Source organism: Ricinus communis, chromosome 7 (assembly GCF_019578655.1).
Source record: "Ricinus communis isolate WT05 ecotype wild-type chromosome 7, ASM1957865v1, whole genome shotgun sequence".
NCBI lineage: Eukaryota > Viridiplantae > Streptophyta > Magnoliopsida > Malpighiales > Euphorbiaceae > Ricinus > Ricinus communis.
In genome coordinates, this window is record NC_063262.1 from 28,555,026 (window position 1) to 28,657,574 (window position 102,549).

Below are 102,549 nucleotides of genomic sequence, written 5' to 3' on the forward strand. Positions count from 1 at the left end.
TTAAGATTTATTTTCAATAAAATCTTATGTATTTCCATTGCTTCTTCAATAATGGTTAGGTCTTAATTTTATAATGGAATGAAATACTTTTTATAATCATGAAATTTATAACTGAATTGGAAAAAATGACAACCATTTTCATATTTTTTTTAAATTAAAATAATTTTTCGTTTAATTTAAAAGCGTATAAATTTTTAAAACTATATTATTTTACTTTAGCAAACTCCAATTTAATTAGTAACATCTAATTATAAATTACTAATATTATATATTTTCTTTAACAAAATAATCATAAAATTATCCATCAGACTAATATGTTTTTTAATTTAAACAATAAAATATATAATGATATTAAAATATGAAATATTGTAAATATTTAGTGTACTTCCCATCACAAGTCTTTGTCCGTGTCTCTTGTTGTCCGTTGGATTCTTTCATCCACATGGGTAAAACTCAATTGGATGTCATAAATTAGCTAAAACTACAATACCTACTCCTTCAATAAATAAAAAAGTGTTTTATTATGACTTATACAAATAAAGCACCGCAGCTTCAATTGCTCTTGTTAATAAAATTATGTTTGGAGCTTCCACTTTAAATTTTACATTTCCTAATAAAAATATAAATACAATTTAATTATTATATATGAAAAATGGTGATTGAAGTTAATTTGAGGACCAAATCCAACCGGCGAGAATGGGGGGACAGACCCTATACTCACAAAAAGGACATCACAGGCTGATTCAATTACCTCTTAGGATAGGCTTGAAAAAGCTGTGCTCTATTTTTTCTTTCTTTCTTTTTACGTATACTTTCTCTCCTCTAAATTATTACTGTAAGGCTTATTTGGATTACAATATTATCTTCAAGATATCTCTAACATTATTGATCTGAAAATTGCAAACTGTTGGGAAACTGCAACACAGTAAGATGGTCCCGCTGATAATTTAGGGTTTCTAGTTTCTAAGAAGAAGAAGATAACTTTTCTACAGAGAAGATGGTACGTAGATTTCTTTACTGATAATAAAGTCTAAAGCTAAACCTTCTTCACCGCCCCAAAATCATTATTTGTTTTCTATATGTTCGTGTAAATTTCATAAGCATTCTCAAATAGACTCTTTACATATTTTATTTTGTTTTGTTAAGTCTTTTTTTTCATTTCAAAACCTCAAAAACAGATTTCTCAGAAGAAAATCTCAAAGCAAACAAACAACTATTACTTTTTGGGTATCCGAAAAACGACTATGATTCTCTATTTAATGTAAATCTCAATATTTATTTCTTCTATTTTTAATTATAAAATTATTGAAAAATAGGTTTAAATAAATAGTGTAATGTCAATATATTTAAGGTTCGATGTTGAAAAAGACTTCCTTAATAATAGTAATATTAACTTTTGGATTTTTTGTTTAGTTTAAGAAAAGAAAATGCTGCGAATATTCAAAATGTTGGCGGATAACACACATCCCTGTCGTAGAGAATTTAGATTTCATGACATCTGCTTCAATCTTTCAATTATATTTAGTAACCAAAGAAATGAATAAAAACGGAAGTCCATCATCCACTCTCTCTCTCTCTCTCTCTCTATATATATATATATATATAGAGAGAGAGAGAGAGATGGGTCCCTCAATGAGGCATGAATAGTTATTAAATTAAACTTCTTTTCTCTTTTCAATTGCAAAATACTTCACACTTGGCCATTCCATAAAAGTACGGCTTGCAGAGATTTTGGAGAGTGAGAAACCCAATTATAGAAACAACAATCACTTGCAATTTGTTTGGGATTGATTTTAGATATTCAAGAAGCAATTTTTTTTATTTCAATTTTATTTTTAAAAAAAAAATTATCAATTCATTTGTTTTAACAATTAAGCTAAAATTAATGAATATGTTTTTGAGATATCTATCCAGTCTGAGACGTACCTAAGATGATTAATTTGTCCTAAAGTTACTTTAAATGTGTATTGATTATTAATGTAGGCGCAGCACTTGTTTCATTTTACAACTGTCTGTGATGTAAAGGGAATATTCGAGCAATATTTTTACTACTTCCATTAACATGTAAAGTATCTGTCTTTAGGTTAGATTAAACAGCACTATGCAGCAAAAAGTATGGCCACATTCTGCAGACATGATAAGACACGAGGCCTAACTAAAAGCAAATCATTCATTTTCCTTGATTATGAGTGCCACAATCACAAGCTGCTTATATGAATAATCTTAGGAGTTTTTAATATATAAAAGACAGTTCAACAAAATTCTTAATAAAGGAAAGGACACCTTAATGATTTGTTTTTGAATCTTAGTTCTTGGAATTTTTTAACTAAAGCCAGAAGAGTGACAAGGATTTTTCCCTATGAGAACCCAAAAAGAGGGTTACAGTGATTTAGTTTATTTGTATTTCATATTTGATTATCCATCCAAAAGGTAGGACCAACATATTATATTCCACAAATAGAAATCACTTAATACCCACTTTTAAAGTTATATTAAAAAATTGTATATATGTATTAGAAAAAAATAATAATCAGAGTACAGTTGCAATTACAAATTTAATTCGATAATAAGTACATATTTTAGTTTTAAAAAATTAAGTTCCCTTCATTTATAATAATAAAGGAAAAAAGAAACAAAAGTGGACTGCAGCTAGAAGAGGTACATGTGCACATCAATTATAACAAGCTCCACTATGCTTCCCCGAACATGAGAAGTATTTTATATTACAGTATGAATATAAAGAGAGAGGGAGAGGCATTAGATATGGAAGAGACAGGAAGAAGATAATTTGAAAACATTGCATAGGAGCAATATTTTTACAGTTTTTGGACTCAATTTGCTCCATGTCTGCCAAACATAAACATGTATAACAGTATTGTCAATCATCTAAATCAATTCACAAATTATGTAATATGTCCGAGGTAATTAGCATTTGGGTATGTTTTTCTATGATAATATTTATAAATAAATAATTGATAAATATTTAATTTTTTTAAACTAATATATAAGTGTGAAAATATCTCTAGAGTAAGGAAGAATTTTCTCTTTTTTCTTCTTTTAAATTCATTTTTAATGGAGAAAGCATATAATATGAGTTATTAACTGCCTAAACCAGATTGACTTGTGTTTTTATATCCATTGTATGAATGGGCTAAGCTTAGACAGAATATATATGGACATAAATCAAGTGTATAAGTAATTCTATAATATGTGAAGAACAAAAATAATACAACCCAAAGAGCTCATATTCTAATTAACTTGCACCTTACCAGAATTTCCTTTGGCTCATCAAATGCAAAACCAAGGTTGTTGCTAAGAGGGACAAATTCCAGCCAAGCCGACTAACCAAATTTAGGAGACGAAAATAGATGGTCAACAACCACTGCTGGCTATGGTTATAACCCCAGTTGGTCGGCTACTGAGCATGGAGAGGTGACAAAACACGCTAATACTGACTCCAATATGACCTCACCATTGTCTATTCAGAGACAAACAACTCCCAAACTGTGCTGCAATGTGATCGCTTTCAGGCTTTCATCCACTTTCACTAATGGACAAGGGAACAAGTTTGCATCTGTTACCCACAGGCAACGCAAAAGGCTCAAGGGTTGGTCGCCTAGAAAAATTTGGACGCGTAATACTAATAATAGTTGGCATTTGTGGGTCCTGCAGATATATGACTGTAGCAGAACTATAGTAGACCTGATGGGAAAAATAATAATAATAAGAGAGAGATGTCTGATTTCTGCAGAAGAAGAGACAAAAGCTGTTAGGTAGGGCTTGTTTTCCAGAAAATGACAAACCTGAGAAGGGTTGCAGCAATAACAGTCCCCAATAGATTTTTCCTTACTCTGAGGAATGGTTCTACAATAAATAAAAACGTTAACTAATATTATACCTTTCTTTTATATAGTAAAACGACAAAGGCTTTTAAAGCTTTCCTACTTAAATATGGCCCAGGCATTCAGGACTTGATACGCAATCTTATATCACGAGGCTTTGGCCAAAAGATTCATTAACAAGTACAAGATGGAGCAGTCAACGTAATAACAGGTCAGGATGCGCATCACTAGAACGAAGTTTTGCAAATCTGATTCGGGAGATCCTGATGAAAGATTATGAAGCTAATGAAATTATTTTTGAATTTATTATTCTATTGCATTCTCATTCTGTAGTGCTCCATTATACAATCTTTCAGACATCCCCATTATTTTTGTTTGTCACACAGAATAAGTGGGGGTGAAACAGAACCACTGATATTGACCCTCTTCTGAGACTCTGGGAAAATACTGGATAGAAGAAGCTTTTAGCCCCTGCTTGTTTAGTGCCATTTCCCGGATAATGTTTATTTCGCTCTGTCCATTACGTCATCCACTGCACCACTGTTTACTCCCGTTCTACTAAGTGCTGCTCTCAAGTTTTCAGCTCTCCTGTCGTGCCAAAGGCATAATATGAACATGCATATTTGTATAGTAATCGAATAAACATATAAGAAGAGCTGACCTAAAATGTCCGTAAGGACGTCCATGATGGTCCTCAACGCCCAGGAGTTGAAGAGATTATCTCTTGAATAAGGCGAATAATCCTGCAATTCAGGGGGAAAAAAAAAAAGAAACAAACAAGTATTCTGATCAATCAAAATAAGCAGTCAAATGGGCATACCATCATGCAGAGGCAACACCATGCCAAGAGTCGAAAGACTAAAACCACCAAAATAAATCCGTTGCGAAAGAAAAAGAAAAATTAACTTTTCCAACTATGTAATTTTCTGGTCAAATAGATTCCTACCATCAGAACCAGGACCTGATCCTATACGCGGTCTATATTATGACAATGGAAATACATGCAACGTTCATAGTGGACACTAATGCTGATAGGTTCAACATTTTACTCTTCCTCTTTCCTTCTCTTCCATAACTATGGCGTATGCTGTAGGCACATTCTTTGTCAAACCTCTCTGCACCGACGTAAAGAAAGGTAAAGCAAAAGCAATTTAATGGTCGTCACTACAAGATGATATTGCCAAAGATATAGTTCTACAAATGCACATGCTAAATGTAGAGGAAGGGTAGTAAATAGCAGAAACTTAGAGACAAAAACATATTTCTTTCCTGCTTTGTTCATCAATAGAAACACAAACAAAATACAGTTAAATTTCTGGAATGCTGTTTCTGGAAACAATTACTATTACTAGAATAAAAAATATAAAGATATCGTTATTTACAAGAGAGAGAGAGAGAGAGAGAGTTTGAATACCGCCATGAATATGAGAAAACCTTACCTTTTGAGAGAACTCTGCTTTCCAGAATGATAGGATTTTAAAAAGCTGTAGAAAGATTATAGATTAAAAGAGCGCAAGAACTATAGAGAAGAATAGAATGATGGCAGTACCATGTTTTAATAGCTAATTAATCTTAAACTAGAAAACCGGAGTAATCTAATCTATTTCTTTTAGTTGGTACCAGAATTACCTACAAAATTAAAAATATGATCTAAAACAAATTTTTTACTTTTTCTTATTTGAGTTACTGTTTTTCAGTTCGCATGAGAATTACCTATTTATTTTCAGCTGATAATTAATATTCGGTTTAAATACTTGCAACAATTTCAGTTAAAGTAAATAACAAATTGTAAAAGAATTATTTTTAACTTATGGCTTCAATTTTCAATTTCTTAATCTAAAAATTCTAGGAAACTAGGATTTATTTTTATTTTTATCAGAGGAAACTAGGATTTTGAAATAGTGATATATAGGTAACTAATTATTTACATTCGTTAAATCTTTTAAATTAATAATCTTTGTTATTGCACCTCAATCTTGTGAGTGTCATCCTTTTATTTAATTCAGCTAACTTTTATTTTCCATTCCTTCAATAAAAAAATATGTTAATGATTTGCTATATTTAGAGGACTAATTAAGAAAATAGCTTTTTTTTAGTTTTATAGTTTAAAATAAAATAAAGTTTATTAATTGACTAAAGAAAGTTCTGTAGACTAATTGGAATAAATTCTCATAATAATTTTAGCAATAAAATTAAAAAAAGAAATTAAGAATATTATATTTGGAAGCAATTTTGGTAATTACAAAAAGAAAAGAAAGATGTCTATTCTAAAAGAAAAATTATAATTTAATCTGAGCCAGCTAGAATTTTCTCAGCCGATCGATTTTCGATCTATCCGTCTCCCAAGATGTGAATATGCCACTTCGAGTCCCACTTCAAATTTCACCGTTCCATCTTTTTTCTCATTTTTCTTCTTCGGCCTCTAAATCTTGGACTTGTCAAACTAAATCCAGTAATCAGGAGGTTCTGAAGTAACAATTAGATGCACTGCCCAAAGATGCAATTTCGATCAAAATGTCGTTTTATTCTCTTAAGATTACAAAGTATACAACAACAGATTATAACAATAATTTCTATGGCTACAAACGAATATAAAAGTTTCAGCCAATTCCCAAGCTAATTCTAGCACTGATAGATTGGCTTGCGTGCCAGCAGCTTCAACCTTCAAGCAACTCCAGAATTCAACCTCAACCAAGACTTTGTTTCAGATCGTCAAAAGCTTCAATTCAAAGCCTAAAATAAGAATATCACATCACTTTTGGTAAAGACAAAAAATGGTGGCTGGAATTTGAAGAAATAAAACCGTACAATATTTTTAGGAAACGGAAATGACGTCATTAGATAGATGTAGCTCCCATCAACAAATTCCCTCTACCAATAAAGCCAAAAGTCTCTGGGATTGACCGGAGTTGGAAATAGAAACCGACGGGTAGAATTTTGGGAAATTCGAAATTGGACGAGTTACTTGAATAATTGATACTGAAGCGTGGATTAGTAGAGAAGAAACGAATGCTTACTAATATCATGCCAATGGGTGGCCGGAGTTGTCATCTCCGGCAGCTTGAAGGATTCAGTTCCAAAGAATAACAAGAGGAGAATTCAATAGTCACATAACCTAGATAGAATGAGGAGTAGGCTATTTGTCATTGGGAAAAAAGAGAACTTGAAGAAGGATTAAGAGTTCAGTGAAAGGTATTTGGCTTTTTGTTTTTCCAAGATCTAGAAGAAGATGATGATGTTAATGAACATGGATTTCCTCAACCAAGTAATCTTTCATGCTGATTAAGAATTTAAATTATGAAAATTAATTAACATGAAGCATTTTTTAGTACCTACCTTAGGTTTCAGGATCTTTTGGCTGTCACTGAAGTACTGGTTAGGATGGTTAATCCCAGCATCACATGATAAACCGTGAATAGCTTCAAATGTTAAGGTGCACGCCAACTGCATATTATCAGGTTCATTATGTAAATTCATATTCTTATATATTTAAACGGCAATGAACAAATGGAAGCACAAACACAACTAATTCATAACCTGATAATGTCTATTTCGCACTTTGTCCATTACATCATCCACTGCGCCACTGTTTACTCCCATTCCACTAAGCGCTGCTCTCAAGTTTTCTTCACTGTCATGCCGCAAACATAATTTGAACACGCATATAACCGATCAAATAAACATACAAGGCCAGGTATATATAATATTAAACGACCTCAAAAATATCGAAGTAGTTAAGAGAACTGACCTAAAATGTCTGTAAGGACATCCATGATGGTCTCCAACGCCAGGAGTTGAAGAGATTATCTTTTGACAAGCATAAGGTGTATAATCCTGCAATTCAGAGAAAAAGAAAAGTACAAACAAGGACTCTGATCAATTAAAATATGCAGCCGAATGGGCACACCATCATGCAGAGGCACCACTTGCCAAGAGTCAAATAACTGAACTACCAGAATAAATCAGTTGTAAATAAAAAATTAACCATCAATGTTTCCAACTAAGTAACTTTGTAGTCGTAACTAATTCTAATATCATAGTGTCCTACTAATGCCGATCGGTTTAAGATCTTACTGTTCTCTTTCCTTCTCTTCCATAATTATGGCGTATGCTGTAGGCATATTCTTTGTCAAACCTCTCTGCACCAACCTACAGAAAGTTAAAGAAGAAGCATTTAGTGGTCTGTATGTGATTTCAGGCTCAAGACGCTATATTGCCAAAGATTTTTCTGGAAATAATTACTAATACCGGTTTATAAAATAGAAGAAAATGTAATTTACGAGAGAGAGGCATTCAGTACCACCATGACTATGACAAAGAAAGTATATGGTTTGCACCTTACCTTTTGAGAGAATTCTGCTTTCCAGAATGCAAGAGCGTCATCCAACTTCAAACCAACTCCCTGAAGTATAGATAAAAGAAATATTTAACGAAATTGCCAGAACTATTACACCAAAAAAGAAATGCTTACGACAAGATAATAATGACAGCCACACTGAAAGTTTTATTTACTCATGGATCATGTCACTACTGAATCGTAGAAAACTTGATTTTGAAGCAATGGAAGAGAGACAGCAGAATAAATAATGGTTCTGAAGCATCAATGCATAAATTTCTTAAGAGAGAAATTTCCGCTCAAGCGGAGAAATTACAACCTTGAGAAAAAGGCCTAATTGCATCCTCCCTCCATGCTTCAAATGATGATCATCTCTAAGCTGTGAAATATGGCATAAAATAACAAAAAAATAATTAAAACAATAATAACGAAAAGCAATAGCACAACAGAAAGTTAACAAAGAACTTGATTGAACAAAAATTTTATTGCACAATCAGAACTTACTTTTTCAAACAGGTGGCGCATGCACAGTGGAAATGAACTCTTAGCTACCATGTCAATGTCCTTAATTGATATCTCAGCAAATTCTTTGGGCTGTAAAGGCAGTCAACAAAAAATTTTCTAAATAATATGAAACTATGAACTATGACCTAACATAACAGAACCATCCACAAACAGTAGGTATTAAAGTACCTGAGAATAGTCAGGACCCAGGTAGCTTGTAGATAGGGCTTCCACAATCTAAAAGGCACCCAAAATCATTATGTTAAATATCAATTCAACTCAACTCAACTCAACTAAGACTTCATCCCATGTCAAACGCCCACCAAATATTATGTCCGACACCGCATTAAAAGAAGCAAGACCAACTTAATTTACAGCGTCCATAACTCAATACTCACAGGAGTCAAGCGGTGCTTTTCTAGTTCTCTGATCATTGATGTCCATTTCCTGCAAACAAAAACGACTTGCTGATTTATTTTTGTGTATAAAGAATCGAAACATCATGTCTACAGAGCATAACCTTAGAAGACTGAGTATTGAATGTTCTCCACCAATTATATCAAACAACTTGCATAATTAATATGGTTCTTACATATAATACAAGGGAGCTTTTGAAACATGAAAACTACAAAAATCACCTGTTTGTAAGAGTGAGTGCCTTTGATAGGATACTGCGAAATTGTGTAACTACAAGGGAAACAACCTACAAGATGAAATTAGACAAACATCAATAAGATATTTGAAAACCACTAGTTTGAAGGATTAAGTTACAAAAGAAAAAAAAATAGAACTACAGAAGTAACCTGATTTGGAGCAACATACGCATGGCCTTTACGAATAAAAACTCTACGACCAGCTACAAGTTCTGGGACTTCTTCAAAGGGTACCTACAATGGAGCAAGATAAATAAGCACGGATAAGATTTATCAAACAAACCTATATGAGATGACAGACTTTATCAAGGATTAAAAAATGGAAGTTCATCGTTCTCAGAAATGTTGAGTCCTTTTAACTATTAATACTAATGGAATCTTCAATAAGGTTTTCAATTTGTATATCCATCAAAACAAGCAATAGGATGAACTGAGTCAGATATTTTTCTCATCCATCTAGAAAGCAACTGAGTGTATACTCATAGTTGGGCCCAAGGAATTACATCAACCAAGATGATGGTGACACAAACACTCGGACTAAAACCAAAAGATATATGGCTACTAGAATGTTCTTCCACCTCCCATTAGATACTGATTTCCTTATTCACAAATAATTAAAATGGAAGTATTGTACAAAGAATGAAGTAATCAAGGAAAGGTAAACAGACCTTGTAGAATATGGCGTCAGCTGCAAAAAGGAAACACAATAGGAGAAGACAAATTCATGTTAGAAATGGAATAAGAAAAAGAAAATGAATCAGTGCTGAGCTATGGTGGTGTTATGACATGTGACAATAAAAGGGTGATGAACCTAATTTTTCTTCTCAAGACATACAACATAATATTTCAATGCACTTCTTTAGACTTTTAAAATACTTGGCAGATTTTAGCAACAGTAAAAAATTCACAACACTGTATTTGCAAGTCTACATATATCTTTCGAGATTTATTTAGAATAGCTTCATACATTAATACAGGACAACCCTAAAACAAAGATTGTAAGGCTATATTATATAATTGGTGGGCCAATATTTGGATAGGGTTTTTTTGGACATAAAGAGATTAGTTTTTGTTACTATAAAGAACTGAAAGCAAAAGGAAATTAACTAGGGACTATCCTGCTGCTGCATTAACAGAATCTGCAAACAGAATCAAAGGGGCTGATTTAACAATTATTTGCAAGAAGTAAAATATGCATCCTTTAACTTCCAATTAAGATACTAATTTCTTCATTATTCATGTGCCTAATCAAATTTGAGGGGAGGAATGCGCTTTGATGGTGTATGCTTATTGAAAACTAAGACCTAAAGGGATACTAGAAATGCTTTTGGTAGAGCATGGGCCGTCAATAGCATGCTCTTTTCTAATTTTGTGTCAATACCGCAGATTTGGATACTAAACAGAATTCTTAAAATCATGTCAGTTGTGGCATGACTTTATTTCTTCCAAAATACTTTGCCTTTTGAAGTTGAAAGAAATGAATTCTAGCAACTGAAACTTTCCAAACATAAGAATTGACACGCTCAATTCACTTGAGATGAATTCTTGCATCTTTATACTTTCTAAATACTATTTTAAACTTCTCACAACATTGAATCTAATCAGGACAATGAACTTCACAAAAATTACCACTATTCAACATTTTGGTAGTGCAATACAATTTTAATATTATATTGTCTTATGAAATCATTTTGATGTCCTAATTAAACACTGGTTGTTCCAGATGGATACAGCATACAAGGTATAAATGAAGTTACAATGAACAGAATCAGAATTAAGAACAGAACTTAATAAGCAGCAGGCATTAGAAGTGAAAACTAAAGGCCAATGAAGCCAACAAGTGATGTACTATTACAAGAGGGAAAAGGCAGAGCAATGGACCGTGCAACTTGAACCAATTTGTCCTTTATACTCTGCAGTAAAACCAGACACAAGAGAGATAAAATCTAACATTAGCCTTACATATCTAAAAAGTAGATGCGAAATATGTGTTTAACTTGAATCAGAAATGTGGATTGCATTTAAACAGATGAATTTTTATGAAAATGAAAAATGCTTCAAGGGAAAGTGTATGAGAACATGTAGTAACCTCCAATTCTGCGCTGGGAACTGCCTTGTATGGAAGTCCAAACTCTTGCAACAATGCCCTCTGGCAAACTCAAGATGATAAATTGCGATCAATCAGCAACTAACTAAAGTGCAACAAGCTAATGAATCAATTTATTAATCTCACCTGAGGTTCAGCAGTCAAAAGGCAAAATCTGTATCGAAAAAGCGCAGTCTCGTTTGAAAGAAACCATTTTCTGAGGTCCTCTCTAGACAACATGGAACAAGAAAAATAAAATAATTAGGAATATTTGAAGGAATTAGGCCATTTTTGGAACAAATCATGTACAAGAGTTCAATTAAATTGAATTATAGCAAAATCATATCTTTTCTAGCATGCTTTAATTTCTTTCAAAGCTCCTTGTCTTTTGAAAAAAAAAAAAAAACCGAAATAAGTGAATTCTAGCAATTAGAAGGTATCCAAACATGAGACGAGACTAAATAGAATCGAATTGGTTTGAACCTTGCTATAGCTTAGATAAAAGAGGATAATTAACAAAAGGCTTTACGTTCTACAATAAACAAGACGGAGAACAAAATGAGAAATAATGTCCTTGTTGAGAACTTCTGATGCTTGTGGATGCTTCATATTTGCTTTCCATAGCTCATTTACCTAAATTCAGGAAGAAAAAAAAGCCCGAACAATCAATAACAAAAATAAAATTAAAAAAACAAAGATTAATTCTAATTTGACTAAGGATGATTAAAACTGAGAACAATTACCAATTTTTCCATTTCCTCAGGCTTCTTACCGCGAGATAATCCATCGGAAACACCTTTAAGAACTGAACCAATAATAAATTGACATGAGATGATATGTTAGTAAGTGCGTGTGATGCAAGTATATGCATAAACCCCAGAAATTGATTTAAGGAAACATCAAACGAGAAATTATGACTACCTCGAAGGCGATCCATAGCGTAAAGCTCGAAGTCTTCGAGTCTAACTTCGAGAGCAGGTGCACAACGGTATAGAGGGAGAGTTGGAACGACATCGTTTGGCTGAGGCTTAACTAACTCCATTTCACGTTTTATCTTTCTTTGTTAGACGCAAAAAAAAATCAACCGATCGGAGAAGGAGAAGACTGAGCAGTCTTTGGTGGTGTGAAGAATTGAGTTTTGCTTTCCTTTTCTTTTCTCTTTTATTTTTTTTTGAGTCTCCTTTTTCGCGCCAATCGAGGTACTGAAATGGCGGGAAATGATCTGGTGAACACTGCTGGAATTGCTACGAGCATCGGCAGCTGGACATATTCATGGGCCGGAACTGATTGTGCCTTACTTAATTTTGAATAAGTTCGACCCCGTCTAGGTTCAATAATTTTTTGATATTTCTGAGGTCAAGCTTGAATTTGAAATTTTTTAAAAAGTCCGGCTCGCCGTATAAATTATTAAATCTGTATCAAATTATAGTTATATTTAGATTTAGAGTTTTATTTTGATTAATATATTATTAATAACAATAAAATTATAAACTGAAATAATAGGTAGCTAGGTGGTATTGACATTTAATTATAAATTGAAAATCACAGATTCAATTGCTAGATATGACATTTTTTTTTACTAACTAAACTAGACATCGGGCCGGGTTTATACTCAAAAATTGTTGTCCAAATCCGTACCGAAGAGTGCGGGTCTGGACAAGCCGGGCAGATACCCAGACCCAGGAACAGGTCTATCAGCAGCTGAGCCTTTTGGGCCATTAACTATAATGGGCCATAGCAGATAACAAGAAAAGAAAAGAAAACGTTTAATTTATAAAATTTGGGATTTAAAATAAATAAAAAATTTAACATACATGGAAATTGATTTGCTAATTTTTTAAGATTTGTATAATATTCTTAATCTTTTTAATTTAACTTCAATAATTAATTAAACTTACACAGATGTGTTGAGCTATAAATAAATAAATATCAGACATTTAATTTAGTGGTGAGGAGAATTTATAGCCAGAAACAAGTCTTACATAATAAAAATTATTAAAAAAAAAAATGTTAGGAAACAGTACTATCAAATTAGCAGAGAAGAATTATCCCTTCCCTGTTTAGTAGATTTCTTAACAATCATTACTTCTTCCGTTGAGAGTCATCAAATTAAGTGCCACTTCATGGATATGGGGTTTGGAGTTCTTGCTTGCCACAGGAGTATGGGGTGGTGGTAAGAGTGACGAGGTTGTGGCCATCGTTGTGTGCTGCTACTATGTTTTCTATTAGAGTTTGTAATATTCTTAGCTATAATCATCTTTATGTGGACTATGAGCTTCATTTGTGGGTCATATATTGAAAGATGAACTTAACAGCCATGGCTCATGTATATTTTCAATGAAAGAATAAACATTGACTTATTAGAATATAGTTAGTTAATTTGTTAAAAAAATAATAATAACAAGTACCCATATATCTTAATTTGATTAAGATTTTAAATCTATAAGCATTATAGTGTAATTCACATAAAATTTAATTATAAGTTGATGAATAGTAAGTAACAGAAGCTTTCTCTATATATAAAATTATATATAACAAAATGTTGCATATTTTATTTTGAGGTTCTAAGTTGTAAGTGCATAAAAAAATGTACAAGAAATCGAGTGTTAATAATATTGTATTATGCTAACTTAAAAGGAAGTGTAGATTTGCATTTGGCTCAAGATATGCTCAAAGTTATCAGTAGACTTTTCAATTGGATGGGAATGCATTCCTTCATAAGTTGTCACAACAATTCCTTCATCTCTTGTCAATCTCTGAACTTGCTTTTTCACATTGCATCCTTGGTGAGTACACCTATAGTAGCTCCTACACATTGTCAACAATAAGCAAGTTAATACATTTGCTTCAATGTAAAAGGAAGAAAAATAAAATTAACTATAAACCAGTTTAATTTGAAACTAGTCCACTAAGGTAGTAAACTACTTCATACATTTGCAATTGGAAAAAGAAAATTATTTATGGAGAAAAGATAGGTCTTAAATTTCTAAAAATCTTCTAACAACGAATCTTAAAAAAAAAAAAAAAAAAAAGAAATTAGAATCATATAATAGGGACCTTCCCAAATGATAAACATCATTGCATTCCAGAAAGATCCTATTTTGGGTATTGAATTATGTTATGTAAATATGCAAGTGCGAATAAGAGATGAAATAAAACTATAATCAATGATAGAAATTGATGTATTATTGATGCTATTGTCAGTAATAGTATCAATGTGTTATTGATACTATTTTCAAACAGCAATTTTGTCATGCAATTATTGAGCAGAGCATGAATAAAAGTAGGAAAGAAACTTTAGAGATTCAATTCTAAGTGTTAGTTTATATATAAGTGTATTTAAGTATGTTTCTGTCACTGGACTTCATTAATTATCCAGATCAAAATCTATCATTTAGAATTTAATTTCAGTATATAATATACTTTTAAGAATCTATTCAATTTGCAAAATCTGGAGAGCCCCAAACCACTTGAATATTCAGCTACTAAAAGTAGCTTCCTTTTCATATTATTTATCATAATAGGAGAATGAATTTGGTAGCTATGTAAGGGGCCTTTTGTAACACTAGAGCAACAGAAATATTCTCGACTTGTCTTATCAATTCACCAAGATAATTTCTATTTTTTGAATATATATATATATAATATTCTTTACTAATTAATAACTTATTTTAAGTTTCATATCCTTACTTCTTATATTATGTATTGTATTTAAGGATTATTGCTTCATAAAAACCACATAAAAAGAGAGTTATTTAAATTCAAACTAACAAGAAACCTAATGTCATCTATGCATGGTGCTTAAAGATTTGGGTGTCTGTTATCAGCATATATATATGACCCAATCGATGTGTATTCTTCATGAGTTTCTTTTTTATTTATATGCTTGTGTGCCCTTTAACATTTATCAAATGAAAATGTTGACTCATAAATAATTATATGTACATATTGGATCAAATTAATGAATCTATATGAATACTGCTACTCAGTGAAAGAAAATTGTTATAGTTGAAGAAAGAAAATATGATAAAAACATATCATTAAAAGAGCTAGCTGAATTGGTACTGACCTGGGAAATTTATTATTCTTGACAGCCTTTTGGCCATACTTTCTCCATCGATATCCATCATCGAGAATATCAACTTGGCTCCTTGTTTGAAAGGCATATCTAGGCTTCTTCATCTTCTTCTCTCCTTTTTTCTTCCCTGATGATAATAGTTTTTCTTCATTATTCTCAGACCCAAAACCACCAAAGCTTTTATTCTGTGACAGGTTATTGCTATGACCATTAATTAAACCCATGGGCACTTCCATTTCTTGCACCAATCCCAATAACCCATTTTCCTTATTAGCTTGGAAGTAGTCAGTAAAACCATTAATGCTAGAACTTCCCATTATGTTCAGTGACATGGAAGAACAACTAGCTGCTGATGCTGTTTCTGAAGAAGAAGAAGAAGAAGAAGAAGAAGAAAATGGAAAAAATGATGGGTAATTTTCCATTATAGAAAGAAATGAAGATATATAGAAGAAGAAGAAAAAAAGGAATGGCTGCTTAGGTATAATAGCAACGGCTGCTCCTAAGCAAGAAAGCTAAAAAGTTGGAGGCGGCTGTGAATGATGGCTAAGATAATTTAGCCTTTGAGCTTCTTTATTGTCCTATGTTTTTCGTTTGGTGTCGTAAACGGCACGTAAATATATATATACTGAAGGAAAATCACTTAATCAATAGAAATTTTTTGTTTTTCTTTTTATCAATTTACTCAAAACTAAAATTTGGATTTGAGGCGTCAGACTAAAATTAAACAAAGATTATATATAAACATATGGCAATTGGCTTCACAATTAAGATTAGAAATGAGTGTTTTTAAAAAATGGTAAAAGCAATTATATTATTATATATTAGTTTTTGGGTTGGTATTTGACCAAACTATGATTCGTACAAGAGTACTTTTCTTTGAAAATATGGATCATGGTAATTGGTTTTAAATACAAGTAGGAAGGAAGCAACGAAGATGGCTGGTTGGCAAGTTACTGTGTTACTCAAGTTATTAATGTTTTATCCTTTGAAGGATATGTACATTTTAGCCTAATCTTTAAACATATACATAATTATTTATCAGAATTTATATGAGGTTGCTATTATTAATACGTACATAGTATTAATGGAAAACCAGAGATTCATGACCAAGACATTTCACTATGTATATTCTCGGTCAAAGCAGCGTTTCAGATTATTATTATTATTATTATTTTGTAGTTTTTCTTCAATTACTTTTTTTTTTTTTCTATTTCTCATTCTTTTAGCAATTTAAGGATAAAAGGAAAAAGTATAGAAAAAGGCATATATAATTAATGTACAAAAAGACTACTAAACTACACGCATGGCTATAGGATCTACATCAATGCGAATTAAGATTATAAATGCTTATGGTCAAGGTGATTTGTCCACACTAATAGATATATATATATATATTAACCTAAAATACATCCATAGATTTCCAAATTAATATTTTTCACTCTTGGCATGGTATTGCCAATAATTGCGCTGATATGATTTTGTTTTTCTTAATTTTCAACATAAATTCTACTGAAAAACAACGCATGCATTCCATAAAAATTAGAAAAATTAATTAAATTGATTAATATCTAAATTGAAATAAACACCCTTTGAACGTAGAAATTCAATACAACTCAACCAATTTGTTTTGAATTTTAACTGTGAAATGTCAAATCTGAACTGCCAACCAAATAAAGTAATAATAATAATAGTTCAGTTACTCAATTCAATAATATAATTTAGCATACTAAAATAAATAAACTTAGATTACATAGTTCATACAACGATTGATGGGGTTTTAATTGCAATGTAGATTTTTAATCTATCAATATAAAAGAAAAACATTAACAAATTAATCCATATATATGGATATACCAAATATGTATATATCTCATCATTGTTTTTCTAGAAAGCGTACCAACAAGTTGAAACAAGCAACTCCTGACCACTATTTTAATTGGATTGTCTAAAAATTTGAACTAAACTGGATGATGTTATTCAATGGATTCCATGTATTAAAAATTTGTGGAACTATTGGTAGTCTTTGCCTCTCTGACTATGTAATCCAGAAGGAAAGAGTTAGTCCATATTCAACCAAAGAAACTAAACAGAGATTAGATATGCAAATTTTAATTATTCTAACCTTAGCCAATATGTATTGAGACACACTCATCAATTGGTCATAGTCATTTTACCAAGGAAATAACAAATAACATTTGGATTGTTTTTATGTTTCTTGCAATAATATAAAAAGAAGAAATATTATTGCAAAAGAAAACGTGGGTTTGAACGGTGATTGCATGTGGTTTGAATACATTTGTCGGGTCAAGACAGCCGAGCAGCCTCTATTAGTCATAAATTACAAAACATTCGTCATTTAGTGGCACGTGACACCCCACCCATAAATTATATTTCTTATACTATTTTTAATTTTCGGCACTGAAAAAAGAGTTAATTTGATTATCAAAAAAAAAAGAATACCATCAGAAAATAAATAAAAAGAATCTTAATTATAATGTGGGTTTTATTGATAATAACTAATCATGATGAAATATAGTGAACAAATTTATGTCCTTTTATTTATATGGTTGACTAAATATGTTATGTTTGTTATTTATCGAGGCATGGACTCACCTATTTGATTTTACTTTCTCCCACCTTGAAGTAGTAGGGTGGAATTTGTGGGATTATGTTTTGATACTAAATGTAAATAATATATTATCATGATTAATTTAAAATGGTCACCACTTAATTAACTCAAGCTAAAATTGTTAATTTATGTGTAGGTGTGGCCGTTCCACAATCATATAGGGAGGGCCACAACTAATTAAAAACATTAATATTAGAAATAAATTATAATCTCTCTATCTAGAATCTTTAGTTAGCTGGGAAATCCCTGTGAGAAATAAATTAGCTCAAATATTTGCAAATTGATTAGCTAAATACGTTTAACATGTTAATTTGTATATGAAGGGAAATGTTTAATAATTTATTTTCTTTTACGTATTCATTTAAATTTGAAACAAATTCATTTTAATATGCACACGATTTATATGATACATTAATGTTCTATTAATTATTTTTTTTAATAAAGTAACTTATATAAAACAAGAAGAACATAAATATCAAATATTGTACAATTAAAAAAAATTATATCGTTGTGTCAAAAAAATATTTATCATGTCGGATAAAAAGAAACATAAATATAAAGTTTTGTTTCGATTATTATTTTAGAGATAAAAAATGCAGTTCATCTTATAGAATATTTTATATTTTACCTACTTAAATCTTATTTTGTTTATAGTTAACTAAAATGTCATTTAATTTATTTCATTAACATGCCGTAAAATCAGCTTCATTCACATCTAAATTAATTTCTAAACACTAACATACTAATTTATAATATAAATACAATTAGCATAATAACTAATAAATCATACCTCTAGTTAAATAATAATATATACAAGTTTATCTTATTGCTGTAATCTTAGAATTCAAACTTGGATGATGAAGTAAACTTGTTCTCTGTCAACCGAACCCAGTTGAGATTAAGCCAAAGCTTCGACATCAACATCCTTTGACAGTGAACTGATTGCATTGCTTATCTTTATCATCCCCATTGAGCATCCTTGTAAACAGTGAGTTTCATGCTTTTTCCAAATAAAATTAATGTAAACTTAATCTAAATAGCATGCCTGATGGAGACCTGCTTATATAAATGCTTCACCACTGAGCTCAGCAAAAATGGCTATCAAATAATGAAGACAAGTCTGTCTGTCTGAATTAATCTTATCTTTATCTCCCCTTTGAATTTGAATTATAACAAGTTCAATATAATTCCATTTCTGGGTGTCGTTTTCTACAGAGATGTTTGATGGAATATCTCCTCGTAGAAATAATTTAAAGTGAATGTGGAATTACTTTTATTTATTTAAAATAGGAAATTTATTTTATTAAACTCTTGATTTGTAAATAATAACTTTTTTTTTCTTTTCATCCTTTAATCTAATAAACCGGTAATTATATAAATAATATCTTTCGTAAAATTGAAAAGAATTTTATACTCTTCTATCAATTATTTTTAGAAAAAGTTAAATAAAGCTAATTACTTTATTTGATATAAAGTTAACCATTAAATATTTTATTTTATTTTATATGAAAATAGTAATTAATGTTGGTCAAAGTTTAACCCTACGGTAGATGAAATGGAACTTTCATCTGATGATTACACAATCCTAACCTTTTTTTCTGGGTATCCTAAGAATTGAAGTGGCTGGTCATTACCATTTTGATTGAAGATGGCACTAACACTCGTCTCATTCTTGATCCACATAGTCAGACCACTGATTCATGGTCCAAATCGAATCTGATGGATGCAATTATTTTCAAATCTACCTTTCTGGAAAGGTAAAATCTTGTAGAAATACCCAGAAAGAAAAAAGAAAAATAAATAAATAAAGATGGCTTGGTACTTTTATATTCCTTCCTGGTTCGTCCTCAGTCCTCACTCAGTATTACCAAACAGCAAAGAAAATGAAAAATAGCTTTCCAGAGCATCCATATATTGAAAACTTTAGACCCATACGATCAATGTGGTGGATGAATTTCAGTTAACAAATTCAAATAATAATAAAAAACTGCATATACATATCCCATCTTAGGATAAAATAAGCTAAATTTACATATTAGAATAGCTATATTTTTATGTCAAAAAAAAATTTCAGGTATTTTTTTTCCTGTCTATTAATATTGGTGTATTTTTTTATTATTAATTAAAAATAGGCTAAACATATATTTATGTCTCTAAATTTATATCGATTAGTCAATTTAACATTTTAATTCTCAGTTCATCCTAATAAATACTTAATTTTTTTTTTATATCTAAACCCCATTAACTCTCAATTTAACTTGATATATACTTAAATTTTATTTTTTAAAAATATTTAAATACTTTTACATAATACATATTGATGTATTAATGAAGGCACATGATAAAAATATTAAAATATTAAAAAAATAAATTTTAATGTCTATTATATTAAATAAAAAATTAGAGTGTTAAACCGACTAAATAGTCAAAATTAGAAAAATATAAATATATATTTAGCTTTAAAAATATATAAAATATTTATTATCCTACCTATGTATTCGTGATCCATTAACCTTTAAATAAAAGTTAACAAAAACGCATGGCATTGTTGAACGTTGTAATTGTGGATACAATTTTAATAGTCAAATTCAGGAATATAATGTCTAACCGATTACATCAAACAATAGAAAAGGAGACATCATTTATAATTAATTTATAATAATGACCAGTCAACATTACCTACATCTTCATATTTATTTGTTTTTATTTAAGTTGTGCAAATATTAATCAATAACGGGATTTTTATATAGGCTTTATATATACATAATAATTAATATATATATATGTATGAGTGTTTTAAATTCTAATATTTAATGATGGACATGTATTTTATTATTTAAAAATTAATAAATATTTATTAATTATTTATCGATTTAGTGTACATCTCTAAAAGAAAATAATTGTAATAAAAACTGAGGGCCTGAACTCACGTGGAAGCATCTGATCTGCATGAGGGTTTCCAGCATATAATTTTCCAGTCCAGTCAAACTTTGCATGCGGCATCTTCATAATTGAGAGAAAAATATATTGACAAATATGTAACAAAATCGTTGAAACTTTTCAGTAGAAAATCTTTTATGATTGGCAGAAATTATAAATAAATTAATATGCACTTCTTTTTTAGAATGCAAATGTCTTTTTCTTTAAGACCAAGTGCCTAAGCTGCCAAAGTGAACTCAAAATATGGGGTAAGATTCACAAAATGCTACTTTATTATAAAGTACAGACATTACATTATTGGACTACTAGCCAGTTTAATGTTTTCCTTTTCCTTGTTTACATCTAATGAGTCGCAATATATACACATAGCCATTTTATTATCATAAGGATATTAGTATTGAAATTCAAAATATCTCTAATTTTTATAAATGATAATGCCAATTAAACAGTTCAGTTATTGATTGATAGATTGATGTTTTTATTTGAGTGCGTGTTTAAAGATGAGCAATTCATAATATGTTAAGTAGATATAAAATTGAGCAACAAATTATTAAGGATTGAGGGTATATTTGTAGCACTCCTAAAAGATGAGGTAAACGTGGAAGAAGATGAAAGTTTGCAGACAGCATAACTCTCATAATTGTTTTGCGTGCTTTGACTGACCATATCTCTTCCAGAACAATCTTATTTTTAAGTGATAAAATGCAATTTACTTCCATTTGCTATTGGCAGGTGGCAGCCAAGTTTTACCTTGTCCAAACGTGCATATATATATATATATATATATATATATATATATATATATATATATATATATATATATATATATATATAATCTTTTAAGAAAATGCACTAAGCAACCCTTGAGTTGGAATAATTTATTTACTATCTACTGGTTTAATAAATATTTATAACTTTTACAGTGTAAAAAAAAATGAATATTCCGTTATGCTGTATAGTTTATAATCTATTGCACTTGTGATAAATTATAAAATACATTTCTATGAAAATAAATGTAATAAACTATTGCTTTTCCGTCTTAATTCAAGAGATTAAAGCATGCATTAGAATTCAATTCTGATTAAAAAATAAAGAAAAAAAAAATCTGCCTCCTTCAACTGCTAGAAAAATAAAAGGAAAATTGCCAAGTCAGATCAATATTTACAGAAGCCAGCCTACTCTGCCCACTTCATGGGCCGAAATTGGGCTTTTATACCTTTATGACTAGTCATAGTTATGGGCCGAAAGTTTTCTCTCACTTCTTTTTCTGAGACGAGACTAATGGGCCGAGAGCTCAAAGCAATCCTTCATTGTATGCAATGCAAATCTTCACATTGGTTAAATTAAACTGCGGCCTTATCAGCTTTGGCGTTCTATGAAAAAAAATAAAAAATATATTAATGCAATGAACATCAATATCAGCTGCCAACTAGACATCAACTTGGCATTCTAAGAAGAGAAGACAATAATAGAAATTAATGACAACTAACATTGGGAAAAATATTTAATAAGGATGACCAATAAGAAAATTCCACGTCTTGTCTAGGAAAAACATCCATCTATGATTCTGACGTTGTACTTGTTATGATTTCTATTTACCATTTTTTGAAACACATTTATTCTAGAAAGAAGAAAGTCAAATCTCGTACATACTCCATAACTGAATTATAGCAATTGACATTTTTTGTAAATGAAAATTGGGAAAATTTCAAATTTAAATAAATTAAATTAAATGTATCTAGAATAGGATTCGACTTTTCTATTGGAGTTACAAATTATAATTATGTTTTTTTACACTAATAAAATAATTTTATTAGTGTAAATAAAAAATGTGTGGAATCAGAAAATGAATTTCCATTTGTGAGTATTTTGGAAAGGTTCAAGCTTGGATATCATCATATTTATGAAAAATATCCTCCTTTTTATATTCCCTGATATATTTATATTTTCTAAACTATTACTGTCGGCCAGTAAATTAAAAAAATATTGAATTTAATTTTACCAGAAAAAAGACAAAATAAGAGCTTAGCTGAAAAAAAAAGAAAGGAGTTGACGGCACCGCAAAGTGGCCTGGCCAGGAACAAAAACAGGCGGAGGTATCTTGCACGCGACTCGAAAATGACTTAACCGGATAATAATAATATAATTTAAAAAAAAAAAAGAGTATATAATTGAGTTTCTTTATATCCAATTCGAACAACTTTTAATGTAACTTTATATTATTCTGATTCTTATCGTAAAATTTTTATATCTAAAAGCGACTTTGAGGCAGCTTTTAATTCTTTGAATTCTTCAGTAGCAATGGAAATGGATTCGGTGAAGGAACTGTTGATTCAATTTAGAGTTACTGCTAATTCATTCTTATCTGAATATGAACCTCTAGCTCTTGTTCTCGCTCCTCTCCTAACTCTTCTCCTAGCTCGAATTCTCCACTCTCTGTTTCGCGTTTTCTACGAAAATGGACTCAAATCCACTCTTTTTGGGTTTCTCATGGCCTCTATCAAGTAAATCGAATAATTTTGCCTCCATTTACTAACATAACATAGAGTTTTGTATTTCTTTTAAATTGTTGACTATTGTTTTTTATTTTTTTAATTTTAATGTCAAAGGTTGGTGCCTGGAGTTAAGAGCTACATCGATGCTGAGAAGCAGAAGGTGAATCTTCTTTTTTTTTTTTCTTTAAATAAAATTAACTGATATATTCCTGTGCTTGTGTGACTATGGAATTGAATATTTGAGATTTAGGGGAGAGATACTTAAATAGGCGCTTGGTGATCAGTTGTTGTTTTTGCTTCAGAAGGGAAAAGTATAAAATATATAGTTTTTATTAAATGTTTAAATTTTTGGTTTTCATGGGTACAGTTGTTGTGGATGGGCTAGAAGGATGGCCAGTTTGTGTTGTGTTTGGGGTTTTGAGAGGGATTTAGTAACCTGTGATTGGATGAGTAATAACCAGTCTAGAGATGTATGAGTTTCTGTGTTGACATTTTAGTTTATGATTCATAGTCTTTTGGAAGTTACAAAGGCATTAGGATGGTTTAAAAGCTAAGAAGGATGGACACCTTTAACTTAGATATCCAAGTGGATGCAGGCATGTAAGCCTAATTGGAGCATGATTTAAGATGCTCTTTGGCAATTGGGGGTATGCACAGATAATTTGCATCACTTTATAGTGAACTTGTCTCTTTCACTGCACTTTTCATACAATGAACTAACGCATCCTGTTCCGGAAATTGGAGACAAAAATATTTGTATTTCGTAAGAAGCACTGCTTCCTTGTAGCACATGTGTCCATTTCGCTGTTGTAGGTATTGGATTATTGGCTGTGTGTGCATACTTGTACATAAGAGTTGAATACTTTTATTTCTGGAACTACTAACAGTTTCTTTCATTCTTGTGGGTATACTGGCCTTTGAACATCTAGGTTGTAGATAAGTTGCAGTCTGGTAGTAAATCTAAACGAGAGGGCTGGAGGGTCGAGTTGCCAATGGAAGGCTTAGGAACAGAAATAATTGAGAAAATGAAGGAAGAGAAGAGAAATGATGCAGTTTGGCAAGGAAAATGTTCTGGTACAGTGTATGTTTGCAATAATTACCAATTGTTCCCTTTATATGTATCTTATGCATAGAGGAAATTTGTCAATATTTTTTTTCTTTTATTTTTTGCAGCTACATTGGAGGGAGTGAATCTGAAGGACATTTTTCTATTATAAATGAGGCATGTTCAATGTTAGTAAGACATGGCATATCTAGTGCTTATTTATATTTTCATCCTGCATAGTTTCTCTTCAATAACTAAATTGCTCTTTAATGTGGTATATGAATTATTTACTTAAATTTTGCAACATAACTATATGTTGGGATAAAACAGTGCTGAATCATTTACTACTAAATGAAATAATAACTAGTGGTGAAAAAGTACCAAAACAACTGAAGTCTACATCCCTCTACAAAAAGGTTCCCTATAATGTTTACTTCTAGTGACCCCTGGAAGCAAGTTAGCTGGAAATTTCCTAGGCAGTGCAGTAGCATACTGGTCAGAAAAGTAATGCTCGTACTGCCACTTAATTATTGTACATTGTGACTAGGTGTATGAAGGCACCCTATTATGCATCTTTTTTTTGCATCTTCTTACAGAGGACGTTGCAATTTGTCTTGATTGAACTCCCTTTTCAGGTTTGCACACACCAACCCATTGCATCTCGATGTATTCCAGAGCATAGCGCGATTTGAGGCAGAAGTAGTTGCAATGACAGCGTCACTGCTTGGTAGCAAAGAAAAGGCTTCTGGAGGAGAAATATGCGGAAACATGACATCTGGAGGAACTGAAAGTATATTGTTGGCTGTGAAATCATCCCGAGATTATATGAAGGTTAAGAAGGGAATTACGAGACCTGAAATGTATATAAGTTTTCGACATATTATTTTCATTTTTTTTCCCTCTGATTTATCCTTTTTTTAAGAATTGTTAATAAGAGCGATTTACTCTCGGAGTACAGGATTATACCGGAATCAGCACACTCAGCATATGATAAGGCAGCGCAATACTTTAACATTAAGTTGTGGCGTGTTCCAGTAAATAAAGAATTTCAAGCAGATGCCAAAGCAATCAGACGGCACATTAACAGGAATACCGTTTTGGTATGCATTCTGGACTTAATTAACTCTTACTTCATTTGTCTTTGCAATGCTGCCCCAGAAAGAGAATTACTTCTGGAGTATATTTTTTTCACCCTATGGAGGTTTCTTTTTCTAAAAAGATACATAAATTTACAAGTTGGCTTGATGTTACTATCATGGTGCTGCAGATTGTTGGATCTGCACCAGGGTTTCCTCATGGCATCATTGACCCTATTGAGGTACGTGATGGCAGAACCCTGACTTTCTTGTATTTACAACAAAGGCCTAGTTCTTGATTTACTTGAATTTATTGTTCTTAGGTAGCTTTTAATTGAAAAAAAATCTTTTGTAGGAGCTGGGTGAATTGGCTTTTCGATATGGAATATGTTTCCATGTTGACCTGTGTCTTGGTGGTTTTGTATTACCTTTTGCTCGTAAGCTTGGGTAAGTCTGAGTTCTTTTAGAAACCAATTATTGGGCAATTGCCAATTGGCCTGCCATTCTTTTTTGAAATTGAACTATGGATTCTTGTATAGATGGAACTGGGTCCACCGTTTGCAGATTTTGTATGCATTTTCTCTGGAATTTCTTGATTCTATGTGTTTAGCTGTGCAAACTTTATTTCTGAAATGCAATGTGGGAAACGCAAATACATTTCTGTCGATATTTTCGCCACATATGGTAATTTTCAGGCGTGTAATGAATGTTTCAGCACTATAGAATGGTCACAGCATTTTAGATATATTTCTTGGATTTGACCGCTACCAGTACGAATGCTGTATGCAGGGTATTGGTGGCTTTGGCTTTCAGTAAATGCTATTGTATTAATAGATCAGTCTTCCTTTATGTTTCATGTTAGATGGTTTCACATCAACTGGAAGAATCTCGTAGTCTGTTCTCAAAGTTCTTTGCAGAATTTGATGATTTAGTCATCCACATAGTGCATTACCTATTGGAGTTCTGCTTTTCAAGATCTATTTGCTAATAACATATATCTGTGATATCTATGGCGGTTAATTTGTATCCTTCAGATACTTATTAAGAACCCTCCTATGCTATTTTCTGGCTCTTATATTTCCCTTTCAGGTATCCAATGCCGCCTTTTGATTTTTCTGTTAAAGGAGTAACCTCAATATCAGTAGATGTGCATAAATATGGACTGGCTCCTAAAGGAACGAGTGTAGTTCTGTACAGAAATCATGATATTAGAAAGGTAACTCTTGTTACTTATTCTGCTCCATTTCCAGATGATAATGTTTCCATCTGTTTAATGGAGTCACAAATGACTTATCTCTTTGGTTTTAAGTTAGAAAACTCGTGTAATACTGCTTTTCTGGCATGTTTTACTAGTTGCTTCCTGTCATGCAACTTGTCATCATCATTTTGTTTTGAGCAATGCTATTGCTCAGAGCCTTTCATTATTCCCTTTTTAGAGTTTCAATTCCATGTCTCATTCATTGATCACATAACAAAGCGCTTTTAATTTATAGTCTTTTGCCTATTTAACAATACCATTCAGTAATATAACTCGAGGACCAGAAATCTTATTAGTGAATGTTCTTGTAAAATATTTTTCTTGAGATTCAGATTTCTTCCTTTGTTAAATCTTCTCCTTAATTCTTCCTGATATGAATCTTTATCATGGCATTAATCATTTGCGCACTTGGATCTGGGGTCATTCTTTTGGAACAGCATCAATTTGTTGCTGGTAAGTTTGCTTTTTTTTTTTGCCAAATAAATATTGAAGGGAAATAAGTCTATCTGATTAAAATATCGAGCAAACATTTGGTTTTCCTTTAACAGGACTCTTTTTAGTCGTAGGCTAACTGGCAGGATTATTTTATATTTATGTCTTTTTTTGGGTCCTTAACCTAAGTAATGGGCTTTTTATAGCTCATAGAGTCTAGATCAAGAGAGGATGTGCTTCCCGAGGTGAACATGGTGGGGCGAACTTCTGGTGTTGCCTTAAATTGTGATAAGACCAGTCTGCATATGCATGGGCATTGCCACTGGGAAGATAAATTGCTTCCATTAATATATAGTTGTTATACAACTCTTAGCCGGCAGATTGAGAGGTCATAGTTTCAAAATAAAAATGACATCCACAGCATTAGATCTGTAGTTAGTTTCTTATACAGTACAAGCCTATAATTTTATGCTCAACTGTTTCCTTGTGGTCCTTCCTGCAGTCACGGAATGGTCAGGTGGGCTCTATGTGTCTCCTACCATTGCTGGAAGTAGGCCAGGTGGTCTAATAGCTGGGGCTTGGGCAGCAATGATGTCACTTGGACTAGAAGGTGCAGCATTTGGTTCATTTATCACTTAATGCCTCTCAAGTTTTTTTTTTTTAATTCAATATTTTGTCGAGCTGATTATTGTTTCATTATTTCTTAAAGGGTACTTGAAGAACACAAAAGTGATCATGGAAGTGACGAAAAAAATACAGAAAGGGTTTTGTACTTTCACTTCCATTTTATCCTCTCTTTTTGACCATTTTTACAACATTATTGAGTTATTGGAGTTAACAGTCTTTGTTTTTTACAGAATAGAGGAGATGCCTGAGTTATTTGTAATTGGAAGGCCAGATATGACAATTGTGGCGTTCGGATCAAACGTGCTAGACATATTTGAGGTCAATGATATTTTGTCATCAAAGGGCTGGCATTTAAACGCATTGCAGAGACCTAACAGGTAAACCAATGCACACCTAATAATGTAACCATCTCCTGTGGCAAACTGCCATCAATTCGGTACCATTGACAAGGCATGTAAAAGTATGATTTCCAAATTGAAGATTGATACTAAATGGCAGTTACTTCTGCAGATACTTAATATATTGGATTCAGTCTCATTAGTTTCTTTTAGATTTAAATTTATTGAACATATTATCATGGACTAATTATTGTCCCTTTGCTGAATTAGCCTTCATATATGCGTTACTCTGCAACATGCATCGGTTTACGAGGACTTCCTTCAGGATTTGAGAGAATCTGTGCAAACTGTAAGTTGTCATGAAAAGAAACTATGGATCAACCTACCTTACAAATTCAGTTATTAAAATGTTGGCTAGTTCTTTAAAGTTTTCTGTTTTTGGCTGTGGTTATGCATTTAAAACCTAAAAATTTGACTATTTCCTTTCTCTGTTCTTGAATATTTCAGGTAAAACAAAATCCAGGTCCCATAAATGGAGGCCTGGCTCCAATTTATGGTGCTGCAGGGAAGATACCAGATAGAAGCATGGTTCAGGAGTTGTTAGTAAATTACATGGACAGTACATGCTAGTGTCATCTTCTGTCCTTCGGAATCTTTCTTTTTTCTTTTTTTTTTGCTCCATTAATTGCTTTCAATTTGATCTGTATCAGAACGTTTGTTGAATAGTTGGATGACTAAACATCTTGTTTCTATTCATTTATCACATATTTAAGCACTCGATAAATAAAAACATTGAATAAAAGCTAAAGGCTCATTGTGCCGGAATTCCATTGAAACGGTGGAAGTAATTTATCTATATAGAGATAATTTCTACATAATAATAAAAAAATTATAGTTTGAATTTGGATATATTACAAATAGAAATAAATTTTTATAGTAATAAGTTATAAATTTTTTAAATTTTGCTTTAAAAAAGTATTTGTTTTATATAGTAATATTTTTATATATAATTTTAAAAAATATATTATATTATATTTTATTTTATTGTAGTATTATTTTTGGTCATTAATTTTATTTATATAATATGTTAATATATTTTATTTATGATTTAATAATATTTAATCTACAAGATTAAATATTAAATTTAAAAAAAGAAATAGTACTCAAATTTTTATTATGTTATAATATTTTTTATAGTAATAAATTTTATTTGGTCACAATTGTATGACTATAAAGAGATTCTATTGTATATAAGTATAAAAAGAGCATTTGCATCTTCTAGATCTATAAATTATTTTGTCTAATTGAATTTTTATATATTTTTTCCTAAATAAATGAGTTGTAGATTATATAATAAGATTATTTTTTTTATCTCTATTATAAAATTGATAAACTTTTATTTATATTGATGAATGGTGGTGGAAAAATTGAAAATAGAAAAATATAAGTTGTTTTCTATTGATTTCGATGAAATATTTTGAAATTATATGGCTTTTTCATATAATAATTAATATATAATAGATTATATTTAGATAATTTTAAATCATTAAATTTATAATAACTAAAAAATAATTATTCATTTAAATTTTTAATAAAAACTGAACTATTCAATTTAAAATAAAAATAAAAATTATAAATATTGTAGTTTATATTAAATTTGAACATAAAAGGATCTCAATCCTATTTTAAATATGATTTTCAATGCACAAGTTAAATATAAAATGCTTGGCTAGTTTAAATTGGAAGAGTAGTTCATAGCATAACTAAACTAAGTTTTCACTTGTTAACTAATTAATACAAATAATACCCTACTATATGCTCTAAACACCAAAAATGGATATATAATTTTACTATCAAACTATGTAGTTTTATTATTTTTTATTTACTTAATTTTATACTTTTATTTGATAAAATTAGAAATATAAAAAAAAATGTTTCAATTATTACTGATATTATAAAATTAAATAATACCAAAGAATAATTAACATTTAGCAACGGAATCTTTTAGTTATAGGGCTTCAATTATAATTATTTCATTTATTACATATAGTTGTGCTTATATGATTTGAAATTGTGTCATTAAACTAATATTCGTTTTAATTTTTGTATACTTAGTACTTAATCGTGTATAATTTTGGCCGTATAAAATTTAAATTTTTCCAAAAATTAATTATAATGATTCACATAAGTTTTTTCTTTTCATTAAATACTATTAATTTGTGTAATTTTTATTTTTTTGAAAAGAATTTAAATTTTTATTAATAATTTAAAAATATATTTTATTAATTATATTAAAAACTATATGAATACATAAAAAGAAATAATTATTCGGTATGATTCACATATCGGAATCCGCTCTAATTCAAGGATTAAAAGAATCCGTCAAGTTAATGAATGTACTTAAGAGAAAAAAATTCATGAAAACATTTAAAACTGAATTTGCCTGTCATGTCCTCTTTGGGCTGATACCGTTGCAGAAATGTTAAAACTTCTGGGCCGTCACGTGCTTTCGTACCTTCAAATAAAAAAAAGGACCGCGGTGGCGCCATTCTCAATTCCAAAAATAAACTCTGTCTTTAATTCTTGGATAGATTCTTCTGCACCTTCCTTTTAGATTTTGAAATTTTCTGCATAGAATTCTCAAAATTTAGATCGGTTTTGAGATAAACTTGCTGTATGTTTGGTCAATTTGTTGCAGAAGCTGAGTCGGTGGTGTGTTTGAGTAGGGACTGGGTCGGTTGTGCAGTCATTCGTGTATAGTAAAGTTTTAGCAGATTGAGCCGCATTAGTTTTGTACACTCTGTTTGGTTGCGACTCTCTTTTGAGTGACTTCCAGTTCATGTGTGTTCACTTTTCAAGGCAAGTAAACTGTCACTTCTCTTCTATTTTTATGAAATTGACCATAAATAAAATTTAGATGCTGAAAATGAAATTTTTGTGATGAATGGATGCTGTCTTTTTATATTAAATGAATTCAATCAAGGATGCTTCGGGAAATGGTTTTAGTTCCTTCTTATTTTATTTTATTTTCTTTATTGCTTGTGTTTCTGATACTTGATCTGGTTGTTGAATTTTGTGAAAAATAAAAAAGCAAGAAATATGAATTATTATTATTATTATTTAGTTTTGAATTTGAATGCCACACGGTAGCCATGAGCACATATGTTTTTAAGTAACTGTGTGCGATGATCTTCTTTATTCTTTCCAAATTCTTCTGGAATTTTAAGATAGGATACCAAATTCTGGTGGTCAAGACCGACTAATAATGATGTTCCTCATTTCATAAAATAATAAATTTACATTTGCACTGTCGAGAAGCTTGTTGAAACTCTGCATGTCAAATTATACTTCTGCTGATAAAAGAGCTTCAGCTCAGTACAGTTCTTTGAGAGACTTCAAGGTACAATATGAATGCAGCACAGTTTCCTTTCAAATATAAACGACATCCATTACATTACACATAAATTGTTTGAAGGCAGCTTTTTTGGGAGAAGACTGCCTCTTTTATTTGATTGTTCCACCATACCACAATCACTTATATAGTACTATTGACTATCACCCATAGAAACAGAAAAGTACTTATTAAAATGAAGATAACATTTCAGAACCATGCTTTGTTGCTCATCTGCCTTTTAGAGCTCCAGCACTAGGTCTACAATGCAAAACATGTAACTGAATTAGCATAAGTTCTTAAATATTAGTATCAAAACAAAAAAAAAGAGTCATGTGACTAGGTCCTAATACTGAAAGAACAGGGTCCCTGAATCCTTGTAATGCTTGATGCTACCATGCAGTCATTGAGGAAACCTAACTACGTTCAACTTAGAGCAAAGCTAGAGTAGTATCTCAAAGTGGTCAAAAGTCACATGTACTTGGTCAAGAACTGATATACTTGCTTTTTCCCTGATCCTAAAGGTGGAAATTGCTTCCAGCTATGTGGTCCGTAATTCTGCTTTTTCAGAACTTGGCAGACATATGATTGGGTTGCAACAATGAAATAAAGGTACTTACAGTCTGCATCAGTTTTTATCCAGCATTCCCTGCTCCCATTTGATTCACTGCTGCTAAGAGTGAATTGGGGTGGGTTAGATTGACTCTTGTAGCGTCTTATGCTCCGCTTTGAAAGAGCTCTCTGAGGAAGTACTGTGATTTCTTCATCTGGGAGCATCTGGCCTCCATTGTTGTGCCCCGCATTGTTGGCGTTCTTCTTATTGTCATTTTTTTGGGGTTTATCTGCCTTTTGTGTGGAGGTTGAGCTTTCAGGATGAACTTTCCTGTGGAACATATGTAGGATCTGCATGCCACACATCAATCAAAGTTATATACCTGGTACATTACACTTATCCTATGAAACCTAAAATTTGCAAAATACTTAATCTGGTCGGAACACTTGTCAGTTATTTAATATATTCATGCATGAACAGTAAAAAATTAAACGCTAGGCTGTTTACCCACAAATATGTCAGCTTGTTATTTTATTGGATCATTTCTATCAATATGCTGGTAAGTATCAAGTGTATTATGAAGATCAGTTGGCTCCAAAATAAAGATTATCAGATGATTAAAATTATTTGCACATGTTGAGATAATTGTTCTGGTAGTCAAACTTGACTAAAATTCAAGAAGGATTTTGGCATAGATGTTATATCTAGAAATACCTTGTGCAGTTTCGTTTCTGCTGATGCAGAATCAACAGTTCCACCACCACTTCCAGTAGAGTTCCTAGAAGAAGCATGGAGCATTTTCTTCTTCAGCATCTTTTTCATGAGATGTACAGCAGATTTATCAGCTTCTTTCTCCATGCGCTTCTCATCCCTCTCATATTTTCCCCCAAAATTCTCTTCTGCTATTTTACTCCTCTGAAAAAGCTCACCAAGCGATGTCCTATTTTCCTTCTTTGCCGCAGTTGTTGTTTCTGATAGTTCAATTGCAGATCCAAAAAGATATCCCTGTAGTGGGCAGACTGTTGTCCCATTGGTCTCTTGGCCTTCCATTGGTTTGCCACTAAGGGTTATGGTGCTACCGTGACTGCTTCTCCCTGCACTAACATAACTGTTTCTTCCTGATGAATCATTGCAATAGTCTTCTCTAGCTTCTGCACCCAGAACCTTCTCCAACTCATCATTGATGAGCTTCAATTCATTCTCAGTTACTTCAGTCTCTTTTTCAGTTATGTTCTCAACTGAGATGGCAAATGTTGGTGTTGAGGGATTGGTATGCACTGGCTCTGAACCTAAGGTGCCAATTGCTAGAAAACCATGGAATAGCTCAGATATGGCAGCTGATGATTCCTCTTCATAGTCTTCTTCTTCTTCTTCTTCAATTCTTGCTGCTTCCATACCAGCAAAAGATTTTCGAAGGTGTTCTTTCTGGGCTTGTTTGTATGACCTGGCACCATAATTTGGCTTTGGGTAGTAATGTTGGTCGTCTAATGATGGCTGTCCTATAAGACAATTGCAAGCATGACCTGATATAAAAACCGTTAGATTTTTTTTCTTTCTTGTCCTTCTATTTTGAACAGCAAAAAGAGTGTTAGATGAACTTGGCTGAAAGGCTCTACCATTTCATCTACACAGGAATGAAACATAAATCTCTCTTTGACAATATGTTCAACTTCACGTTTCAAGTCTCTCTTTAGCTTTTATAATTTCAGAGTAACTTACTTCTTTTATTAAGGAAATACTACTAGTATAACTTATATGGAGTCTTCAATTTTATTTTTAATGCCAAAAAATCTGAGAAATGCATGAATATCTTTTAATTATAACATGTACACCTATGGTTTATCTTTTTCCACGGATAGTGTAGTAGCATGCCATTAACTGAAGGGTTATCAATTCCATGGTATTGCATAGTAGAATAAGGAAAATGTTCAGCAGGAAGTCCTAAATGATAGAAGAACTTACCAATGGCAAAATCCTTCAGCGGCTCACTGCTATTCTGCCGGAACTTACGGTGCATCCAACCTAGTAACTGCAATAAGGGGTTTGTTGGTTAGCTCATGAAACATTGAGGAATAACACTTTCTTTTCCAAGCATAAAATATCACTATTTTCTTTTGGGTCCATTGAGAGCGTAGACTTCACCTTCATTTTCTTTTTCTCTTTGCAGAAAACCCGAAGCTTTGTTCACTTTGCTTATGATGAGAGGATAAGAGGTAAGCTACTTTTCAAGATCAGAAGTTGAACTGTTTATGAATGAGACATCTATTGCTCCCTGGAAGCCTCCAACGCCTAAGATGAAGCTGGCTGGAGAGAAACATAAAGATAGTTACAAGCTGTGGGTTGGCTTTGGCTATTCATTGTCAAGATCAAATCATGTGGGTAAATGGATAGTGGGTCCTGGATCCTTCTAGCAGATGATTGTGTGTATGCCACATGTTTAGTTTTATTGCAAGGTTATTAAATTATTTTGCTGCTTTGGGTTAATTTGCTCTAATGTAAAAAGTCCTGCATTAAGCACCAGATATAACATTCTTATTAATACTGTACAATGCATCTTGTTTGCTGCCAATCTTATAAATCTAAATGCTCCTTTGATCACGGCTTATGTAACTCGTTTGAAACTGCACTCTTCAATTTGACATGTTTACGCATGTGCAATTTCTGTTGTCTGTCTAACAATAAATATTGCTCATGTATTATTCTGCTGGATACTTGGAGGGAGAAGACTCCACATTCAGAATGGGGATATAAGAGAATATTTTGTCGGAGTTTAATGAGTTCAAGGACAATATGACAAACAAAAAGATCTTTTCCTATTAGGAACTAGAGTACATTATTAAGCTAAAATACCTGTTGCTCTTTGGTTGGTCCACCCACTGGTGGGCATTTGTTTAGATTGCCATTTCTATGATATGAAATTATGATTGTTAATATCTTATTTACTATATGATGTTGGCCTTAAACTTTGCATGTTTGCAGCGGGGAATCAATTTCACTTGTATACTCTGAAGCTATAAAATTTCTTTAGGAGACCCGAACAGCATCACAGGAACGAGTATACCTAAGCCTTAATGTTAATAGTTTGAATTGATGTGCTTCATAATAGTTAGCAAACCCCGCATATTCTCTACCATTTTATGCAATCCAACTTTAAGAGCCTGGTTTGTCTTATGCTGATTGTTGTGATACATAACCCCTACTTTCTTTTTATGACCTGTTAACTATAATTAGGGCCCTCTGACCCTACTACTGCTGGCTCCTTTTTGCTGTGGGATGTCGAAGCTGCCATGTCAGATCAGGTAGTTTTCCTTTAGAGTTAGCCAGTCATGATCAAATTCTGTACCATCATCAGATATGTGTTTTCTCTTAGTTTAGATCATTTGGACCAGGACTGTATGTCCTTGAGATACTGAGTATTCCCCACAAGCAACTTTATGAATAGAACTGTGCTGAAAAATTGGAAGAGGGTTTTTAGCTTAGAGACAAAGATAATGGAATCATCCTTGATTAGGACAAATATCTTTCTATGAAAGTTGATTTCTAAATTATGGAAGAAAGAAACAAGAAGCATTATTTCATTGAAAACCTATGATTTGAATATAATTTGCACGCTTTTTAAGTATTGTTTATTTCAAGTGATAAAGATGATAATGAATTACTTCTGATTAGAAATTCCGTTTGCTATGTTTAGATGTTTTTGGCATTCTAAAACCTATAATCAAACAAACTTCAGTTCTAAGCTAAGGTATAATGCTAAACCTTGCTTCCTTCCTCGAGAGAGTATGGTTTTAAGCTAATCTATCAGTTCTTAGTATTTATATGTGCCATCATTTATTAGTATCATTTAATATGTGGCACATTGTTTCACCGTAGATTTGCTCCTCTGAGGCATTAAAAAACTGTGGCAAAAATACTAAATTTTATTCAATAATTAAAGCAACTTGTTGTAATGATTGATTGATATGGTACATGCTTGAGATTTAACTTCTCTTCTTCATTAAAGCAATTGAGGGAGGCAGATCGAAGATAATTGGGCCATATATCTTGATGTACAATGTACATGATCCTCCGGAATCTCATTACCTAACTGATGAAAATATCATAATGTTTATGGCCATGATTTTCTTAGATAATACAGACACTCTATGGTTATCATTGGCTGTAGGTTACTGGGATTAGTATGTGGTGGAGAATTGGAAGTACGTGGCTGCAGTAAGTTGGGAGATTGGTTGACATTGGAGCAGCTCCTGAGGTATGCTGGCATATATTCTTGTTGTACCGTAATCAATAACTGGAAAACTGAAGTAGAAAGATATTATCTAATTGTTTAAGCTCAAATAGCCAACTTATGAACCTTACACACATGAGAATCAACTGATAAGATGTGAATTGAGTTTAAATTTCAAAGACATAGATATTAAAGTAGGTCTTATTAGATGATATTTCTGTCATTAGACATTTGAATAATGTGTTTATCTGGATGATTTTTTCTCTAAAGACTGTACTGTTTTTTTCTATTATTATTATTTTTAATGTGTGGTTCTATATTTCTTCTAGGTCTAAGATTATGAAGTTGGTTTTGGTGGTAAGGTTCGAGGAACATGCACTGGAGCTACCTTGGTTTCGAATGCTTTTCAATATTTTGGTCAGTGACTGGCTGAATATGGTGGTGTTTCCTGTACAAATATGTCTAGTTGTGCTTTCAATTGATCAAATTTATAATTTAGCAGGATTGCCCAAAAGAAGATTTCTGTGGCTGTGGCGATGTGTTGAGACATGAAGAAGTAACATATAGGCCGACAAAGAAAACACTATGGAAATGAAAAAGCTGAATCCAACCCATGTGTATGGCTTCCATGTCATATATTAATCATTTCATAAAGGAGTAGGGTCAGGTGGATTTTTGTGCAAACTTCTTTTGGATATCAAACATAAAACTAGAATACAAAAACTCACGCACAGTTTGCAGCCACAAACATGAGGGTAGCCGACTCTGCAGGAGACACTAGAAGGTATATTCATTCCCACTTGACGTTTTTCTATCATCCAGTCTGGACACAGATCCTCACAGTTAAAATTAGTACCAGTTGGACCCATAGTCATGGTATTTGTTTCTGACACAATCTTTCAAACTCTAATTTTCCTTTCAATTACCTTTTCAGACGGTGTAGGGAGATGTTTTTTACTTCTGCTGAATTAGAGGACTTTGCTATGAAGCAACTGAGAACATCAAGCGAACAGATAAGGTCAAGCTGGTGGTGGCTGCAGGGGAATGTTGATTCTGCTGGAGAATAGAACCTTAACTAATTGAATGTAACATCTTCATCAGCTTAATTGTGGTTGGAAATATATGTGGATGTGATGCCTAACACGCGTATGGTCATCGTTCAGCCAAATACAAGCATCCTGTAAGCAACAATTTGTCAAACAACCTGAGACAAGTCATGCTATATCAACAAACTGGTTGGCTTTCTATTTGGATTTCAGTGCCCGGGGCCTCCTTAGGTTGTCCTGGAGTATGGCCTGAGCGCACCTCAACCATCATATGCTTCTAAGCAGAAGAAAGCAAGTAAGAGAATAACATCTCTTGGAACCTTAAGCTGTTTAAATCCTTAACAGAGAATTAATCATGTCCTTGTGTTTGGTTTTGCTACAAACTTTGTTTTATGATGATGTCCATTATCTTTTCTTTTAATATCTAGTTCATTGATTTGGGTTTGAAATATCATGTAAGGCCAGGTTCTAAACCAAGTTTTACTGTTTGGAGATCCAGATTGACAAACGTTGCCTGCTAAAGCTGCGTGTATTATATGATGATGGAGCTTCGTTTTTGCACTTCAATTTTATGCCATGTTAATTATCTTCATTGCTGGTAAGAATACTGCAGTCCTCAAATCTGGAAACTGGACATAAACCCAGAAGCACCCATCGCATGTTTCGTATCGGAATGGTGTATTAAATTTTTATTTCATTAAGCCCCATCACGGTTTTTACCAAGATGAATTTGCTACTGTGATCAGGGGCGACTCTGGCAAAATTATATTTTAGTACTACAACAAAATGCAGATTTGTTCCCTTGTATATTTTGTCCTGTGAAAATTGATATTATAGTATCATAATAGAGAAGAAAAAACTACATTTATACTCATAACTATAAAATCTGGCTTTGCTGGTGACTGTAATTACTTTTCTTTTTTTTTTTTCCTTGCGCATTTCCCCATCTTTTTTAATGATTAAAATGGAAATGTAACCTGGAATCTGAGTCGGCCGAATAATGTCATGCACTAATTCACTTTTCAGATGGAAGAGATTGCAGTGAACAGGATTTATAATCTCCACATGAAGAGATTAATTGAATGTTTACAGAATCCCTTAAATCAAGCGAGTGAAAAGTGAAAAAAAGGATAGGTGATCATTTTTAGGGGTCATTATGTCTATCATGAAAGGAAGCAATATTCTGCATGGTCTAGTAATGTCACTCACTAAGCTTCAAGTTATTTTTAAATATGTGAAAAACCAAGTTCAAGTTGATGCATATTTTTTTGTTTCTTTGTGTTTTGGCCTGAGTTGAGTTTAGTATTATTGGGGCTTAATCACCACAAGGACATGGTTTGACATATGTCAAAACACAGTCATCTTCTTTCTTTCTTTTTTTTGACCCATCTCTCCTGCTGTATCAAATGAAACCTACTCTTTTGTCAATTTGAATCAGGTTCATGGGTTTTTCTTTTTTCTTTTGCACTATGATTTGTGACAGGTTTTTAAATAGTTCAAGAACTAAAACAGCACATTTCTGGTTACTTTATACATTCACACCCTGCTAAAAATTGCTTGATTGTATAGTTCCAACAACCTCTTTGACTGATTTAGTACATCTCAAGTGATTAATAATCTAATGACTAATCCTGAATATTCATGAGATGGGAAATTATGGTACCTCCCATGCACTTTATAATAATGAAGCTAACAAATGAGTATTACTTCACAAAGAATGAAAATAAAAGTGTCTTATGATATAGTAATCAGTTATTAGAGTGCATATAAAGTTTATAGTTCTTTTGAAATTAATGTCTGATTAGCTTTAAATGTCAGAAGCAAAGGTGCAGTATCTAGACTGTTGGTAACTGAAATATGTATATCCTAAAAAGGGATAAGAATTTCCCCCGAGTAGCCCTAAAGTTGACTAGGATAGGATGAAAAGAACAACGTAACTTGGATTTTGCTAATTAGAGTTACTCTTGTCTTGAACCAAACCAGCACGTGTCATATCTTTGCCATTAGTTGGACCGCTAGAGCATTTTAATAAATATTAAGATAATAAAAAAAGATTTTATTTAAATTTAACAAACTCATTATATTTTTTACTTTTATAAATATTAATTATTAATCTTTTTCTGTTTTTATTTTTCACTTACCTAAAAAAAATAAAATTAAAAATATTAACTAATAAAACATGCAGAGCTAAATTAATTCTTTATCTTAGAAATGCTTTTAAAGTTTCAAAAGAATTTAGTCTTGAGTTTAATTTAATTTATTTATAACCCAAATCTGTCTAAAAAAATTATAAATTAGATTATTTATTTTAAAATAAATTTACTTTGAAATTTATAACATATTTGATAAAAGCTACAACTTTATTATGCTAAATAATTTTACCAAAAGATTTCTAATCTATTATAAACAAAAATCAAATAATTAAATATTGGATTTCAATCTAGAAATACTTGAATCTACAAGTTGGTTTGTAAGTTTAAGAATAAGTGAGTTATGAAATTAATGAGCTAAGTTTTATCTATTTTGAGTTTATCTTATTTGTTAAACGAATTTTATTAACTGAACTAAAATGAGTTTTCATTGGGCAAAGCTTTCAATAACCTTCTATTAGAGACTAGATGATTGCTACCTTTGTTTTTTCCGACTTGCTATTCGTGCTATCATATCATTAAAAAGAAAAAGAAAAGGGTAGAAGCTCGTAAGGATTTTGGATAAAGAAACTAAATATCAAGCTTTAGAATTTTGGATATTTATCTGATTTGTCACTTGTTTATTGGTGCAGAACTTTTTGTTTAAGTTATGAAAATTGCAAATCACTTTGCTTTTCTTATCATAAAATGCTGATAATAAAATACTATTTACTTTGTCTAATACAAAACACGTTTTAGATTAGGCATTAAGAGAGTACAAAATAGTATTATGGATAAAAAATTACATCAAGTACCTTTTTTATTTTAACTTTTTTTGGTTTAAATCTAGTGATGATTCCATTGACTGTGTGCATATATGAATGATGATGCAATAATTTTCTCAAAGGGTAGCAAATCTATAGAGAGTTGAAGATATATTTGCAGTCAATTTTTAATGAATTCACAAGGCACAAAGCCAATATTGTAGAATTGGCAAAGAGGGTTTTTTAAGATATAGAAAACGACCCAAACATACTCCATCAAACACCTAACATGGATAAGATTTTAGAGACCACCTGTCCTTAAGGGACAAACCCTAAATTGTCATCACCTATATGCAACTTTGCACCCAAAATCTATTTACATATCATCCCCATGCCCTAGAATTGACAACCCTAATTGTCATTTCCTTCTTACCAACCCTATCTTCCTTCTCCAATCATGACATTGTCGCAGCTCATATCCATTTTCCTCCAATTACTATAGATTTCTCTGCTGCATTTTTAAACTCTCCCATAAATATATACATGGCATTTTCATATTGCATAATTGAAGAAAACAAATCCTTTCTTTTTCAAAGAATTACAACTCTTTTTTTTTTTTTTTTTTAAGATGATGCAATAAAAATGAAGAATGCAACACGAAGACTTCTCAATAGATCAACAATTTTAGTTCTAGAATTATAACTCTTTAAAAAATTGAAAGAATTTTAAATTTTTTGTTTCTGGTGTAAAAGTTATTATTGGACTAACAAACATTAATTGCTATGGTTGATAATGATAATAAACTTTAATAATACAAGATAAAATAAATATTCTTAGATTTTGATACAATTTAGGGATCTGTTTCTTCATGTTAAGCACTTAATTTGACGCCCCAAACTTAAGACAATAATTCAGATTAGTTTCTAGTTTTAATTTTTTTTATTAAATAGGATCAAATTCAGATTTAAACACGTAACTTCATAGCTGCGAAGACTACTCAAGTAGTGAAGTAAACCACTTTGCTCATAATTTTAATATTATGGTGATTCGATTTGTACGTATAAACTGTAAGGCCTGATTAATTTTTATATTTCTAACATTTCATGCATTTGAATGTTCATTATATATATATATATATTTATATATTTATTTATTTACCCTACTGTGTATTTCTAAATTTACCTTATTAATATTTATTTACTAGTAAGACCTATTCTTATGTAATATATATATATATTTTATATTTCGTCTCAATAGTTATTTCACCATCGATTCAGTGAGTAATTATTTGCTTCTGTTATTATAGGTAACCATCATTGCTGGCATTCTTGTGCAGTCATTGCTGAAGAATCATAAATTTGATGTCACATGTAAGAGTTGAGTTGAGGGAGGGTCCTATGGATGGTTAAAAACACATATACTCTTTTATTTTTGTGTATGGTCCCATTGCTAAATGCCAGAAAGCAAACAACAAAAACATTATTTCTCACAGGCCCCAATCCATTATTGCTGAGCAATAAATGAAACTCAAAAGCATTTCAGTAATGACAGTACCTAAAAGGATAAGCCCTATCATCACCACCATTTCTCTCTTTCCCCCTCCCTCTCTTTCCTTTTCCAGTAAAGGGAAACCTTGCTCATAAATTGGCACAAAAAAGAAAAACTAATTTTATGGATACTCAAATTAGAATGACAAGGAAAAAATACCCACCCACATAAAATATTCATAGCTTAATAGTAGATTAAGGTCATTTTTGGACTTTGATGGGCTCTAAATTACTCTTCACCTAGGGCACCCTAATGTGCCTCAAAGAAAGGGCATATAATAACATTAAAATAAAAAGAATAGGCAAAAAAATCTTAGGAGATTATTGCATTAGGGAGAACAGGCAAAAAAGGCATACACGAAAGGGCACATAAACCCAAATTAGCGGCTTTATTATTAAAATAAAAATAAAAAGAATGGGCAAAATAAATAAATAAGAGACATTATTGCATTTGGGGAGGGGATTGGACAGGCAAAAAGGAATCAAAAGAAAAGGCATGAAAAAACGCATCCATTTGACATTCAAAAAGGAAGCACCGAATAAAATAAAGTAATTAATTACATTATAGATAATATCTTAGTTTATATTAGTTTAATAGCTCATTTAATTAATTCATAATCTCCACTAAGAATGAAACACATTTCATTGGCCCACTTACTATAGAAACTATCTTCACCTAATGTCTTGAACTTGGTTTCTAAGCAATAAAATTATATTTTATATAAATTATATATAACCCATCAAAATCATAAAAAGGTTATGGATTATTTTCCCGGAAAACATCAAAACAACTTCCCTCCTCCTAGAAAATGACCTTCTGCTTGCAAATACCATAATAAAGAAATAAAAAATGCTATTATAACTAAGTAAAATAATTGGCAAAAAAGAAAAAAGAAAAAAAAAAAAGGCTTCCACTGGCATTGAGATTTGAGAGGTAATTAATTAACCTACTCAACAAAATATAATCATTTTTTGTTGTTGTCTAAATTTTTATGGGCGAAGGAAGCAAAAACTTTCAAAATTAAGAAAAAAAATAAATTCTTTATTATTATTATATTTTTCTTAGGACTACTACACATTCGGATTCCATAGGTTCCATAAACGAGAATTGAATAGCCCTAACACGTCCGGTAATACCTTCCTTGCCAAACCCTTATGGTTGTTTGGTGGTGGTGACCTTGCAACCACAGCCATCTCCTCCGTCTCCGCCTCCGCCGGGGACTCTTCACTTCCTTTCACTTCTTCCCCATCAGCCGCTCTCTCGAGCATAACAACCGGTGACACGTCATCATTTGGAGAAACAACAGCACCACCAACAAGAGATGATTCATTAACAGTCGCCTCGGGTTCTTGCATTTCAGGTCGACCTAGAACATCAATCACCGATTTATCACCAACCCGACGGCCCGTTTTGTCACGTCTCTTACCGCGACTAGTTTTCTTGAATAGCTCACCATTAGATAAATGTTCTTCAAAGGCTTCGATGACTTGATGAATAAGCTCGCGATTAGGAGAAGAGTCCCACCTAAACCAGTAGCTCGTGTAGCAGTCAAAACAGTCACAATCAAACGACGGAGACTTATGGGTGTTTGGTGACTTGTTTTTGGTGGATTTTTTCTTGGAACCCTGGAGAAGGGAAGCTTGTTTTGGAGTAGGGTTTGTGGTGGTTTTCAGAGAGCGAGTGATCATATAAGCAAGAACTTCACGGTCTTGAAGAGAAAGAACGGAAGCTAAAGTGAGAATGGTAGCAGGAAGAAGTTTAAGTACTGAAAGAAAATCATCACCATCTCTGTAGTCTCTACTACTTGAAGAAGAAGCAGAACCAAGAAAAGAAGAAGAAGATGGAGATGGGTATACTTTACCTTTGTTCTTTATCTTCATATTCTTTCTTTTCTTTTCTTTGTGCTGACTGCAGCTGCTGGTGTTATTGTTGGGTATAGCAGAGAAACAAGAAGAATAGAGAGAGAGAGAGAGAGAGAGAGATAAAGGGTTAAATTCTTTTGTGTGGTGGAGAGAGAGAAATAGGAGGCAGAAAAGGGTTACACGAACAATCGACTGTGTCGCCGTTCCTTATTTTTTAGGTTATTTACTTGTCCTTGCTGTTCTCACACGCTCTTGTGGATGCGCGTGTTTCCACTCTTGTATTTCATTGTTAGACATGAATACTTTGTGCAAGTATTTTCCTTTCTTTTAAGAAAATTTAACTTAAGAAGAATATGGTATATTATATATTATATACCATATTTATGTTTTAAAATATTATTAAATTTGAAAATTGAATATATAGATATATAATTGAAATATACTTTTCTAGGTTATTACATTTTATAAGTAAAAAGTAATTGTGAAATATTTTATTGTTAAAAATTTTATAATTCATACGTGATTTTAATTAATATTTAAATACAATTATATATCTAATTTCTAAAAATAATAAAATAAAATATTATAAATTATCAATATCAAAGGCGCTAGTTTTCAATTATTGTGTTCTAAAAACTACTTTAACTTATTTCATAAGAAAAACCACTTTAACCTGTAGTTAATTGTTTTATCAATATTTGTTTACACATTTTCAAAAATAAATACTCACTATTCATATTTTACTTTGTATAAAGTGTTTGCTATACATAATTTTGCTTTTACTGTGGGCTAAAGAAATAAAAAAAAATCATTCAGAATCTTCGTTTCAGATATTAAAAGATCTCCATAATAAATATATAAACACTAAATTAACACGTGCATGTAAAGATATTCTTATAATTAGTTATCAAACAATTCTATTTTTAACATCACCGTGTGAAAATAATAAATTTCTTAAATATTTTAAAATTTAACTTGTAATGAAATAATTAGTTGATTATATGATTAATATTATTTTTGTATTTGTTTTTATCTTTTTAAGTTCGTTATGAATTTTATTGAAAATAAATTTAAGAACTATTATTGACCATTTAGTCGATTCAAAAGAAAAAAAAGGTACATTTTCACTTATTAAATAAAAAATAATTTACTAACTTATTATGCCAATTTAATTATCATCAAAAAAATTCTATTGTTATTATTTATTATTAAAGGAACAAGAAAAAGAATAAAACCATTAGCGAAGTACTAATTATTCTTTATTATGCCATTCCAATATAAACAAGTACTAAATTACTTTTAAAAATATAATTAGCGAATTAAGAAAAATTAAAATTTATTGCGTAAAATAAAATTAAAAAATTCTCAATATTTAATAATAGAGTATAACCAAAATTTAATAATAACATAGAATGAGAAATGAACTTAGTTAGCTAGTATAGGAAAAAAGACAATTGTATATGAAACTAATACCCTAAGTTAGTAAACTTAAAGCATCAAATACATATTAATGATTTCTTAACCATTCAGGTTTAAAAGAAAATTAAAAAGCAAAATAATCATATACTAGGTGGCGGTGACGCTCTATAGTGGCGCGTAGAGGAGGTACTAATTACTGTTCTGGAAATAAAAGACCAATGTCTTGAAAGAGAGTGTGCTACTCCTACGCCACTTGCCCATCACCGCACAGTCAATTATGTCGTACAAATTTTTAGGACAGAACCATAGCAGAGTACTGTTTTCCTTTTCTTTTGAAGTGTCTCGTTAGGGTATAACAGTAAATAGTTAAGGACATATTGGTCTTTTTATTCAGCCGTTGATAAGGACAACCGACCAAAAGCACCGAAACAGTGCAAGAAATTTTATTTAATATTTTCGAAATGACTTGTTTATATATTTTTCTTGAACAATTAAATCACTTGTTTATATAAATTATATTTCATAAAATTTATGGATAAGTGGCAGTTATTATTAATGTGTTACTAAGTAATAAGATGTAATAAATAGCTTATTTACTATAATCAGTGACTTGATTTTATTAGTTGATTTGAACTATTTTTTTATTAATACTAAAAAGTAATATTTAATATGAAATATATAATATATAATATACTTGAATATATGCTTTCAGTGCTTTAAATAAAAAGTTTTGACGCTAACATAAATATAGTTTAAGACCAAAGAAACATATTTAAAATTAACAGTAAAAGATTGAAAATTTTATAATCCTAAGATGAGTTTTTCTTATCTGAAATACACAAAAATTTCCCTATTTATTTGTTAAGTTGCATAGGAAACTGGTTTTAGATTGGTCAAAGAAAGCAAAATCAGTTTCACTTTCTCTTTTGGTTTTTCTCATTTTTGACCTTATTTTTCATTAAAATGAGAGGGCTACCTAGTCTAGGTTACTTATAGTCCTGTTAGTTTCCTTTTAAAAAATAAAAACAAAAACACCCCATTCTTCCAATTTTATTATTATTTTTTTACTTTAAATTTCCATAGGCTCCAAACACCAAATTCCATTTTTCTTGCAATTTACGGGTAATGGGCTGAGCCTTTTATTTTCTGTCCAAAGAACTTACTCTGCCTTGGTCATAATTTTAAGTTGTGGTATTAAGATGATATTAACACCCTGGTCTTGTGCTTCAAAAACCAGAAGCCCCCTTTCTTTCTTTTTTTCAAGAATCATCTTGGCTTTGTTCATCAACCAGAAAGAAAAAAGGAAATAAAAAAAAAAAAACATTTCAAGTATTTGCCGGAGGAGTTGAAATTTGGAGGTTTTCAATTCAGGAAATTTGTTGAGAAATTCAGGAAGAACAGACTTGTTTGGCCAGGGGACCATTTACAATTTGTGTAAATTACAAGCAAATTTGAAAATGATACTAATCCTTTGACTTCTTACTCTAAGTTAAGTCCCTTTTTTTTGTTTTGTCCCCAAAAGTCATCTACAATATATATATACTTGGATTTTAAAAAAAATAAGCCGTACATGCTCATTCTGATGTAGATATATATTTTAATTTTAAAAATATTTCAAGAAAAATATAGTCATACCATAATACTTTCTACCAAAGAAAATTAAATAAGATAAAACTATATATATTTAGTCAAAAACCTGTTTAAAAATAAGACCATCTAAGTTTAAAAAATTATGCTGATTCAAGGACGAAAGTAGCCAAGAAACTAAAATTAAAGTCTCTTTTCTCTAATTTGATGATAAGATTAGTTCCTTTTTTATTGTTTTTGCTGAAATGGGAACTCCCTTAATGATTAATTATATGGTTAACTAATAATTAAAGCACGTACCAATAATATGGAGCACAATACCCTTTTCAATATAAAATGAATATCTGATTTTTAAAGAGTGGAGACTGCCAATTCCTTTTATTCAAAAAGACTGACCAAAGAGAAGAAGGAATTTTGTTGCCTTTCTGTTCCCAAACAAGAACCCAAAAAGTTGGCAGTGAACAATCACATAATAGTAATAAATCAAATCCAGATTAACAAGTTCTAGTTGATTTTTATTATATTTATTTATTTTGAAATTGAAGAGGTTCGATTCTAAACCTAATCGAAATCCTTTTATTTTCCTTTTGAAAAAAAAAAAAAAAAAGAAAAAAAATATTCAAGCCTTTACAAGGAGATGTCTTCTTGGAAATGTTTCTGCTTAACATTGAATAGAACGAATCCAGAACATGTAGAATAATTCCATGTAATATAATTGGTGCTCTATTTCCCACCACAATTTTTGAGGTATAGTCATACATCAAACACAGAAAAAATGGAATTATTTCAGGTTTATATATATGTGTATATATATAGAATTCCAATAATAATAGTTCAACATTTCATAAAGGAAAAAAGATGTACGACAGTAAATATCAACAAAACCAGCCCAAAAATAAAAGGAGATTATAGATTCGCACTTCCACTGAGGTCCCTTGACCCTTCAGCAATCAAAGCATTTCAGAATATTTGTTGAGAAATAAAATGGAAATCATAGTTTTCAAGCAAAGTTCTGCGAGGCAACAATGTATCTGAACAAGAGGCTAATTGCTCCTACACGTATTTAGATTCAAAGTTTGAGAATATACCTATCAAAGAAAAAACGACATTAGTTTCACGTGGCATTATACAACTAAGAGCTCCTAATTTTCTCGTTCGTGCTGTCATGAATGACTCATAATTTAGACATGTGGTAAACAGATTTTCTTAAGGTTATATGAATTTCTGCTCAAATTTATAGATAAGGTTTTTATTAAGATTGTCTATAATATCAATAATTTCCTGATAATGATAATAATATAAGAAAAATTGTTAACCAATCTACCAAACTAAACCAATAGTATCATTCACCTATAGTGCAGGCAATGATTAAGCAACAATATAAAAACAAAATCATTTAGCATGGATGCACTGATTAAACACACCGGATCAAGATCTTCAACACAAAATTGCAGATTTCCAAAAGGCTACGAGGGGGAAAAGTACTTGCACGCTATACCAAAAGAACATTGTTCTTGTTGAACACAGAGATCATTTAAGTGAAAGGAGCTAAACACCAAATGGAACTAATCAGCTTTCTTATCTGTTGGTTGAGATTTGTTAGCAGCAGCAGAAGAACGCTTGTCCTCCGCCATCTTTGAATGAGTTTCATCTTTCTGCTGGAAATACTTCTCGAATGCTCGAGGAAGGAATCGCGGAATCAAGAACCCGAAAAGATTGATTGAGAAATATAACAGGTTGGCAGCTGCTAAACTCCTTCCAAACCAAAACCAGGCAATGTCCTGCAGAACCCAACAGGAGAAAACTTAGTTTTGTTAACCCAACTTACACCCTTGCGAAATATAAATTCAGAATCACCTTGAATTGTGCATTAGCTGGCAAAGTCTTGTTAATCCACACATCTTGGATCCAGTCGAGAATAACAAAGATCCTCCGGACGGTATAAAGCATCGGTACTAATGCTCTCACTGGCGGAGAGAACAACGACAGCCCACTAATTATGTTCTCGGTAAGTATCTGAAACGAGAGCAGAAACAAGTGCGGCGTTGCTGACCGAACTGCATGATCATCACCCCTGGCGAACCCACCCAACACATATGCCAGCGGCAGAAACAGCCCCATAGTGGTTCCCACAACGACATACAACCTGAATAGTTTACTTCCTTGAAAAATCTCTTGGGGGCTAGTTCTGGTTCCCCCATGTGAAGGGAAGACAAATCGAGCGAGTACTAAAAGATAAGCAGAGGCAAAGGCTGGGAAGACTAAATCAAAGAGTGGGACAAGGCCACTAGCAGAGAAAACCATTATGAAAGCAACTAGTTGAAGTTCTATTACACGCAATGATCCCATTACACCTCCCATCATTGACTGCTGCTGCTTGTCGAGACGCGCTGGCAGGGGTTTCATTGGGTCATTTGTGGCATCACTAGGCTCATTTCTTGGAACTGTAGCAAGAGATACACCAGACATTTCTCCTTGAACTTGGTAGTGTTGTCTACAGCTTTGTATTGTGATATTGACCTACTGATATCAGAAAGAAACAAATATTAAAGGGAAGCATGTATGATTAGATTTCCCTTTTTTTTTTCTTATAAATTGACACGTAAAAGATGATGAATCGATCATAAGGGATTAGAAAATAATGATGTATGAGCAGGGTAAATTAGTTGATAACTCCCAAAGTAAGTAATACAATTCAAGCAACTAATTATCATACTAAACTGAGCCAAAGATAGAAAACAAGCTAATTATATAACGGCATTGAAGAGGAAAATATACTCTCATCTACCTATGCAAACACTGTCATCTATTTTTAACAAGAAAGAAAATGGATTGAAAAGAAAGTTAAAGAGAGTCTTTTAGAATGTATATAACCATTAGCCAACATCCTGGGATCTATATCTTCCTAGATTTATCAAGTAACAGCTTTCAAATTAATTAAGCTTTTCGAAAATGAAAATGAGCCAACCAAATTAAATCAAAACAAAAAAAAAAAGATTCAATTTAAAATGAATTTGACAACAAGCCACCACCACTATTAACAAATAGAGAAAATAAAAGCATAAATGAGGATGATCATGTTCATGTTCTCATAAATAGATTTCAATTTGTCCTGAGTTCGACAAGCAGACTCTTTATTGACATAAAACTAAATAAAGAAACGGAAAACATACAAGAGATCTTACAGAGAAAAGCTTTTAATGAAGATTCAACTCAATAACTATAGCCTCCGACTAGAGAGGATCATAGAAGCACGGTGTTGTAATATGTTGTTGAAGGTGGTGAGCAACGGTGTCATGTGTATCTGCAAGTCTCTGCCAAGTGGCTTTCATGCAACGTGGGATACTGTCAATTTGTACACTTGTCGCCTCCACTTTTAAGCTTATCAGGTTCGCATTAACCTTATTATGATCATTTCATGGACTGGGTTACGAGTTACTACCTTCAACCCATTCCAACCATTGTCATATCCCATGGGCTTAATTACCAAACCCATTTAAGCTCCGTTCGATCCATAAATATGTGCAATTTTTTTTATTTATTTATAAAGCATGTCAGGCAAAAACCCTTATGGGTGATGAAATATTTTCTTAAAATTTTTAATGTAATTAATTAAAGTTCGCATTCGAGACCGTAATTAATTAAAGTTAGAAGAGATTTTTACCATCTTATATACATACTTTTAAGTGCAATTTTTTTATACAAATATCAATGCCTCGGGATACCCTCTAATAAATCGTTGTATCGATTAGTTAAATCATAGTCGGAAATTCAATATAGAATAATTACTGTTTTTAAGAAAATATATAAGGTAATTACTTAAAGATCTATTTTGTACAACAGTTCGTTCTATTTTATAATTTCTTTTAATTATAGGCATTTTTAAACGTTTTTAAGAAAGTGATAAATAGTTAATTTTAAAAGAATTTATTGTCAGATATGATAATACTAAATTATGATTGCTTGATTATAATTTAGTATTCTTATATTTGAAAATTGAAATATTTTAAATTTATATTTTCACGCCACCCATTATCCATATTTCTGAAAATTATAACATATATATCACGATTTGAAGAGTAGATTAGAGAGTAGATTGAAGAAGAAGATTGCAGAGAAAATGAGAGTAGTTCATAGAGGAAACAAATTGAGAAAATTCTCATTAACCTTCATCTATTACAGGTGATTCTTTTAATATAAAGGAATTGGACACTTGTCACTTTCTTATTGAGCTAAGCTTATAACGGTAATAATCTAAAGGAAAAAACGTTACCTTTTCTGTTTAAAGACTAACAGTAGTCTAACAGAAATTTAAGAAACTAACAGTAGTCTAACAGAAATGTAACAAACCTTCTTCAACAATTATCTTTAATATCCCCCCTCAAAATGGAGCATAGATGTCATGTATGCCCAGCTTGTTAATAAAGCTGAGGAATAAAGGAGGAAGTGGTTTTGTGAAGAAATCAGCCAGCTGCTGAGTAGTGGAAACAGGAAACAAACAAATAAGTCTAGATTGAATCTTTTGCCTAACAATGTGACAGTCGATTTCTATGTGTTTCATCCTTTCATGGAACACTTGATTATGAGCCAAATAACATGCTGACTGATTATCACAATACACTATCGTTGGAACAAAATTCTAGACTTGTAAATCCTGTAATAAAAAAGACAATCACTGAATCTCACATGTCACATTTGCTAAAGCTCTATATTCTGCTTCTGAACTGGATTTTGATACAGTTGCTTGTTTCTTTGTTTTCCAAGATATCAAAGAATTCCCAAGAAAAACAGAGAAACCAAATATGGATCTTCTAGTTTCAGAACATGTAGCCCAGTCAGAATCTGAGAAAGCCTTGAGCTTTAAATTGTTAGAAGCACGAAAAAATAAACATTGCCCCGGAGACTTCTTTAAATATCTAAGGATCCTTGAAATTGCAGCATAGTGCTTATCTGTTGAGCAATCCAAAAACTGAGACAGTTGCTGAACAAGAAATGATATATCAGGCCTAGTACTACATAAGTAAATAAGCTTTCCTACTAGTCTTCTATATGCTGTAACATCTGAATATAAAGAACTATCATCTTTGGTTAGTCTTGTATCTGCTGTTATAGGAGTTGAGGCAGGTTTTGATCCTAAATAACCAGTCTCTGTCAAGAGATCTATGACATACTTCTTTTGGCACAAATTGATCCCAGATTTTGATCTTGCTACTTCAAGACCTAAGAAGAATTTTAAAGGACCGAGGTCTTTGATTTTGAACACTTCATCAAGATAAACCTTTACTGACTTAATATGTCCCAAATCATTACCTGTGAGGATAACATCATCTACGTAAACCAGCAATGCTGTGAAAGACTGATCGTGCTTCCTTGTAAATAGAGAAGAATCTGATGTTGTTTGATTAAAACCTTGAGACAGTAATGCATTAATAAGTTTCACATTCCACTGCCTACTTGCTTATTTTAATCCATATAAGGACTTAGTAAGCTTGCAGACTAGACCAGGTTGTGTACATGAAAGTCCAAGTGGAATTTGCATATACACTTCTTCATGTAAATCTCCATGCAAGAATGTATTGTTTATATCCAACTGATGTAAAAACCAATTCCTGGATGCTGCAACAGCTAAAAGAACATGAATAGTAGACATTTTTACAACAGGTGAAAAAGTATCAATATAGTCTATACCATTTTGTTGTGTGTATCCCTTTGCCACAAGACGAGCTTTATGTCTTTCTATAGATCCATCACTATTATATTTAGTTTTAAAAACTCATTTACATCCTATAGCAACTTTTTTAGTAGGTAACTTTGTTAAAATCCAAGTATTGTTCTTTTGCAAAGCATCTAGTTCTTTTTGCATAGCTTTTTTCCAACAAGAATGCTTAATAGCTTCATTATATGTTTTAGGTTCTAGATTAGAATCAATCTGAACATTAAAGGCTCTATGAAATAAACTCATTTTGTCATAAGTAAACACTTTTGAGAAAACATGAGGTGTAGTCCTATGTTTATTGATTATAGCATTAGTTCTTAGAAGTTGATAAACATAATCCTTTAAAAAAATTGGTTTATTAACAACTCTAGTAGACTTTCTTACTGGAACAAAATCAGTAATAGGAACTAATGACTCAGAATTATGAACAGAATTTATTTCATTATTAGACTCATTAACTTGAGTAATATAAGTGCTAACTGAATCGACATTAATTGAAGGAATAGGCAAAGAAATATCCATATTAAAAGTGTCAATAGATGTAGATAATACTGGTAAAGATGATTTGGCAGCATTATCAGAATTCTAAAATGGAAACAAATGTTCATAGAGCCTAACATTTCTTGAAATTAAAATTTGTTTAGACTGAATATCATAAAGTTTGTAACCTTTAGTATTTTCTGGAAAACCAATGAACATACACTGTGTTGCCCTAGGAGTGAATTTATGTATGTTGTGAGGCAATGTGCATGCATATGCTAAGCATCCAAATACCTTTAAATTATCAAGCACATGTAGTTTATCATACAAAAGTTCAAATGGAGTCTTATTATCAATTATAGGAGATGGAACTCTATTGATAATAAAAATAACATGACTCCCACAGTCTGTCCAGAAACTCAAAGGCATAGAAGATTGAAATTTAAGAGCTCTAGCAACATTAAGAATATGTTGATGTTTTCTTTCTACCACTGAATTCTGCTTAGGGGTATAAACACATGTAGTTTGATGAATAATTCATTTTGATTGAAAGAAACAAGGCATAGCAAACTCAACACCATTATTTGTCCTGATACATTTTATCTTGTTATCAAATTATGTTTCCACAAAATTACAGAAGTTTTGTATTATAGGTCTAGCATCAGTTTTAGATTTCATTAAAAATATCCAAGTATATCTACTTTTATCATCAACTATTGTCAAGAAATATCTATGACCATATAAAGAATGTGTCCTGGCTGGTCCCTAAATATCTATATGCACAAGTTCAAAACATTTGTTTACAGCAGATTTGCTTAAAGGAAAAGGATTTTTCTTTTATTTTTCTAAATGACAAGTCTTACAATGTTTTTCAATAGGAACTTTTATTGATGATTCAATAGATTGTAAACATTTCAATCTAGAATTAACTAAGTGACCTAAACGAAAGTGCCAAATACTGTCAGCATTGACAGAATCAATCATAGCAGAATCAACAGAACATAAAAGAGAAACATTTGAAACTAATACAGAAGTATCAAATTGAGCTTTATCAAGATGATAAATACCTTGAACTTGTTTAGCTAATCAAATCATCTTCCATTTGATAGGATCCTGTATAATACAAATAGTTTTATGAAGTATAAAGCAATAATTATATTGAGCAGTCAACTTGCTTGTAGAAACTAAATTAAATGAAAAATCAGGGACAAATAACACATTGTTAAGAATCAAATCATTACTAAATTTAACAATTCCTATATGTGTGACTGCAACTTTTTAAAAATTTGGCAAAGTAACAAAAATATTATGCACTGATTTATAAGAAGTAAAAGCATCCAAAGGACAAACTATATGATTTGTTGCACCTGAATCTATTATCCAAAAAATTTTAGTTGGCCTTTTAACATATGAACATGCAATAAATTTGTTAAAATAAGAATAAAAAAATAATTGCATACCTGTTTCTTCTGGCCCAACAGTAAAATTGGTAGACATAGTATTGATTCTAGGTGAAGCAGCAGAGTTTGAAGCAACATTATTTTATTGCAATAAAGTCATAAGCTGTGAATATTGCTCTTGTGTAATCACTGGTGAACATGTATTAGACGAAACATTGACTTTATCATAACCAGTAGATTCATTAACTCCATAGACATCATTATTTTCATAGTCTTGTTCTTGTTCAAAGGAATAAGCATTCTCATGATCCTCAATTGTTACTAATTTTCCAACTTGGTTAACACAAGTTTTTGGCCTATACTTAGACTTATAACCAGGTGGATATCCATATTTTTTGAAATATATATCTACAGTATGTCCTGACATTCCACAATAACTACAAATAGGTTTACCATTGTTTGGTGTAGTATAAAATATTTTCTGTCCCCCCTGAGAACGAAATCTAGCATTATTTGAACCACCAAAAGAATTCATAGGAGGTCTGTAAGATCTGTTAGCAGAAGAATTCATAGGAGGAGGTCTATAAGGTCTATAAGAAATATTTGCTTGAGCTGCAAATATAGATGACTCGTTGGTTTATGAAACAACCATTCCTAAACCTAATTGTCTTTCACGTTGTAAAGCAAGGGAAAAAGCCTTATTAATCTTAGGTAAAAGATCTAACATCAACACTTGAGTTTTGATAACAGTAAAGCCTTCATTTAGACCTTTTTAAAAATCTAATCACATAATCACCTTCTTGATGATCTTTAACAATCTTTAAAGCATCACAATGACATTGTGGATTACAAGAATAAATAGGCACCATTCTAAGGTTAAGATATTCATCCCAAAGAATTTTCAATTGAGTAAAATAATCTGTAACAGACAGATTATTCTGTTTAAACGCAAAAATTTCTTCTTGTAAGTCTGATATTCTTAATGTAACGCCTGCATTTTCTCATCATCCATGTTATGTGCATTTACATTTAATCATTGGGCATATGATGGTATATCAATGATATTTTTATTTTATGAGAACATATATATATTAATTATAAGTAGAGAATAAGAAGCATGATATTAGATTATTAATTTAGATAAGTTGATTAAGTACTTGGGTTATGTGTATTAAGCCTTAAGACTTAATTGAACCAATAGTTGAAGGTTGGGTAAATAGATTGGACTTAAAAGATACAATTAAAAGTTAGTACCTATATATGGTTAGTAAGAATTAATTTAAGGTGATAAAAATAGTTTAGTAGGTGGTGGCATTAAGAGAGGAATATTGGAAATTGGAACCATGAGCAAGCTCATTTTACCTCTTCATTTCTCTAAAATTCGTTCATGGCCAAAAACACAAAATTTGGAATAAGAGAGAGGAGTGGAATACCTAGAAAAACTTAAGATTAAGATAGGATTTTGCCAACTATTGAAGGAGCCAAGCTAAAGCTAAAGGATTTAAGTATATTAGCAACCCAAAAGCTGAAATTGGTAAGTTGTTACTTGAGTGTTATTAATTTGTCATTAGGGTTCTTGATTACAAATTGGAAAAACTTCATTTGATGCTCTCATTGATTAATTAAAGGTCTGATTATCATGAATTAGTAGAGTATTGAATGATTGCATAAAGATTAAGCTTGATTTAAGTTTAAGTATGTTAAGATAGAAAACTGTCAAAATTCCAGCAACCTTGATGTTCTGTATTTTAGGCATAACATGGGTTATATAAGTCCAAATTAAGCTTAATTGGTGTCTATGGAAATTTTAAGAGTCCTCTATAACTTTGTAGTTTTATGATTTTGCTATTTTTGCCGTTTTAGTTGCTTAAATTGAGCAAACAGATTTACTGCAACTAGTTGTATGACCACAGCTCGATGAATTTGAAGATAATTAAATCTATAGAAGTCGGAATTGAGTAATTCTTCTTGGAGATGAAACTAGACGCATAAAGGATATGTCTATTTAATACAAGATTTTTTTATTACGCCAATTTTGCCCAGCAATAAATATACCTTGGTACTAAATTCGCCTAGAAAAGCGAAATGTTGGAGATTAGTTTTATGCAATTTATTGATGTTAGTTTGAGTTAAATTGGTATTTAACTAGATGGAAAATGTTTATAGGATATTAAAACAGTAATTGAGAGTCTTAGAGGAAGAGTTAGACCTATGAATTAGAGAGGGGATGATCTTGTAATGTAATAGAACTCGCATTTACATGAATATTTGTAATATGCATGAAATGTGAATTGATGAATGTGTTGACAGGGTACTCAAAGGCACGGAAAGGAAGTTGTGGAGAAAGGAGGTTCTTATATGCTAAAGGAATAAGTATATTTTGAGTAAGTAAATAGTTAATATTTGCTATGTTCATATATTTAATCAAATGTTCATGAAATGGTTGCGTTTGCTTAATATTGTTTATGTTTGAATGACCGGGATGGAAATGATTGGTGTTGAGTGGAACAATTGTTATTGCTGAAATATGATATAAGTGAAATGATTGAATTGTGATGTTAAGTGCATATGTGCATGTGAATGGTGGATTCCCCCGTGAAAAAAAATATATATATAAAGCCTTGAGAGGCTAAAGCCTAGAGAGGCTATAAAAGTGTATAATGTGAGATGAGGCGGAGCTGACTTACGTGTGTGATATGTGAGGATGAGGCGGAGCGGCACATTAAAGGGGATCCACAAGCCGTGAGAACTAACCATAATTGTTGAATTGTATTTCTTCTATGATGGTTGTAATGAATTCGGTAGAATGGTATGACTTTATACCTAAACTATGAATATCATGGAAAGTTATGTGATTGGGTGGAAATTGTATTAAGTGTATGTGATATAGATTATGTTGATTATTTATTTACTGAAATTTTGGAGGCTCACCCTCTCCAAAATTTTTCTTTTCAGGTTTGTAAATAGTAGTGCATCCGTTGGTTGTATGTGAAGTCTAGCTTTTAGCGATTCTGTCAAGTTGGGCCGGTTTTGTGAAGTCTCCTTCCGATGCATTTTTGTATGCAGTTATGTGATATATATGGAAGTATGCCTTATAAGGCATAAGAAGATGTTGTAATACTTGTTAAATGATGTTTAAGTATAATCATAAGTTTATATGTTAATAACCTTGTGTCTGGATTCTTAACAACCTACATATTGACCTATCTACCCTGTAGTATATATTCTACGGCGCTTGTATGCTTCCTGGCTAATGTTTATTGGTTAGCATGTGATGGGGGTGTTACATTTTAGTGGTATCGGAGGCAGGGATTAGATTCATTGGGAGTAGATTCATGTTGCACATCATTAAGCATATGATATATGTTCTTTGAACTTGACTGAATATTTGCATTTCATATATATAGATGGAGAGACAAGGAGAACCATGGCCCGGATAAGTCATTAGAGTCTCATGCATGGTCATGAAAATGCATCCGAACATGATCAACATGATGAGCATGAGTTACATTCCCGAAAATGCCGCACAATCGAATGTACAAAATGTTATGGAACAGTTTATGGATTTTCTAATGCAACGGGCGAGCTCAACAACAAGCACTCGGACACAACAACAAAAGGCCGTGATAGATAAGAATTATGAAAGAGTTAGGAAACAAGGTGCTAATGTTTTCAAGGTACTACTGATCCTAGGCCGAGGAATGGTTCACGAAATACAAAAAGGGTGTTGGATAGATTTAATTGCACATCCGAACAAAGGCTTCTATATACGATCTTTAATAGAAAAGATGCACTTGATTGGTGGGAAACAGTTTTAAGAAGCAAAGATCGACCAATGACTTTGACTTGGAATGATTTCTTGAGAGAATTTCTTTGAGAAGTATACTCTAGAAATTTATAGAGACAGAAGAAGCTTGAATTTCTTGATTTGAAACAGAATGATATGTCGATTGCAGTCGAAGTTCAATTTGTGAGATTATGTAAGTATGCACCGGAAGAAATAGCCACCGAAGAACTGAAAGGAAGAAATTTGAGATGGGTTTGAGGCTTGACATTCGTGAGAAAATGGCGTTGAAACCTCATAATTACAATTCCTCAATTGAAGGCTGCTTTGAGAGCTGAAGAAACATCATTTGAAAGGAATACTATGGAAGCTAAAAGAAGAAGATCATTGGTGCTTATAGTAATCCTCCAAGACATATTAGTATTTCTTCGTTTAGAGGCTCTAATTCACGTTGGAGTAGTTATCGTGGACGAGGGTTTGGTGGTCAGTCTAGTAGATCCTCCACGGTACCTTATAGTAGAGGTGGATACAATTCATCCCCGACTTGAGGGAGGACAAGTTTGACCAGAGAGGGTTTGCTCCTGTTTGTCCTACGTGCAACAGGAGACATCTTGGAGAATGTTGGGGACCTAGACCGGTGGTATGTTTTACTTGTAGTAGGCCGGGACATTATTCTAGAGATTGTCCTATGAGAAGAAATAATCTTTGGAGAATCTTATACGGTGGGTCGGAGTAGTGTTGGTGAAAATATTCCGGTTAGTTCGAGGCAGGAGAGGGAAGGGGTAGCGGAGGAGGTTTAACTATTTCAGCAACACCATCGAACAGATTGGTCAACCACAAGCACAAGCTAGAGTATTTGCTACTACTAGAAATGAAGCATTTGTAGCACCTGAAATTATTCTTGGTATACTTTCTATTCATGATTCTGATGCACATGTTCTTATTGATCCTGGATCCACATGTTCATTCATATCACATGATTTTGCATCGCATGTTCATGCTAATATAGAGGCATTAGGTTATGATATATATGTATCTATGCCTGCTGGGGGTATTATCACAGTAAATACGATAGTGAGATCATGTCCTGTAGTAGTAGATAGTGTCAAACTACATGCAGATTTGGTTGTTATTAATCTTAGAGAGTTTGATATTATTTTGGGGATGGATTGGTTGTCAAGAAATCATGCTATTGTTGATTGTAAAACAAAGGAAGTGGCTATGGAAATACAAGGAGAAATGAAAATAGTAATGGTGGGTGAAAGGAAGACAATTCCTAATTGTTTGATTTCAGTATTGCGTGTCGATTAATTAAAAATGGATGTGAAGCATATCTAATTAGTTTTATAGATACTACTAAGGTCAGTCCAGGGGTATTAGACATTTCGGTGGTCGGAGAATTTCCTAACATATTCTTAGATGATTTGCACGGTTTGCCACCAAATCGAGAGGTTGATTTTGAGATTGACATCATCCACAGTACGACACCTATTTCCATTGCACCATACGGAATGGCTCCATTAGAATTGAAAGAATTAAAGAAGCAATTAGAAGAGTTACTTGATAAAGGTTTCATCGGGCCAAGTACTTCACCTTGGGGAGCACCCGATTCATTTGTGAAGAAAAGGATGGTAGTATGCGATTATGTATTGATTATAGGCAATTGAATAGGATTACGTTGAAGAATAAATATCCATTGCCGAGAATTGATGATTTGCTTGATCGGTTAAAAGGTGCAACTGTGTTCTCTAAAATTGATTTAAGATCGGGTTATTGGCAACTCCGGGTTGAAGAGAAATCTATTACCAAGGCATTCGAACAAGGTATGGGCATTATGAATTTATTGTGATGCCATTTGCTTTAACAAATGCTCCTGCTGCTTTTATGTCACTGATGAACAAGACTTTCCAGCCATATTTAGATCACTTTGTTATTGTGTTCATTGATGATATTCTGATTTACTCTAGAAGCCTAGAAGAGCATGAACAACACTTGAGAATTGTTTCTGATTTTGAGGGAAAAACAGTTATGCATAAAATTCAACAAATGCGAGTTTTGGATGGAGGAAATTGCATTCTTAGGGCATATTATTTCTAAACATGGAGTGCAACCAGATTCATCAAAGATTAAAGCAATTATTGAATGGGAACCGCTTCTAGAAATGTTTCCCCGAAGTTCGAAGTTTTCTTGGGTTAGGCTGGCTATTATAAAAGATTTGTAGAAGATTTTTCGGTTATTGCTAAGCCTCTATGACTTTATTAAAGAAGAATGTGCCATTCCGAAGTTATGTGATCAAAATTTTCAAGAGTTGAAGAAAAGGCTTACTACTACACCGATACTCGCATTGCCATCCCGAAATGGAGGTTATGTTGTATATCTTGATGAGGCAAGGACTTGGATGTGTCTTAATGCGAGCATGGGAAGGTTATAGCTTATGCTTCCAAGACAATTCGCGACCTCATGAGCTGAATTATCCTACACATGATCTTGAATTAGCGGCTATTGTACATGCATTGAAGATATGGCGACATTATTTATACGGGGAGACATTTCGGATATTCTGCGATCATAAGAGTTTGAAATATATCCCTACGCAGAAAGAGTTGAATCTGAGACAACGAAGATGGATTGAGCTTCTGAAGGATTATGATTGCACTATTGATTATCATCCTGGAAAAGCAAATGTTGTTGCTGATGCTTTAAGTAGGAAGTCAGTGGAAAATTTTTTAAGTATGATTTGTTACAATGTAGAATATTTAGTTGCACTTAGAGCTATGGATGTGAAGTTTTATGTTTATGACGATGATCTGTTAGCCACATTACAAGTAAAGCCTTTGATTGGAGATAAAATTAAAGATGCACAGTGTGAAGATTCTTATTTGCAAAGGATGAAGGGTAGAGTACAAGAAGGAAAGAATACACAATTTGTGTTGAAAGATGATGGTGTGTTATTGAATAGAAATCGTGTATGTGTACCTGATGTAGGAAATTTGAGAAAGGAAATCATGCATGAAGCGCACTATGCACCTTATGCAATGCATCCTGGAAGTACCAAAATGTACAAAAATTTGAAGCCTTATTATTGGTGGCCGACAATGAAGAAGGATGTGGCAGAATTTGTGAGTAAGTGTTTGACATGTCAGCAAGTGAAAGGAGAGCACCTAGGCACTGCAGGTAAACTTCATTCTTTATCTATACCTGTGTGGAAGTGGGATAAGATTACTATGGATTTTGTTATGGGATTGCCGCGTACATTTAACAAGCATGATGCTATTTGGGTAATTGTTGATCGACTTACTAAATGTGCTCATTTCTTACCGTGAAGCAAACAGATTCACTTGATAAACTTGCTTGAATTGTATATTTCCGAGATTGTTAGATTGCATGGTGTGCCTATATCTATTGTATCGGATAGGGATCCCGGATTTACTTCTCATTTCCGGGAGAGTTTGCAGAAAGCATATGGTACTAAGCTTCATTTCAAGATGACTTTTCATCCCTCAAACAGGATGGGCAATCGGAAAGAACTATTCGGACATTAGAAGATATGATGAGGGCTTGCACACTTGAGTTCAAGGGTAACTGGGATGATTACATACCACGGATGGAATTTCGCGTATAACAACAGTTTTCATTCTAGTATCGGTATGGCTCCTTATGAAGCTTTGTATGGGAGGAAATGTAGAAGTCCGGTATCTTTGGGATGTTGAAGGTTTAAGACGACTTGAAGGTCCGAATTGGTACAAGAAACAGTGGATAAGATAGAGATAGTTAAAAAGAATTTGAAAGTAGCACAGATGACAAAAGAGTTATGCTTTGATTTGCATCGAAGGGAAATAGAATATATTGTGGGTGATAAAGTTTTCTTACGGGTATCACCATGGAAAGGAATATTAAGGTTTGGTAAACAAGGGAAATTGAGTCCGAGGTATGTAGGACCTTATGAAATTATTGAAAGAGTTGGACCATTGGCTTATAGGTTAGCATTACCTACAGAGTTGTTTTCTATTCATGATGTTTTTCACGTTTCTATGTTGAGGCGATATAGATCAGATCCTAGTTATATCATTCCAGAGCCAGAGATAGAAATCACAGAAAAGTTGACATATGTGGAAGAGCCGAGTAGAAATTCTTGATCGAAGGGTTAAGAAATTGAGAAAGAAAGACATTCCTATGGTCAAAATTAAGTGGAGTCATCATTCACCAAGAGAAGCAACTTGGGAAGTAGAAGAGCATATGAGACAGAAGTATCCGCATATATTCCATTGCAATGTTGGTGAGTTGTTAAAATTTCGGGGACGAAATTTCTTAAGGAAGGAGAGTTATAGCATTTTCTCATCATCCATGTTATGTGCATTTACATTTAATCATTGGGCATATGATGGTATATCAATGATATTTTTATTTTATGAGAACATATATATATTAATTATAAGTAGAGAATAAGAAGCATGATATTAGATTATTAATTTAGATAAGTTGATTAAGTACTTGGGTTATGTGTATTAAGCCTTAAGACTTAATTGAACCAATAGTTGAAGGTTGGGTAAATAGATTGGACTTAAAAGATACAATTAAAAGTTAGTACCTATATATGGTTAGTAAGAATTAATTTAAGGTGATAAAAATAGTTTAGTAGGTGGTGGCATTAAGAGAGGAATATTGGAAATTGGAACCATGAGCAAGCTCATTTTACCTCTTCATTTCTCTAAAATTCGTTCATGGCCAAAAATACAAAATTTGGAATAAGAGAGAGGAGTGGAATACCTAGAAAAACTTAAGATTAAGATAGGATTTTGCCAACTATTGAAGGAGCCAAGCTAAAGCTAAAGGATTTAAGTATATTAGCAACCCAAAAGCTGAAATTGGTAAGTTGTTACTTGAGTGTTATTAATTTGTCATTAGGGTTCTTGATTACAAATTGGAAAAACTTCATTTGATGCTCTCATTGATTAATTAAAGGTCTGATTATCATGAATTAGTAGAGTATTGAATGATTGCATAAAGATTAAGCTTGATTTAAGTTTAAGTATGTTAAGATAGAAAACTGTCAAAATTCCAGCAACCTTGATGTTCTGTATTTTAGGCATAACATGGGTTATATAAGTCCAAATTAAGCTTAATTGGTGTCTATGGAAATTTTAAACAGTCCTCTATAACTTTGTAGTTTTGTGATTTTGCTATTTGTTCCGTTTTGGTTGCTTAAATTGAGCAAACAGATTGCTGCTCAGATACAACTAGCTGTATGACCCTTGCTCAGTAATTTGAAAATAATTAAATCTATAGAAGTCAGAATTGAGTAATTCTTCTTGGAGATGAAACTAGACGCATAAATGGATATGTCTATTTAATATGAGATTTTTGTATTAAGCAAATTTTGCCCAGCAATAAATATACCTTGGTACTAAATTCTGTCTAGAAAACAGAAATGTTGGAGATTAGTTTTATGTAATTTATTGATGTTAGTTTGAGTTAAATTGGTATTTAACTAGATGGAAAATGTTTATAGGATATTAAAACAGTAATTGAGAGTCTTAGAGGAAGAGTTAGACCTATGAATTAGAGAGGGGATGATCTTGTAATGTAATAGAACTCGCATTTACATGAATATTTGTAATATGCATGAAATGTGAATTGATGAATGTGTTGACAGGTACTCAAAGGCCTGGAAAGGAAGTTGTGGAGAAAGGAGGTTCTTATATGCTAAAGGAATAAGTATATTTTGAGTAAGTAAATAGTTAATATTTGCTATGTTCATATATTTAATCAAATGTTCCGCAAATGGTTGCGTTTGCTTAATATTGTTTATGTTTGAATGACTGAGATGGAAATGATTGGTGTTGAGTGGAACAATTGTTATTGCTGAAATATGATATAAGTGAAATGATTGAATTGTGATGTTAAGTGCATATGTGCATGTGAATGGTGGATTCCCCTGTGAAAAAAAAATATATATATAAAGCCTTGAGAGGCTAAAGCCTAGAGAGGCTATAAAAGTGTATAATGTGAGATGAGGCGGAGCGTACTTACGTGTGTGATATGTGAGGATGAGGCGGAGCAGCACATTAAAGGGGATCCACAAGCCGTGAGAACTAACCATAATTGTTGAATTGTATTTCTTCTATGATGGTTGTAATGAATTCAGTAGAATGGTATGACTTTATACCTAAACTATGAATATCATGGAAAGTTATGTGATTGGGTGGAAATTGTATTAAGTGTATGTGATATAGATTATGTTGATTATTTATTTCATTTGGAGGCTCACCCTCTCCAAAATTTTTCTTTTCAGGTTTGTAAATAGTAGTGCATCCGTTGGTTGTATGTGAAGTCTAGCTTTTAGCGATTCTGTCAAGTTGGGCCGGTTTGTGAAGTCTCCTCCCGATGCATTTTTGTATGCGAGTTATGTGATATATATGGAAGTATGCCTTATAAGGCATAAGAAGATGTTTGTAATACTTGTTAAATGATGTTTAAGTATAATCATAAGTTTATATGTTAATAACCTTGTGTCTGGATTCTTAACAACCTACATATTGACCTATCTACCTGTAGTATATATTCTACGACGCTTGTATACTTCCTGGCTAATGTTTATTGGTTAGCATGTGATAGGGGTGTTACACTTAAAGCGTTACCTTAAGAAAATCTATCATAAGGATCCTTCCAAACATCCATTGCATTGTCAATCCACAAGATACTTTGTGCAATTGATGGAGATAAAGATCTCAAGATCCAAGAAAGCACCATTGTATTGCAACATTCCCAAACTAGAAAAATTGGATCTTCTTTAGCTGGAACCAGTATGCTACCATTTACAAACTTCAATTTATTCTACGTTGAGAGACACATTCTCATGGAACGATACCAAGAATGATAATTCTGTCCATTCATTAATGGTGAGACTAAGATTAATGATGGATTTTCACTTGGATGCAAGTAATAAGGGTTGGACGGATTTTCTGATTCCAAGTTTGAACACGACATGTTTATAGAAAAAATTAGGGTTTTAAGAAGAATTTTTGAAAGAAATCAAGATCATAATATCAAATGTGTAAAAATTGATAAGAAATCAGTAATAATGAATCAAAAGAACAATAAATTTTGCTGAGATTTTTCAGAGTTCTGCTCTGATACCATATCACGATTTGAAGAGTAGATTAGAGAGTAGATTGAAGAAGAAGATTGCAGAGAAAATGATAGTAGTTCATAGAGGAAACAGATTGAGAAAATTCTCATTAACCTTCATCTATTACAGGTGATTCTTTTAATACAAAGGAATTGGACACTTGTCACTTTCTTATTGAGCTAAGCTTCTAACTGTAATAATCTAAAGGAAAAAACGTTACCTTTTCTGTTTAAAGACTAACCGTAGTCTAATAGAAATGTAACAAACTAACAGTAGGCTAACAGAAATGTAACAAACCTTCTTCAATAAATATCTTTAATATATATAGTGAGTGTAAATGAAATGGATATCACATTTGAGATAAAAGTATAAGAGAAAAAACTATAGTATATTAGAACTATAACTAACATGATAATTGGATTTGTTTATGAATGGAGTGATACAATCATCAATATGAAAATTGAAAGTAAGGAATGAAAATGTTATGTAACACGATAATCATGTTATTAGGGCAAACTAATCATAAGTTTTTCCTGATTTTCTAAGTGGAAATTAACTTAACTTAATTTCGTAGATAGACATTATAATCATTTGTACCAAATCTTGCAAAAAACATGTAAAAGTAGAAAAATTCTACGGAATTTATCAAAGAATTTTTCGAGAAGGCAGTTACTACAAAAAGGACGATTTTGGTAAGCTCAAAAAAATTGTTTCATGGAGAATTTGGAATTTGGAATTCGTATTTGGTATTTTGGTCATTGGTCCAGATTTGGTAAAGCAAAATATCAAATGTAGATGAACCAATGTTGGAATTGATATAATCTTTAACTCCCAAGAAATCCCAATTTTATTTATTGCACTAAAGGGTGTTTGTCATTCAATAATGTTATTCGTGATTAATAAATTTAAGGAAAATTGTAAGATAGCAAAACCTACCCTTGATTAAAAAAGGTTTTTGTTGCCTCTCCTCTCCCTTTATTTTCTTTTAATGTTATGATAATGGAATTCCTGAACTTTACCTTTTTTTAGCTGAGATTATTTTTTTCTATATTAATCAGCAATAAAACTCTCATACTTAGAAAGTTTTAAGCTTTCTAGTCCTATTTATAACCTGTCTCCTTGACAGTATCAATCTCAACTTTGACAGAAAAAAAACAAGCTTAGCCATGAGAACGGTACACCAAAAAACTTGTATCTTCTTGCCTGAATATTGTTGCCAATTACTTGTGATGTTCTTTTTCTTGGTAATTTGATGTTTTATATGTGTGTGTCTGTATGTTCCAGAAGAGAAAGAATCAGAAAAATGGTGGGCGGAATCAAGGTGATGGAGGGCAGAAGGTGGAAGAAAAGAATAACAGTGGGAATAGAGAGGTTGGGCTAAAAGCTTACATGGTAATGTAAATGTTTACTTGATTATGTTTTAGGTGTTGAAGAGATTGTAATTGAAAATGCAAATCAGAAAGTAATTGTGTAGGGGAAAAATGTGGATCCAGTGAAGGTCTTAGGGAGACTTCAGAAGAAGTATAGCAGGAATGTAGAATTGATTTCTCCTAAACCAAAAAAACAGAAGATAAACAGGAAAATCATAGAACTCAAGATGTACATGCATTGTGAAGGATGTGCACACGATATCAAGAGAAGCACAGGGAGGATGGAAGGTAAATAAATTTCCTTATTCATTTTTACACTTGTTCTTAATAAATTTATGCCACTAATTTCAGTCATTTATTTTTAATTATTTACAATTCAGGAATTATGTCTGTAGAACCAGACATGGAAAAATCAATAGCGGTTATAAAGGGGTTGTTTGATCCGCCAAATTAGCACAAAAAGATTAGTAGGAGACTGGGGAAGCATGTAGAGATTGTGAACCAAGGATCCCAAGAGAAAGGGAAAGAGAACAAAAATTATCAAAATAAGAGGAGGAAATTACAGTTTATCCCCCTCAATATCATCGTATCCTTCTGTAGTTTTAAATGATAAGAATGTATTTTCTTGTTCAATTATGTAATGCATATAATAATAATATTAATAAAATTAAATATATATTTTATGTTTCTATACTTATATCGATTAGTCAGTTTAACACTTTAATTTTCAATTTAATTTAACCGATATTTTAATTTTATTATTTTTATAATATTTAAACACGTTTGTACTGTACATATGGATATATTGGAGGAAGACACATGTCAAAAAGTATTAAATATTATAGAAAAATAAATAAATTTAGATGTTTATTAGATTAAATTAAAAATTAAAGGACTAAATTGATTAAATGACTAAAATTTATGAGCATAAAAATACATTTGGCCTATTAATAAGGAATAAAGTTTTTGAAGGAATCATGAGTACGCTTTTTTTCAAATTTTAATTATTTTTCATTTGTAATTATAATATATGGCAATATGATGTTATATTGTCCACAATAAATTAAAGTCTAAAGAAGGAAGACACATAAAAACAATGATGTGATTTTCTTTTTCATTGGTGGTCAATTAGGCCACATAACTTTGATGGGTCATGGCCTGTGGTTCATTGATCCATCAAAAGATGAGGCTCCCATATTTCTCAGGTTCATGATAATTGCTAATATTTATAATGTCTTTTTCAAGCTTTTGCTTCTTCTTTTTAGCCATAACTTTGGTTTCATTTGATCACCAAAAGATCCACATTCTTTAAACATGAAGAGAAACTTTGACATGATGTTTGAGAAGTGATTTTAATCTCTGGATTTCTCTTTATAAATTTGTTAATATTAGCATACTGTACTTATAAGCAAGTAAATTAAAAGAATTTAACATTTTTACAATGAAAGATTTATATTTTTTTGAAGAAATAAATAATTTTTTTTTAAACTTTTCGTTTATGTAAATAAAGTCTTACATTTTGTTTACGTTAGGTCATAATTAACACCTCTTATCTTATTGTATTGGAGATTAATGCTGATACAGGTAACAAATTAAATGTAAAATGACATATGTCTAAAGCAATAATTAGATATTTAAATAATTATTTATAAGTTATAGACGTTCTATTTCTTTTTCTTAATTCTATTTTTACTTATTAATTTCATCACATTTTATTTTATATTTTCTTTATTACATACTAGCTGTCTTTTTTAAATAATTTTTTTAATTATTTATTACTTTTATATATCAAATACAAACATTAATTTTTTACTTTTTTATAATTAAATTTATTAAATATTTTTTAATTTAAATGAAACTATTAAAAAATAATAATTAACACAGAAAAAAAAAGTAATTAGTTTAAAAAAAATATTTGACATCTCTTACATAATAATAATAATAATAATAATAATAATAATGGTTATTCAAGAAATAAAAGAAAGGATAGAGCCGTTAAGATGTTTAAATATCAGTTTACATATGCAAACAAACTCCTGCCACGTCATTTTATATGACCGTTACTCCGATCCGATAGAGAGTTACTAAATAGTAAGTAACGCCGACCAGTAGCCACACGAGCGAGGGAGCACGCGGGCACAACAAGACCCTCTTACATTTGACTAAACTCTTATTGGACCACGCTAACACAACAAAGCTCCACAACCTTGCTGACATGTCGATCTCCTATTGGTTGTTTCTATATAATAACTTGCCAAGTAAAAACATACTAGGCAAATATGTCATTGCTGCCAACTAACACCAACGTCTAGTTGCGAATTATAAATTATATACAGATATCTCTGGGTCAGGTTCAGCATTTCATGGTCCACCGGCTTACGTTAGCATCTCTCCTTGAGACTCTAAAATCATCCGGATTTCGCCACGTGCCATTCATTTCTCTCCCGCCTTCTAAATCTACCCGTTAACCCTAATCTCCCTCTCTCTCTCTCTCTCTGTCTCTCTGCAACTCTTCTTCCATTGAAGAAGAGAAAAAATCAAGAGAATTTGTCTAAATATAATTCTTAGTATATACAGAAATAGAGGGTAAAAATGGGGAAATTGCTTTGTGATTCAACGGCAGTAGTTGCAGAAACGGCATTTCAACCTCCTTCACCGTCGCCGTCGCCGGCGCTGGCGGAACTCCATTGGAGAGATTCCACTAATGATGCTTCTATCGAATACCAGACAGCGTGGGACGATGTGAATGGCTTAGAAGATCAACAAAAACGGCATTTACAAAAGCTCCACGCGAAAGGCGTGCTTTGGAAGCATCCGAACGATAAAGACTCTCCAAGATCGGTGGTTTTTCGTCTATCTCACGGGGGAGAGGTGTCAGCAGATGGAAACTGCCTGTTCACGGCATCACAGAAAGCGATGATGGCGCGTGAGATCGACGCGCGAGAGCTGAGGAGACGGACGGTACGGCGGTTCACTGAGGATTACGGATCTGCGAATGAGAAAGAGAAAGAAACGATAGACGAAGCTATAAAGCATATGTACTCACCAGATCTGAAAAATGGCTGGGGTATTCACGTTGTCCAAGAAGTCAAACTTTTAGCGAAGAAATCGGATCGCGTCGCCTTAGATGCCTCGATCGATGAGCTCGTGCAGATCGGCATGCAAAGGTAAAAGATTTATCAGATCTTTGAAAAAGAAAAGGAAATATGAAAATTGGGTATTGTCTGTTAGTTAATTGTGACTTTTGCTGTGTTTGAAGAGAACTAGCGGCGGAATCTATATATAAAGAGAGGTGTATAGGAGTGAATGATGGAATAAGTTGGGCGAAATATATGGCGACTTGTGGGTCACCAGAGGACGACGAGTATGATATAATTACTTTGCAATATACAGAGGAGGGTTTGTTATCTGTTGATGAGAATAGACAAGGTCATGCTGCTGCTTTTGGTGATGATATTGCTATTGAATGTCTTGCTACTGAGTTTAAGCGTGAGATTTTTGTGGTAAGTTGGATTATTTTGCAAGTCCTTTTTTTCTTTTTCTTGAATCTTTTTTGCATTTCACTGGTGCATGAGATTATATTAGAACCCCATTTGAGAAGTTGGTCCGGAGTTGTCATTGGTCAGTCAGTATGGTTTTCCTAATTGGAGTAGCGCTTCTTTGGTTCTAATAGTGTCATCTTGTATGTTGATTGATTTCTTTTTTGCGTTCTTGTTTGTCTTGTTATTGACCTCCAATGCTTCACTTTTATATTTAGTTGACTTTGATAGACCTGGAAAGTTTCAGCCTTTGCACTGTTATGGTGATATGATGTTTTAAAGATTTATCAGTTCTATGTGGTGACACTGACAGTTGCTCAATTGTTTTAAAGGTTCTAATTTAGTTTGCTTTTCGTTTGCCCCTAACATTTACAGGTGCAAGCACATGGATCTGATGCAATGGTTGATGAAGAAAATTGTGTTTTCTTCCTCCCGCATCGTCCAAGGAGTGAGATTTGTGAACTTCCTTTCTTTCTATTTATGAAAGGAACAGGTACATAGTCATTTTTAGTGTTTGCAGACTTAGCTTTAGTATTGTTTCAGTATGTCCAAATCTGTTTCTTTGAATTTTAGTTGCAACCGTGATATGACTGACATTCATGGATGTTACCACTCATTACGTGCAGGGTGGTGTGGTGCTGGAGCTGATCACTATGAGCCATTGATTGCCCATCCGTCTTCTTTTGTTTCGAATGAGAAGGTTGCATTAGTACTTTGAGGACAAGCATAGTCTAGTAGTTTTATTGCAGCTTAGAGGTTGGACAGAGATAATTTTAAATTTTTTTTTTCTCTCCAAATGAATTGATATTTTGATATTCAATATCATGAGCCTGATTCTTTTACAGATCAGAAAAGGGCGGATAATTTTTTTTTTTTTGGGTCGAGGTCATGTAGAATTGATCTTTTTGACTCTAGGTTGTAGGTTTGCTGCCTGCAATTGAGCAAGTCTTTGTAGTATTGAGATAGTGGTTTTGCCGGCTTTTGTTATTGTTGTCGTTGAGTTTTCAGAGGGTGCTTTCGAGTCGTTTAGGGGTACTATTCTGTCCAAGCTGGGATAGTACCATTCTGTTGTATCTTGATCTGGAATTACTCCATTCAATGTTATATTCTAGAAATGATTTTTACCCCTGTTGGTTTTGTTGTGTAATCTGTATCAGAAAATCTTTGTTTGGATCTCATCAATTCTAACTTTTCCTCTATTTAAAAGAAAAGAAAATATGTGTATGGTGTGGACTGAAGATGGTCTTAAAATCAAAGAAGCCAACACCAATTTAATACACTGCGCTAATTCAATGATTGGGACAATGAGCGCACCAAATTACATAGAGAACTCCTCGCGCAAAGCAAATTACTGAATGATACGTGGCAATTTATTTATATTGATAATTTGTTAGATTTAATTTTTTTTAACATGTTTTTATTTTTTTTTCATATAGAATTCTTATTTTAATTTATATATTTATTTTGATACATGATATTCAAATTTAATAATAAACTAGCCCTATATCCGTTATACGGCTGATATTATTATTTCGATTATAAAATTAAGTTGAGAGATATAATTTAATAAATTTTTTAATATTTGCTATTAATAATATTTTAAAAAATAATAGCTAATTAATTATTTTTAAATATTATTTTTAATTTTTTAAGATTTTAAAATTTTATTAGTGTAATAATATTAAAATTATCTTAAAAATATTTATTAATTAGTTTTAATATTATATGAATTAATACTATCAAATTGATTGATATTACTATTTTTTAAAAGTAAAGTTTTATTGTATAATTAAAAAATTAACTTATAATTGAATATAATATTAAAAATAGAAGTTAAGATATTATTTTTTAGAATTAGAAGTGTTATCTAATTAGAAAACTAATTTATTAGTCAATAAAATATTAAAATATGATTAATATACTATTTTTTAAGATAAAATTAATATCATTGTCTGATTAGGAAACTATTTATTAGTTAATACAATATTAATATAATTAATATATTATTTTTTAGAATTAGAGTCGATTATTTAGTGAGGAATATAACTTATTAATCAATACATTGATAGAAAAACTATAAAATTACATAAGTTTGAATCACATGTGTTAAAAATAAGTACACATATAAAAATAAATAAGTATGAATGTTAAAATAAAAATCCTATGTATCAAAAATTAAGACACATGTCAAAGAGATTTTAAGTCTCAGAAATTTATATATATATATATATATATATATATATATATATATATATATATTAGTTTTCTAAATTTTAACTAAATTAATGAAATTGATGGCAACAATGTTAATAATCGTTTTATAAAGTCGATAGTTAGAGACAATAATTGTTAATTTTGATTTTTTGATAAAATATAAAAATATAAAAATTTAAATTTAAATCTTATATTAAATATTGAAATTAATATTTTTAAATTTTATTTTATTTAACTAATTTAAATAATAAGTATTGAGAAACATGGATAATTTTTTGAGGAGGAAGTTAGTAACGATTTTAATTACTTAACTATGTGTTAAAAAAGAATGTACCTTCAGAATTTTGTAGCATAACGCGCATATTTCAGGCTAGTTGGCACAAAATTCATTTATCGGCTAATAAGGTTAATGTGGAAGGCAGATATTTCTCTGAAAGCTTCCAAAATTTCTAGTCCTAAATTTGCCCTAAAATATTCATTGGTCAACTTCTAATGGCTGTTGAACGCAACCGTCCAAGTTCTTAAAGTCTGAAAAAAGAGGCAATCCTTCTCTGTCTGGCCATTCCTGCCTTTGTCTTTGTAGAGGCTCCAACAGAAACAAAGGATACAAAAGAAGTTGATGGGGATTTGCTGGAGTCATTCAGCTCATAACCCAACCTCAGATCAGACAAACATCGATCGTGTTACTGCAGGTACATCACGATCATCTGTAACCTCTCCTTGCTTTATCTAATTTAAACTTTGCACATGATTAACTGATTGGCACTTGCATAGTTTCTGTTAACACATATTTCTGGCTTTACAAAAGCCTTGATCTTTTCTAGCTCAGCCTTCCTTTTTACAGTTTAAACTTCAGCTTTTTGTATCTGTATCAGGTGATACATCTTTTGTAGATGACAGTGTCTCTGGTTACTCTGCGACAAGCACCAACCTGATGACATGGGTATCTCAATCAAGCACTAGCTTTACGACCATATGGGGCGGAAACGTTAGTAATGCAATGGACGGTTTTACTAATGGACAATTTGTTACTAACCCAAATTTGAGAGCTTTTAGTTTTGCACAAATGAAGGCTGCAACTCATAATTTTAGACGTGATATGGTGGTGGGAAAAGGAGGTTTTGGAAATGTCTACAAGGGTTGGCTTAAGGAGAAGGTGCCGCCAGGGGGAATAAGGAAGACAGCTTTTGCTATCAAGGCGCTCAATCCCACGAGCACTCAAGGAGTTCAGGAATGGTTGGTATGTGTTCACAAATCTGAAATGCCATGTTTACTTTGCCTGCTTCTTACAATTTAAGATTGTGAATTTCGAACACTGGAGCAAAGAATGTCATAGTAATCGGCGTTAATATAATTAGTTCTTACCATTAAGCTTAATTAGTTGAGTAATTGGTAATTTAGACATAGTTCTTTGTTTTCAAGTGATATATTTATATATGCTTATTCAGAAAACCATATGTTTGTTTAGGCAGAGGTCAATTTTTTAGGAAGCTTATCTCATCCGAACCTTGTAAAGCTATTGGGATACTGCTCAGATGGGGGTACTTATTTCCTTGCCTATGAGTTCATGAAAAATGGAAGCCTAAACCGCCATCTATTCGGAAGTAAGTGCCATTTTAACATTTTTAATTATAGCTTCTACACCACTACGCAAGAATTGCATGCATACAGAATTCTTGCCCTTTTAATTCCTATATGTTATCTATTTGTGAAGAGCGCTCAGTTCGGCCACTTTCTTGGGATACAAGGCTGAAGATTGCCATAGGAACGGCTCAAGGGCTGTATTACTTGCATACATTGGAGAAGCCAGTAATTTACAGAGATTTCAAGTCCTCCAATATATTGCTTGATGAGGTAACTTCTACCATTTGTTTCTTTTACTGCATAGAAACATTAGATTAATAATGCTAATGTGCCACCAAAGGTTACATTCTGTATTCCTTGCCAATGTGCCACCAAAGGTTACATTCTGTATTCCTTGCCAATGTGCCACCAAAGGTTACATTCTGTATTCCTTGCCAATTTCATACATTTTGCGGTGTGATGGGTGGTGGACTTAAGTCGTTGAAGACTGTATTGAAAAGAATTTCTCTTAGCCTTTGGAAAATGCTATTGAAGGATTCAACAAAAGTTAATTCTTTCAGATTTTGGTTTAAATTCAGTTATATAACTCGAAGATATCAGACTTTGGCCTAGCATATGTTGCTCCTTTAATTGCTGATTCGCATGTCACTACGCGTGTAATGGGGACATTTGGTTATATGGATCCAGAGTATATAGCAACTGGTAAGAGCTTTGATCTGGATGTCTGAAACATCAAACTGGTTTTATTTAGTATATTGGAGGAACTTTTAACCGACTTGAGAACTGATTACATGGTTTTGTGGTAATATTGATCAGGTCATTTGTATGTAAAGAGTGATGTATACAGTTTTGGCGTGGTTTTGGTGGAGATGCTAACAGGCTTACGTGCAATTGATAAGAAACGTCCGACTGAGCAACGTGTTCTTGTGGATTGGATTAAACCACATTTGGTAAGTAGGATAAAGTTGAGAAACATAATGGACTCAAAGTTGGATGGAAGATATCCTCTGAAAGACGCCTTGAAAATAGCTCATCTTGCTTTTAGATGTCTTCAACATAATCCCCAACTTCGGCCATCAATGAAAGAAGTTGCTGAAACACTTGAACAGATTGAAGCTGCTAGTGTAAGAATGGCGGGATGGAATATTCAATCAGCAGAACAACATAAGTAGTTGTCTTTGATATCATCATCATAAGTAACAAGGTAGAATTGGTTTATTAGCATATTGCACTTAAACAAAATGTTATTAGCTTTCATGAAGATTTGATTTTAAGAGGAATTGATATGCAGAAGTTGCTCGTGGCTCAAACTGATGAAGGATTGGTCTATAGCTGTTCATGAAGGAGCCTACATTGCAGATGCAGAAGAAAAAGCATAGGGAGTGGAGATGGATGGCGTAGGCAGTCCTAAGTCCTAACCAGCAAAGCCACATCTTTCTGAATGTGTGCCCATGATTTGCTGCAGCAATAGATTAGTTTTCTCTAGTCCTGTTGGGTAGGGCATGCTATAATAATGTTCTGCTTTTTGTTGAGTGTGTAGTCTTGCTATTTATCAACAGATATCACATCCTAACCTATAAGCATGCCTTTCCGTTGTGTACACCTATCTAGAGTTAATTTAGAGCATGTTGGTCACGACCTTTACGGGTATCAAAACACTATCTCAAGAGTTTTAATGCAGCTGTAAGTTATGCATGCAGTCGGGCTCTGAGCTACTAATCTAAGGGTGAATTTGAATGAATATCTTAGTGAAAGCAATACTTTTCGTTTGTCACCATCTCCTTTTAGGGTCCTTCTTTGAAGCTTCATTAATTTCTAAATACAGCCTCCCTCAGTCTTTATGTGGTAATTTTGCAGGATTCTTTCACAAAGAATCTAAGAAATTTCCATCTTTCAAAAGGAAATACGTAACTATTCGTTGAACCCATCAATAAGAAATGGCCAACTAGCACTTGTATGGTTACACCGTCCAAATCCACTGGTTAACACACATGAATTATAGTTTCTGCTTCTCTACCACTATTAGTTTCTCCTCAAGAGTTATTTAATTAAACTAAATTGGTTATTTAATTAGGTATTAAAGTAGTGGAGGATACGAAAGCCCACATTTTATAGTAAACAACACAAGTTATAGTCAAATTTGAAATTATTATTGACGATGACCTTGATGTCATTATTTATGGGGTGCAAGCTACTTTTATTGGCTTTTCTTTTCTGTTTATTATGGCTGTATGGCTTTTTATAATTTTATTTTCATATCTTTTATATTTTTTTTTAGCTTAAAATTTAGTTGAATACTAAGGTATCATAATTTAGTGTTTTTCAATATTTTGTATTTAATTTAAAAAAATTATAAAATTTAAATTAAATTTATATATATATAATATGTAATATTTATATAATTACATACTAAAACATTTTAGTGTAAATTTCTTTAAAATAATTTGTTTAGGTAAATTAATTTAAATTTTATAAATTTTTATTCTTTAAACACATAAAATTATTAAAAGTCACTGTAAATTACGACATTTTAAAATTCACCTCTTGCTTCTCCAAAAGTAAAGGCTAAAAAGGTTAAAATAGTAAAAGATAAAAACATTTAAATTTAAAATTCTTAGAAGCAGTTGTTTCACATGCAATAATGCCAAACTGGCCATTAATCTCCATTGAAATGCATATGGAGCTTCAATTATAGAGGGAAAAAGCAGGAGGAAAAAAATAAAAATAAAAATAAAACCCTAAAGGAAAAGCATGGAAGTTCTTTAGTTAGGCATATTTTCTTGAGAAAACTCCAAATAATTCCAAAGCATGAAAAGCAAGAAGAATACATGCGGCCTTTTCTTTTTCTACTGTTACCTTTTCGTTCCCCTTCTCTCTGTTTTTTCTTTCCCCTGTTAAGTAACAAAACAAAGAGTGAAACTGATTACATAAGCATATACATATGAAATGCATAATCAAATTAGCATGTTGAAATTGTTTGCTAATATGTTTTATAGACACCTTTTTAAAAAGAAGATGCAGAATTATATGTGTTGGAAAGAAGCAAACAAAATGAAATTTAAAATATATATACATACATAACACTATACAATTAATATGGTAAAATCAGACTTTGATCATGTGACCAAAAAGTTTAAACTTGTGTTGCTAACTATATACATTAGACTTAGTTTGGTACAGCTTTTCCCAACCAGGGTTATTATTATTATTATTATTTTATATTCCTTTTAGAAGCTTTTTCAAAATTACGCTTTAGAAAAAACAATTAAAAGATCAAAATCAAAATCAAAAGTGATTTCCAAAAAGTTGTTTTAAATTGGCACTTAAATGTATACTCTCTTTCATTAGTATTTGTATAACATGATAATGTCTGCTTTTACATATGATGTATGCTTGAATCCTGAAACCATGGGTCTTCACAAGTTTCTCTGATGCTAATATGTATGTGCTTATAATAGCAAGTGAAACTCCAAAGGAAAAATTTAATCAAAACCATCAACTTGAATAGTGGAAAAGCAAAATGGAGGCTAAAAACAAAAGCACCCAAAATCAAAACACACATTCTCAACCTGCCAAAGCTTTTCTTTTCTTTTGTTTGAGAAAATAATTATAAATTCAAAAGAGGAGCCTACTATACAAAAACAATAATAAAAAGTAGCATCCCTTGAATCCCACAAAAATATCCTCCACCACCTCTCCTTTCTCCCCCACTATATAAGTCATTGTTTTCACTGCCCCTTTTCCACACAATTCTGAATCCTCAATGAGACTTTGTAACTAAGAAAAGCACCTGCAAAACTCCCTCCAAATTAGAAAAGCCCTAAAATATTTTCTTCAACTTCAGAAAATAATGGATATACTAAGCAAGGCTAAGAATATTCAAGCCATGAATAGTTACAAGACTCAGTTTCTTCACAATCTCATCATTCATTTACTTTCAGTTATTGCATTGACATGTAGTGTATTTTGTTTCTACCCTTATTGGTTTCCCTCCTTGTATTCCTCCATCAAGGAATTTCAATTTCTTTCCCTTCCAAATACTTGCACTTCCATTTTTAGTCCTAAGTGCTTGTTTGTAGTGGTTAATATCATTGTTGTCTTTCTGGTTGGAGAATCAAAACTTGTTGGCTCACACTCATCATCTCCAACAAACAAAATCTACGATGAGTATGTTCAAAGAAGTAGAAGCCTTAAAGGAATCTCAACTCTTCTTCAAGAAAAGGCAGTGCAAAGCAAATTGGACCTGAATCTTGATGAAGACAAAAGGGTTTGTACTATTGTTCAAGAAGAAGAAGAAGTGAAAGAGGAGGTCAAAGAAGTCATCGATGGATCATCATTAATAGAGGAAGAGGAAAAGGAAGAATTTCAGGAAGCTCAAGAAGAAGCTGAAGTACCTGAGGAAGATCAAGATCAAGAAGCTGGTGTTAAATTAGGAAATCAAGCTCAAGATCAAGAAGCTGAAGTTAAAGAAATTGAAGTTGCATTAACAGAAGAGGATAAAGATCAGAAGGAAAAAGGTAGTGAAGAAGAGACTGACTGGCCAGCTGAGGAACTAAACAGAAGAGTGGAAGAGTTCATTGCTAGGGTTAACAGACAAAGGTGGCTTGAAGAAGCAAGGTTGTTAGAATCAAGGTTATTAGTCTGCTGTTCTGCTTGATTAATTAATTGTATCATAATATCATTAATTAAATTAGGGGCAAATAAGTCATGGAATTAATATTATATCTGCTTAAGCCATTGCTGGTTATTGTTATTTTCATGATAAATCTAGCAATTCTTCCTATATATATATATATATATATATATATTCTCTGTGTGTCTTAATTCAAAAAGAAATGTTATTCATAAATATGGCTTTATATGCATGTACATGTTAATCTAACCATAGAGGTGACTTTACATGTACATCTTAGAATTAGAAAAAAAACAAAACAAAAAACAATTAATACAACGTGAATTACACAATTCTATCATTTGCAAAGATGGCACTAAATACTGTAAAATATATGACAAGTCTGTTTTGTCCCAGGAGTCCCCAATTGAGCTTGATATCAAATGGGGAAAATTTAATTAGCACTTCTTGACAAGAAAAGTAAAAACTGATAAAAGAAATATGATCAGAAACATGGGAAGTTCTCTGACAAAATCAAACTCTATTGCCAATGAATTATCAATTTCAGTCCTAAAAATCTAAATGTTTCAGTAACAAAATTTTATTTTCTCATATTTTAAAATTTGCAATTGATTTGACATGTCACGTGACACTTGACACTGATATCGTGTATAATTTAAATTATTATATTTATTAAATTTAATCACAACCATTGGATTTAAAACATACTAATAAAATTATAAATTAGATTACATGCAATATAAATCTAAAATTACAAGTTTTAAAGAAAAATAATAATCAAAGAATTGCAAAATTAACTTTTCCAAGGTGAAAACTCAGGCGGTAAGTTTGCAAAGCATCCTCCAATTAATATAAGTTTGATTAGGAGAGTGGAAGAACATGCACACGAGTATTAGTAATCAACATTCTTCTGTTAAAGAGAACTAAGTGTTATGAAGATATTGGAGTGGTTAATTTTTGCATACAAAATGGACCGACCGCGGAAGGCTAAGAATAAATAAAACTGCATTCAACACCTATTTTCCTCTTTGAGGCGGTGGATTTGAAATGCCAAGGGAATATGCATCCATTGTTGTGACTTTTGACCCCTTTCCATTCCATAAATACAAACGGCTCATATCATATTCTTTCCTTAGCATCTAAGGGTTCGGTAAGGATACTATAAATAAGGAAATTACAAGATTGGTTGGTAGTTCGATATTAGATTCCCATGGCCTTCTTTCTTCTCTTTATCTGTCCTCGTACCTAACATCTATGCATGCATGTAGGGCTGTCCACGGTTTATGGTTCAATAAAAGTTGGAATTGGACCAGAATCGCCTTTTGGACGATCCAGGACCGGTTTAAGTTTATAATTTTGATTCAGTCGGTTTAGACAGATTAAATTTATTTTGAAAAAATGACTTAATTTAATTTTTTTTATAATAAATTAAAATAGTTACTTATTTTTTTTGAGATTTAGAGGGATCAAAATCCACGTAGTTCTCTTATCTATTTTTAAAATATTTAAAATTAAATTAAATTAAATTAAATTAAATTTTATTTTATTTTAAAATTAGTGATTCCGAATCGAAACCGTCGATGCCGGTTCCCAACCGCCCCATGACCAAATCTACATGCATGCTCTATTTTTATGTATTTTATAATTATAAGATCTTTTTTTCGTATCTAACTTAGAAACTCTACCGAGTAAAAGATCATATTGATTATATTTATAAAATTTCATAACCAAATTTATAAAATCAAATTACTAGTTAGAAATTTTATCTTTCTAAGTTGATAAAAAAAATATAAGAGTCATTAATGGAAAAATAATATAATCCAAGGAGATTGATTTAGCAAAATACTACTCATAAATTATTTTAGGAGAAAATAATTTTTTTCTCATAATTACATGATCACTCTATCATCTTTTACCACATAAACTTAACCAAGGATGTACGAAAATCTTTAAAAGGATACTGTTTTTCTTTTTGTCGGACACAATACTTTTTAAAATTTTATAGAAATATCTTGAAAACTTTTTTAAAAAATTTCCTATTCCTTACATTTGGAGAGATTTATCAAAAACCTTTTGATACATTTTCTTCCCATTCATATATATATATATTAATTTTTGAGATTTAAATTATATACTAATAAATTAATTTTTTAATTATATAATAAATTATTAATCCTAAATAATAGTAATATCAATTATATTGATATTATTAATTTATATAAAACTAAAATTAGTTAATAGATATTAAAAATTATTTTTATATTATTAAATTAATAAAATTAAAAAAATTAAAAAATATATATTTAAAAATAGTTAGTTTGTAAATAATTCTTTTTATTAAATTATATCTATCAACTTAATTTTATAATTGAAATATAACAGCCGTGCAATATACGGATAAATAAAAAAATTATTTAATTTTTCTACTCAAAAAAGGATTCTCTCTTAGTTAATTAGTAATTTATTTTTACATTTTAAACCTTTTGCAATATATATTCAAGATTGAACAATAGATAGGAGTTAACTTTTATTAGTTATTTTGAATTAAACTTGCAACTTTATAGTTTTGTAATCAACTTATAGCTTTAAAATTGACTTTATAATTTTGTAATTAACTTATAGTTTTAAAATTGACTCCATTACCAATCAAACGATATCCAATTAGAAAAGCAAAAGAAGGATTTATGATTTAAATTACCTGAGTTTCCCGAAGCAAATTATATGAGTTAGCTTCAAATTATCCAATACTATGTTCTTATAATAAGATTTGTGGACTTATAAATTTAGATTTTGTTTGTTTCCCAATCAGATAAACTTTTATGTACGATAATTTATTCATATGGTAGGGGAATGGGGCTCGAGAAAACCAGGTTTCAGGCACAAACAAGTGGTGGCAAAATGGGCTTCATGGGTAACACCTAAGCTTTTTTAGCTTTAGCCCATGTCAAATTTTCTGAGTTGATATGCAAAACCAATAAATTTATGATATTAAAATTTATAAGAATCTAAACTATTAATATATGACTTCTCAATATTTTATTTCAAAAGAGACCAAACTATGTTCTAATGTGTATTATGTTTTAATATATTAGAGTATGCCTGGTGAATGCACCAGACCCAACTTTTTGGCCTGATTCACAAAATAAATGGCTGTATAAATGTGATGAGAAATGGAAGAATATACAAAGGGAGTGACTGTTGAAGGAAACAAATAAAGAATTTAAAAAAGAAAGTAAGATTAAAAAAATAATATTAGTAGTGGCTGTTAATGAAAAGCCAAAGCCTGAAACACAATTGACTTCTACAAGCAACTTCTTTTTATTGTGTCTTTTGATGACTATAATAAGCTGCTCCTCTCCTTCTCTTCTTTTTTAATTTTTTTTTTCTTTTCATATTATTATTATTATTATTATTATTATTATTATTATTATTGTGTCTTGTCCTGGCCCTCCTTTAATAGTCCAATTTGCATACTTTTAAAAATAGAGAACATTACATTTTACATTATACACTTCACTGGTCATATGTAGGTGCCTTAATTTGACTGTCAAAATAATATTCTCAATGAATGTAGCAGTCTAACTTTGATTTTTATTACTAATCATTTAGTTAATTACCACACAGAAGATGAATATATTTCATTTAGCCATTCAGACCAAACAGTATTGGGATAAAATCATTTTTATTAATGTTAAGAATGATGGTGAAGAAAATTCAAAATCTCAGGATTAAAACTTTTGGATTTCTATAAATAAAATTATGGAATAAATAATTTTCTTTTAAAGCATCCAGAGAGCATCACCAACCTAACTGAAAATAAAAGAATCAAAATTTGATTCCGTTTTGGCTTCTGATATAAATATTTCTCCATTCTCCTCGCTCCAATAGACAGACAACTGTTATTGTTGGCAATTGCCAAAGACCAAACAACACAAAAAAGAGCAGCCTTTCGGAGATCTCAAGGGCCTTTACTATTACCTCTCTCGATATCTCCTAAGCTTTCTCTCTCTCTTTTAGCATTTCGTATACCTATCAGTAGATTTCTTAGGTTCATTAACCCAAAGAAAATAAATTTCTTAGATAGGAGTTTCTGAAGTTGAAATCTTTAACAAAAAAAAAAAAAAAAAAGTCTTGAAAGAAATGGCTACCCTTTCTTCAATACATTCCCGTTCTTATGCAAATTCAAATTCATATTCTTTATTTTCTTCTTCTTCATCTTCCATTAATGGGAAGCAATTTCAACGCCTGAATTGGATTGCGAATAAGTTCTTAACAGCTAAGGTTTCTTTACAAGCTCAAAAGAATTCTTACCCAGATGTGGTTCTCATGCAGGATGGTTAGTTTCTCTTGTTTTGAGTCGCACCCTTTCTTTTGCTATTAGTTTTATGGATGGGTTTGGTTTATTTTCTGTTTATTCGAACCAATTGTCAATTGGGTATCTTTTATGTGCTAATTGTGATAGGAATCATTATATGGTCCATGTGTATTTTGTGGCTGAGATGTGACAAGTTATCTGGTTCTTAGAAAATGAAACACCATAGGTTTCAGAAAAGCTGATATTCCATCAAGAGATTTTTCTTTTTGTTGTTTTGAGATATTTGCTTGATTGTATTTTTTCGTTGAAGGCCCTATCTTGTCTTTTATTCTTATTTGAATTGCAATCTGATATAGGTGCAGTGGCCACCCCAGTGAACCCAGTAGAAAATGATAGTTCATTTATGAAATTGAAGGATGGGTTGTTGTCTTCAATAACATCTTCAGAGGAATTAAAAGAAGAAGTTGGTTTTGATATTAATAAAGATGAGTCAACTGTCAGCATCACTGTTGTTGGAGCATCTGGAGACCTTGCCAAGAAAAAGATATTTCCTGCACTTTTTGCTCTTTATTATGAGGGTTGTCTCCCCAAGGTTTGATTGTGATTCTGCTCTTTACTTTATGACTTCAATGTTTAATCTCCAATATTTAAATCAGTTCCAAGTTGGTAATATTTCATATTGTCATTAATTCTATATCCTAATTGGTTTCAGCACTTCACTGTGTTTGGTTATGCTCGGAGTAAGATGACTGATGCTGAACTTAGAAACATGATTAGCAAGACTCTGACTTGCAGAATTGATAAGAGGTGATTTTGGCTCTATTGCTTTTACTGTTTTTGGTACTGCTCCAAAGCTAATATGTTATATATTTACATCTATTAGGAGGGAATTTACAGCATTACCTCTTTAAGTTTAACACATAAAAAAATTTTAACATTTATTATTTTTTAGTACCCCCATGAACTTATTTTGTACTCCCTGCAATTAAATTTCTGGCTCTGCCACTGATTATTGGTCTTGAAATTCTAAGTTGTTATGAAACATGATATGCTGCTTTTGGATTTTCAGGGAGAACTGTGGTGAAAAGATGGACGAGTTTCTTAATAGATGTTTCTACCATTCTGGTCAGTACGATTCTCAGGAACATTTTGCAGAACTAGACAAGAAGCTGAAAGAACATGAGGTAATTGGGGGTGTGGACCAGGCATTTTGACATAGTGAAACATTTCTTTAAAGAAGTAGTGGATTAAGTTGCTGATGCATATCACTGTAAAACTTTCTTGCTTCTCATTATAATTTATTATTGGATGTGAGTTTGGCTTGATTTATTCTCACTTTGGCTAGTGAAGCGCATTTGCCTTGTCCTTTAGTTTGCATATTTCTTAAAGGTACGAATGGAGTGTATGTTTATTTTGTGGAAGCTCACCTGTAAATTTTATCATAACCGGTCATGACTGTATTATTTCTATCATTGTATTAGATTCGGTTGGAGTCTTTTACAGCTTGTGAACTATATAGCTTCAAAGACAAAATGCGTATTTTTCTTTTTTGTTGATTGTGATATTTTAGCATGCTGTATCTTTTTGTTTAGAGTTATGAAAGGCTAGAGGGGTTTCTATGCAATGCTCAATCAACTCCTATAATGACTTGAAAATGACATTAAAATTTGCATGTGCAGGGTGGCCGAGTTTCCAATCGCCTTTTTTATCTATCAATCCCCCCAAATATTTTTGTTGATGCAGTAAAATGTGCGAGCTCATCAGCTTCATCTGGTAATGGCTGGACCAGAGTCATTGTTGAGAAACCGTTTGGCCGAGATTCAGAATCCTCTGCTGCTCTGACAAAAGCACTCAAGCAATACCTAGAAGAAGATCAAATATTTAGGTCGAATTCTTTGATCTTCAATTGGCTTTTATTTCTCTGAGAATATGAATTGTAATCTGATCAGATGGATTTCATTTTTCAGGATAGACCATTATCTGGGAAAAGAACTAGTGGAAAATCTTTCTGTTCTCCGCTTCTCCAATCTAATCTTTGAACCTTTGTGGTCGAGGCAGTATATAAGGAATGTACAGTTAATATTCTCTGAAGATTTTGGCACTGAAGGACGTGGAGGGTACTTTTTTTTTTTTTTTTCTCAAACTGCAGATATAGGTTATAGTCCAACTTGAGAGGTCTTTGCTAATCCTTCTATTGGTTAACACCAGGTATTTTGATAATTATGGGATAATAAGAGATATAATGCAGAACCATCTGCTTCAAATTCTTGCACTCTTTGCCATGGAAACCCCTGTCAGTTTGGATGCAGAAGATATCAGAAATGAAAAGGTTTTATTGATAGCTTGAAAGTCCCACTCATTTTGTATATGGTTCCTTGGATTTTTTAAGTATCATTGTTTTCTGTCTCTTAGGTCAAAGTCTTACGATCCATGAGGCCTATACGGCTTGAAGATGTGATGATTGGTCAGTACAAGAGTCACACTAAAGGAGGGATTACTTACCCAGCCTACATTGATGACAAAACTGTACCAAAAGACAGCCTAACTCCAACGTTTGCAGCAGCAGCCCTCTTCATAGACAACGCAAGATGGGATGGGGTGCCTTTCCTTATGAAAGCTGGCAAAGCATTACATAATAAGAGGTATGTAGCATTGGATACTACTATCATTGTCAAAGTGGTTTAGAGCGTTAACACTTGAGTTACTGTATTTTCCCAGGACTGAGATACGTGTACAGTTCAGGCATGTACCTGGTAACTTATATAACCGGAACTTTGGATCAGATATTGATAAAGCTACAAATGAGCTTGTTATCCGAGTGCAGCCTGATGAAGCTATCTACTTGAAGATCAATAACAAGGTCCCGGGTTTGGGAATGAGATTGGATCGAAGCAACCTAAATCTTCACTATGCAGCAAGGTAATATAAATTTGCATAACCAAAATAATAAGCATATGAACATGTTCATATTCTTGTGAGAAACCTCTTGAGATTCCTAGTTGTGTCCAAAATCCACTATATTATATTGTATGTATACAACATAAGGGTGAAGTCTTTACTGAGTTAATTTTTTTTTTTTAGTGTTTAGTGCATCAAAGCATCATGTTTTCTTGCATTGATGGAGACATCAGTATTTGTTTAAAACAATAAGTTTAATCTTGATTGAAACTGAATCAATAGCAACATTTAATATTACTAAAACATAATGTGGATATTTAACTGGGGTTATTTATTTTCCATATGTATATTCCTCTAAGCTCAATATCTCAGCAATTGATTTATATTCTTCCATAGGATATTTTGTTCTCTTTCTAAATTCTGGTTTATTTCAATGGCTCCATCATGATGTTTGATTTTGAACTAACTTGGTTTGTACGTCTTTTAGATATTCTAAGGAGATTCCATGTGCGTATGAAAGGCTCTTGTTAGATGCCATTGAGGGTGAAAGAAGGCTATTTATCAGGAGTGATGAACTAGATGCTGCTTGGTCACTATTCACGCCTGTTCTGAAGGAGCTTGAAGAGAAAAAGATTATCCCTGAATACTATCCATACAGCAGTCGGGGCCCCGTTGGGGCTCACTATCTTGCAGCAAGATACAACGTGAGATGGGGTGACCTTTGTTTAGAGCAGAACTGAAAAGTTGTGACATTGATATTGCAGTGGGATAGGGAAAGCAGAGAACTTAATGATTTATGACATGAATGTTTATTAGGATCATTATACAAAGAGCTCTCATGTATGAACTCCATGGGAAGTCAGGAGCAAGCAGAATGTATCAAGAAACATGAGAATTATCTTTCCCACTTTCTAAGTTACAGTATATTCTTTTTTTTGGTTTCTTTTCTTACTTTGCCACGATGGTGAATTACAGGAAATAGACTCAGTTTTGGTTTGTCCACAATGTAATTTCCCGAGTCCATTTCCTGTAACTTTTGAAAGAGTCAGCAATGTGGAGTCCATTTCTTTTTGGTTCGAGTTGTGTCCAAGTTTGTCAAACATGCACAGGCAACTTTTACGAGTTTATGATTTTTATTTCACTAAAAGAGTTAGAAGTGGAACAGTTTGGAGCTAAATAACAAGTATTTGGATCATTATATTAGAATCAGGCCGGCATTTCGGCTTTGATTATTTGTCTGTACAAGGCTGTTTGGATCATCTATTCATACTGTATGAGCATGCTTGGCCCTCCTATAAATATATTAAAGAATGGGAGGATTTAATAAATTAGTTTTTAATAATTTATATTATCAATTATATAATAGTTATATTTTATTTGGTTAAAATTTATGAAATTTATTTAAAATTTTAAAATTTTTATAATTTGAATTAAATGAAAGTTTATTTAAAATTTTATATAATCATATATTTTTGTGGGAAATTTATTGTAATTTAAACTAAATCATAATAAAATAAGTAGAATTTTTATATAAATTTCATGTTAGTTTATTAATATATTACATAATATTAGAACATATTATTTTCATTTACTTTCTTTTATATTTTATTTTCAAATAAAATATATTTTTTAATCAAATATAGTATTATAATTTTCTTTCTAAATGAGTGTACATAGCAGCCTATGCACAATGGCAAATATGTTAAGTTTCATAACAAAATCTACACCCAATTACCTGAGCTACTAAGCAAGCTATGTATAGTGAAGTGACAGATTCTCTAAGCAATACATTCTCTAAAAGGCTGATTTGCTTCAATTTCCTTTCCATCTATAAATATCCTAATGACACTATATATGACACAGAATATAAACAAGTCGAGTGCCATTAAAGAACCAAGTCAGTTCTCAAAATAAAATCTGAGAAAAGAAGAAGAAGAAGAAGAAGGAGAGTTTGATTTGTTAGAGATGGAAGGTAGAACAATATTGGTGTATGTTCTTATAGTGGGGATGATTTTCATGGCAAGCAGTCCAAGAGTAGCTGAGGCAATGGTTAGCATCATAATGAATCCCTGTGAACTGTCTAAATGCATTCAGGCTTGCAAGAATCTCCTGCATGACAAGTTTCTCAGTGCCTCTTGCTATCAAGGGACTGCATGTATGTGCTTTGGTTGAAAATTCCCCCCCGCCCCCCATGTTACATTGTTTCTTTTCACCTAAATAATAATCCAAAAAAGCATCATGCACTTCAGTGTTTCTTTTTTCTTTTTTCTTTATTTAAGGAATTTATGCCCCAGTTCCTTATTCTTGCATTTTATAACCATTCTAATAGTATTATTATTTTATTTTAGTAATATGGCATTAGTATAATATTGACAATAACAAATCATTTCCTGAATGATTTACTAACAAGCCAACAGGTATACCTGTATAAATATTATAAATATATTTTAATAAATTAAACCTTTTTATTCTTAATACATTTTAAAAAAATACATCTAAATTTTATTAAAATATCTAATGTGTGATCACTTTTTTTTCTTCTAATTATCCATTAATTACTTGATTGCGATATTAAAATATCAATACTTTCCGAAATATCATAAATGTACGTAGCTTAAAAGAACAAAGCATCTGGCATTGATGCCCCACTAATGAAATTATCATAGTATTGAATGAATAATTCCTAGTGTAAAAATTAAGGATCAAAATTTTGATAGCACAAGTTGTCTAATTTTTCCTCTTTTTCATTTCATAACTTCAAAGTATTGAGACTAGAATTGATTGAGGCGATAGACCCCAGATCAAATAAAAATCTTTGTGTATATCTGAATTTAGTATATACATTAAGATTAATAAGAGAGTGACACATATGTATGAGTGTTTTATATTTTAATATCAAATATTTATTATATGTTCTGTCGTTTAAAACTAATAAATATGACTCAATCATTATTCGAATAATTTATATAAAAGAATTTTGTGTTGTTTCGTATTCTCCTGTTCAAAAGGGTTGTCTGCTTTCATGAATGTGAACGTGTGTAGAGAGAGAGAGAGAGAGAGAGAGAGAGATTATAATATAATGGTGGTTCCAATGTCTAACCCAGTAGCTTCCAATTAGAGGCTGAGGGCCATCCACAAAGACAGCATATGTTTGTATTCTTCTGTCACGCACACATCTTCCGATTCAGACTCTGCTCTTTATATGATTATTACATGCATTTATATTTCCTTTTGTGACTTTTGTCTGCATGCAACTTCTCCATTTTTAAGTTACTGAGACTTCAATGCACAGAGAGTCTGATTATAATTATAGTATTTCCCTGTCTTCTAAATTTCTATCTCTCTCAACCTGTTACCTACTTAGTTTCTGGTTTTTTCCTTTTATGGATAACAAAGATAAACTTAATCACTAAAAATGGGCTAAAATATGATTTACACCATAAAACTAAAAGATATAATAATAATAAGTAGTTGAGTTGTTACAATTTTCATATGAGGAAATCAGAATCCTGATTAAAAGAAAAAAGAAATACGAACTAGAAAAACCAGTGTCTATGCCAATGGATTGTGGCAATAAAACAAATTTGGTTTTGCTAAATTCAAGGTTTCTGTTACTAAAGGAAAGACAGTGACTTAATGAGGGTTTCACAGGTTTGTTGTTTTCTGTGTTGCATGCTTTGTATACGGTTATGGCCTTTTCCTACATTGCCAGAAGCCTGAAATGTGTTCAAGCACCTGCAAATCAAGATCACTCTTTTAAAAATGTTTTAAAATTTTCTTAAAAGCCATTAAAATGGTTGAAATTGATATCTTTTTTTACTACGGATATTCGATCACATAATAATGAAAAAGGTATAGTAAAACCTGAAGCACTAGTATCTACTTTGGGATTTTCTTAGCCAACTTTATTCATTTAGGCGGTGAAGGAAATCCTTAAGCTGATTTTGTCAATGTAAGTTGGACCTAAAAATAATCAAAAAAGTAATAATTAGAAGAAAAAGAATTTGATGGTTCCAACCATTCTCCTTCACAAATTGAACAAAAATAGCTCTTACAATATATATATATACATCAGCTGCATTATTATTTTTTAATAGTTTCATAACAGAAATTTTGTAATGAAAGGCATAGCTTCTGGAAATCTTAAATGAAAGATACTATAAAGTAGCAAAAATTTCAATTGATATGATAAAAGCTTTTAAAATGAAATGAAATGAAATGAAATTTGGTGAAATGTCAATAGCAAACTTTAAAAGGGTCCCATTATTTGTCTCCAAGATAAGCAGCACATGAGGAAAAACAATAGAATTATGCAAGCACCAAAACATTAATCATACCTACCCATTATTTTCACCACCAATCAGGTTTTTCTTCTCCTTAAGAAAAGTCTTTGTGTTGCAGCTGAGTTGAAATTAATTTACATGTAGCTTTCCATCTTCAAACATATATATATAATTAAGGAAGAAGAGAAAACAGGACCTTTTCCAGACATTGGTTGTATTTAATATTTTGATTTTATGGTTAATTTTTATGCAAGAAGATTATAATAAAATGTTCTCAGGATTTTAGTGATTAAGCTTCCCATGCAACAAGTTCAAAACATTACTATAACAAGAAAGATTTTGATTCCATGTTTTTTTAGTATCTAATATTAACTACACACAAAAGTTTCTTTTTTCATGTCTTAAGTGTCTATTTGGCATTAATGTTCAAGATTCTTGGTTAATTCTTTTAAGTCTAAAAGTTATTAATTCTTTCATTATTTTTTATAGTCTTAAGTTTAAGCTCAGAAATTGAAAATCAAAACTACCAATTACTTATGGGATGGACTAATTAAACCCTACTAATAGCTATCAAGAAAATAGTAATAATAAGTTTCTTGGATTAGATTTAGTGGATGATCACAAAGAGTAGATTATTAGTCAACCATTTCCCTTTCTTGAGTTGTTCTTCCAAGAACATCAAATTGGAGTAAAGGCTAAGCTACCTAAGGCACAAATCAAATTGCTCACTCATTATAAATGGACATCTTTTATCTTTGTCATCAAACACTTACAAAGAAATTCATCATCTCCTTCACAACATTATGGGAAGAAAAAGATACCCATCAGTCTCCTTCTCACTCGTATACAATCCAATTCAATTATGTTAATTCATAAAAGAAGATGGATGATACGCATAAACCATATTCTATAATATCACTAAAAATATATAATGAAATTAACAATTTAACAGAAAAAAAAATTGGTGAGAAGGTTTATCGGTGCATTTTTTTTTCTATAATTTAATTCAAAGAGAATGTAAAGCATATCCTTTTTTATTATAAACAATTATTCTGAATTAAAAATAATATTATTGATATGGTACATGCATTATCATTGAAATAGTCAAACGGAATCTGGTTTATGAAAAAATAGTATATAAATGAGAATATAAAAGAGTGATTGTTATTATTGGTGTTTGATTTATAAAAAAATCACTCTGAAATTAAAATAAAATTACCTTATTAATAAAAATTACTTGTTCCATCCTTTCCAATAAGAATGAAACGTCAATTTTTATAAAAAAATTAAATCAAATTATTTATAAATAATTAATAAAATGAAATAAAAACTTATCATTCATATAAATATTATTTGTATATTTATTACATATAATAATTATAAATTGAATATTATTATTTTTAAATGTAATTCAATATTATTATTAATTTCAACCATAAATGAATCTAATTCTCATCCCTTATTCAATTAAATAATATAAAAAAAATATAACAATAAATAAGATATAATTATTTTCAATTTTTTTTTTTTTTTTTTTTGCATTCCTATTTCTATTTTCGACTTTGAACCAAAGTGATCTTAAAAAGAAACACTTGAGTATGGTCTCCATGAATGATCCAAAAAAGTTTTAAACTGTATGCAGGTTTGTATATTCAAAGGCTCACTTATTATTACAAAATAAAAATTGGCCATGACTTCACAAATAGAATGGCCCCAAGAAAGACCCATTTCCATAATGATCTTGGATTTTTGTTCTACAAAGAATAGCAAATGCGAGGATTGTTGCCACATGCACAACCACCACTACCAAATCTACTAGCAAACCATGCGAGTCACTCGAGGCAAAATAGACGGGCGATTGCCATTATTCTCAATCATAGCTTTTCTAAACAGAGAGAAACAAGATTTTAGGAGATGACGTTTACCTTTGTCGCACTCTATACATAGTAAAAAGTGAAAACTGCTCCCACTCCAAGTAAAAAACCAAGGAGCAAATAAAAAAAACTATTCTTACACACTTTTCGGCTATTAATATGTGTCGGTTTAATAATATACACATTCATATATATTAAATTAATAGATAATTAATATATATTTATTAATTTTATAATATAATATACATTAACTATTTTATATTAATATATAAAATATTTTATATATATATATATATAAATATATTTATTGTAATTCAGTATATTCATATAAGCAAATTGATAGTCGTCATTTTTATTATTATTATTATTATTTTTGCGTTACAAGGTAAGTAACTTGGTAATAAATCAGGTCTGACGATAGCTGTACTAGTTTTTACATGATTAAAAATATAAAGAACAATGTCGATTAGTCAAATAAAAGACAAATGTGGTTATCATAAAAATGATTTAGGAGTAACTTTAAGTTGAAACTTTGTGATTCCAATGTTTGAACAAGAAGCCAAATTACATTGACAAAATGAATTGAGAGGACAGAGAAAGTATATGCCTTTTGATGTCACATTCTTTAATCAAAGATTAGAGGCCCCCTTTTTTTCCCTCTGTTCCCATGGAAACAAAGGGCCCAAATAATCCCCATAAACAAGACTTGCCTACCTTCTTGAATCCTCTCCAAAAAGAAACCATGGCAGAGAACAGCAGCAGCAGCAGCAAGACTGCAGAGATCAAAGATTTCCAAATTATGATTGCAAATAAAGATGATAACAAGAAGCAATTAGCACCAAAAAGAAGTTCAAATAAAGATAGGCACAAGAAAGTTGATGGTAGAGGAAGAAGGATAAGGATGCCAGCTTTATGCGCGGCCAGGATTTTTCAGTTGACAAGAGAATTGGGTCATAAATCTGATGGTGAAACGATTCAGTGGCTGTTGCAGCAAGCAGAACCATCAATTATTGCTGCTACTGGAACCGGGACGATTCCAGCTTCAGCTCTTGCAGCTGCGGGGGCCTCTGTTTCACAACAGGGGAACTCTGTTTCTGCAGGATTGCATTCAAAGATGGAAGGCATAGGACCAAGTGTCGGGTCAAGAGATAGGGCTAACTGGACAATGATGAATAGTAATTTGGGAAGATGTAATGTAACAAATGGGATGTGGCCTTCTTCTGTCGGTGGAATCGGAGCAGGTTATATTTCGAATTCGAGCCAGTCAGCAATGAATTTTGGAAATGAAAGTGCTAATGCCTTGCCAAAATTTGGATTCCATGGTGTTGAATTGCCAAACATCAATATGGGTTTGATGAGTTTTTACTCAATGTTCAATGCTACGAATCAACAAGTACCAGGCTTAGAGCTTGGCCTTTCACAGGACGGGCATACTGGAGTGATGAATTCTCAAGCTTTGAGCCAGTTTTATCAGCAGATGGGACAGAACCGAACCGGGCTAAATTCTCTTGTTCAGCAACAACAGCACCAGCAGCAACCTCCTGATAAGGATGATTCTCAAGGATCAAGGCAATAGAGAATTGGAGATAGAGGAGGATTGAATTAGCTTAGTAAAACGAGACCCAAGAAATGAGTGAAAGGCTTGAAAAAAAGATTTTGAATCATAGTTTTGTGATACTGGGATTGGATTTGGCGGCCAAGTGCAGTCCTTTTGATAATCAATTTCATCCAGGTCTGCAAAAAACAGGTACTTTCTGCTGTCTGCTTTCAAGTCCTTCAACTGAAAATTCAGCTTTCTGTGAGTTTGACACAATCTCCTTTTTGGTTGGTAAGATGCAGGGTGAAACATGAAGAGAACATAACATGGCTGGGAGATTTTGCATTTGAGTTTGTTTCATATAAAAATTTTGCGGGATGTGTTATGTTATTATTAGTATTACTAAATTACAACGATTTGTTCTTTTACGTTTAGGCTTGTTTCTTTGTTTTCTTTCTTATATTGAATCCAAGTTATGATCTTTCCCATTCTTGAATGTGAACTCGAGAGTGGTTTGTAGCAAGCAGCCATGCTTAAACAAATAGAGAAACTTTGTTTTGTTTAAAAGGTTGGACCAAAAAAAGAATGAATCGTGTTCAAACAAGTCTATAGGCATTTTCATGAATTCGAGGTTTGCCTTTAATGGAATCTTGTTTCTTTTACATTTAATAGGGTTCTCTTATTCAAGACGTGCATAACATGCATGGAGAGCTTAAAATTAGTAATTCAACTAGACTGGTGCAGGCTTACCCATATAAGTATAAACAAATAGCTATTTAAATTTGTTTAGAATGTGAATTTTCATGGAGTTAACTCTTATTATCTAGCAGGAGCAATGCATCAATCAAGCTAGCATGCCAACTACCTAAAAACCAAAACATAAAAAGCGTGGGGTGGTACCAAGAAAAGAAAACAAAAATGAAACTGAGAAGTATTAGTTATGTGACAAGAAAAAGAGTTTTGACTTCCCCTTTCCTATCCATTAAAATTGTAATTTTGGCAAGAAAAGGGAAAAAGGTTACTTTCATCACATATCCTATAGTTTTTACAGTTTATTTGACATCTTAATGGACTAAAATAATACGGTGGAAAGATAGGATTTGCTCAACGAAAGAAGAGAATTTTTGTTCACAGACACAATTCAAATTCTATGAACCTTGACATTACTGGACTAGTTACTAGTTCCGCAAGCTTTAGGCCTTTAGCCTAAATACTACCCAGAGTAAGTTACCTCTCCACTCTGCTTCATATTTCTTTTCTAACTCAGCAACCTGGCCCAAAACCAATCATGCTTGGTGGGTTTTATCTTTCTGGATGGCCATGACTTACATTTCTTCCAACCTGTTGATGATGAGAATTCATTTTCTCTGCTAATAAGGAACCATTCCCTTCACATCAGGCTAGCAAAATGAGCAATCTTTGAATTCCACAAAAAAAAAAAAAATGAAGAAGAAGAGAGATAGACACGATTGGATCACTTGGGACAAGTCCCAAATTAAGAAGTGGCCAGAGTGCTTTGAGTGGTCCAATGAAGCGGGTTTTTGGACCACCTACAAGCTTATAGATTAAACTGGATTTCAGTCCATTAAGGCTTATTGTGCATATACAGTAACTCAGTTCACACACTTACATTGACTTTGTTATACTCTGTAAGATACCAACATCCCAAGTGCTTAAGTTAACTTTCTTCGGTATATAATATTTTGTTGTTCAATTATAATTTGATAATGAAAATTGCATATTCTATTTGGGCTCTCCCTGGAGCCAACGTGCTAATTTGATAGTAAGATAATCTACTATTAAAAATAAATTCCTAAAAGCCCACCTATATATAAATCAATAAAACTAAATAAATAATCTAAAAAAAAGGTTAAAAGAGAGCAACCAATCACAAATTTTGCACATGAAAATAGGCTAGCCAATTGGATGCTTGCACTATAAAGCATGTGCAAGAAAAGAAGCCCAATCACATGGCTTCACTTGGGTACCCAGGCACCAGGGTGAGGGTGGGCCTTCTCTTTTGTTTTCTTTCTTTTTTTTTCTTCTAATCAATTGTATAAAATTATTCATCCTGGTACGGAAATTATGTCCCCCTTATCCTTCTTTACTTCCCATCCAATAAGATCCCAACATCTTGGTCTAATATTTTATACAATTACAAGACATAAATGAATACTATAAGAAAATGACCTTTCTATATCTAATTTGCTTCAACACTAAAAGAAAAGTAAGGGAATTTTAATTTTAATTTTATAGTGCTATAGGTATGTTTTGTAAAAGAAGAGCTTTATATTATAAAGTAGTATACTTTATTTAAAGTTTTAAATATCTTTAGGAATTTATAAAATACTAATAAATGGAAACTGAGAGAGTCTTTATGAAATAAAAAATAAAATTAAAGAGCATTTATGATTACTAATATAGTAGCTTTTGTCTCAGGATGATGATTCTGATGCCAGAGCAGCAGAAGTTTTCTTGCTCTTCAGGATGTGCAGCCTTACGTGTCACCACATGATTGCATTGCAGGCAATAATTTCTTTAAGATAAAAACGGCAGCAAAAAAATATAAAACTTGTGATGACACTCCTTTTTTCTTTTAATTTAGTATCTTAAAAAATAAAAATAAAAACTAGAGAATTTTATTTATATGTATAATAAAATCTCCTTTTTATTTTATATTTGTTATAAATTCCAGTAATTATAGATTTTAGACAGAAAAAAAAAAAAAAAGGGGTGTAAATAAATAAATGTAGATGATTGATGGTGCATGTGAGAATGCCCCAAATGTATAGACAACCTAACAAAAACATAAACATTTGGGGAACTCTGGAATGTGGGAATCAGGTGTGGAAGAGAATGAAAGAAATATATGGCAAATAGCATTAATTGAAAAGCATCATTATGGTGTTCTTCTCTTCATGGGCACAGTTTTTCTCCAATTTTCAATCCCTTTTTTTTTTTTTTTTTGCCATTTGCCCATTTGCCCATTTGTTTTGATCCCATTTCCTTCTTCAATCCTCCCTCATTTTCACCTCTTTTGACTAACTCCATTAACTCAATAAGGCAAATAACTTTTTCTTTCCTTCTTTTTTTTTTTTTTTTTCTCTTTTGTTGCTACATTCAAATGGTTCACCTAACAATAATAATAACAAGAAAGAACATCGAGAGTGCTGGATCCCAATATTTGGTCCCATTGCAATTGATTCAATTGTATTCGAGGATAATAAAAATGTTTAAAACGTTTTGGATTTTGAATTCATATTCTATCCTTAATCATAGAAATCAAATTATTGATTCTTATCATTAATCTGAAATTCAATATATTGTGGGTTCTATAATAAAAAAATAATATTTGTTAATAACATTTTTACCATAAAAAGCAACAAAACTCTACTAATATCAGCTGATAATGACAAAAAAAACCCAAATTTTGAATTTTTTTGATTTATAATAACAAGAATAATGACCAAATCACTTTTTAATTGACTAACAATATATAATTGATAATAAAGTCGATGAGTGTAATTTTGAATATGTTATCCACTTCAAAAATTTATAAATATGGAAAATAATATAGGCTTTTAAAAGTCCTTATGAGTATTATACAATAGTTCCATTTTGCTACTTTATTTGTTTATTTGTTTATAATTTTATTTTTAATATTGATATTCAAAAATATAATATTGAATGGGTAAACTGAGCCTGAAAAATATTCTCTTTAAATACATACATAATGATTATTGAAATCATTAAGAAAATAATGAGAAAGTATAATTGAAGTTGATTTATAGCTTTAAATTGGGCTTCAAGTTACTGGTACTTTTCCTTAGGTATGGGTACCTATAGTTTAAGGTACTTGCTAATCAACAATAATGTAATTGGGATCCATGATGAGTAAAGTAGGGTCTCTGACCCAAACTTAATGGGTCAAATCTATAGTTGTATAGAATTAATATTATATTACTTGTTTATATTCCAAGATGTGGGGATGAGTAAGGGATGGCCACAACTGTATATTAATATAATAATGGAGATTTTAATTCCAATAATTATGTAGATATGGAATTGATTTAATCAAAATAAAGAAATAGGACAATTGGGTTATTCCTTATTTCTTTACTCCACAAGTTGCCAACACAAATAATATCAGGAGAAAGGAGATGGCAGAAATGTCTTAAAGTATCAAAATGGTGAGACATAAGCATTCCCTGCACCTTAGCAGAATCCTACCTGAAATGTAGAGAGGGAGTTTACCCTTAACCCTAAGGAAAGGAGTACCCTAAAGCCCAACAATATCCAACTAGATATCAAAATAATAAAAATGTTCTTCCAAATGGGTTCCTTAAAGCACAGCAAAATCTTGATAGATTTTCTTGAGGGAGAAGGATGGAGGATGATGCCTTTAGTTAAGACCCTTCTTTAATACTGCATTTCCATCCCTCTTCTACTCTTTTCATTTCTATGTTCTCAATCAAAAGAACCAAAACAGAGAATTAACCAAGAAATATAGGCATCTAAGCTTACATTTGTTTACGTTTATTAGAGTTTGTACTTTGGAGGTAGATAGTTTTTTTCTTTTCTTCGATGAATTTTCAGTTTTCATTAATTGCATTGAAAAAGTGAATTCTTTGATTCAATTGCACATTTTGCAATGAAAAGGTCAATATAATAATAAAATTTGATATAAATTGAAAATTTATAATTCTTTTGGATGTATTAAGTTTAATAGATAATTGTTTTTATAAAACTTTTCGCTTTTAGTAATATTAGTATACATCCAAATCTTTTTATTCTTTAATTTTTGAGAATTAATTCAGAAAAGATTCTTAAGAAAAAGGAAGAATAAAATTCATAAGGAAGGGTTTGTATAGAAAAGCAGCAGGTTATAAAAACAGAGGTAGAGAGAGAGAGAGAGAGAGAGAGAGAGAAGAGAATGACAGAGGGACAAATTAAGTAGCCGTATCTTTTGAGAGACAGCAAAAGCACACAAAGACCAAATGTTAGCAAGGAGAAGAGGTGGGTGGGGCCCACCTTCCCCCACAGAGACAAGCCAGCCCGCCAGCCAGGATGGGTGGCACCACTGCACTGCCACTGCCAGAGACTCCCATTCCATTCTCTCTCTCTCTCTCTCTCTCTCTCTCCTTTTTCTTTTTAAATATATATTATTAATTTTAATGAGAAATCATAAAATAATAATGATATATAGAATAGTCTAAATCTGATTAGTATTGTTTTTTTAGTTAAGTTAAGGTCCCTCCAAAAACTCTTCGTCCAGCTCAAGAGTCACCCACAACACTACCACCACCTCAACAACACACACAGCCACAAACTCTCTCTATCTCTCTCTCTCTCAAAATCCAAAGGTGCAACACAATTACAGACACATAACTGAAGCCCAATTGCTCTACGTCTTTTTAAACCCTTCTTTTCTTTAATTTACTTACTGAAAACTAACAAGAAAAAGTTCTCTCCTTTAGTTCTTTTTTTCATTTCTTTAAATGGATTGTTGGTCTCCTTCTGTTACAATGGATGATGAGTTTGAGAAGCTTGTGATTCGAATGAACCCTCCTAGGTATTATCATATGTTTCTGTTTCTTTGGTCTAATATGGGATTTCAATTTTGGTTTTAGTTTTTTGTTGAATTGAAATGGATTCTTTGTGTTATTCTTTAAATTTTCACTTCTTGAAGATCGTTTTTCTGACATGGGTATCTGAGGTTGTTTCTTGTTCTTGTTTGTGTTGCAGGGTTACTGTTGATAACGCCACCAGCAGGAAAGCCACTTTAATTAAGGTGTTTGATGGAATTATTTTGATATTCGTTGTCATTTTATAACAAAAATTATTGTCTTTTACTGAAAATTTCTTATTTGATAATTTTTCAGGTTGATAGCGCAAACAAGCGAGGTAGTTTGTTAGAGGTTGTTCAGGTTTTGACGGATTTGGATCTTCTAATTAGACGAGCTTACATTTCTTCGGATGGGGAATGGTTCATGGATGGTTAGCTTTTTGGTCTCTTTGCCTTGTCATTTAGTTTGGTGGGTTTATAACTCATTGCTATATGGTTAATTTTCTTGTTCCCATTGCTATTTGCAGTGTTTCACGTCACTGATCAACATGGGAATAAGTTATCTGAGGATGATGTGGCTGAACGAATCCAACAGGTAGATCTGTAAATCAAATTATCCTTTTCTTAACTCATATTTATTGTAAACTAGAGAATTTAGGGAAGGAAATAACTGTACTTGAAATTCAATGTGATTGTGAAATTCAAAAGGGAGCTTCAAATGGATTTCATTATCAGGGATTTCAAGTACATAACTTGGATTCTTGACTGTATTACAAAAATGAAGTATGGCTCTAGTCAATGGAGGCCTTGCTCCATTGAGTTCTACGTTCTTAGGTTTTCAAATTCATCCTTCAATTTTGAGAAATTAGGCTACGCTTGATTTGTACTCATTCTGAGTCTAGAATTTCTTGTGCTTAACTTCTTAAGGAGCAAAATCTAAGAGAAACAGAAGAGAGATTTAGAGCAGAAAAATTGACAGGAGAGAGTAGAAAGTCCTTGGATATTATAAGTTGTGGAAGAAACAGAATAATTCAAATTGATAATTTATGCAGTATACTTACTTTGTGAACTACAGTTTTTATTGCTTTAATCACATTCCTTAAGGCATCGATAAGATAATACCAAAAGGACTTAACAAAAAAAAAAAGCAGGGATTGATGTATGATCTGTACCATGAATGTTTAGCATCATTATTTGTGGAGCCATGTGAGTCCAATGTCATGTTGATAAGTTAATTTTACATGTGACAGTCACTGGGACCAAGAGCATGCAGCTTTCGGTCCTTGAGACGGTCTGTAGGTGTCCAAACAGCTTCAGAAAACACTACAATTGAATTGACCGGAAGAGACCGACCAGGCTTGCTTTCAGAAGTATTTGCAGTTCTAGCTGACTTAAAATGTAACGTGGTGGCTGCAGAAGTCTGGACCCACAATTCACGGATGGCATCAGTTGTTTACATAACTGATGAAGTTACTGGATCGCCCATTAATGAGCCTGATAGGCTAACTAAAATCAAACAGCTCCTCCTATATGTTCTCAAGGGGGATAGAGATAAAAGAAGTGCCAATACAGCTGTTTCTGTGGGTTCCACTCATAAGGAAAGAAGGTTGCACCAGATGATGTATGCTGATCGTGACTATGATATAGATGATGGAGAAGGTGGGTCAACAAGTGAACGGAGAAAACCCCTTGTAACTGTAGAAAATTGTGCAGATAAGGGATACACTGTTGTGAACTTGCGGTGCCCTGACCGCCCTAAGTTACTCTTTGATACTGTTTGCACATTAACGGATATGCAATATGTTGTATATCACGCAACTATCATAGCTGAAGGGCCAGAGGCTTATCAGGTTGTTCTTGATTCCCTCAACCCGCACATTTAACTATTATGGTTGATTTCACTTTACACTAATTCTAGTTGAAATCTTTTGCTTTCAAAGTCAAATCACATTCTTAATGTATCTCATTCTCATGCAACCAATGTGTTTATTGTGGCTGAACTTATTATTAGATCAGGGTTTTTCCATTATATATTATCCCTTGAAAATAACAAGTTTGTTTAACAACTGCCAAATAGGATCTGATTCTCATTTTTGTTTCTTATTCAATAGGAATATTATATCAGGCATATGGATGGGTCCCCTATTAGTTCGGAAGCAGAAAGGCAAAGGGTTATCAACTGCTTGGAAGCAGCAATTAGAAGGAGAAATCCTGAGGTACAAGCATCGCAAGATCTCAATATGCTTTCCAATTTTCTCAAGTATGATTAATACTTTATGTTATTGATTCTTTTCTGTAATATAGGGTATAAGACTAGAACTTTGCAGTGAAGACAGAATTGGACTTTTATCTGAGGTGACTCGCATATTCAGGGAAAATGGTCTCTCAGTCACACGGGCTGAGGTTACTACCAGGGATTCACAGGCTGTGAATGCGTTCTATGTGACTGATGCATCAGGATATCCAGTGAAGAGTGAGACAATTGAAGCAGTTAGAAAAGAGATTGGCCTGACTATACTTCGAGTGAAGGATGATTCTAACTCACCCCCTCCCCAGGAGGAGCGCGGGAGATTCTCTCTGGGTAATATCTTCCGTTCTAGATCAGAGAAGTTCCTATACAACTTGGGTTTAATAAAGTCATATTCCTGAGCACCTCAATTAGCTAAACTAGGTTTGGTCAGTTTCTGTAAATGTTGGTATAGTGTAGCCTCAGGTCAATCAGTTGTTGATCTTTAGGGTCATGCCTCCTAACCTGTAAATCTCCTTGTGAATATATTTTCTCAGCTACCTTATTTCTTTAATGGCAATTGTAAATGCATGGATCAATGTTCTGTTTATGTTTTGACTCATAATTTAGGGCTTTTATGAGACATGCCATACACACCAAGTAGCTAACACTACTGCTCTTTCCTCACTTGGCAGTATCAAGTACAGGATACTTGTCATATCAGAGAAGAAATGTTCTTTTGATGATAGGTTGACTGTTTTCCTCTAGAATGATTAGAGTATCATTTACAATCTATCTGGCAGAAGATTCAAATTCTTCATCAGAATCTAAAAGATAAAATCTTAATATCTCATGGAATTTCAGAATTTGGTGAAAAACTATATGAAAACAGTTGGCTTTTTTAACAATTGTTATTAATCATAGCTTATAAAGGTTTCAAGAAGCTTCTCATAAAGGAATGGTTTAAGCAGATAAACAGTTTTTGGCAGATGTATTTTGCAGGTGTACTTTTCACCAACCAAGAATTAAAATAGAAAAAAGAAATGGTAATTTGGAAAGGGACAAAAGAATTTAATATGGGGGTGGATCACTTGTTTATATATAAATATAGTACAAAATAAAGCCACAAAGAGT

The 102,549-nt window shown here is 31.9% G+C and overlaps 14 protein-coding genes across 36 annotated transcripts; 9 read left to right on the plus strand and 5 right to left on the minus strand.

Moving 5' to 3' along the window:
- Window positions 1-6,048: 6,048 nt before the first annotated feature.
- Window positions 6,049-12,828, minus strand: LOC8286771 (probable DNA primase large subunit). Of its 2 annotated transcripts, none has more exons than XM_015716673.3 (19): window positions 12,343-12,828; window positions 12,165-12,226; window positions 11,951-12,054; window positions 11,569-11,650; window positions 11,425-11,484; window positions 11,191-11,248; window positions 10,004-10,023; window positions 9,486-9,569; window positions 9,321-9,385; window positions 9,081-9,129; window positions 8,872-8,919; window positions 8,683-8,772; window positions 8,498-8,557; window positions 8,185-8,244; window positions 7,917-7,991; window positions 7,591-7,676; window positions 7,380-7,473; window positions 7,179-7,286; window positions 6,049-6,329 (listed from the first exon to the last, which is right to left on the minus strand). In XM_015716673.3, the coding sequence occupies exons 1-19, from the start codon at window positions 12,461-12,463 to the stop codon at window positions 6,321-6,323; spliced, it is 1,335 nt and encodes a 444-aa protein (XP_015572159.1). In that variant the 5' UTR covers window positions 12,464-12,828; the 3' UTR covers window positions 6,049-6,320. The 2 variants fall into 2 exon arrangements, with proteins under 2 accessions (XP_015572159.1, XP_015572158.1); XM_015716672.3 differs by having other exon boundaries at window positions 6,315-6,575; window positions 12,343-12,823.
- Window positions 12,829-13,951: 1,123 nt separating this feature from the next.
- LOC8286770 (probable WRKY transcription factor 75) lies at window positions 13,952-16,066 on the minus strand. The gene is made up of 2 exons (XM_002514842.4): window positions 15,491-16,066; window positions 13,952-14,229 (listed from the first exon to the last, which is right to left on the minus strand). The coding sequence occupies exons 1-2, from the start codon at window positions 15,919-15,921 to the stop codon at window positions 14,052-14,054; spliced, it is 609 nt and encodes a 202-aa protein (XP_002514888.4). The 5' UTR covers window positions 15,922-16,066; the 3' UTR covers window positions 13,952-14,051.
- Window positions 16,067-23,267: 7,201 nt separating this feature from the next.
- Window positions 23,268-29,175, plus strand: LOC8286769 (sphingosine-1-phosphate lyase). The gene is made up of 15 exons (XM_002514841.4): window positions 23,268-23,572; window positions 23,678-23,723; window positions 24,493-24,644; window positions 24,737-24,796; window positions 25,244-25,468; window positions 25,567-25,708; window positions 25,876-25,926; window positions 26,040-26,131; window positions 26,774-26,900; window positions 27,380-27,395; window positions 27,877-27,984; window positions 28,084-28,138; window positions 28,232-28,378; window positions 28,610-28,688; window positions 28,847-29,175. The coding sequence occupies exons 1-15, from the start codon at window positions 23,370-23,372 to the stop codon at window positions 28,967-28,969; spliced, it is 1,626 nt and encodes a 541-aa protein (XP_002514887.1). The 5' UTR covers window positions 23,268-23,369; the 3' UTR covers window positions 28,970-29,175.
- A 1,603-nt stretch (window positions 29,176-30,778) lies between these two features.
- On the plus strand, window positions 30,779-38,364 carry LOC8286767. 14 transcript variants are annotated; one of them, XM_048376821.1, is made up of 8 exons: window positions 30,779-31,198; window positions 34,451-34,658; window positions 35,515-35,582; window positions 36,449-36,535; window positions 36,841-36,928; window positions 37,011-37,295; window positions 37,446-37,852; window positions 38,023-38,364. In XM_048376821.1, exons 2-6 carry the CDS (start codon window positions 34,533-34,535, stop codon window positions 37,104-37,106), a joined length of 465 nt encoding a protein of 154 aa, XP_048232778.1. In that variant the 5' UTR covers window positions 30,779-31,198; window positions 34,451-34,532; the 3' UTR covers window positions 37,107-37,295; window positions 37,446-37,852; window positions 38,023-38,364. The 14 variants fall into 14 exon arrangements, 5 of the variants coding, with proteins under 5 accessions (XP_048232778.1, XP_015572275.1, XP_025012412.1 ...); XR_007216659.1 differs by lacking the exon at window positions 30,779-31,198 and adding an exon at window positions 32,530-32,668 and having other exon boundaries at window positions 34,451-35,582; window positions 37,014-37,178; window positions 37,253-37,295; XR_007216655.1 differs by lacking the exon at window positions 30,779-31,198 and adding an exon at window positions 32,530-32,668 and having other exon boundaries at window positions 34,451-34,736; window positions 37,014-37,295.
- Window positions 31,741-34,507, minus strand: LOC8286768 (protein LAZY 1). 2 transcript variants are annotated; one of them, XM_025156639.2, is made up of 5 exons: window positions 34,426-34,507; window positions 34,246-34,312; window positions 32,998-33,806; window positions 32,351-32,633; window positions 31,741-31,991 (listed from the first exon to the last, which is right to left on the minus strand). In XM_025156639.2, exons 1-5 carry the CDS (start codon window positions 34,429-34,431, stop codon window positions 31,972-31,974), a joined length of 1,185 nt encoding a protein of 394 aa, XP_025012407.1. In that variant the 5' UTR covers window positions 34,432-34,507; the 3' UTR covers window positions 31,741-31,971. The 2 variants fall into 2 exon arrangements, with proteins under 2 accessions (XP_025012407.1, XP_025012406.1); XM_025156638.2 differs by lacking the exon at window positions 31,741-31,991 and having other exon boundaries at window positions 32,202-32,633.
- A 4,654-nt stretch (window positions 38,365-43,018) lies between the features above and the next one.
- On the minus strand, window positions 43,019-44,038 carry LOC8286765. The gene has a single exon (XM_002514837.4). The coding sequence runs from the start codon at window positions 43,876-43,878 to the stop codon at window positions 43,069-43,071; it is 810 nt and encodes a 269-aa protein (XP_002514883.1). The 5' UTR covers window positions 43,879-44,038; the 3' UTR covers window positions 43,019-43,068.
- Window positions 44,039-48,247: 4,209 nt separating this feature from the next.
- On the minus strand, window positions 48,248-50,206 carry LOC8286764. 4 transcript variants are annotated; one of them, XM_015716623.2, is made up of 3 exons: window positions 50,052-50,206; window positions 48,724-49,389; window positions 48,248-48,647 (listed from the first exon to the last, which is right to left on the minus strand). In XM_015716623.2, exons 2-3 carry the CDS (start codon window positions 49,333-49,335, stop codon window positions 48,432-48,434), a joined length of 828 nt encoding a protein of 275 aa, XP_015572109.1. In that variant the 5' UTR covers window positions 49,336-49,389; window positions 50,052-50,206; the 3' UTR covers window positions 48,248-48,431. The 4 variants fall into 4 exon arrangements, with proteins under 4 accessions (XP_015572109.1, XP_015572110.1, XP_048233234.1 ...); XM_015716624.2 differs by having other exon boundaries at window positions 50,040-50,134; XM_048377277.1 differs by having other exon boundaries at window positions 48,724-49,386; window positions 50,052-50,119.
- A 16,188-nt stretch (window positions 50,207-66,394) lies between these two features.
- LOC8286763 (heavy metal-associated isoprenylated plant protein 8) lies at window positions 66,395-67,436 on the plus strand. Of its 2 annotated transcripts, none has more exons than XM_048377268.1 (4): window positions 66,395-66,550; window positions 66,660-66,746; window positions 66,850-67,033; window positions 67,126-67,436. In XM_048377268.1, exons 1-4 carry the CDS (start codon window positions 66,542-66,544, stop codon window positions 67,197-67,199), a joined length of 354 nt encoding a protein of 117 aa, XP_048233225.1. In that variant the 5' UTR covers window positions 66,395-66,541; the 3' UTR covers window positions 67,200-67,436. The 2 variants fall into 2 exon arrangements, with proteins under 2 accessions (XP_048233225.1, XP_015572143.2); XM_015716657.2 differs by having other exon boundaries at window positions 66,404-66,550; window positions 66,660-66,767.
- Window positions 67,437-68,921: 1,485 nt separating this feature from the next.
- On the plus strand, window positions 68,922-71,412 carry LOC8286762. Its single transcript, XM_002514834.4, has 4 exons — window positions 68,922-69,912; window positions 70,005-70,248; window positions 70,660-70,777; window positions 70,911-71,412. Exons 1-4 carry the CDS (start codon window positions 69,338-69,340, stop codon window positions 71,000-71,002), a joined length of 1,029 nt encoding a protein of 342 aa, XP_002514880.1. The 5' UTR covers window positions 68,922-69,337; the 3' UTR covers window positions 71,003-71,412.
- Window positions 71,413-72,894: 1,482 nt separating this feature from the next.
- LOC8286761 (probable serine/threonine-protein kinase PIX13) lies at window positions 72,895-75,856 on the plus strand. 3 transcript variants are annotated; one of them, XM_048377477.1, is made up of 7 exons: window positions 72,895-73,190; window positions 73,374-73,738; window positions 73,967-74,102; window positions 74,213-74,352; window positions 74,661-74,784; window positions 74,899-75,286; window positions 75,377-75,856. In XM_048377477.1, the coding sequence occupies exons 1-6, from the start codon at window positions 73,118-73,120 to the stop codon at window positions 75,252-75,254; spliced, it is 1,194 nt and encodes a 397-aa protein (XP_048233434.1). In that variant the 5' UTR covers window positions 72,895-73,117; the 3' UTR covers window positions 75,255-75,286; window positions 75,377-75,856. The 3 variants fall into 3 exon arrangements, with proteins under 3 accessions (XP_048233434.1, XP_015572115.1, XP_015572114.1); XM_015716629.3 differs by lacking the exon at window positions 75,377-75,856 and having other exon boundaries at window positions 74,899-75,032; window positions 75,128-75,280; XM_015716628.3 differs by having other exon boundaries at window positions 72,896-73,190; window positions 75,374-75,856.
- Window positions 75,857-77,810: 1,954 nt separating this feature from the next.
- LOC8286760 (uncharacterized protein DDB_G0279979) lies at window positions 77,811-79,225 on the plus strand. The gene has a single exon (XM_002514832.4). It carries the CDS (start codon window positions 77,933-77,935, stop codon window positions 78,737-78,739), a length of 807 nt encoding a protein of 268 aa, XP_002514878.2. The 5' UTR covers window positions 77,811-77,932; the 3' UTR covers window positions 78,740-79,225.
- Window positions 79,226-82,563: 3,338 nt separating this feature from the next.
- On the plus strand, window positions 82,564-87,007 carry LOC8286759 (glucose-6-phosphate 1-dehydrogenase 2, chloroplastic). Its single transcript, XM_002514831.4, has 10 exons — window positions 82,564-83,051; window positions 83,387-83,622; window positions 83,743-83,837; window positions 84,100-84,214; window positions 84,710-84,915; window positions 84,998-85,147; window positions 85,239-85,359; window positions 85,443-85,672; window positions 85,749-85,949; window positions 86,416-87,007. The coding sequence occupies exons 1-10, from the start codon at window positions 82,856-82,858 to the stop codon at window positions 86,666-86,668; spliced, it is 1,803 nt and encodes a 600-aa protein (XP_002514877.1). The 5' UTR covers window positions 82,564-82,855; the 3' UTR covers window positions 86,669-87,007.
- A 5,637-nt stretch (window positions 87,008-92,644) lies between these two features.
- Window positions 92,645-94,110, plus strand: LOC8286758 (transcription factor TCP20). Of its 2 annotated transcripts, none has more exons than XM_002514830.4 (2): window positions 92,645-93,832; window positions 93,919-94,110. In XM_002514830.4, exon 1 carries the CDS (start codon window positions 92,753-92,755, stop codon window positions 93,659-93,661), a length of 909 nt encoding a protein of 302 aa, XP_002514876.1. In that variant the 5' UTR covers window positions 92,645-92,752; the 3' UTR covers window positions 93,662-93,832; window positions 93,919-94,110. The 2 variants fall into 2 exon arrangements, with proteins under 2 accessions (XP_002514876.1, XP_015572116.1); XM_015716630.3 differs by having other exon boundaries at window positions 93,925-94,110.
- A 4,656-nt stretch (window positions 94,111-98,766) lies between these two features.
- Window positions 98,767-102,025, plus strand: LOC8286757 (ACT domain-containing protein ACR4). Its single transcript, XM_002514829.4, has 7 exons — window positions 98,767-99,194; window positions 99,368-99,413; window positions 99,505-99,619; window positions 99,716-99,783; window positions 100,439-101,038; window positions 101,300-101,404; window positions 101,493-102,025. The coding sequence occupies exons 1-7, from the start codon at window positions 99,121-99,123 to the stop codon at window positions 101,835-101,837; spliced, it is 1,353 nt and encodes a 450-aa protein (XP_002514875.1). The 5' UTR covers window positions 98,767-99,120; the 3' UTR covers window positions 101,838-102,025.
- The last annotated feature ends 524 nt before the right edge of the window (window positions 102,026-102,549 follow it).

Coding starts and splice junctions, on each gene's coding strand:
- LOC8286769 (XM_002514841.4), top strand. CDS start 23,370: ATGGAAATGGATTCGGTGAAGGAACTGTTGATTCAATTTAGAGTTACT. Junction 28,139..28,231: donor ACGAAAAAAATACAGAAAGG/GTTTTGTACTTT, acceptor TGTTTTTTACAG/AATAGAGGAGATGCCTGAGT. Junction 28,689..28,846: donor TGAGAGAATCTGTGCAAACT/GTAAGTTGTCAT, acceptor TGAATATTTCAG/GTAAAACAAAATCCAGGTCC.
- LOC8286767 (XM_048376821.1), top strand. CDS start 34,533: ATGAATGAGACATCTATTGCTCCCTGGAAGCCTCCAACGCCTAAGATG. Junction 35,583..36,448: donor AAGCTGCCATGTCAGATCAG/GTAGTTTTCCTT, acceptor CATTGGCTGTAG/GTTACTGGGATTAGTATGTG. Junction 36,929..37,010: donor GAATGCTTTTCAATATTTTG/GTCAGTGACTGG, acceptor TTTATAATTTAG/CAGGATTGCCCAAAAGAAGA.
- LOC8286757 (XM_002514829.4), top strand. CDS start 99,121: ATGGATTGTTGGTCTCCTTCTGTTACAATGGATGATGAGTTTGAGAAG. Junction 99,784..100,438: donor TGGCTGAACGAATCCAACAG/GTAGATCTGTAA, acceptor TACATGTGACAG/TCACTGGGACCAAGAGCATG. Junction 101,039..101,299: donor AAGGGCCAGAGGCTTATCAG/GTTGTTCTTGAT, acceptor CTTATTCAATAG/GAATATTATATCAGGCATAT.
- LOC8286768 (XM_025156638.2), bottom strand. Junction 33,807..34,245: donor GCTGAAGGATTTTGCCATTG/GTAAGTTCTTCT, acceptor TTTTTATATCAG/GTCATGCTTGCAATTGTCTT. Junction 32,634..32,997: donor CAGAAACGAAACTGCACAAG/GTATTTCTAGAT, acceptor TGTGGCATGCAG/ATCCTACATATGTTCCACAG.
- LOC8286771 (XM_015716672.3), bottom strand. CDS start 12,463: ATGGAGTTAGTTAAGCCTCAGCCAAACGATGTCGTTCCAACTCTCCCT. Junction 11,651..11,950: donor CGTCTTGTTTATTGTAGAAC/GTAAAGCCTTTT, acceptor CATGTTGTCTAG/AGAGGACCTCAGAAAATGGT. Junction 7,677..7,916: donor GAAGAGAAGGAAAGAGAACA/GTAAGATCTTAA, acceptor TCTGAATTGCAG/GATTATACACCTTATGCTTG.
- LOC8286763 (XM_015716657.2), top strand. Junction 66,768..66,849: donor TTGGGCTAAAAGCTTACATG/GTAATGTAAATG, acceptor GTAATTGTGTAG/GGGAAAAATGTGGATCCAGT. Junction 67,034..67,125: donor AAGCACAGGGAGGATGGAAG/GTAAATAAATTT, acceptor TTTACAATTCAG/GAATTATGTCTGTAGAACCA.
- LOC8286760 (XM_002514832.4), top strand. CDS start 77,933: ATGGATATACTAAGCAAGGCTAAGAATATTCAAGCCATGAATAGTTAC.
- LOC8286770 (XM_002514842.4), bottom strand. CDS start 15,921: ATGGAAAATTACCCATCATTTTTTCCATTTTCTTCTTCTTCTTCTTCT. Junction 14,230..15,490: donor AAGAATAATAAATTTCCCAG/GTCAGTACCAAT, acceptor GACAATGTGTAG/GAGCTACTATAGGTGTACTC.
- LOC8286759 (XM_002514831.4), top strand. CDS start 82,856: ATGGCTACCCTTTCTTCAATACATTCCCGTTCTTATGCAAATTCAAAT. Junction 84,215..84,709: donor AGAAGCTGAAAGAACATGAG/GTAATTGGGGGT, acceptor TTGCATGTGCAG/GGTGGCCGAGTTTCCAATCG. Junction 85,360..85,442: donor AAGATATCAGAAATGAAAAG/GTTTTATTGATA, acceptor TCTGTCTCTTAG/GTCAAAGTCTTACGATCCAT.
- LOC8286762 (XM_002514834.4), top strand. CDS start 69,338: ATGGGGAAATTGCTTTGTGATTCAACGGCAGTAGTTGCAGAAACGGCA. Junction 69,913..70,004: donor GTGCAGATCGGCATGCAAAG/GTAAAAGATTTA, acceptor CTGTGTTTGAAG/AGAACTAGCGGCGGAATCTA. Junction 70,778..70,910: donor TCTATTTATGAAAGGAACAG/GTACATAGTCAT, acceptor CATTACGTGCAG/GGTGGTGTGGTGCTGGAGCT.
- LOC8286758 (XM_002514830.4), top strand. CDS start 92,753: ATGGAAACAAAGGGCCCAAATAATCCCCATAAACAAGACTTGCCTACC.
- LOC8286761 (XM_048377477.1), top strand. CDS start 73,118: ATGGGGATTTGCTGGAGTCATTCAGCTCATAACCCAACCTCAGATCAG. Junction 74,103..74,212: donor AAACCGCCATCTATTCGGAA/GTAAGTGCCATT, acceptor CTATTTGTGAAG/AGCGCTCAGTTCGGCCACTT. Junction 74,353..74,660: donor CCAATATATTGCTTGATGAG/GTAACTTCTACC, acceptor GTTTAAATTCAG/TTATATAACTCGAAGATATC.
- LOC8286764 (XM_015716623.2), bottom strand. CDS start 49,335: ATGTCTGGTGTATCTCTTGCTACAGTTCCAAGAAATGAGCCTAGTGAT. Junction 48,648..48,723: donor CAGCTAATGCACAATTCAAG/GTGATTCTGAAT, acceptor TGGGTTCTGCAG/GACATTGCCTGGTTTTGGTT.
- LOC8286765 (XM_002514837.4), bottom strand. CDS start 43,878: ATGAAGATAAAGAACAAAGGTAAAGTATACCCATCTCCATCTTCTTCT.